This window comes from Salvelinus sp. IW2-2015, linkage group LG20 (genome assembly GCF_002910315.2).
Source record: "Salvelinus sp. IW2-2015 linkage group LG20, ASM291031v2, whole genome shotgun sequence".
Classification (NCBI taxonomy): Eukaryota; Metazoa; Chordata; class Actinopteri; order Salmoniformes; family Salmonidae; genus Salvelinus; species Salvelinus sp. IW2-2015.
Window position 1 is genome coordinate 68502241 of NC_036860.1, and position 101169 is coordinate 68603409.

Genomic DNA, 101169 nt, shown 5'->3' on the forward strand with positions numbered 1-101169 from the left:
CGGGAAACTGTACTTCCTCAGAGGTAGGGAGGCGAGCAGGCCAGAGGTGGATGAACGCAGTGCCCTTGTTTGGGGTAGGGCCTGATCAGAGCCTGAAGGTACGGAGGTGCCGTTCCCCTCACAGCTCCGTAGGCAAGCACCATGGTCTTGTAGCGGATGCGAGCTTCAACTGGAAGCCAGTGGAGAGAGCGAGGAGCGGGGTGACGTGAGAGAACTTGGGAAAGTTGAACACCAGACGGGCTGCGGCGTTCTGGATGAGTTGTAGGGGTTTAATGGCACAGGCAGGGAGCCCAGCCAACAGCGAGTTGCAGTAATCCAGACGGGAGATGACAAGTGCCTGGATTAGGACCTGCGCCGCTTCCTGCGTGAGGCAGGGTCGTACTCTGCGAATGTTGTAGAGCATGAACCTACAGGAACGGGTCACCGCTTGATGTTAGTTGAGAACGACAGGGTGTTGTCCAGGATCACGCCAAGGTTCTTAGCACTCTGGGAGGAGGACACAATGGAGTTGTCAACCGTGATGGCGAGATCATGGAACGGCAGTCCTTCCCCGAGGAAGAGCAGCTCCGTCTTGCGAGGTTCAGCTTGAGGTGGTGATCCGTCATCCACACTGATATGTCTGCCAGACATGCAGAGATGCGATTCACCACCTGGTTATCAGAGGGGGAAAGGAGAAGATTAATTGTGTGTCGTCTGCATAGCAATGATAGGAGAGACCATGTGAGGATATGACAGAGCCAAGTGACTTGGTGTATAGCGAGAATAGGAGAGGGCCTAGAACAGAGCCCTGGGGACACCAGTGGTGAGAGCACGTGGTGCGGAGACAGATTCTCGCCACGCCACCTGGTAGGAGCGACCTGTCAGGTAGGACGCAATCCAAGCGTGGGCTGCGCCGGAGATGCCCAGCTCGGAGAGGGTGGAGAGGAGGATATGATGGTTCACAGTATCAAAGGCAGCCGATAGGTCTAGAAGGATGAGAGCAGAGGAGAGAGAGTTAGCTTTAGCAGTGCGGAGCGCCTCCGTGACACAGAGAAGAGCAGTCTCAGTTGAATGACTAGTCTTGAAACCTGACTGATTTGGATCAAGAAGGTCATTCTGAGAGAGATAGCAGGAGAGCTGGCCAAGGACGGCACGTTCAAGAGTTTTGGAGAGAAAAGAAAGAAGGGATACTGGTCTGTAGTTGTTGACATCGGAGGGATCGAGTGTAGGTTTTTTCAGAAGGGGTGCAACTCTCGCTCTCTTGAAGACGGAAGGGACGTAGCCAGCGGTCAAGGATGAGTTGATGAGCGAGGTGAGGTAAGGGAGAAGGTCTCGGAAATGGTCTGGAGAAGAGAGGAGGGATAGGGTCAAGCGGGCAGGTTGTTGGCGGCCGGCCTCACAAGACGCGAGATTTCATCTGGAGAGAGAGGGAGAAAGAGGTCAAAGCACAGGGTAGGGCAGTGTGAGCAGAACCAGCGGTGTCGTTTGACTTAGCAAACGAGGATCGGATGTCGTCGACCTTCTTTCAAAATGGTTGACGAAGTCATCAGCAGAGAGGGAGGAGGGGGGAGGAGGGGAGGAGGATTCAGGAGGGAGGAGAAGGTGGCAAAGAGTTCCTAGGGTTAGAGGCAGATGCTTGGAATTTAGAGTGGTAGAAATTGGCTTTAGCAGCAGAGACAGAGAAGGAGAATGTAGAGAGGAGGGAGTGAAAGGATGCCAGGTCCGCAGGGAGCGAGTTTTCCTCCATTTCCGCTCGGCTGCCCGGAGCCCTGTTCTGTGAGCTCGCAATGAGTCGTCGAGCCACGGAGCAGGAGGGGAACCAGGCCGGCCTGGAGGATAGGGGACATAGAGAGTCAAAGGATGCAGAAAGGGAGGAGAGGAGGGTTGAGGAGGCAGAATCAGGAGATAGGTTGGAGAAGGTTTGAGCAGAGGGAAGAGATGATAGGATGGAAGAGAGAGAGTAGCGGGGGAGAGAGAGCGAAGGTTGGGACGGCGCGATACCATCCGAGTAGGGGCAGTGTGGAAGTGTTGGATGAGAGCGAGAGGGAAAAGGATACAAGGTAGTGGTCGGAGACTTGGAGGGAGTTGCAATGAGATTAGTGGAAGAACAGCATCTAGTAAAGATGAGGTCAAGCGTATTGCCTGCCTTGTGAGTAGGGGGAAGGTGAGAGGGTGAGGTCAAAAGAGGAGAGGAGTGGAAAGAAGGAGGCAGAGAGGAATGAGTCAAAGGTAGACGTGGGGAGGTTAAAGTCACCCAAACTGTGAGAGGTGAGCCATCCTCAGGAAAGGAACTTATCAGGGCGTCAAGCTCATTGATGAACTCTCCAAGGGAACCTGGAGGGCGATAAATGATAAGGATGTTAAGCTTGAAAGGGCTGGTAACTGTGACAGCATGGAATTCAAAGGAGCGATAGACAGATGGGTCAGGGAGAAAGAGAGAATGTCACTTGGGAGAGATGAGGATCCCAGTGCCACCACCCCGCTGACCAGAAGCTCTCGGGGTGTGCGAGAACACGTGGGCAGACGAGGAGAGAGCAGTAGGAGTAGCAGTGTTATCAGTGGTAATCCATGTTTCCGTCAGTGCCAAGAAGTCGAGGGACTGGAGGGAAGCATAGGCTGAGATGAACTCTGCTTGTTGGCCGCAGATCGGCAGTTCCAGAGGCTGCCTGAGACCTGGAACTCCACGTGGGTCGTGCGCGCTGGACCACCAGGTTAGAGTAGCAGCGGCCACGCGGTGTGAAGCGTTTGTATGGTCGTGTGCAGAGAGGAGAGAACAGGGATAGACAGACACATAGTTGACAGGCTACAGAAGAGGCTACGCTAATGCAAAGGAGATTGGAATGACAAGTGGACTACACGTCTCGAATGTTCAGAAAGTTAAGCTTACGTTGCAAAAAATCTTATTGACTAAAATGATATAGTACTGCTGGCTGGTGAAATAGGCTAGCTAGCAGTGGCTGCGTTGTTGACTTTGTTTGAAAGTGTAGCTGGCTAGGTAACCTCTAACTGGCTAGGTAACCTCGACAATTACTCTAGACTACACAATTATCTTGGATACAAAGACGGCTATGTAGCCAGCTAAGATCAAACAAATCAAACTGTTGTACTGTAATGAAATGAAATGTAATACTACCTGTAATACTACCTGTGGAGCAAAGCGGAATGCAACTACTCGCTCCAAACCAAACCGGAAGTGCGTATCGTAGAGGGAGAGGCAATAGAAGTGTTTGTTTCTTGATTATTGTCTTTTGTGTCTTTAGAGGACTGCTTCACCTTAATGTCCCCTTTCCCTTTTCTTCTGTCCTTATTTTGTCCCACTTTGTCCCTTCTTTGTCCCTCTTCTCTTCTGCCAACTAGACACTCCTTGTTAGCTAGCTAGCTTCTTCAGGAATGTCCCTAGCAACTGCCTAGCAACAGGTAAACAACTTAGCTAGCTAAGAAAACGGTATAATTTTATGAAAGATTGTTACTTTTTCAAAAGCCTTTCTTCTTTGTTTGCTGCTTGTTTGGTCTCCTATTCAGTTTGCAGTTTTCTTTTGATTTTTTTCCCGACTTCAGCTGACCTACAGCTCCTCAAAGCCACATGGCATGGGAGTATGGGCAATTTGCTTATTGTCATGCACACACACACACCAAGAGTCATGATATGCAAACATATATTATGCATGCATTAACATGTGAATATGAAAAACCTAAAATATTAATGATTGCTCTGTCAAAACAAGTGACTGATTAACATGTCCTATAACTACATCATGCTATTATATTTCCATAGCCATGTTGACGTGTCATATCAGATCTGGCGATGCAAATAACTTTTACAAGCCCACCCACACAAGTGAAGTCCCTCCAACATTTTAACTAACGACCATTTGAATTTCAAAAGATCATCACCGACAGCGACGGCTCAATTAAAGGCGGCCTGATTGTCTATGCTAATGACAATGTATGAGATTAATCAAGTGTATTGACGTGTCCAAACTTGCACCCTATATAGTGCACTTGTAAAAAGAAATAGTGCACTATACATGGAATACGGTGCCATTTGGGACACATCTTTAATGGTCCTTGCTATCTAGGTTCTTTGGGACATACTTACCCCCATGGAAGTTAAAATTTACAATGGCTAAGGTAAGAGTTAAGGTTCGGTAAGGGTTATGGGATCCCGGATAGCACTAACACACCCTTTATCTAGCAGGGCTAACAATTTGGCAGGCCTGTGATGGGAACAAATGGTTTGATTGAGCTTGCATGTGTTCAGTGACGTAGACATAAAAATTATAATTACCAAAAAAAAAAAAAACTAAATGATTGCTAATGTAATTGAAAGATGAAAAGTGACATTTCACAATGTTCATCCACTTTTTATTATAAAAGACGGTGGTCTGACACAATGTGCCGAGATTAAATACTAACCCTTAGCAAAGTTAAATACTAACCCGTAGCAAAGTTAAACATGTGTCTTTAAAAGTGTAAACTGCAAATGTATTTATATTACATGAACTACTGTCACATGGCATGGTCATTTGACGACAGCCAAAAACTTGTTTAAACTTAACACGTTTGGGAAAACTTCAGCTCTCATGTAGTTGTGCCCACTCTTCAAGAGATCGAGGTGAACCGACTAGGTATCATAGATCTGAATGTTACATTTTACATAACCCGGGTAAGACTGTTTGCCCTGGCTTTCCAACAAACTAGGAGCAAAATCAGATGTGCTATTTGCATAGTTGAAGTCGGAAGTTTACATACACTTATGTTGGAGTCATTAAAACTCGTTTTTCAAACACTCCACAAATTTCTTGTTAACAAACTACAGTTTTGGCAAGTCGGTCAGGAAATCTACTGTGTGCATGACAAGTAATTTTTACAACAATTGTTTACAGACAGATTATTTCACTTATTCACTATCACAATTCCAGTGGGTCAGAAGTTTACATACACTAAGTTGACTATGCCTTTAACCAGCTTGGAAAATTCCAGAAAATGATGTCATGGCTTTAGAAGCTTCTGATAGGCTAATTGACATCATTTGAGTCAATTGGAGGTGTACCTGTGGATGTATTTCAAGGCCTACCTTCAAACTCAGTGCCTCTTTCCTTGACATCATGGGAAAATCAAAAGAAATCAGCCAAGACCTCAGAAAAAGAAATTGTACCACGTTCATCTGTACAACAATAGAACGCAAGTATAAACACCATGGGACCACACAGCCGTCATACCGCTCAGAAAGGAGACGTGTTTTGTCTCCTAGAGATGATTGGTGCGAAAAGTGAAAATCAATCCCAGAACAACAGCAAAGGACCTTGTGAAGATGCTGGAGGAAACAGGTACAAAAGTATCTATATCCACAGTAAAACAAGTCCTATATCGACATAACCTGAAAGGCCGCTCAGCAAGGAAGAAGCCACTGCTCCAAAACCGCCATAAAAAAGCCAGACTACGGTTTGCAACTGCACATGGGGACAAAGATCGTACTTTTTGGATTAATGTCCTCTGGTCTGATGAAACAAAAATGGAACTGTTTGGCCATAATGACCATTGTTATGTTTGGAGGAAAAAGGGGGAGGCTTGCAAGCCAAAGAACACCATCCGAATTGTGAAGCACGGGGATGGCAGCATCATGTTGTGGGGGTGCTTTGCTGCAGGAGGGACTATATTATATTGAAGCAACATCTCAAGACATCAGTCAGGAAGTTAAAGCTTGGTCGCAAATGGGTCTTCCAAATGGACAATGACCCCAAACATACTTCCAAAGTTGTGGCAAAATGACTTAAGGACAACAAAGTCAAGGTATTAGAGTAGCCATCAAAGCCATGACTTCAATCCTATAGAAAATTTGTGGGCAGAACTGAAAAAGTGTGTGTGAGCAAGGAGGCCTAAAACCTGACTCAGTTACACCATCTCTGTCAGGAGAAATTCCTCCAACTTATTGTGGGAAGCTCGTGGAAGGCTACCCGAAACATTTGACCCAAGTTAAACAGTTTAAAGGCAATGCTACCAAATACTAATTGAGTGAATGTAAACTTCTGACCCACTGGGAATGTGATGAAATAAAAGCTGAAATAAATCTCTACTATTATTCTGACATTTCACATTCTTAAATTAAAGTGGTGATCGTAATTGACCTAAAACAGGGATTATTTACTAGGATTAAATGTCAGGAATTGTGAAAAACTGGGCTTAAATGTATTTGGCTAAGGCATATGTAAACTTCCGACTTCAACTGTAACTGTACATCAAAACATGAAATCAGGCAAAGATGCCACGATGTGTGAAAACCACAATGCAATGAGATGTTCTAATCTTGAGCAGTAAAATAGGAGCCTAAAGTTAACTCTTTATAGTCCAAAGATCTTGGCTCTGCCAGCCGAAACAGCCAAATACTCCATCTAAACGTGAATAGATTCACAATTGCGGTACGGTTCTAGAAACAAAGCCGTCTTTCATATCACATCAAAACATTTTCACAAATGCTAAATTTACACTTACTGTACACTGCTTTAACAGGTTGTAACAGTTGCAGCCGAAAGTATTTTTCAGTGACAACACGTTTGTGTGGCGTCAGTCTTCTGTTTACACACAGGTGTTTGGAGACGCTGATAGCCAATTAGCACAGGTAGTCAACTGTCTTCCGTAAAACAAGTGCTTTAACTTGGAAATGTGGGAACCCTAAAGTACAGCAAAAAAAAAAAGTTTGTGGTAATTTAACCTTTTGTTTTTTGAAAATTATTTCTTGCTACTATAAAAGATACAATCATTATGTTTCCAAAACTGTACCACAAGCGATGCATGTTACCATTTAACATATGCGTGGGACTCTTAACAACTCCCCTGGCCAGAAGATACTATTGTCACTAGGTGTTAAAGGTGGTTAGCATCTATGAATGGGATAAGCCAGGGGTGTCAAACTAATTTTGTCCCAGGGCCGCATTCTGTTTTCAACGAGGTCTAGAGAGCTGCACTGAAAATGTGTTATATTTCCTTGCCTTCAAAATCGGCAAAAAAATCCATAATTTTTGGGATTTGATGCTCCCTGACTGTTTAGCTTTCATTTGTGATTTTGTGTGTGAGCTCGACAGTCAAGAAACGGTATGAATATAGCTCCATTATCATTTATACACAGTTAAGATTTTGTTTTAGTAATTTAAAGTATTTTGACTGTTTTCCTCCACACAAAAATAAAAATGATTTTACTCAAACCACCTGCATGATTGGACCCCTCGCGGGCCGGATATGGCACCTGGGCCGTATGTTTGGCACCAATGGGCTAGGCTATATAAATATTCTGTGTGTATGTGTGAGGAGCCTGCTTCCTTTATTCGTGTAGCCAACCATTAAATTATTAGTCAGATAATGGAATCTTCTGTTGTTGACAAATCACAAGTGACTGAATAAAGCAGCGTGCATCACATCAAATATTCATAATTGTACTGTACCAGGCAACAAGAGAGTAACAGAACACAAGACGAAAGCATTAACAAAAACATATCGTCTCATCTTCGCTCCAGATTTCCCTCGCAGCACCTTTCTTACCTGGCCTGCGCCTCGTCCAGGCTTTCGTCTGTGATGGCCATAATCTGTTGTAGAATATCCCCAATGTCTTGTTGAGGTTGACCGAGCTGTTTCCTAACCGAGTCTTGGTCGCCAACGTCGCCTTGTGATAACCCGCCGAGTCCGGCGAGACCCGCCAGCATTCGCGTCTGATCATCCATAGCTACTTTAAAAAAAAACCTAGGTCCTTTCCTCACAATCGAATTCACACAATTAGCCAGCTAGCTAACAATGAAACCCCCAGCGCAAATCATACGCCACTGGCTGATAGTAATTAATTACAGCCAGCTAACGTTAGTTAACCTAAAAAATAAATATTCCAAAGCAGTTCCACATGCATAAACGATTTGTGCTGCTCGCCGATGTCAATAACCACGGCAAACTACTATAGCGAATAAATGTTGCTAGCTAAGCAACTGACAAGCTAGCTGTGTAGCCCTAAGAAACATACAGAAAAAAAGCAACGGACACATGCACTAAGTAGGGAGCTGGCAGACAGCGCCTCACGTTAAAACAAGAAAATCGTTCTGTCCGGCGAATAAAATATGCATTCAAAATAATGCAAAAATAAAGACAAAACAAAATGTGGCAACACCTTGCTAGCTAGATACATACATCAATTATCACACTCGCGGTGGTTCAAAGGGGCTAATCAAAACAGAGTATTGTTTTCGCAGACTGGAAAAAGCTGCGCGAGGACCAGTGTGCGTCGTTCACATAACACCAGCTCGCGCTAGCTGGTGTAGCCAATTACCAAATTAGCTGGCTAAGTAGCCAGTTAGCTAGATACTTCAAGTGCAGAAAACAAACTCGTATGGCATCGGTAAAGAAAGTAACTGAATGACTATAATTTGATAACACTAGCTATGCAAATAACAGGCAACGTGGGTTAATTTAGATAACTATGCTGGCGCAAGTAAATAACGCTAGCTAAGTTAATAAAAAAAAAGTGGCTAACGATGTTATCGAGGACCACAATGCTAAAGCTCAAAACATAGCTAGCTAATTGATGTGATAAAATAGAATCACATCATCAGCATCGCAACTGATTGATCAATTCCAAACAAAATGTAGCAAGTGGGCAATGCTAGTTAATAAGGCAACGACGCTGGCATACTAAATAGTTAGCTAACAAGATGATCACCCGTGTATTTTCACGGGTCCTCAGCTGGGACAGTCACCCTCCTCCCACATAAAAATCACGTTTGAGGAAAAAAATGTTTGCTGAAAGTTATAATGGCATTTTCCACCGGCCAGCCACGGCAAATTGAATTCCATTACACTCTCGGCTGCAGTAGAGTGTGTGTGTTTTCTCTGATCCTTTTATTTTTGCAGGACAAAGGTTGGCGTTTCCTCCCTTCTGCTCACGAAGCCACAACAAACTGACCATACAATATCGTGCATTCAATTCATAATGCTACTGCGTCACCGCCCCTAGGCTGTCAGATCGTATTGATGAGATATTTACCTTCCATTTTATTGAGATATTTTCCTGTTTCATATAAACTAATCCAGGGCCACATGAAAAACTTCAGTCTGCTTTTTTAGACTTTTGTTTTGAACCACTTCCCTGACATGCAGATGACCCATGTCATCTGTATGACCATGAACAGTGTTAGCCCACTGAGCTAAGGCTGGCAATTAAGCATTCAGGTTACAGGCATGGTTCCTATTTATGCAAAAAGATTTCACGGAAGCACTTCTGCTACAATAGTATACTGCCAAGAGGTCTGGACCTCAGTGGCACAGGTGGTACACTACATTCGCAGGGGGCAGATCAAGGGGTTGAGTTTAAATAAGGGTGTACTTATTGGACTTGGCTAAGTGTCAGTCTGACACAATTGTAATTAGTAGTGTAAGCTTTCTTTTCTGTCAAGATCACCTCAACCCTGAACTGTCAATCGATTGAATTACCACCACGCTCAACCCATTGACCAAATCAATGACTGAATCATACAGTAACTGGGACCAATATTGAAGCATCTCATAATTAATCTACAAAAAATGTTTCAAATTGGAACAAATCACACCATCAAATAGGCCACTATTAAACAGGATGTGTTCAGAAACATCCAATGAATGAAACTTCCTATGTCTTTTAGTGTGAGAAATATGGACAGCACAGATTGAATACAAGTGTCTTCATTTTTTTTCCTGCAAACGTGGACAATTTTGCTGTCATTTATCACTCAGATGAGAGAGCAGCTCCACTAGATGAATTGGGAGACTGAACAGACATGGAGGAGAGAAGGCTGACTGCTGTGCTGGAATGATGGGTGTGCACACCACGAAAGGGAGTGCACAGGACAAAACTGTCTGTGGATTATGCTGACGCTCGGCACATCCCTCTTCTACAGTCTATGCCTAATCAATCTGAAGTTAGAGAAGGGAGAGGGGTTAGATTTTATAAAGACCTGGCCTAACAGGAAGAAAATATTTTTTACAGCACCAACAGGCATTTACACATCAGAAGTAGGCCCAGGCCTGTTATGGGTCACAAGAAACCATCACGTTTAACCCTGTTTATTTGAATATTTGAATATTTGAATATTTGAATAATATTTTTGGTCCATTTGCAAACTCTATATTGTAAGAGTAATGTTAAGCAGTGATGTCAACAAATCTAAATAAACTATACATGATCAATAACTAATAAGCTAATCCATATTTTGTATCTAGTTCTGTATTTTCCTATTTATATCCTGTTTGTTCTGTGAATGTTGTTTTCTTCAGTGCCTGAATATGTGACTTGACTTCTTTCAATTTGTAAGCAGGAGAAGCCCTCTCTCTTTCTCATCCCACAAGCATCCAGCCTTATTTTAATCTAAATAAGAATCAATCTCTTGCCGTGCACCACCCTCCCTCCGTGATTCCCCAGCGCTCACGGTCACAACCTCACTTTTCTCCCACTCCTCCTCTGTCCTTTCTCGCATTCTTACCATGCACCCCCACCCCCCAATGCAAGAACAGCCCACAGAAAATGCATATGTTTGTAATACAGCAATAAATAAGATGAAATATCATGGTGATATAAGTCAGTAGGTGCAGGGCACCTTTCCTATTTGGTGGTCAGAACTTGAGCCTATCTGATTCCTTTTACACAATTTCTTAAAAAACAGACATCACACTGTTCATGCAAGTGTAACCCTATTGACTGTTAAACTTCTCTAAGGAAATATTCCTCATCGGGGCCACATTGTTGTTCATCATGTTTCTCCTGGTAAGAGGAAGGCTCAAGGCTCAACCTTATAACATGAAAGATGGTGAGAGAAAACTTAAGATGTGATAGTGAGAGTGAATGAGATTGAAAAAGGAAGAAAGGGGGGTTATGAAACACTAGGCATAATGTCAGGCCTTCGTTCTGCGCCAGTGACCCGGTGAAAGGAGAGGGAGGGAGTCAAGATGAGGTGGGGGAGGGGCTTCCTTCCTGATGGACAGGAGAAGGGACAGAGGAAGACATAGCAGTGCTGGAGGAGAGAAAAGAGGACTGGACCTCTGGACAAAACAGAAAAGATTGAGGGATAAGAAAGGGACAAGGAGTAAAGTATTATACATATGATTACAAGGGTGTGTTGAGAGAACTAACAAGTTGTGTGTACAGAGAATTCTTCCCCTTGTTACACTGAAACCAAGAGAAGTTTCAAAGGAGTTGGGATGGAATAATGTTTCACATTTCCTTGTTTATGAAGGGTTAAAAACAAATACAGGATTGGACCTGGTTTTAAAACAACTGATTCAATGGTCAGAAAATACAAGACAAATTCAGATAATTACTGTTTAATAATAATATATATTTTTTGAAATCATACATTTTTTTTACAAGAAAAACAGACACGAATGTACAGGAAAATAAAGGAAAGCAGGTATCTTACAAATTAACCCCAAAATGCATCCACTGCAAGTGAATATTTTCTACATCTTTTACTGTAGGCAAATATTCATTAGCTATTTAAATAAAGGGTGAGATTGCCCTCTGGTGGCCAACAGCATACGTTTTGTAAGGAGACTGGCCTCCGTCCCAAATGGCACCCTATAACCTATACAGAGTAATACTTTTGACCAGGACTCATAGCACGCTGGTCAAAAGTAGTGCACTATATAAGGAATGGGGTGCCATTTGGGAGGACCCAAATAGTATAGTGGTGGAATAGAATTAGAATAGATAGAAAGTTATAGCCGAAATAATCCACATTCATCCCATGAAGAAAGATACCATAGACTTATTTACAAACACAACCAAACAAGGCACCACAGAGAACAGCTAAGTTAGGGAGCCATGGGTACAGAGTTAAGACATGACATAAATACCGGAAATACAGAAAAAGCCAGACTGATCTTTCTCATAGGTCATTCATTGAGTGAACCTGGACGAGACCAAAGGTCACAATAGAGTATGTGCTATTAAAGGTGTGCTTTGTCCTGCTTGTACAAAGCAAGAATTCAGTTTGCTTAGTTCTCTTTTTTTGCCATGAAAAATCTAGTTTGGTTGTACCATGATACTGTATTGTGATAACCCTGAAACAGAGGTACTAGAATGATACGGTGGATGATGTGTTGGTTGATACAGAGGATATGGGTCCTGCCAGTAGATCCCTGACTGGGTCAGAGGAGAGATCCTGGAATCCCACATCAGCCGCTGATGGGAACAGATGTACACACTTAATACATGATCACAACAAATACATTTAATAAACACAACAAAGAGAATATACTCACTAGGCGGCAGGTAGCCTAGTGGTTAGAGTGTTGGACTAGTAACAGGAAGGTTGCTAGATCGAATCCCCAAGCTGACAAGGTAAAAACATCTGTTGTTCTGCCCCTGAACAAGGCAGTTAACCTACTGTTCCCCGGTAGACCATCACTGAAAATAAAAATAAAATCTTAACTGACTAGCCTAGTTAAATAAAAACAGAAATCAACTCAAAACAATTCATGGGGCAGCGCAGTTAAAAATGTGATTTTCCAATTTTTTAATTCTTCCACACAGAGGTCGAAATAACACTGAAATTGTTAAAATTATGATAATGCCCTTTTTGTAAGAGCTGTTTGATTTTAAAAAATGCCTGGAATTTCAGCCCGTTCAGGTGGGATGGAACTTTTGGCCCACATCATGACTTCACAAGGTGATCTGCTTAGAATAGACCAATGACTGTTCATCTGGGTAAGGGGGTAGGCTCTAGACCACAGGTGTCAAACTCATTCCACGGGGGGCCGAGTGTCTGCGGGTTTTCGCTCCTCCCTTGTACTTGATTGATGAATTAACATCACTAATTAGTTAGGAACTCCCCACACCTGGTTGTCTAGGGCTTTATTGAAAGGAAAAACCAAAAACCTGCAGACACTAGGCCCTCCGTGGAATGAGTTTGACACCCCTGCTCTAGACCATCCTATCAGGGATGTGTATGCAAATATCTTCAAATTTGCTTCCTAACACCCACAAGATCAGACTGAACATTTCAACAGCCAAAGGAGGCTCAGGGAATAAAATGATCCAAATATATTAGTTATTTTTCATTAAATAAACAGTGATATATTAGACATAGTGATGATTTAAAAATCAAAATAAAGACTGCACGAGGTCTTTAATAAGTCAAGAAGTGTTCAGCAGGGAGAAAACGTTTTGAAACAGAATGAAAGGGGAAGGTACTACCTAAATTGAAACAGATTTGAATTTTCTGTTGCAAAGGTTCTGCCCTACTGAACACGACCCTGAGAACCACTACACCCATCCATCCAGACATGCCCTTACCCAATCTGCTGCTTGTCTCCTTCACCAGTAGCTGAGACTGTTCCTGTATGGACAGCAGCTCCCTGACCATCTTACACTGGGTGTCCATCTATGGAGGAACATAGATGTTGTTTTTTTTAAATTACGTGTATAGCTAGCGAACCACGTTTTAAGAGGGTGATATAAGCTTTTCACAACTTGAACAGTAATAAACACCGGCCTTCGATATGCACCCATCGACAACAAAAGCCAGGGCAGCACCGTAGTTGAGGCAAATAAACGCTCGGGCTAGGCAATATGGCCAAAATATGTCAAAATACTTTATTGTATATATAAAAAAAAATGTATACAATTTCTAAATATGCTTTATGAGTAGTGCATGACTCTAGCGTGGCAACAGGTTGTGGTCCATCTTGGTTTAGTTGTAAAATTCTTTGGTATCAGGCTGTATTGCCAGCTAAGTAGCAATTAGCGGCTAACACAATTTGTTTGAGGCATAAATCTCTAAAAAAAGACAAACTGTTTGCAGACACTAAGATACAAACTAATAGTGTAATTGTAGAATGTTTGTGGATTTACATAAAGCAAAGTGGAAAGCAGCATCGTTGTCAACAATATCTTGTTGCATTTGCAGCGTTGACCATGCAGACTGTCACTGCGAGTGAACGGCTAGTATTTTAACTTGTGACTCGTGGTAGAACAAAAACAGGTCTCCTTGAGTGACAATTGGCTGGGTGTGTGTGGAAGGAGAGAGAAGACTCAAATAGCAAACGGAGTAAACTGACATTACACACGGAGGAGTGGAGTAACATTTAAACAAATCAAACATTAAAAATACTGGTATACAAAGATAAACTAAAGACCCAAACTCGTCTGACGTTTTATGTTAGATTCATTAACACACACAAGGGTGTGATAAAAATTGAGAAAAAATAATTGCTCTACCCTGAAGGCAAGTGTGGACACTGTTCAGACACATTAGCAGTCAAAAAAACGGAGATTGCATTGGAGCTATAATGTGTGCACTGCAGCTACCATCTTTTACTTTCTGAGCATGGGACATGGAACACTGAGGGGGAAATCTAACTTCCACTTCAGTCAAATGTATATTTATTCGTAGTCTATCATTGTAGTCCTTCAACTTTAAGCATCAGCTGTCAGAGCAGCTTACCGATCATTGCACCTGTACACAGCCCATCTGTAAATAGCCCACCCAACTACCTCATCCCAATATAATTGTTTTGCTCCTTTGCACCCCATTATCTCTACTTGCACATTCATCTTCTGCACATCTATCACTCCGGTGTTTAATTGCTAAATTGTAATTATTTCGCCACTATGGCATATTTATTGCCTTACCTCCCTAATCTTACTACATTTGCAAACACTGTATATAGACTTTTCTATTGTGTTATTGACTGTACGTTTGTTTATCCCATGTGTAACTCTGTGTTGTTTGTGTCGCACTGCTTTGCTTTATCTTGGCCAGGTCGCAGTTGTAAATGAGAACTTGTTCTCATCTGGTCTACCTGTTTAAATAAAGTTTAAATAAAAAATGACATCAATGCATGACTAAGTGAAAATCTGACTTAAATGCAAGTTAAGATTTGCCCAATAGAACATTTAAATAAATAAAAAACTCCAAAAGGCTTTTTTCCTGGACACAAAGCCAAATACTGGACAACAAAACTATTGCGACAGAGATTCTCCATTGAGCTTGCTTTTAGTCTAGGACTAATCTGTGTCCAAGAAACCATCCCCAAGTGGTATAATACTAGTTTGTCCGTATTACCACCATGTCCATAGTGGACAGTACAGGCTGCTGTCTGCAGAGCAGGCTGTGGTAATCAGGTTTGTTCTGGATGAGCTGGCTCTGTGAGGACTGGGCCAGGCAGCTAGGGTCTAACGTCACCCCCTTCTCCTTGCACTGCTCCACTTGCCTGCAAAGGGAAAGAAGATGAGATATACCGACACATTTACACTAGGCAAAAACCATGGTCCTAAAATGGGCTGTAGCCAACTCTTGTATCGTTATCATGCCATTCTGAACAATGAACAATCATTGGGGGAAGATCAGCTTTAATATTACAGATAGATGGTAGCTTCCATCAATGTAATTGTCTGCATAACTTCCGATCCTCCATCCATATCTATTTTATATATATACACACACAACCAGCCAAAAAGTTACCTACACATTCAAGGGTTTTCAATTTTTTACTATTTTCTACAAGACATCAAAACTATGAAATAACAGATATGAAATCAAAATATATTTATATTCTTCAAAGTAGCCACCCTTTGCATTGACAGCTTTGCACTCTTGGCATTCTCTCAACCAGCTTCACCTGTAATGCTTTTCCAACAGTCTTGAAGGACTTTCCACACATGCTGAGCACTTGTTGGCTACTTATCCTTCACCCTGCGGTCTACTCATCCCAAATCATCTCAATTCTGTTAAGGTCGAGTGATTGTGGAGGCCATGTCATCTGATGCAGCACTCCATCACTCTCCTTCTTGGTCAAATAGCCCTTACACAGCCTGGAGGTGTGCTGGGTCATTTTGTCCTGTTGAAAAACAAATGATAGTCCCACTAAGCACAAACCAGATGGGATGGCGTATTGCTGCAGAATGCTGTGGTAGCCATGCTGGTTAAGTGTGCCTTGAATTCTAAATAAAATCACTGACAGTGTAACCAACAAAGCACCCCCACACCACCTCCATGCTTCACGGTGGGAACCACACATGCAGAGATCATCCGTTCACCTACTCCGCGTCTCACAAAGACACGGCGGTTGGAAACAAAAATCTCAAATTTGGACAGCTTTCCACCGGTCTAATGTCCATTGCGCGTGTTTCTTGGTCCAATCAAGTCTCTTCTTCTTATTGGTGTCCTTTAGTAGTGGTTTCTTTGCAGCAATTCGACCATGAAGGCCTGATTCACGCAGTCTCCTCTGAACAGTTGATGTTGAGATGTGTCTGTTACTTGAACTCTGCAAAGCATTTATTTGGGCTGCAATTTCTGAGGCTGGTAACTCTAATGAACTTATCCTCTGCAGCAGAGGTAACTCTGGGTCTTCCTTTCCTGCGGCGGTCCTCATGAGAGCCAGCTTCATCATAGCGCTTGATGGTTTTTGCGACTGTACTTGAAGAAACTTTCAAACTTATTGAATTTTTCCCGGATTGACTGACCTTCATGTCTTAAAGTAATGGACTGTCGTTTCTCTTTGCTTATTTGAGCTGTTCTTGCCATAATATGGACATGGTCTTTTACCAAATAGGGCCATCTTCTGTATACCACCCTACCTTGTCACAACACAACTGATAATGCTCAAATGCATTAAGGAAAGAAATAACACAAATGAACATTTAACAAGGCACACCTGTTAATTGAAATGCATTCCAGGTTGAGAGAATGCCAAGAGTTTGCAAAGCTGTCATCAAGGCAAAGGGTGGTTACTTTGAAGAATCTCAAATATACTTAACAAACACTTTTTTGGTTACTAAATGATTACATATGTGTTATTTCATAGTTTTTAATTGGGATGCACAATATAAAAATCGGTGAACATAGCGGAATCGGCCGATATTAGCTAAAATGCCAACATCAGTATCGGCCGATGTGTAGTTTAACGCCGATGTGCAAAACCAATGTCAAATCTGACGTGCATACCTATATAATGTAGGTACATGACATAATGACTGCACATAAAATGTAACGCTACACATGCAACACAGCATTCCTAACCTAGCCCACAATGTCTGTTGTGTGGATCGAGCAGTCAACAAGTCGAGCAGTCATTTGAAAGAGTAAGAACATTTCAGCGAGACAACTCAAAGGCGAAACCCATTAACACCAAGATAATGAAATTCATTGCCCATGACAAGAAAACGTTCCCTGTCGTGGGTGATGTTGGCTTTCGCGACTGGTCAAGCACAGGTACACACTAACGTTACCAAGTGCGAAATGTTTCAGATGTCACCCTACCGGAGTTACACAGTAATAGCGTGTCACTGCTATTAGCTTCACGACATAGTATGGAACGCCGTTTGGGTCTTTGCGTGTCAAAAAAGATACACATCAAATAACACTATTTGCCGTGTTTTTAATTTGACATGTCAAATAACAGTTCTATTATATAATTTTGTGTGTTCTGAATTTGCACGTGCAAGCTAAGCGCCACCACTACTATCAGTAGCATTGTCAAAGCTGTACAAAAAAAAGTCTGCAAACAAGCCACGAACGATGTGTTCACAATACTTTATAACGTACGCGGTATTATTTGTTCGGCTAGCTTCATCTGGCTAGTGAGGCTCGACCGGACCGGGTTATGTGGAATTTGTGGACTGCCTTCAAAATAAAAGTACATATTTGAAAGTGATGCAGAAGGTTACGATTGGTGGAATCATGCCATATTTAGACTAATGTTAAACAAGGTTGTGAAGCAATGAAATGGGGTATCAGTCTAATCGGTGACACCCACAGAACACAACTGTGAAGAGTTTACGCAAATATTAGCGTTGTAGGTCTTATCACGGGACTGTGACTGCGTGATATCACCTCCCCAGTCAACCTATTGTGTGTATTGACATTCCTATTGCACTGTACAGCTTTACCTAAGGATTGGGGATCAATGAAATGGGGTATCAGTCTACGCAATAACCAAGTTATTTTTTCCCAACATCTTCCTCAGAGTTATCAGACTCCAAAACATCCATGCAGTATTGTTTTTCCTCGGGAATAGTGTTCAATACACATAGGTTGACAATAAATGTCCCGCAATAAGAGCTACGACGCTAATGTTCTCTGGGTGTCACTGAGTAGACCGATAACCCGTCATTGATCCACAATCCATAGGTAAGGCTGTACAGTGAAATAAGTATGCCCCCAATGGAATTCTGAAGTATAATACATCCAGTGTGATTTCAACAGATGTCAAATTAACAAAATTATCTTTTGTTGATTTTATAGGAAACATTCCAACCTCGTTTAGCATGATGCATTCAATTATGGCATAATTATACCATTTGTATTAATTTGCATCACTGTCTTTTATTTTGAAGACTAACCGCAAAGTCCACTATTGTGGCAAATCCTTATTGTGGCTAGGTGGGTGCGACCACCATTAATCAAATAAGAACTGTCTTATGAATTAGGGTTATTTTAGATGACACCTCGCTATATAGTTAGCTAGCTAACTATAACTACTGAAACAAATGTCGTTTGGTATGTTTTTGGGGAAGAACATTGTTTGCATCCATGAGCATGAGCTAGCTTTTTTTTAATGACCAGCACCGTAGGTGCGCGAGACAACTTTTCCAGCATCATAACATACGTATCGATGAATCGTTGTGATGTGTGAAATACCAGTGAGTGTAATCAATGTGTAATAACTACGTAAAAAAAAAAAAAAAACGTTAAATTATTATGTGACGTGCAGTCATATTCAGGGCGTGATTGGTCAACAGGCTGATTTGACACGTCAAATAGTGTTAGTGGATTTTTTTTGACACGCAGAGACCCAAATGGCGTTCATTAGAAATCCTGATTGAGAATGAAACGACTGAACAAACGAAGAATGAAACAGCACAGCAAGTAAGTGGAAGAAATAGGTTTTGATTATGTTTTACTGGTAATGGGGACATACGTAAATGCCAACAAAATAACTTTTTGGTCAGTGTGGTGTGTGTAACCTTTTTATTTAAATAGGCAAGTCAGTTAAGAACAAATTCTTATTTATAATGACGGCCTACCCAGGCCAAACCCGGACAACGCTGGGCCAATTGTGCGCTGCCCTACGGGATTTCCAATCACAGCCGGATGTGATAGAGCCTGTATTCGAACCAGGGACTGTAGTGATACCTCTTGCATTGAGATTAGAAGTCGACCGATTATGATTTTTCAACGCCGATACCGATTATTGGAGGACCAAAAAAAGCCGATACCGATTAAATCGGACGATTTATATTATATCTGTAATAATGACAATTACAACAATACTGAATGAACACTTATTTTAACTTAATATAATACTATATAAAAATCGTCTCAAATAAATAATGAAACATGTTCAATTTGTTTAAATAATGCAAAAACAGTGTTGGAGAAGAAAGTAAAAGTGCAATATGTGCCATGTAAAAAAGCTAACATTTAAATTCTTTGCTCAGAACATGGTGGTTCCTTTTAACATGAGTCTTCAATATTCACAGTTAAGAAGTTTTAGGTTGTAGTTATAGGACCATTTCTCTCTGTACCATTTGTATTTCATATACCTTTGACTATTGGATGTCCCTATAGGCACTATAGTATTGCCAGCCTAATCTCGGGAGTTGATAGGCTTGAAGTCATAAACATCGCTGTATTCAAGCATTGCGAAGGCTGCTGGCAAACGCAGGAAAGTGCTGTTTGAATGAATGCTTACGAGCCTGCTGCTGCCTACCACCGCTCAGACTGCCCTATCAAATCATAGACTTAATTATAATATAACACACAGAAATATGAGCCTTAGGTGAAACCCGGAAATGACCATTTCGATAACAAAATGTTTATTCTTTCAGTGAAATACGGAACCGTTCTGTATTTTAATCGAACGGGTAGCATCCATAAAGTCTAAATATTGCTGTTACATTGCACAACCTTCAATGTTATGTCATAATTATGTAAAATTCTGGCAAATTAATTACGGTCTTTGTTAGGAAGAAATGGTCTTCACACAGTTCGCAACGAGCCAGGTGGCCCAACTGCTGCATATACCCTGACTCTGCTTGCACAGAACGCAAGAGAAGTGACACAATTTCCCTAGTTAATATTGCCTGCTAACATTAATTTATTTTAACTAAATATGCAGGTTTAAAAAATATATACTTGTGTATTGATTTTAAGAAAGGCATTGATGTTTATGGTTATGTACATTGGTGCAACGACAGTGTTTTTTTCACGAATACGCTTGTTAAATCACCCGTTTGGCGAAGTAGGCTGTGATTCGATGATAAATTAACAGGCACCGCATTGATGATTTGCAACGCAGGACAAGCTAGTTAACCTAGTAATATCATCAACCATGTGTAGTTAACTAGTGATTATGTGAAGATTGTTTTTTAAGTTTAATGCTAGCTAGCAACTTACCTTGGCTCCTTGCTGCACTCGCGTAACAGGTGGTCAGCCTGCCACGCAGTCTCCTCGTGGAGTGCAATGTAATCGTCTGATTACCGATTGTTATGAAAACTTGAAAATCGGCCCTAACTAAATCGGCCATGCCGATTAATCGGTCGACCTCTAATTGAGATGCAGTGCCTTAGACCACTGCGTCCATGTGTGTTAACTATTTAACACTGTACTAGAATGCTTAAAAGGCCGCATTGGCAAGGAAAATATTGGATATCAGTATAGGCCAAAAATGTCATATCGGTGCATCACTAGTTGATGTCTTCACTATTATTCTACAATGTAGAAAATTGTTTTTAAAAAACAAAGAAACCGTGGAATGGAGTTGTGTCCAAACGTATGACTTGTACTGTATGCATGTATACACACACAACATTTAAAAAATAGATTTTCCTTTATTATTTTCCACTAACCCTCCCTTAATTGGAGTAAACTAATGAACAGCACTTAGGCTTCTACTTCCAGCTTATACACACTTCACGGACACAATCTATTTTACAATAGTTACATTTTGTTCGTTTTTAGTCCCGGCCTTCCTCTACCCTCAACCTCTCCCAACTTCTATTTGCCATATATTTTTAACTGTGTTGTTTCACAAAAGTTCTGAACCTATCTATATACACTACCGTTCAAAAGTTTGGTGTCACTTAAACATTTACATGAAAACATACATGAAATTAATTGCAAAATGAATAGGAACAATACTCAAGACTTTGACAAGGTTATAAATCAATTATTTTTAATTGAAAGTGTCCTTCAAACTCTGCTTTCGTCAAAGAATTATCCATTTACAGCAATTACAACCTTGGCATTCTAGTTATCAATTTGTTGAGGTAAACTGAAGAGATTTTACCCCATGCTTCCTGAAGCACCTCCCACAAGTTGGATTGGCTTGATGGGCACTTCTTACGTACCATACAGTCAAGCTGCTCCCACAACAGCTATATAGGGTTGAGATCCGGTGACTGTGCTGGCCACTCCATTATAGACAGAATACCAGCTGACTGCTTCTTTCCTAAATAGTTATTGCATAGTTTAGAGCTGTGCTTTGGGTCATTGTCCTGTTGAAGGAGGACATTTGCTCCAATTATGCACCGTCCACAGGGTATGGCATGGCCTTGCAAAATGGAGTGATAGCCTTCCTTCTTCAAGATCCCTTTTACCCTGTACAAATTTCCCATTTTCCCACCACCAAAGCACCCCCAGACCATCACATTGCCTCCACCATGCTTGACAGATGGCGTCAAGCACTCCTCCAGCAGCTTACATTTTTCTGCATCTCACGAATGTTCTTTGTGATCCAAACACTTCAAACTTAGATCCGTCTGTCCATAACACTTTTTCCCAATCTTCCCCTGTCCAGTGTGTGTTCTTTTGCCCATCTTTTCTTTTTATTGGCCAGTCAGTTACGGGTTTTTCTTTGCAACTCTGCCTAGAAGGCCAGCATCCCGGAGTCGCCTCTTCACTGTTGACGTTGAAACGGGTGTTTTGCGGGTACTATTTAATGAAGCTGCCAGTTGAGGACTTGTGAGGCGTCTGTTTCTCAAACGAGACACTAATGTACTTGTCCTCAAGCTCAGTTGTGCCCCGGGGCCTCCCACTCTTTCTATTCTGGTTAGAGCCCGTTTGCGCTGTTCTGTGAAGGGAGTAGTACACAGCATTGTACGGGATCTTCAGTTTCTTGGCAATTTCTCACATGGAATAGCCTTCATTTCTCAGGAACAAGAATAGACTGATGAGTTTCAGAAGAAAGTTATTTGTTTTTGGCCATTTTGAGCCTGTAATCGAATCCACAAATTCTGATGCTCCAGATATTCAACTCAGATACTAAAGGCCAGTTTTATTGCTTCTTTAAATTGGAACAAGTTTTCAGCTGTGCTAACAATTGCAAAATGGTTAATGATCAATTAGCCTTTTAAAATGATAAACTTGGATTAGCTAACACAACGTGCCATTGGAACACAGGAGTGATGGTTGCTGATAACGGGCTTCTGTACGCCTCTGTAGATGTAACAGTATAACTTTAGTCCGTCCCCTCGCCCCGACGCGAACTAGGGACCCTCTGCACACATCAACAACAGTCACCCACGAAGCATCGTTACCCATCGCTCCACAAAAGCTGCGGCTCTTGCAGAGCAAGGGGAACCACTACTCCAAGGTCTCAGAGCAAGTGACGTCACCGATTGAAAGGCTATTAGCACGCACCACCGATAACTAGCTAGCCATTTCACATCCGTTACACTGATACTCCATTCAAAATCAGCCGTTTCCAGCTACAATAGTCATTGACGTTTCCAGCTACAATAGTCATTGACAACATTAACAATGTCTAGACTGCATTTCTGAACAATTTGATGTTATTTTAAATGGATTAAAAAAAAGTGCTTTTCTTTCAAAAACAAGGACATTTCTAAGTGACCCCAAACTTTTGAACGGTAGTGTACATTTTAGACACAGTATATTTTAAATTTGTTATTAGTCCCAACCGTCTCCCATATTTTATATTTTTCCCCACTGTCCTGTGATACTTCACAAAAGTTCTGAACTATTCTATTATCAGTTTCTACAGATTGTAAATTAAAGATAATACATTTAGAAAAAAAATGTGTTTATTATATTACTGATCAACTGACTAAGACTTCAAAATCACCCAGTATCTGCAGCGTTAGCTCCAGGTAAATGTTGAAATTCTTCTGCCATTCCTGGACCTGTGACCAAAAACAAGCTACATATGGACAGTACAAAAATAAATGATCTAACGGTCTCTTTGCAGCAAAATCGGCAAAGCTGGGAAGGTTGTATGCCCCATACACAGTTGAAGTCGGAAGTTCACATACACCTTAGCCAAATACATTTGGAATCAGTTTCACAATTGCTGACATTTAATCAGAGGAAAAATTCCCTGTTTTAGGTCAGTTAGGATCACCACTTTATTTGAAGAATGTGAAATGTCAGAATAATAGTAGAGAGAACGATTTGTTTCATCACAGTCCCAGTGGGTCAGAAGTTTACATACACTCAATTAGTATTTGGTAGCATTGCCTTTAAATTGTTTAACTTGGGTCAAACGTTCCGGGTAGCCTTCCACAAGCTTCCCACAATAAGTTGGGTGGATTTTGGCCCATTCCTCCTGACAGAGCTGGTGTAACTGAGTCAGGTTTGTATGCCTCCTTGCTTGCACACGCTTTTTTAGTTCTGCCCACATATTTTCTATAGGATTGAGGTCAGGGCTTTGTGATTGCCACTCCAATACCTTGACTTTGTTGTCCTTAAGCCATTTTGCCACAACTTTGGAAGTATGCTTGGGGTCATTGTCCATTTGGAAGACCCATTTGCGACCAAGCTTCAACTTCCTGACTGATGTCTTGAGATGTTGCTTCAATATATCCACAATTTCCTGCCTCATGAAGCCATCTATTTTGTGAAGTGCACCAGTCCCTCCTGCAGCAAAGTATCTCCACAACATGATGCTGCCACCCCCGTGCTTCACAGTTGGGATGGTGTTCTTCGGTTTGCAAGACTCCCCCTTTTTCCTCCAAACATGATGACGGTCATTATGGCCAAACAGTTCCATTTTTGTTTCATCAGACCAGAGGACATTTCTCAAAAAAGTACGATATTTGTCCCCATGTGCAGTTGCAAACCGTAGTCTGGATTTTCTATGGCTGTTTTGGAGCAGTCACTTCTTCCTTGCTGAGCGGCCTTTCAGGTTATGTCGATATAGGACTCGTTTTACTCTGGATATAGATACTTTTGTACCCGTTTCCTCCAGCATCTTCACAAGGTCCTTTGCGGATGTTCTGGGATTGATTTGCACTTCTCGCACCAAAGTACGTTCATCTCTAGAAGACAGAACACGTCTCCTTCCTGAGGGTTATGACGGATGCGTGGTCCCATGGTGTTTATACTTGCATTACTATTGTTTGTACAGATGAACGTGGTACCTTCAGGCATTTGGAAATTGCTCCCAAGAATGAACCAGACTTGTGGAGGTCTACAACTTTTTTTTCTGAGGTCTTGGCAGATTTCTTTTGATTTTCCCATGATGTCAAGCAAAGAGGCACTGAGTTTGAAGGTAGGCCTTGAAATGCATCCACAGGTACACCTCCAATTGACTCAAATGATGTCAATTAGCCTATCAGAAGATTCTAAAGCCATGACATAATTTTATGGAATTTTCCAAGCTGTTTAAACGGCACAGTCAACCTAGTGTATGTTAACTTCTGACCCACTAGAATTGTAATACAGTGAGTTATAAGTGAAATAATCTGTCTGTAAACAATTGTTGGGAAAAGTACTTGTGTCATGCACACAGTAGATGTCCTAACCGACTTGCCAAAACTATAGTTTGTTAACAAGAAATTTGTGGAGTGGTTGAAAAACGAGTTTTAATGACGCCAACCTAAGTGTATGTAAACTTCCGACTTCAACTGTATGTATGTATAACATTCTATTGGTTGTAAGATTTTTGTGTAAGAATTTTTCAATAAAAAATTAAGTTGTGTATCAGTTTTTAAACCTTGTGCCATGGAACCGGTACATCGAAAATCTCTTCCCAAGTATTTAGCAACAGCTGTGAATTTTGGGGTCCTTAACTGAAACGGGTATATATTTTTTATTTATCACAACGTTCTTTAATGCAGGGCCGACAGACTAGTTCCTTACTTATTCCCCCTTCCACTTGCCTCTTCCATTTTTTCAGAAATGCTGCAATTAGTTAGTTGTAATTTTGGGTAGAGCAGACATTTCCATATATTTTTGTTAGCTGTATGTGTGACAACTCCACCAGTCCTATTTATTCTATAATCTTTGTAAATTTAATTTAAAACATTGAACCACAATATTTGTTGTATGATTGTCTTTTCCAGTGGATTTAACTGAAATTGCAACCAAATTTCGATGGCTTGTTTTAAAAATGCAGATATTTTGGAGATTTCGTTTTTCACATAACCGAAATTGAGAGGTTGTAATCTGAATAAAGGGAAAAAGGCCATTCTTGAACATGGGGCGAGACTTTCTTATTAATTTGCTAGAGAACCAGTTCAGACTTATGTATAACGTTTTAATTTTAACGTTTTAATTTTGTCTGGCTTGCCATTCCAAATAAAATGTAATATTTTTTGGCCATATAATTTAACAAAAAGCAGGTCGCTAGGTGTAGGCAAGACCATAAGCAAATAGGTAAACTGGGATATGACTGAAGAGTTAATCTGAGTGATTTTTCCAGAAATAGCCAGGTGTTATCCTTTCCATGGTAGCAAGATATTATCTATATTTTTGCTAACTTTCTATTAAAAAGCTATTGAGTGAGATCATTTTCTTTCTTTCAGGACATATATACCGAGTATGTCCACATCCCCGTCAGACCATTTTATTGGTAAACTACACAGTAATGTAAAAGTAAATTTTTTTTTGTGATCAATACGTAATATAGTACACTTATCATAATTTGGTTTTAATCCAGATAGATACTTTTTCTTAACCTATATCCTCTATGAGGCTGTGGAGGTTTCCAAATTGTGGATTTAAAAGGAAACATGACCTTTGTTTTCAAGCCCTGGATTACTAACCCCTTAATATTATTGTTGGATCTAAATTTTAACAGCTAACATTTCAATGGCAATAATAAATAGAAATGTTGATAGTGGACAACCTTGTTATACTCCTCTTGACAGTTTAAAACTTCCTGAGAAGTAGCCATTATTTATGATTTTACACATAGGGTTACTGTACATGACTTTAACCCATTTTATAAAAGAGATTCTCCAAAATTGAAATATTCCAGGCATTTATATATAAACTCCAGTCATACTTTATCAACGCCTTTTCAAAGTCAGCTATGAATACCAGGCCTGGTTATTGATAGCTGACTTTGGCTAATGCCCAAATTGGACTGAAGCACCAGGCACATGAGAAGAAAAATCTCTTTGGACAACCTGAAACTTGGAGCATGGTGAGTGCAGAACAAGAGTGAACAAGTGCATGTAATTTGTATGCGTGTGTGTGTGAGAATGTGCTCACCTGGCCAATTCTTCAGCTTTACTCCGGTGCTTGTCTAACAGGGACTTCCAAGATGCACTCTCAGCCTGCAGCCTGGAATCACACAGATGGAATAAAAACAGACAATATTTATTCATTACAGGCACGCACACACACAGTGACGAGGAAGTCAGTTACCTGTGTATAGCCTTCCTGGTCTGCTCCATGGTGTTCTGCATTGCAGTGTCACTAACGAGAAAGAGACAGTCAAAAGGGAGCCATAACAGATGACTGAATGAATACAGAAAGGGCTGAACTAGAAATAAAGGACAATACAGAAGAATGACAGCCCTTTTTCTCTTGGGCTGTGCCGATACCAGTATCACAATATTATTTCCATGCCAAAAACACAAAGCCTTCCTTTAAAAACCTGCTGTATGTAAAATATTGTGTTCTATAGCTTGGGGGGGGGGGGGACTCTGGATGACATGACGCTGCTTGTTTCCAACATTAGGGTTGTTTTCCTAAAGAAGTTAAATCTGTTTTCGTGTTTTGTTTCCTTGCCATGATACTGACTAGTATCGCGATACTCGGATCTCCTGGCCTCATTTGTCTCACGTTAAAGGATTAGAAAAAAAAAAAATCAGTGCTGGAATAATAAGCGTAAAATAGAATGCTCAGGAAAAAGGTAAGTATGTGGGCTAGGGGGCAGTATTTTCGTTTTTGGCTAAAAAACGTACCCATTTGAAACTGCCTATTTCTCAGCCCCGAAACTAGAATATGCATATAATTGTCAGATTAGGATAGAAAACACTCTAAAGTTTCCACAACTGTCAAAATTTTGTCTGTGAGTTTAACAGAACTGATATTGCAGGCTAAAACCTGGGAAAATCCAATCAGCAAGTGCCTCTGTTTTTGAAACCTCTCTGTTTTTATGCATCCCTATTACCCATTTAAAGGGTATCAACCAGATTCCTTTTGCTATGGCTTCCCTAAGGTGTCAACAGCCTTTAGACATAGTTTCAGGCTTTTATTTTGAAAAATGAGCGAGAACGACCACATTGCGTAAGTGGATAGGTGGAAAACCAACACTCCCGGTTGATATATTATCGAATAGATATTTGAAAAACAAACCTGAGGATTGATTATAAAAAACGTTTGACATGTTTCTGTGGCATTATGGATATTATCTGGAATTTTTGTCTGCGTTGTCGTGAACGCTTTTTCCTGTGGATTTCTCAGCATAACGCGCGAAACGAACGGAGGTATTTGGATATAAAAATATCTTTATGGAACAAAAGGAACATTTGTTGTCTAACTGGGAGTCTCGTGAGTGAAAACATCCGAAGATACATAAGGTAAACAATTAATTTGATTGCTTTTCTGATTTTCGTGACCAAGTTCCTGATGCTAAGTGTACTTAATGTTTTGTCGAGCGATCGATAAACTTACACAAACGCTTGTATTGCTTTTGCTGTAAAGCATAATTTCAAAATCTGAGACGACAGGTAGATTAACAACAGGCTAAGCTGTGTTTTGCAATATTGCACTTGTGATTTCATGAATATGAATATTTTCTAGTAATATTATTTGACTGTGGAGCTATGCTATGCTATGCAGCGTTGCTGATGACAATTATCCCGGATCCGGGATGGGTTGTTCAGAAAGGTTAAGGACGTTAAGTCAGTGAACAAAATTAGGTTGAGGGCTGTGACGAGACAGCCTTACCTGGCTGTGCTATTGGGAGGTTGCTGACACTGCAGCTCACTGCGTAGATCTTTGGCCAGGCAACACCACCCCTTCTGTACAGCCTCCACTGAAACAGGGAAGAAAATGGTAGTAACGAATTATGTTAACATTATTAGACAAAGTGAATTCGGAAAGTATTCAGACCTTAACTTTTTCAACATTTTCTTCCGTTACAGCCTTATTTTAAAATTAGATAAATTGTCCCCCCCAATCAATCTATACACAAACAGAGCAAAAACAAGTTTGTAGAATTGTTTGCATTTTTTTTTTATCACATTAATATAAGTATTCAGACCCTTTGCTCAGTACTTTGTTGAAGCACCTTTGGCAGCGATTAGAGCCAGGAGTCTTCTTGGGTATGACGCTACAAGCTTGGCACACCTGTATTTGGGGACTTTCTCCCATTCTTCTCCACAGATCCTCTCAAGCTCCGTCAGGCTGGATGGTGAGTGTCGCTGCACAGCTATTTTCAGGTCTCTCTAGAGATGTGCTATTGGGTTCAAGTCAATAGCTATTCAGAGATTTGTCCAAAAGCCACAGTGTCTTGGCTGTGTGCTTAGGGTCCTTGGCTGTGTGCTTAGGGTCCTGTGGGAAGGTGAACCTTCACCCCAGTCGGAGGTCCTGAGCACTCTGGAGCAGGTTTCCATCAAGGATCTCTCTGTACTTTGCTCCATTCATTATTCCCTCGATCCTGACTAGTCTCCCAGTCCTTGCGGCTGAAAAACATCCCCACAGCATGATGCTGCCACCACGCTTCATAGGGATGGTGCCAGGTGGAATCCAGAAGTTAACACTTCGCATTCAGGCCAAATAGTTCAGTATTGGTTTCATCGGACCAGAGAATCTTGTTTCTCATGCGCTGAAAGTCCTTAGGTGCCTTTTGGCAAACTCCAAGCGCGCTGTCATGGACTTTTTACTGATGAGTGGCTTCCGTCCGGCCACTCTACCATAAAGGACTGATTGGTGGAGTGCTGCAGAGATGGTTGTCCTTCTGGAAGGTTCTCCCATCTCCACAAAGGAACTCTGGAGCTCTGTCAGTGACCATCGGGTTCTTGGTCACCTCCCTGACTAAGGCCCTTCTCCCCCAATTGCTCAGTTTGGCCGGCCGGCCAGCTCTAGGAAGAGTCCTGATGGTTCCAAACTTCTTCCATTTAAGAATGGAGGCCACTGTGTTCTTGGGGACCTTCAATGTTGCAGACAATTTTTGGTATCCTTCCCCAGATCTTTGCCTCGACACAATCCTGTCTCAGAGCTCTACGGACAACTCCTTCAACCTCATGGCTTGGTTTTTGATCTGACATACACTGTCAACTGTGGGATCTTATATAAACAGGTGTGTGCCTTTCCAAATCATTTCCAATCAATTGAATTTACCACAGGTGGACTCCAATAAAGTTAAACATTTCAAGGATGATCAATGGAAACAGGATGCACCTAAGCTCAATTTTGAGTCTCATAGCAAAGGGTCTGAATACTTATGTAAATAAGCGATATGTTTTTTTTAAATAAATTTCACTTTGTCATTATGGGGTATTGTGTGTAGATTGATGATTTAAATAAATATTTAATACATTTTAGAATAAGGTTGTAACGTAACAAAATGTGGAAAAATGGAAGGGTCTGCATACTTTCCAAATGGACTGTATGCCTACTGCAAGGCACACAACTTAAGCTCCATTCAAAATACTGCACCGAACCAGTAGGGGGCAGAAGTAAACATTGGATGTTTTTTTTGCTGGATGTCACTATCCAAAACCACTACTTATTTGATAGACGTACAAGGATCCTACCAACCTTGTGTCTGAAGTGACTCTAAACTGCCGTTGGGTGTCGTGCTCAGTGAGTCTTGTAACTTCTTGACTGCCAGCTGGAGACAAAGAGGAGAGAGATGGGACACAAACTCAGATAAATTGTCAGCCAGGATCACATAGACATTGAAATAACCTCTAGGTTGAAGTTAGCCTGACTTTCAAAACATACACAGACACTAGCGAATTGCAATCACTTAAACATACCCTCATAGAAGCCTCCATCAGTTTCTCTAGCCTCTCCTCCTCTGGTAGGGATTGGCTGATTGACCTGCATATAGCTGGATAAGAGGCATTTAGACAGAAGCTTAGCATTTACAGGTTACAAGAGAGCATTTTGTAAATCACTTAGCCCCAATTGTGCCTCCTTCCCATACTGCCATTCATTGTTTTTAAGGGTTAACTTGGGATAGGTGGTTGACTCTAGCCATAGCTTGGAAAGAGTATATGTTTTACGGCTCTAGAAGACGTAAACAATACTCTCTATCCTACCAGACGCTCTGGCTAGTGTCACTCATCCCAGACACCACAACCAATGTTGTCGATATTGAAAAATAAAGGTTTCGGGTCTCACTCTGGGAGGTGTTGGGGAGGGAAGGGAGAGAGCGTCGGTCCCTGGCCGACCTCCTCCAGGATTTCCTTTGTGTGCTGCTGGGGCTCAACGATCGACCCTCTGTTGCAACACCCCCCTCAGGATCCCTTCCATGCCCCTCTTCTCCAGAACACGGCTTCATCTGTATGTCTGTTGTTTGTGACATCTGGATGTTGGTGGTGGTGGAGGCAGGAGTGTGTCTGCAGGGAGATTTGGGGTGAGGAGCTGCTGGGCTTGGACTCCCAGGGCAAACTCTTTTGAGTCCCTGCTGAGGCTTTTCTTCATCGTGGACCTTGATCAACAGACAAAGTGGGCTTTTAGATCATTCGTATGTTATCGTCAGTGCTATGCTAATTTCATCAGCTAACTACCATTTTAGTAAGGTTATATTATGTATATTGGCTCTTATGTGCAACCAAAACCACATAGACCACAACACAATCAGCTGTTGATTGTCTTACCTTCTGGTGTTCAGCAGAGCTGTCGCAGCTGCTGATGACATCATTGAAAAAGAGAGAGGAAGATTAACATAACCACATGAGCATAGTTTATGTTGAAATGGCTAGTTAGCTGTCTATAGACGTGGCTACCACTAGGACTACTTTAAAATAGGGGTTGTTGCCGGTGTTAGCTAGTAGCTAACGTTACCCGGGCAGTGAGGTCGGAAGTTAACGTTARCAAGCTCCTCCTTTGATGTAAAACACAATACGACCCTCTGAGATAGCGCGCTAATTCCACCCAATTCTTCACAGCAAAGTGAATTTCAGGAAAACTTTCAGTATCATTATTAACTAAAAAAGATACAAACCTTTCCGATTGCTTTCCAGAATTAATATCCGCCATACTTATTTTTAAAAATCTACCCGCGCACAAACAAAATCGTCCCCTCCCATTTACAGATATGCATGTCGGGAAATGTAGTGTTGAACGACGTGGCCCACTAGGAGCACCTTTGCACTACTTAGGCTCTAGCTACCATATCTCTGCATGAACCGTCCCTTAAGCAGTTTTTTGGGGGGGACGAGTTGCGTTCTACTCCTCTCAAGATAACAACCAAAGTGTTACCATAATTCAGCTTTTTAAACAACCCATAGTTTTTAGCACGGTTTGGCACCAAATGGAAGCTGAGGTGGCCCCCTGTTATTATATGGAACAAAAAATATAAAGGCAACAAGATTTTACTAAGTTACGGTTCATATAAGGAAATCATTCAATTGAAATAAATTCATTAAGCACTAATTTATGGATTTCACATGATTGGGAATACAGATATGCAATCTGTTGTTCACAAAAAATGTTTTAAAGTAACATGGCACCAACAGACATGGAAGCTCTGCTTCTAGCTCCTAAGCAACATTGCAGACAAGCATTTCGCTACACCCGCAATAACATCTGCTAAATATGTGTATGCGACCAATAAAATGTGATTTGATACCTTTAAAAAAAATTGCCTCAGAATGGGCTTCAGGATCTCGTCATGGTATCTCTGTGCATTACAATTTCCAAAAATAAAATGCAACTGTGTTCATTGTTCATAGCTTATGCCTGTCCATACCATAACCCGACCGCCAACATGGGGCACTCTGTTCACAACGGTGATATCAGCAATCCGCTCGCCCACACGACGCCATACGTGGTCTGCGAGGCCAGTTGGACGTACTGCTAAATTCTCTAAAACGATGTTGGAGGCGGCTTATGGTGGAGAAATGAACATTCAATTATTTGGCAACAGCTCTGGTGGACATTCCTACAGTCACCATGCCAATTGCATACTCCCTCAAAACATGAGACATCTGTGGTATTGTGTTGTGTGACAAAACTGCACATTTTAGAGTGGCCTTTTGTTGTTCCCAGCACAAGGTGCACCTGTGTAATGATCATACTGTTTAATGAGGTTCTTGCTATGCCACACCCGTCAGGTGGATGGATAATTTTGGCAAAGGAGAAATGCTCACTAACAGGGATGATTATCAAATTTGTGCACAACATTTTAGAGAAATAAGCTTTTTGTGCAACATTTCAGGGATCTTTTATTTCAGCTCATGAAACCAACACTTTACGATTATATTTTTGGTCTATGGGTGGCCCGTACCACAGTCATCATGACATCATCCCACCTCTGTTGTCAGTGTAGTAATCTCATCACCAAAATCAACTGATAGATTTTAATCTGTCACAATAGATTGCCAGTGTAGCAAGCAAGAGCACACCAGACATTTTTACATTTTAGTCATTTAGCAGACGCTCTTATCCAGAGCGACTTACAGTAAGTAGTGAGTGCATACATTTTCCATACTGGTCCCTCACGGGAATCGAACCCACAAACCTGGCATTGCAAGTGCCATGCTCTATCAAGCGAGCCACACGGGACTTAAAGTCCTCTCAAACATAAAGCAAAAAGGATCTGAAGGCTTTTCTTGTGGCCTCTCAACTTGACTTCCAGTTAAAATGTATGCAGCTCACTCATCACTTAAAAAATATGTCCAACCCCTATGTAGGTATAGTAGGCAGTGCACTGCATAGGTAAATGGAACATGACAAAGTAGCACTTGACAAAAAAAGCACCACTTGTATTTTTTGGTATTTTATAAGTCTGTAAGTTTTATCTTTTTACAAAATGAAGAAGAAAAAACAAAATGGAAAAAAATCAAACACTTCGCAATTCTCTTGGAGAACGCCCTGTTGTGTGTGTGTGTGCGCGTTTCACATGGGCCGGCACACAATCTCAAACGCCACACAATACTGCTGTCTTCTTGGCCTTCAGTGATAGAGGGAGGGATGGAGAGGGGGAACGGGAAGGCAAGAGGGGGAGTCTAACTAGACCTGGGTATCCAATAGTATTTATTTTCTTTCAAAAACTTTAGCTGCACTTGTTTTAGCTTGCCTGGCGCAACGGAACAGTCCCAAAAGTGCAAACCCTGCTTATCTGGAACTCTTGGCAGGATCAACCAAAACGCTCAAAGTATTCGAAAGAAAGCAAATACCATTTGAGCCCAAGATTGTCTCTAGCATAAAATAAATATAATTTTAAATACATTAGTGAAGAGGAGGAACAGAGGGACAAAGCAGGACAGTAGAGAGATGGGGTAACATTTAGGGGTGTGGTGCAGCAGTACTGCGCATCTGCCTGACACGCCTAGTCCATCTCCTCAGCTGTCTTGTGCGTCACATCAGCCTTCAATCTTTTCCTCCCTCCACAAGTCTCCTCAATCCTCTCCCTTTACAGTTTGGTTGCTGAGGGCAGTGGGTTGCTCAAGGCAGCTGTTGGCATTGCGATTCAGGAAGGCAGCCTCAGGGTTCCTTTGCTCAGCAGGAACTGCAGAATGCGGTCGACCAGCAGGGCAGCGACAAAGTCAACCACCAGGACGCGGGCAATGACTAGCTTGAACTGCAGGGGAGAAAACACATAGATTATAATAATTTATGCATCCTTTAGCACCTGTTTCCCAGACAGATTAAGCCTAGTCCTGGACTAAAAAGCAGTTAAACAGAGAACTTCCAAACATATTACTATAAACTTAGTTAATTCATTATAAAAAAGGTTCATACATGCTTATAAAGCAATACATCAAAGCAATCACACAAAATGTGTGTGAAAGTACAAATGTTGGATCTTAACTTCACCCGTTTCATTGCAGGAGGAAAATAATCAAGCAGGAGTTGAATGTTTGAAGAAATATTTAGAATCACAGCCAGGGGGCAGCTGGAAGCGGTGTTTATGTACAATGCAATAGCGTACCTACAATGTACCTTAGCCTGCAGGTCCACTGTGTGCCAGTTCAAATAGCCTATGCAGGCTCTATGCAGGCTACAGCGCATCTCGTGTGAATTCTTATGTGGATTATAAAACATTTACATATTTGTAGGGGGTATATTTATTTTTCCTTAGGGAAAATCCTTTTTTTTAGCAATTGTTTTATTATATGTTCAAGGCAAGCAATAGGCAGAATCAATTATTGGTGGCCTCAGTGCCTGTGTGGTCCAGCGTCTACAGCCGCTGACCCCGGGAGATATATGCCTGTCCATCCCACTGCCTCAAATCCATCCCACTGCCTCCTCAATAAAAACAAAACAATTACGAAAGGAGTGGGATTGCCCCACTCTTTAAAAAATACCTTTAAGAAAAAAAAAATCGGACAAATAACAATTAGATTGTGAGCGCACATCCAACATAAAACATAATTATAAATAATACAAGGTATGCTAAATTGATTAATAGAAAATGCACAGACCTAGCAAGCAAAAATAGACTGTGAAACAAACAGTAGCCTACTATCGGTTTTCACACCTTTCATTATGTGACAATGGATAGGCTAATGGTTAGCCTACAGAATATGAACAAATACTGGTCTGAAAAACGCGACTGCTCCCGCAAGGAGAAAGAGAACTGCTGCTTTTCAGTTAACATAACTACTATAAATCACGATGCACATTTGAATTTCTTAATGAGAAGGACATTTTTGTGATCAAATTAAGATCCGACATCTGTATAATATATGCTGACCTCTGTTGGTATATCCACAAGAGCAAACTGCTCGTTGAATTCAGGCGAGGATCCTGAAAGAAGGCCCACGATTGCCAGACCTGAAAGGGCGATACTCCATAGCAGCGGTCTGTTCTCACTCAGAGACTCCATGAAAGGATGACCCTAGAAAAACACACAGTATTAGTGGAATACATGTGTTATTCAATGATGGCTAGGATAAGTACTGCATAGTCTATCCATTGTATAGAAAATGGGCCACATTTTTTATTAGGTATCCCTTATGTAGGCTTAATGAAGCCTTCATAAGCCCTACATAGAATCCTCAAATATTTTATTTGCAAAGAAAGGCCTTAAAAGGGATCATGAAGGCTACATTAAACCTAAGACATGGAGGAGGAAGAGCAGTACCTTGTAGTTAATGGCAAAGGTAGCCATCTGCATGGCCATAGACATTATGTACACTGTGCTGTTGATGAGACTGGGCTCAAACTCTTTGTACAGGTCCGCAAACCGCTCCGCCCTAAAAGATAAAGGACAACGGACAGAGGATTATGAGAGGGGATACTTGGACTGGTTGGAAACAAGACAATGTCAATAATTGTAGGGTGAACATGTACGGTTAGTACAGTGTGGGCGCAAATACAGTATCAACAAGTCTGTAGGTATCTATAGTGTGTGTGTGTGATAGAGAATGTGTGTTTGCGCGCTTGCATGTGTGTATGCATGTATGTGTACCTTGGAGGACTTCTGGTCTGCGCTCCTTTGTACAGGTATACCAGACTACAGAAGTGAACAGCAAACTGCAGCAGTACTGTCAGAACAGTGTACAGGTTGAAGATGTTAGGTAAGGGCCGCTCTTTAGACAGAGTCTTCAGGGGCTGGAAAGAACAAGAGAAAATAGGATGAAAACTTAAAAGGGCGCTTTTTCACATCTCCCCTGTATGATCAATTTCCTGGAACGTTTGGTGCCCTGAGCCGCACTATAAAGCATGTGTGAAACACAAATTAATCCTGGCTAAAACGAATCCTGGACCTGCGTTTGTAGCGGGTCCAAGATGCAGGACCAGAGTATCAGGAGTCGCATGGAACTTTTTTGTAAACAAGCTAGCTCGCTAACGTCATGTAGAATGTGTGTCTTGCTAATCGCACCCTGAAATGGTTATTTTCAGGTATTGTGAAAGCAAAACTTATTTTGTAGAATTCTCACACTCTCCAGGAAAACGGACCAGGGCACCGAATTTAATGTGAAAACCCCCTAAGTTGAGTTAAAGGCTTAACTTGAAACTACACCTGTTAGCACTAGGGCTACATAATATGGTTTCCTACCAATCACAACTACAGTACAAGCATTACATGGATGTCACAGGTTCTTTCTCAATACTCTTTCCTCGATTCCTTATGTCCTTTCCTCCTAAAAAATGTCTGTCGGGAACTGATGAAAGGATTCAAGGAAAATAAACGCTTCCCTCTGACGTTTTGACGAGGCAGGGAAGGAGGCAGGGAGGAGAGGACACAAGAAACTGAAGGAGGAAAAACTATCAAGAGAAAGCACTAGTGTTTTTCCCTCCATGTGACCTTTCACCTTTGACCTGGAGATGAAGAGAAAGCAGCCGGCCAATAGCAAGCCCTGTAGGGTGGCCTGGAAGTCACTGAACTTGACCCCCTCCAGGTAGAGGACAGACTGGCTGTAGGCCAGCACCAGCGCGTTCAGCGCCAGGATCTTAAACATCTGTAGTGTGGTCACCAGCGTACAGCGGCCCTGCTTTATCACGTGGCAGACTAGGCAGGAGGAGATGATAAAGAGGGAGAAGGAGACAGTGTGTGAGTGAGTGAGTGAGTGAGTGAGTGTTTGTATACAGTGTGGGTGTAAACAAAACACATTTTTTTATTTTTAAGTACTGATTATGTGTGTGTATGTTCCTCACTGCACTGTATGGAGGACAATTTGGAGGTGAAGGGGGCAGCAATGGAGGCATCTCCCAGTTTCACTACTTGAATCTGATCTTCTTCCAGCTCCTTTAAGACTTGACTAATCCTCTCCTACAACAGAATAAACACCAAATGGTTAACAACACACACAATCACCTCTCCCTCCCTCCTTCCCTACCCCAACACACACCACCTTCTGTGTGGCTAGCTGGTCCTCTCTCTGGGCCATGACCCTTTGCCTGGCTGCCCTGGAGGTCAGTTTGACCCCTGAGCTGGTGACCGGAGGTAGGGAGGGTCTGGAGTCGGCTGCTGGAGTCTCCTTCTCTCTGCCCCTCTTCCTCCTCTCAGGCATACGCTCTGGAGCGTTGGCCAACAGAGCCACACCTGATGGGGGGAAAGGGGGACGGAAGGAGAGAGGGTGGGGGGAGGGAGAGGGTGGAGAGAGAGAATGGTTACAAAATGACTCACATATAGCGACATTGTTTATAATAATAAGAGGTTAGCATAAATTTCCCTACTGAGACAAAGGTTGAATTGAAGGTATCATGGTCTAAGACAGGTGTGTCGTCCGTTAACGTTGCTGAATATTGTGCACAGCTTTGAGTGACATGTCGAATGACCTCACCGATATGAGAGTGTTTGAGTGCTCCGACGTCATTGGTCCCGTCTCCACACATCAATGTTGTATAGCCCAATCCTTTAAGACTAGTGATTACAAACTCCTGTAACACAATAACAATACACACAGTTAGCACAAAACTAGCCTCAAAATGTACCGCCAGTTCTTGAGTGTGTTGGTTGTACACCGTGTACAAAACCCCCATTCTTGAAACACACAGGAAACTGTTGAGCATGAAAAACCACAAACCAGTGCATCTGGCACCTACTAACATACCCCGTTCAAAGGCACTTAAATATTGTGTCATGCCCGTTCACCCTCTGAATGGCACACATACACAATCCATGTCTCAATTGTCTCAAGGCTGAAAAATCCTTATTTAACCTGTCTCCTCCCCTTCATCGACACTCCCCAATAAGGGATCATAGCTTTCAGCTGGATTCACCATGTCAGTCTGTCATGAAAAGAGCATGCGTTCATAATGTTTTGTACACTCAAGAATATATGTAGTCTATTTTTTATTATCTAATAAATTCATTACATCAACAAAAATTGAGTAAAATAACAACAATTGGAATTGAAAGGTAATCAAACCGAACAAAGCTTTTTTGACACAAAAATAGAATTCAGTGGGAGTGTCCAAAATTGAACCCTATTTAATCCCTATACTGTATAGTGCACTACTTTTGACTAGAGCCCTATGGGCCCTGGTCAAAAGTAGTGCACTAGAAAAATAGAAGGGTTCCATTTCTATATGGAGGCAAGAAGACTGACCTTCTGTTTAGGGCTGACCCGTGCGAACACCCGGACCTGCGGCAGGAGGGCGTGGAGCAACCGGGTGTCACTGGTCAGTCTGGTTAGCCCCTCCCCCGTCACACACAGATCATACTGATCGACCAACGAGGGGACGGATGGCGGGGGCAGCGGAACACACACACTGCCGTCTATAGACTCCCACTGCCACTCACCTGGAAGGAACAACGGCACAAGTTACCGTATTATAGTGCATTCTTTAAAAAGCGACACACTACACCTGGGTTAAAAACATACATATTATGTCAAATAGTCTCAAGTACTTAAGGTGCGCTTGATTTGGTTTGCATATTATTCCATTGTACTGGGGCGAAGTAGATCAAGTGCAGCTCAAGTATAATATATATGCATTTGACCCAGGTCTACAACACATGCACTGTCCACTATAGATCCCTTCATTACAACAATCATATGGTTATATCATCAGTGCATTAGTCTGTAGATTAGTCTAGTACAGAGCCCTCCAACCATGTTCGTGGAGAGCTACCGTCCTGTCTGTTTTCTGTCCAACCCCAGTTGTAACTAACCTGATTCAGCTTATCAACCCGCTATTAGAATCAGGTGCACTAGATTAGGGTTGGAGTGAAAACCGACAGGACGGTTTTTAGATCAAGCATAAATTGGCTCTTAGTGTGCCCTACCCTGGTTGGGTCTGGCCTGCAGTATTAGTGTGTGTTCCTTCTGGATGAAGTTGAGCTCTCTGGCCACATGGCACGCTGTTAGAGGGTTGTCGCCTGTTATCATCACCACCTGAGGGAGAGACGGAGGAGAGGAGTGTTATGTGTATGTGTGGTGTGTAGTGTGTGTGCGCGTGACTGTGTGCATGGATGTGCCTGATATTATTGTAATAATTGTAATCTGTGTGAATGTGTGTGAGCGTGCGTGTGTATTTTGAGACAGCCTTCTCACATGATGCGATGCCTCCTGGATCTCTTTAATGACAGCCTTGCTGTCGGTCTTCAGGGGACACGAGACGACCATGAAGCCGGCAAACTGCAGGTCACACTCCAGAGCATCACGAGTCACCTCCCGCACCTGTACAGACAGCCACAATACACCCAGTCACACAAACAACCAACCCCTGCTGTAAAAGAGAGACACCCTCAACTAACCGCTTGGCTGAGGTTCACGAAAGCCTTGTAGCTAACGTGGTACTTTATTTATCTCGAAGACCCAGAACTACCCCACCCTCTCTCTCAGCTGAGCAGCTGGGTTGTTGAGAGTATTGAAATAGCGTGCTACGTTAACTATGAGGCTTTCGGGAAACTCATCCCCTCACACAGAGCAGGACAGGACCGATAGGTGAGTTAGACAGGACAAGTAGGTGAGATAGGTGAGTTAGAGAGGACAGGGCAAGACGGGTGAGTTAGACAGGACAGGGCAGTTTATTAGGTACACTCATCTAGTACCGAGTCAGACCCCCATTCGCCTCCAGAACACCCCAAATTCTTTGGGGAATTGACATGTTGCTCAATTAGTATCAAGGGACCTAACGTGTGCCAGGAAAACATTCCCCACACCATTACACCACGCCACCAGCCTGTACCGTTGACACTAGGCAGAATGGGGCCATAGATTCATGCTGCTTACACCAAATCCTGACTCTGTCATCAGTATGACACTACAGGAACCGGGATTCGTCGGACCAGGCAATGTTTTTCCACTCCTCAATTGTCCAGTGTTGGTGATTGCGTGCCCACTGGACCTGCTTCCTCTTGTTTTTAGCTGATAGAAGTGGTCATCTGGGTGGTCATCTGCTGCAAAAGCCCATCCGTGTCAAGGATTAACGAGTTGTGCGTTCTGAGATGCCGTTTTACACACCACTGTTGCACTGCGCCGTTATTTGCCTGTTTGTTGCCCGCCTGATAGCTGGCACGATTATTGCCTTTCTCCTTCGACCTCTCTCATCAACGAGCTCTTTTCGACCACAGGAATGCCGCTAACTGGATGTTTGTTTGTCGCACCATTCTCGGTAAACCATATACACTGTCGTGGATGAAAAGGCCAGGAGGGAGGTCGTGTCTGAGATAATGGATCCAGCGCACTTGGCACCGCCGATCAGACCACGCTTAAAGTCGTTTAGGTCACTCGTTTTGCCCATTCTAACGTTCAATCGAACAGTAACTAAACGCCTCGAAGCCCGTCTGCCTGCTTTATATAGCGATCTATTTTCGTGAACAGGGTGGTGTACCTAATAAACGTTTATTTTATGAAAAAAATATTACTAACAACAACAAAATGTAACAATTTTTGACATCCGTGGAATAAGTCTCTGCCACATGACAAAATGTGTAGAATTGCAGGAAATTTACTTCAAAATGAACGTTTTCTCTCCGATGCTAAGAGGCAGGTCTTCCAGCGCCCAAGATTTGGTTCGTCCAGCCATGCACTACCGAAGTCATAGTAAAACTCATTGTATGCTATTTTTTATCTCACGTGAGTTGTGTTCTGATTATGAGGGGGTCCCTGATGAATTTGCTATCACAAAAGGTCCCCCCGGCCGCAAAAAGTTTGAGAAACCCTGAGTTAGATAGGACAGGACAGGTAGGTGAATTAGACAGGACAGGTAGAGTTACCTGTTGGTGGCTGAGGTGTCCGATCTCTCTGTATCCCAAGGCCAGAACCCTGGCCCCTTCTCGGGACATCTCCCTGTGCACCTGGTCATAGCTGGCTGGGCACTCTGAGAACTACAGAAACAAACAAATGGTTAGAACAATGATAATGACAAAGAAAGTGTAATAAGCAGGTTGTAACTGCAACAATGACGTATCTACTCAACACTGAGATGATGTACTTGTATGTGAAGTGTAGTACAGTAGACATGTATTATATTGACCATAAAGATACAGTTGAAGTCAGGAAATGTACATACACTTAGGTTGGAGTCAATAAAACTCATTTTTCAACCACTCCACAAATTTCTTGTTAACAAACTATAGTTTTGGCAAGTCGGTTGGGACATCTACTCTGTGCATGACACAAGTACTTTGTCCAACAATTGTTTACAGACAGATTATTTCACTTATAATTCACTGTATCACAATTCCAGTGGGTCAGAAGTTTAGATACACTAAGTTGACTGTTCTTTTAAACAGCTTGGAAAATTCCAGAAAATTATGTCATGGCTTTAGAAGTTTCTGATAGGCTAATTGACATCATTTGAGTCAACTGGAGGTGTACCTGTGGATGTATTTCAAGGCCTACCTTCAAACTTAGTGCCTCTTTGCTTGACATCATGGGAAAATCTAAAGATTTTCAGCCAAGACCTCAGAAAAAAAATTGTAGACCTTCACAAGTCTGGTTCATCCTTGGGAGCAATTTCCAAATGCCTGAAGGTACCACGTTCATCTGTACAAACAATAGTACGCAAATATAAACACCATGGGACCACGCAGCCGTCATACCGCTCAGGAAGGAGCAGTTCTGTCTCCAAGAGATGAACGTACTTTGGTGCAAAAAGTACAAATCAATCGCAGAACAACAGCAAAGGACCTTGTGAAGATGCTGGAGGAAACAGGTACAAAAGTATCTATATCCACAGTAAAACAAGTTCTATATCGACATAACCTGAAAGGCCATTCAGCAAGGAAGAAGCCACTGCTCCAAAACCGCCATAAAAAAGCCAGACTACAGTTTGCAACTGCACATGGGGACAAAGAAATGTCCTCTGGTCTAATGAAACAAAAATGGAACTGTTTGGCCATAATGATCATCTTTATGTTTGGAGGAAAAATGGGGAGGCATTCAAGCCGAAGAATACCATCCCAACCGTGAAGCACAGGGGTGGCAGCATCATGTTGTGGGGATGCTTTGCTGCAGGAGGGACTGGTGCATTTCACAAAATAGAGGGCATCATGAAGCAAGAAAATTATGTGGATATATTGAAGCAACATCTCATGACATCAGTCAGGAAGTTAAAGCTTGGTCACAAATGGGTCTTCCAAATGGACAATGACTCCAAGCATACTTCTAAAGTTGTGGCAAAATGGCTTAAGGACAACAAAGTCAAGATATTGGAGTGGCAATCACAAAGCCCTGACCTCAATCCTATAGAACATTTGTGGGCAGAACTAAAAAAGTGTGTGCAAGCAAGGATGCCTACAAACCTGACTCAGTTACACCAGCTCTGTCAGGAGGAATGGGCCAAAATTCTCCCAACTGCTTGTGGAAGGCTACCCAAAACGTTTGACCCAAGTTAAACAATGTAAAGGCAATGCTACTAAATACTAATTGATTGTATTTGAACTTCTGACCCACTGGGAATGTGATGAAATAAACCATTATCTCTACTATTACTCTACTATTATTCTGACAAGTGGTGATCCTATCTGACCTAAGACAGGGAATTCTTACTAGCATTAAATGTCAGGAATTGTGAAAAACTGAGTTTAAATGAATTTGGGTAAGGTGTATGTAAACTTCTGACTTCAACTGTATATTCAATTATACATTAAATGTTAGTATTCTATTTAAAACAATGATTTTTACCATGTCCCTGAGTGTCTCTGGAGCTCCTTTGACAGTGGAGACATAGCAGAGGTCAGTGGAGCCCAGTTTCTCATAGGAGGCGAGTACAGACATCCTCTTCAGAGCACTGGCAAAGTGGAACCGCTGATGGATCTTCAGGCCTGGGGTCTTTATACCGCGAGCAAACACCTTTTCATCTACACCACAGAGAGAGGGACAGAAGGGTAGATATGATGCAAACATATGGAGACACACACAGACACACACACACTTTCACTTCTGGTGTACAAAGAGGAGACAGAGCAAAAATCCTGAGGTACACACACGCGTGCACACACACACACACACACACACACACACACACACACACACACACACTACCTTTAGTGAGGGTCCAGTCAGCAGCAGTGAGCATGGCCTTCTCCAGGGGGTCGCCTACCAGCTGTCCGTCGTCAAGGGTAACTAGTGAGTGACAAGTAGCAACCACCCGATGCGTTTCCACTGGGATCTCTGACACAGGCATCACTTCTTTCCCTTCTCTGGAGGAGTTTAGAAAAGGTTTACAAACAAATGTAAAAAGATTCTTCATATTCTTCCAAAGGTTGTAATACGATTAAATAATGTCAGTTGCTCTTTAAATGTCACTCCTCAATATGACAATACTCACAGTATGACACCAGCGCATAAGGGCATTGGTAGACACTTTACTTAACCCAGACCGTTACAATGCATTATGATGCCATTATGAAGCCTTTAAAAGATCTTAATATCATCAGGTCCAGTCAGTTTTTGGAAAAATTTGCAACAAAGAAATGTATCATACTGAAAAATCTAAAAAAGAGAGTGTACCTGAGGCCTGCGACCCCCCGCACAACCAGATGGTCGCTGGTCAAGGTGCCCGTCTTGTCAAAGCAGCACACCTCCACCTTGCCTGCAAACGGGATCCTGAAGGGCTCAGTGCAGAACACATCTATGAAAGGGAGAAGAAAGACAGGGGTGAGTCAAATAGCAGAACAGCGAGGTGGACTGGCATCATTAAGTACAACAAACATTACTATGCCAGTTTCAGAACCACTTTCACAACACATACATCCACACACCACCCCGCCCGCCACACACACACTGTTGACTCACAGAGCTTGGCCAGAGCGATGAGGGATGTGTTGACTGCCAGAGACAATTCTATAGGGAGCTCAGGTGGAACCACGGAGGTCAGGATGAGAGTACACTCCAGGAACAACTTATACCGGTTCCTGCTAGGGTCCTTAGTTCCTGCAGGGGAGAGCACACAGAGACAGTTACACAACTATACTCAGCCAAAAAAAAGAAACGTCCTCTTAATGTCAACTGCGTTTATTTTCAGCAAACTTAACATGTGTAAATATTGTATGAACATAAGATTCAACAACTGAGACATAAACTGAACAAGTTCCACAGACATGTGACTAACAGAAATTGAAAATGTGTCCCTAAACAAAAGGGGGTTCAAAAACAAAAGCAACAGTCAGTATCTGTTGGCCACCAGCTGCATTAAGTACTGCAGTGCATCTCCTCCTCATGGACTGCACCAGATTTACCAGTTCTTGCTGTGAGATGTTACCCCACTCTTCCACCAAGGCACCTGCAAGCTCCAGGACAATTCTGGGGGAATGGCCCTAGCCCTCACCCTCCGATCCAACAGGTCCCAGACGTGCTCAATGGGATTGAGACCCGGCTCTACGCTGGCCATGGCAGAACACTGACATTCCTGTCTTGCAGGAAATCACGCACAGAATGAGTAGTATGGCATTGTCATGCTGGAGGGTCATGTCAGGATGAGCCTGCAGGAAGGGTACCACATGAGGGAGGAGGATGTCTTCCCTGTAACGCACAGCGTGAGATTGCCTGCAATGACAACAAGCTCAGTACGATAATACTAAGACACAACGTCCCAGACCCATGACGGACCCTCCATCTCAAATCGATCCCGCTCCAGAGTACAGTTCTCCGATGTAACACTCATTCCTTCGACGATAAATGCGAATGCGACCATCACCCCTGGTGAGACAAAACAGCGACTCATCAGTGAAGAGCACTTTTTGCCAGTCCTGTCTGGTCCAGCGACGGTGGGTTTGTGCCCATAGGCGACGTTGTTGCCCGTGATGTTCTGGTGAGGACCTGCCTTACAACAGGCCTACAAGCCCGCAGTCCAGCCTCTCTCAGCCTATTGTGGACAGTCTGAGCACTGATGAGAGGATTGTGCGTTCCTGGTGTAACTCGGGCAGTTGTTGTTGACATCCTGACCTGTCCCGCAGGTGTGATGTTCGGATGTACCGATCCTGTGCAGGTGTTGTTACACACCTGCCACTGCGGAGGACCCATCAGCTGTCCGTCCTGTCTCCCTGTAGCGCTGTCTTAGGCGTCTCACAGTACGGACATTGCAATTTATTGCCCTGGCCACATCTGCAGTCCTCATGCCTCCTTGCAGCATGACTAAGGCACGTTCACGCAGATGAGCAGGGACCCTGGGTATCTTTCTTTTGGTGTTTTTCAGAGTCAGTAGAAATGCCTCTTTAGTGTCCTAAGTTTTCATAACTGTGACCTTAATTGCCTACCGTCTGTAAACTGTTAGTGTTTTAACGACTGTTCCACAGGTGCATGTTCATTAATTGTTTATGGTTCATTGAACAAGCATGGGAAACAGTTGTTTAAACCCTTTACAATGAAGATCTGTGAAGAGAAAGCTATGCAGTATGTTTGCACACATGCCTGTAAGTTGCTTTGGATAAAAGCATCTGCTAAATGGCATATATTGTTATTATTAATAATAATAAAAAATACAGTTATACTGCATGTAGTCAGGAAAAACCTGCTGCTCTCTCCTGACCTCAGGGCCTATTTCAAAAACTTGTTTCATAACATTTTATAAAGGAGTTTATAATAAGTCATGTTTTTTTAGAATGAATAGGGCCCTTCGGCAAGACTGTCAATGTTCAGTAAAAATGTTTAGTGAGTAGAATAATATCTCCTTAAATTGTCTCTTGGCTAATAAACTACCGCCAAGATATAAACAAACTGTATAATGGAGAAATGCTCTAAGTAGGACCACCTGTGCTTCTGCCTCTGCATTGCTTGTTCCATAGGGTTTTAGAATGGGTATCTGTGAAGAACTTTTTGACAACTGCTGACGTAAAAGGGGCTTTATAAAACACATTTGATTGATTGATTGCGTTGTTCACTGCATGCCTCACCTTCCACCCACACATAGCCAGCAGCAGCGATGGCGAACACCAGGAGGAAGAGGATGAAGATGAATGTTTCCAAGTTGTTGGCTGTCACCCTCTTCACTCCAAACAAGATGGTCCTCAGCAGTTTACCCTGTAGACAGGCGTGGTTAACAACACTAGGGTTGTATTCATTACTGAACACCAGAGCAAAAACATTTTGCAACAGAAAATGAAAACAAGCGGTTCTTATTGGACAAGTTCGGTAGTCAAGGGCAGCAGCCCCTCACCTGAGAGGTATAGAATCCGGTTCTCAACACATAAGCCACACAGCCATTGTCCACAGCTACAGAAAAATTAAAAATAAGAAAAACAAACTATTATGATTTGCTCTTAGTGAGACAAGATAGATACAAGGGCAGATTCAATCTATTCTGAGGCTGAGGGAGATGACAGTTGAAACATAATTGATCTAAAATATAGATTTGTTTTTATATTGATAAGTGATAACAAAATATAGATTTAAAGTGCTTTATATTTATAATTGTTAATCTCAAAGTGCAAATAATGCAGGACATTACTGCCTTATAAGTGAATAATATACTGCACAGTAGGTAGGAACTGACGTTTGAGTCCTACAGTGGCACGGAGCGGGGGGCTGTGCTGCACCACCTTAGTCCCACCCGAAATAATGTGGAGGCGGGCATCACCCTGAAGGTCCAATACCCTCTTTGTATCCAGATCCTCCACCGGCTCCTAAACACACAACATGGTAGAACTTCAAATTAAAAACTACTTTTAAGGATTAATGGAGCCTATGATTTATAAGCATATGATTTTGCTAAATCATTTGTGGAGCATCTTTGATATTCTATGCTTATGAACTCTTTATGAATGATCTATAGTAACATTCCCATTGTTTTGACAATCTACAGTGATCATCCTTGAGAAGTTTCTACTTGATTGGAGTCCACCAAATTCAATTGATTGGACATGATTTGGAAAGGCACACACCTGTCTATATAAGGTCCCACAACTAACGGTGCATGTCAGAGCAAAAACCAAGCCATGAGGTCGAAGCAATTGTTCGTAGAGCTCAGATCTGGGGAAGGGTACCAAAACATTTCTGCAGCATTGAAGGTCACCAAGAACACAGTGGCCTCCATCATTCTTAAATAGAAGAAGTTTGGAACCACCAGGACTCTTCCAAGAGCTGGCAGGCCAGCCAAACTGAGCAATCGGGGGAGAAGGGCCTTAGTCAGGGAGGTGACCAAGAATCGGATGGTCACTGACAGAGCTCTAAAGTTCCTCTGTGTAGATGGGAGAACCTTCCAGAAGGACAACCATCTCTGCAGCACTCCATCAATCAGGCCTTTATGGTAGAGTGGCCCGACAGAAGGCACTCATCAGTGAAAGGCACACGACAGCACACTTGGAGTATGCTAAAAGGCACCTTAAGACTCTCAGACCATGAGAAATAAGATTCTCTGGTCTGATAAAACCAAGATTGCACTCTTCGGCCTGAATGCCAAATGTCACGTCTGGAAGAAACCATGCACCATCCCTACGGTGAAGCATGGTGGTGGCAGCATCATGCTGTGGGGATGTTTTTCAGCAGCAGGGACTGGGAGACTAGTCAGGATCGAGGCAAAGATGAACAGAGCAAAGTACAGAGAGATCCTTGACGAAGAGCGCTCTGGAGCGCTCAAGCCCTCAGACTGGGGCGAAGGTTCACCTTCCAACAGGACAACGACCCTAAGCACAATGCCAAGACAATTCAGGAGTGGCTTCGGCACATGTCTCTGAATGTCGTTGAGTGGCCCAGCAAGAGCCCGGACTTGAACCCAATCGAACATCTCTGGAGAGACCTGAAAATAGCTGTGCAGCAACGCTGCCTATTCAATATGACAGAGCTTGAGAGGATCAGTAAAGAAGAATGGGAGAAACTCCCCAAATACAGGTGTGCCAAGCTTGTAGCATCATACCCAAGAAGACTTGATGCTGAAATCGCTGCCAAAGGTGCTTCAAAGTACTGAGTAAAGGGTCTGAATACTTATGTAAATGTGATATTTCAGTTTTAGTATTTTTTATAAATTTGCAAAAATTTCTAAAAGCCTGTTTTTGCATTGTCATTATGGCGTATTGTGTGTAGATTGATGAGGAAAAACGTACAAAAAATGTACATCAATTTTAGAATAAGGCTGTGTAACGCAACAAAATGTGGAAAAAGTCTGAATACTTTCCGAAGGCACTGTATATTGTCCAGATAGACTACATTGTTTTACATGATTGTTATCTAGTCTAGTATAGGACAGGCTTCCCGTCTGTCTGACCTTCATCTGAGGAACTGACTCTCCCGTCAGCATGGCCTCGTCCACGATGCAGCGCCCTCTCAGCAGCAGCACGTCACATGGAACCAAGTTCTCCTGGGGAGAGCGGCCTGGGGGGGAAGAGAAAGACAGATATATACTGTGTCAAACCAACGTGAGAATACTGTTCATTGACTACAGCTCAGCATTCAGCACCATAGTATCCTCAAAGCTCAGCACTAAGCTAAGGTCCCTGGGACTGAACACCTCCCTCTGCAACTGGATCCTGGACTTCCTGACGGGCCCCCGCCAGGTGGTGAGGGTAGGCGACAACACATCCGCCATGCTGACCCTCAACATAGGGGCCCCTCAGGGGTGCATGCTTTTACCCCTCATGTACTGACTGTTCACACATTAAGTTTTCCAGACGACACGACGGTGGTATGCCTGATCACAGACGACGATGAGACAGCCTATAGAGAGGAGGTCAGAGACCTGGCAGTGTGGTGCCAGGACAACAACCTCTCCCTCAAAGTCAGTAAGACAAAGGAGCTGAACGTGGACTACAGGAAACGGAGGACCAAGCACACACCCGTTCACATCGACAGGGCTGTAGTAGAGCGGGTCGAGAGTTCCTCGGTGTCCACATCACTAAGGATCTATCATGGTCCAAACACACCAACACAGTCGTGAAGAGGGCACAACAACGTCTCCTCCCCCTCAGGCGCTGAAAAGATTTGGCATGGGCCATCAGATCCTCAAAGAGTTATACAGCTAAACCATTGAGAGCATCTTGACTGGCTGCATCACTGCTTGGTATGGCAACTGCTTGGCATCAGACCGCAAGGCGCTAGAGGTAGTGCGTATGCCCCATTACATCACTGGGGCCGGGCTCCCTGCCATCCAAGACCTCTTTACCAGGCTGTGCCAGAGGAAGGCCCAAAACTGTCATAGAATCAAGCCATAGACTGTGCGGTAGTAGAGAGAACAGTCTATAACCAACAGGGTCCTGAAAAGCTTCTATTTACTCTCAAACCATAAGACTTCTAAAAAAGACTGTTAAATAGCTAATCAAAATGGCTAGCCGGACTACCTAAATTGACCCTTTTTTGCACTGACTATGCACATACACTGGACTCTACCCACACACTCACACATACTTACACCAACACAACATATGCCCAAACACACATTTTCAAACTCACCACATACACTACCGGTCAAAAGTTTTAGAACACTTACTCATTCAAGGGTTTTTCTTTATTTTGACTATTTTCTACATTGTAGAATAATAGTGAAGACGTCAAAACTATGAAATAACACATATGGAATCATGTAGTAACCAAAAAAGTGTTATATAAAATATATTTGATTTGTTTTTGAGATTCTTCAAATAGCCACCCTTTGCATTGATGACAGCTTTGCACACTCTTGGTATTCTCTCAACCAGCTTCACCTGGAATGCTTTTCCAACAGTCTTGGAGTTCCCACATATGCTGAGCACTTGTTGGCTGCTTTTTCTATTATCTATCTTGTTGCCTAGTCACTTTATCCCTACTTACAATGCATTCGGAAGGTATTCAGACCCCTTACCCTTTTCCACATTTTGTTACGTTAGACTTCTTCTAAATGTACTAAATAAATAAATATCCTCATCAATACCACTGACGAGTTCTGACTATAAACTTGAAATATTGTTAATTATCAGGTATCCTATTGAAATATTGAGCACCATAGTCTAGTTTCCACACCAGAAGTGAATGGTTATCTGTAAGCTTGGAATGTATTGAGTAAAGGAAGGGCAATCACGTGGCAGGCACTTATAAGGATGGAGAGATGTGGTTTAGTGGAAGGGGGCAGCGGTCAGATCAGGTCACATTAAGGGAGAAGGAACAGTTTATGGCCCGCATCACTTACTTTCCTGCCTAGCAATAACGATGTCATATTTCGAGAAAAGGACGACGTCACCCGAATTGGGGTATTAATACTACCACTGGTGGAACCATGTCTTTGTCTTATGCAGTTGAATGAACTTGGTTTAAGCTTTACTAATCATCCGTGAGTTTTACTAGGTTTACTACAGAAATAGCTTATTTACATAAGTATTCAGACCCTTTGCTATGAGACTCGAAATTGAGTTCAGGTCTGAATACTTTCCAAATGCACTGTATATGTACAGTACATGGCTACCTCAATTACCTAGTACCCCTGCACATCGACTGGATACTGATACTCCCTGTATATATACACATTTTATTTTCTACTCCCTATATATAGCCCTGTTATTTTTACTCGTTATTCGCTGTGTATTTCTTCCTCGTCACAATTTATATTTTACCATTTTGTATCTTATCTTTAACTCTGCATTGTTGGGGCCTCCCGAGTGGCGCAGTTGGCTAAGGCAATGCATCGCAGTGCTTGAGACGTCACTACAGACCCGGGTTCGATCACAGGCTTTGTCACAGCCGGCCATGACCGGGAGACCCATGAGCTGGCACACAATTGGCCCAGGTCCGAGTTAGGGGGGAGTTTGGCCGGCCGGGATTTCCTTGTCCCATTGCGCAATAGAGACTCCTTGTGGTGGGCCGGGCACCTGCAAGCTGACTTCGGTCGCCAGCTGGATGGTGTTTCCTCCGACACATTGGTGCGGCTGGCTTCCGGGTTAAGCGAGCAGTGTGTCAAGAAGCAGTGCCGCTTGGCAGGGTCGTGTTTTTGGAGGACGCATGGCTCTCGATCTTCGCCTCTCCCGAGTCCGTAGGGCAGTTGCAGCGATGGGACAAGACTGTAACTACCAATCGGACATCACAAAATTGGGGACAAAAAGGGGTAAAAAAAAATATATATGTATAAAAATAATAAAAGAATATACACTACTGTTCAAAAGTTTGGGTTCACTTAGAAATGTCCTTGTTTTTTAAAGAAAATCACATTTTTTGTCCATTAAAATAACACCAAATTGATCAGAAATACAGTGTAGACATTGTTAATGTTGTAAATGACTATTGTAGCTGGAAACGGCTGATCTTTTATGGAATATCTACATAGGCGTACAGAGACCATTATCAGCAACTGTCACTCCTGTGGTCCAATGGCACGTTGTGTTAGCTAATCCAAGTTTAATTTTAAAAGGCTAATTGACGATTAGAAAACCGTTCTGCAATTATGTTAGCACACTGAAAACTGTTGTTCTGATTAAAGAAGCAATAGAACTGGCCTTCTTTAGACTAGTTGAGTATCTGGAGCATCAGCATTTGTGGGTTCGTTTAAAGGCTCAAAATGTCCAGAAACAAAGACCTTTATTCTGAAACTCGTCAGTCTGTTCTTGTTCTGAGAAATGAAGGCTATACCAGAGGACATACGGAACTAAATTGTCATGGTGTGAGCGTCCTGGGGGGGAAGACAAAGTCATACTCACACTGTGTCAAACTGGCTGGGGCTCGATCTCAATTAGTCTCTCCACGATTCCTCGCATCTCATCTCCTCACCTCCTTTTCAACAGTATTCGAGGACAAAGTCCAAGGTCCCTCCCCTTTTTCTCCAATGCATTTTTTAAAGGAGGCGAGGACATAAGATGTGTGAAATTAAGGAAAGATGATTTGAGAAAGAGTCAGGTTCTAGTTTGAGAAAATACTCTGGAAGGGGAAGGGTTAACAGACTTAAAAAAAAAAACATATACACACACATATATACAGTATATACATATACATATACTGTACATATATTTAACCTTTAACTAGGCAAGTCAGTTAAGAACAAATTCTTATTTACAATGACGGCCTACCAAAAGGCCTCCTGCGGGGATGGGGACTGGGAGTAAAAATAAAAATAAATTAAATACAGGACAAAACACACATCATGACAAGAGAGACAACACTACATAGAGAGACCTAAGACAACAACATAGCATGGCAGCAGCACATGACAACACAACATGTTAGTAACACAACATGACGACAACAACATGGTAGCAGCACAACATGGCAGCAGCACAAAACATGGTACAAACATTATTGGGCACAGACAACAGCACAAAGGGCGAGAAGGTAGAGACAACAATACATCACCCAAAGCAGCCGCAACTGTAATTAAGAGTGTCCATGATTGAGTCTTTGAATGAAGAGATGAAACTGTCCAGTTTGAGTGTTTGTTGCAGCTCATTCCAAATGCTAGCTGCAGCGAACTGAAAAGACGAGCGACCCAGGGATGTGTGTGCTTTGGGGACCTTTAACAGAATGTGACTGGCAGAATGGGTGTTGTATGTGGAGGATGAGGGCTGCAGTAGATATCTCAGATAGGAGGGAGTGAGGCCTAAGAGGATTTTATAAATAAGCCTCAACCAGTGGGTCTTGCGACGGGTATACAGAGATGCCCAGTTTACAGAGGAGTATAGAGCGCAGTGATGTGTCCTATAAGGAGCATTGGTAGCAAATCTGGTGGCTGAATGGTAAAGAACATCTAGCCGCTCGAGAGCAACCTTACCTGCCGATCTATAAATTACGTCTCCGTAATCTAGCATGGGTAGGATGGTCATCTGAATCAAGGTTAGTTTGGCAGCTGGGGTGAAAGAGGAGCGATTACGATTGAGGAAACCAAGTCTAGATTTAACTTTAGCCTGCAGCTTTGATATGAGCTGAGAGAAGGACAGTGTACCGTCTAGCCATACTCCCAAGTACTTGTATTAGGTGACTACCTCAAGCTCTAAACCCTCAGACGTAGTAATCACACCTGTAGAGAGAGGGGCATTCTTCTTACCAAACCATATGACCATTGTTTTGGAGGTGTTCAGAACAAGGTTAAGGGCAGAGAAAGCTTGATGTGGAGCGTTTAACACAAAATCCGGGGAGGGGCCAGCTGAATAGAAGACTGTATCATCTGCATATAAATGGATAAATCCAATCAAGTTTATTTTATATAGCCCTTCGTACATCAGCTAATATCTCGAAGTGCTGTACAGAAACCCAGCCTAAAACCCCAAACAGCAAGCAATGCAGGTGTAGAAGCACATAAGAGAGCTTCCTACTGCCTGAGCTATTTTGTTGATGTAAATTGAGAAGAGCGTGGGGCCTAGAATCGAGCCTTGGGGTACATCCTTGGTGACAGGCAGTGGCTGAGACAGCAGATGTTCTGACATTGTACACTGCACTCTTTGAGCGAGGTAGTTAGCAAACCAGGCCAAAGACCACTCAGAGTAGGGCTGGGCAATATAGCTTTTTTTTCTCTCGATATATTCGAGTTTATGTTTTAGTGGATATGGAAAATGCCTGTATCCAAGAATCAAGGTTCTGTTATAATGTTGTTATGTTTTACAAATGCAGCATCTCACTGTCTCTTCTCTGTCAGCCCAATGGCAAATTGCGTGACAACACGTGCACAGAGGATATCCATCAATCACAACCCAAGACAGCCTTTCACAAATTGCAACCACGCCGAAGAAGTGTAGCGGCGGTAAGCGTTCCACCAAAATGGAAAGTGAGGAAGTGAGCTTAGCCTCTCATGAGGATGAAATCGTCCCCAAAAAGGGCAGCAATGTTTTTTCAGTAATATAGAAGTGGTTCGGGTTCAAGAGGTCTGATGTTGAGCAAAACGAATGTCCTGTGCAAAATGTGTCGAAAGACAATTGCTACGAAAAGCAGCAGCACAACCAACCCCTTCCATCACCTGCAACTGAATCACCTCGGTGGAATGGAAGGAATGCGTGAGACTACGCAATACCGATTCCAGTCGCCCAATTCCCAAAACGTCTGCTAAAAGACAAACTACCATAGCCGCATCCTTTTCAAACGTAATCCCGTATGACCAGAAAAGTTTGAGGTGGAAGGAGATCACGGATGCAGTGACGTATTAAATAGCGAAAGATATGGTTCCAATCTTTACAGTAGAAAAGCCAGGCTTTAAAAAGCTACTAGGTACAGTTGGCCACAAATATCTTCTGCCAAGACGCAAGTATTTCACGGAAGAAGCCCTGCCGCGACTATACACTGCTACCCGCGAAAGAGTCGCAGAGAAGCTGGCTAGAGTTTCTTATTTTTCCACCACAGCCGATCTATGATCAGACAGAACGCCAGAGCCAAACCTAAGTTTGACAGTCCACTACATAAATGAAGACTGGAAATTGCACAATGTCTGCCTCCAGACATTGTGCAGCACAACATTGCTTAGAATCAAGGGCAATGGTGACATCATTGAGGACCTTTAAGTGACACATCTATAACCTGAGCAGAAACCAGATTGCATACCCGAGAGAATACTATAGAAATCAAGAAAGCCAGTCAGTTGATTATCGACGAGTTTTTCCAACACTTTTGATATACAGGGCAAAATAGAAATAGGCCTATAACAATTAGGATCAGCTTGATCTCCCCCTTTAAATAAAGGACGAATCATGGCTGCCTTCCAAGCAATGGAACCTTACCTATTGAGACGATGTCCCCGGGGACTAGTTCATCACTGGACACAGGCCTCCACTTCCTGTTGCGATAAACCTATTGGGAAACATGGGCACAAACGTGTAAATATCAGGGGCCTGTTCAGTAGGGAGAAAATGTTTTGACACAGAGTAAAACAGGGAGGTACTAGCTACACTTGTTCAATAATAACTGCAACTCGCTGTTGGCTGGGCTCCCTGCCTGTGCCATTAAACCCCTACAACTCATCCAGAACGCCGCAGCCCGTCTGGTGTTCAACTTTCCCAAGTTCTCTCACGTCACCCCGCTCCTCCGCTCTCTCCACTGGCTTCCAGTTGAAGCTCGCATCCGCTACAAGACCATGGTGCTTGCCTACGGAGCTGTGAGGGGAACGGCACCTCCGTACCTTCAGGCTCTGATCAGGCCCTACACCCAAACAAGGGCACTGCGTTCATCCACCTCTGGCCTGCTCGCCTCCCTACCTCTGAGGAAGTACAGTTCCCGCTCAGCCCAGTCAAAACTGTTCGCTGCTCTGGCACCCCAATGGTGGAACAAACTCCCTCACGACGCCAGGTCAGCGGAGTCAATCACCACCTTCCGGAGACACCTGAAACCCCACCTCTTTAAGGAATACCTAGGATAGGATAAAGTAATCCTTCTAACCCCCCCCCCCTTAAAAGAGTTAGATGCACTATTGTAAAGTGGTTGTTCCACTGGATATCATAAGGTGAATGCACCAATTTGTAAGTCGCTCTGGATAAGAGCGTCTGCTAAATGACTTAAATGTAAATGTAAATGTAAATAAGAACACACAAATACGTTCGTTTCCGTTTCAAAACATTTTACACGGTGTGCCCTACTGAACACGACACGGACAGATCTATATAAATCCAGATCAAATCGATAATTTGGTTAATGCAGCATTTCCCAAACTAGGGGTCGCAAAACTCCTACATGGGTGCCAGGTAGCCTGGCGGGTAGGAGCGTTGGGCCAATAACCGAAAGGCTGAAACTGAAAGGTTGCTGGATCGAATCCCAGAGCTGACAAGGTAAAAATCTGTCGTTCTACCCCTGATCAAGGCAGTTAACCCACTGTTCCCCGACCGCCAATGACGTGGATGTCGATTTAGGCAGCCCCCCACACCTCTCTGATTCAGAGGGGTTGGGTTAAATACAGAAGACACATTTCAGTTGAATGCATTCAGTTGTACAACTGACTAGGTATCCCCCTTTCCCCCAATTGTGGCTCTAACTTGTGAACGATATGACCCTATTATGACCCTATTCCTGCAAGCTAAGACTCTCAGGAACAAGTATGTGTCTTCTATTTCCCTCTACCACGCACAAAAGCATGACTCGTTAGAACCGAGTGGACAGAACCAGCCACCAAAATCAGACTGGGGGGGATATTCTGGGGGAAAAGTTTATCATAATTGAAAGCAATGATGGTGTTCTTTTCTACACAGAAGATCATACACAATTATTGGCTGATGATTCTCTGATGCATTTCAATCACTTCAAACCATACTCCTCTCAGATTGAAGTACTGCCAGACTGATTTGCCATAGACCCAAATAAAAAAGTAAACATTGGCTGTTGATTACATCATTACATCACGCAAAAAAAGTTTACCAAAATGGGGTCTCAGCCCAAAAAAGCTTAGGAACCCCTGGGTAAATGAGTCTGATGCTAGTATATAATGGAAGTCAGGGCCTTCGTTTTACAACTCAAGAATAACAAGGCTCTGGTGAGAACTTGTTGATCTGCACTTGAGCAAGAATAACAGGCATCTGTGCATGTATCATATCATCAAATATCAAACAACATGATAATTTACGATAAAGATACAGTCGTTCACCTGGATCATGTAAGGTTTGTTCCCCATGCGTCGTATCTCAGACATGTTCCTCATTTGCTGTTGTACCAGAGAGGCTTCGAAGGCTACCAGCATGAAGAGAGTGAACACGCTGTAGTACCAGTACTCATCCAGACACCACAGACCAACACAGAACACCTGAGGAGAGAGAGAGCATCCATCTGTACACTTGTTGAGCGGTACTGCGCTGGCCTGGTTGACGAATCGGCATCCACCATAGTTGCTAGAACTGTACTGGAAAGGACCATGTGAAAAGAAAATATCTGAGCTCGTGCAGTACGGTTCAGGTTGCACGATAGTACTGAAAGGGTATTATTATTGAGTCAATACTATCCCATATGCCCTTAAAGAGATCAATATAGAAAGTGAAAGAGAATTGAGAGTGATTTTACTACGTGTCATATTACTAGACAAAACAACATGCAAATATGCAAGCACGCGCACACACACACCTGGAAGACGAAGAAGGGAGCGGTGGCTCTCTCCCTGAAGAGTTCCAGGAAGTCCGGCACCACCATCTCAGCGCGGTTGGTCCCATAGCGCTTCTCGGCGGAATGCAGGTCTGTCTCCTCCTGGTAGCCTCGCCAGGCCTGGAAGAAGCCCATTGGCTGTCTGATAGGGAACGACACGGGGAGGAAACACTTCCTCTCCTTGCTGTCGAAGATGTAGCAGATCTTCTGGAACTCAAAGGAAAGGATTCCCTCACCGTTCTCATCCTGAGGAGAGAGCAGGAGAGAGAGATAGAGAAAGAGAGCAAGCGTGTACATGAGTTAAAACACACACACACACAAAAATGTGCCATCCAAAAAGCAGTATAACTGACTAGCATAGAGATGTTAAGAGGACCATTCTGACGCCATGCATTGCCCACAAGTTTCAACCAGTGGACCTGGGTCATGTTCAGCACAGCACACCGTAGCAAAACGTTTTGCAACAGTTACAAACGTTTCATCCCCATTGAACACAACCATGGGTTAAGTAAACAGGGTGTAGGCCAGAGGAACAAGGCAAACTCACCCTGTCTCTCTGCAGTTGTACCAGCTCAGCAGAACCATTGTTGGGGGTGGGTATAACCTTAGCCAGGGTGGCCTTGTGTGGGTCTGGCTCCTGTTTATACACATCGATTCACAGCATGTGAGCAATTCACATACTCTGACAGACACAGCCTTATAATCATGTCAAAACTTTCTGGACAAGGGCACAACTCTATTACACATAATTTCAAAATGTCCTTGTGTAGAGCATAAAATAATGCTAACTAGAGTGATCACCAGTTACGTTGGGCAGTGTTAGTTCAATCTCCAACACCTAATTCCAAAACAACTGCAGATGATCCATCCACTTTACCTTGGAGCAGGTGAGCCAACAGTGCGCGTGCACGGACCAATAACCGGAGAGCGCTGTGAGGACGTGCGCGATCCCGATGGCGGCGAGAGCTAGTAGGCCTGCTTCTGGGTACTCGGAAGTACCGTACACTCCGAGCCACACGTACAACCAGCCAGGGTACAGTACGGCTAAAAAAGGTAGAACCGTGCCGTGGAATAGCCGGGGCCTGCGCCGATACAGCGACACTGAGCTAACGTTCTCGTCGTCAGTATCGGCGCTGTCATGCTGGCTGTTCATTGAGGGGGGCTTTTGCTGGTTCCCCGGCCCCTGATTCCCGTCCTCCGCAACCATATTCCTGTTTCTTAGTCGCGTTCGTTTTTGTCCCTCTCTCTCCGGGCCCCCTCTACCCTCCACCTCCCCCCTAGCTATTAGTGTCGGTGGTAAGGCAGTTTCACACAATCCAGTTGTTTTAGTCCGGTTTTCTGAATCGGCTCGTTCTCACACAGCTGCTTCCGTGTACGCAACCACGTAAGGAAACGTGTCCTTTTTGCTGTCGTGTGGTTACTTCCTGCCGATTTGAACACATTTGTTTGACATCAAATATCCTCAATCAAGTGCATATTAGAAGGAGCATTTTAAAAGCAGGGGTTAACAAAATAAAGGTTAAAATATCACAGGACAATCGGTTGTTTCTCCTTTAAGAAATCGACGGTTTTGGACTCGAGCAGGAAATGTCAAATCTGTGATTGACAACAACCCAGGACCAATGGTATAGAACAATGGCAGTATGCAACGTGTTTCGACCAGTCGAAATAGAGGAGGGTGTATGCGGTAGACATGTGTATGGCTGTGAACACATATTTTATAACCTTGATTCTCTCTTTACTTTCTTTCTAAACAAGCCTTCAAATTAATCCACCACAAACATGTAAGTGTCTTCAACGTTATGCATTTAATTCAATTTCATAGCTATCTATTTGAGTAAATAATCTACGTTGTAAACTGTACTCATTTACACCAATAAAATACAGTTGTGACCAGTATCTATGCGTTAGAGACATCTAACGTCCAGATAGCTCAGATTCAAACTACAATTCAAGCGTTATAATGTCAAAATACGTTCGTTGATTACCAAATATGGAGTTTCGCTGAGAAAATCTTAATTTACTACCATTACGGCCGGTATGTACTTCCCAAAAATGTCTAAATAAAAATTAACAAGCATTCTAAAAATAGCTCTTCTGCATGGTCATGGCTAGAATGGATCCATCCAGTTTTTGTCAAATTATCGTCAAATCTGACTTTTCGTAACGGGTTAGGAAAGAGGATCCAATTGAAGATTGCAAGAGAATATTTATTATTGCTCCTATCTGTCACACGCACTTGTGTTAGCTCTTTTAAAATCTTTAAAACTGGTAACAAAGATGTTCATAGTAGTCGCAACTAAAGAATAAATCAACAGACCACGTCAGCTACAATTATAACATTCTCAATAATGTTATAATTTTTTTGTTGTTGCTATAACTGTCATATGTTGTTTTTTATCTACCTTTGTTGAATGCACTAAGTCGCTCTGTATAATAGCATCTGCTGAATGACCAAATTGTAAATGTAAAAACAAACACTTGCAAAGCATGCTGGGTATTAATTTAATGAGCTCCGCCCCCAATCAAGTACATATTTGGTCGGACCAGAACCAAATCTGAACCAATCATAGAAGTCTATGCTACGTTTCACAAGTTTGAACATCACAGTACGGTAGAGTGCAGTATGGTACGGTACAGGCCAGTAGAGTTTTATTCAATATAGTATAAAGGGGAAGTAGATAAGTGGCTTCATTGCCAAAATGTCGAACTATCCCTTTAATATGGAGGAAAATACAATCATTGGAGCTAATTACAGGATCTTTCTATATAGAACATTTTTAAGCAAGAAGTGGTCATTTTCTGGATGTAAAAGTGGTTTCAGTGTCAACTTAAATGACCAAACCAAGATAGAAAGCATGCAGAAAAAATATTGAACTATATATATATAATTGTTTTATATAATACCATCTTTGAAAACCAACAATCAAATAAAAGCTAGACAATCAGGAGGAATAAAAAAAAACAGGCATTCCCGGCACATGCCCATAGATTTTTTTATAATGTTTGAGCAGAGGGCTCCCGAGTGGCACTGTGGTCTAAGACACTGGGTTTGGCCAGGGTAGGCCGTCATTGTAAATAAGAATTTGTTCTTAACTGACTTGCCTAGTTAAATAAAGGTTAATAGAAAAAAAGAAAAGAGGAACACAGCATTAGCCATGGCATAGAATTGCAGAAAATTAGCTTTACAACAGCAACATTTTCTCTTCACCGCCAAGATACCTTTCTAGCTAATAGACTATGTTAGAGTTTACACCTTCTCTTCCAATGAACTGTGGGGAGGTCAAAATAATGAAACTGCCTACCAAATCTATTAATTTTAAAATGTTGGTTACTTCTACTTGCCATTATCATTCACATGATAAAAAGACAAGACCCTGGAAGAAGAAAAAAAAATGTGCTAACATGATGGGGTTCTGACAGGGTGACCTGGGCCAATTATAGGCCGGTCCGGACGTCTGTGGACGTTGAAACCTAGGCTGGTCCTGACCGGACCAAATCTGAACCAAACATAGGCATCTAAAACAAGGCCGGTCCGGACAATAAACAAAGGCTTAGTGGGCAATTTTGTTTTTCATTCCTTCCACAATTGTCATTGTCACAGAAGGGGACACACAGTCCATGATTGGATTTCACTGTAATTGTCTATGCATATCACAGAAACTGTTCTGCATGTCTGTGTCATCCTTCAGGCAGGTTGCCATGGATATCACCACCAAGTATTGCCATAAGGAGATGGAGAGCTATGGGCAGTGTGTGGCCGCTCACCCGTCAACATGGCAACAGCACTGTCAAGACCTAAAGATGAAGGTGGCACAGTGTACCTCTTCACAGTAAGGAATAAGCCGTTGTCCCTGACTATCAGTTGCGCATGTATAACTGTCTTCGCTAAATAGGTTATGGATTTTAGGCTAACTTTCAACTCCTTGTACTCTGTGTCATTGTTTTGCATGTTAAGGAGTAGAATGATAGCAGCAACAGACTGGTAGTACCCAGGCTATAACTGACTGGCCGTGATGGTCATATGTAAACCCGATACAGAGCAGAGTGGACCCCCTCTCTGAGTCTGGTTCCTCTCTAGGTTTACTCCTATTTTGACAGTTGGAAACGGGGGGAAAACAGGCAAGTAGGAGAACAGTAAGAAGGTGGACGTGAACCCTCGTCTCCAGTGGGGAACAGTGTATGTGACTAGCCAGGAGCGTTAACGCTAGACCACAGGCTTTGCACAGGTTCTCCTTCTAGGCCTAGGCCCTATTCCTTCCACTGTGCTGCTGCTTGTTCTTTGAGGGCCTAGGTTGGGTTACTGTAAAGAACTGTTGATGTGAAAATAATTCAGATGCAAGAAGTCAAACCATAGAGTACTGTACAGTGCCGATGTGAAGTGTAGGATTGTGTTTAAGTTTTCTTCAAGATCTTATTGATCAATGTTTCTGCAGCCCTGTGATCCAGAAGATCCGGACAGACTGTTCAAAAGAGTTTGCAGAGTTTGAACGCTGCTTACTAGAGAACCAGAACTCACCTACCTCCTGTTCAGCACATGTAGCGCGCTTCCTCGGCTGTGCCGAGACAGTGGACCTTGCCGGAGTGGGTGAGTGTTCACTGATTGTAGATCAGTCTCCGGCTCGTTCACAGCCCTCACTTGTCTTGTGATTGTACTAACTTTTGACTGATGCCCCTTGGCCTTGAGAGAGTGCTTTACATCAGTGTCTTTCATATTCGATCTTCAAGTACCCCCAAAAGTAAACATTAAAGAACTATCTTACTACGTGGTATAAACTGGGTCTTTCTGTCCTTTGTATTCATACCTGTCCAGTGTCCGTACGCCACAATGTATTTGTTAATCTCGGTTAACCCAGAACAAACATCTTGCGTCATTTTGTCATTTGTTTAGGTATTCTGTGTCTGAGAGATTACCTTTTTGAATACTTGGTGTAGTAGTTAAAGTGAATATATCTTCTCTTTCAGCAGTGAACCCGGTTCCTCAGCCCTCTTAGGACCATCATCCATCCCTCTCAGGGAAGATATCTCCTTCCTGCAATACTGACGCCGGACTGCTCTATCAATCATGGATAAATCAATGCCCATGTCATATTGATAACATAACATCCTGACTTTGTACATGAAGAAAGTGGAATCATGTCCATGGCTACTTTAGGATTTGTCAAGAGAACTCGGAATATTAGACATTTACTGGGACTGATTTCTGCCTGAGACTGTCAAGATTCAAGACGGGTTATTTCTTGAAGTTATTTAATAACTCTTCGATGTTACAGCTCTCTAAAATATACTGGGACAATGGTATTCAGAGGTGTCCTCTTTTCTATATAATCACTGTGCAGCAGGTTTTAGTGTGTGTAATACATATTTATAACACTGTAGTAACCTCGGGTAGCAGCATAAATGGTTATTTTTCTCTCCAATTTATATTGAGAATGAATGTGTGTAACGGAGTTAGCTTTGCAACCTCACTCCTCAGCATATCTGTGCACAACTGCGTGTTATCCAAGTATCCCTGGTTTGCGGTGTAGTGGTCTCTTGTAAATTTTATTTTGGGTGAAGTTTATCATTAAACTCCTATATTTCAGTCCTATTACTCATCCAGTTTGGATACATACTCTGATGTTATGGTGCTACTCAAGGGTGCTCAAGGGTGCTACTCAAGGGTACTCCCACGCTCCTTTTCTTCAGGTTGGAATGAGTCATGGTAGAATATTCAACCGTGGAATGTATGATATCTCTCCCACACTACTCTCCTTGGCTACTCACTTGTTGAGGGAAAGGTGGCTGGAAAGTTTGAATTTGAAGGAGCTAAGGACAGGTGGAAGGAAGGAGGAGTAGGGGGGATGAAACAAGAGGCTTTCCACTGGCGGAGGGAACAGAGCCCAGGAAAATGGAGAAGGTGGAGGCTGTGGAGTTATAATCTGTGTGACCATAGAGAGACAGACGAGAGGGAGGATGTTGAGTTATGTGCCCTTTGACTACTAACCGGAACAGGCCACCTTTTCTGTTTCAATTATTAAAGGCTGAGGTAGACGCAATCAAGTGGAGAGATTCTTCCTTAGAATTGTCAGTCTTCAAAAAGGTCAAAACTTTGACACAAACAACATGCAGAGGCTCTTTTCTACAATTACATTATAGCTCCCTATCATACCACTGAGTGACAAAACATTAAGAACACCTTCCTAATATTGAGTTGCACCTCGCCCTTTTGCCCTCAGAACAGTCTCAATTCGTCGGGTGTCGAAAGCGTTCCACAGCGATGCTGGCTCATGTTGACTCCAATGCTTCCCACAGTTGTCAAGTTGGCTGGATGTCCTTTGGGTGGTGGACCATTGTTGATACACACGGGAAACTTGAGCATGAAAAACCCAGCAGTGTTGCAGTTCTTGACACAAACCAGTGCGTCTGGCACCTACTACCATATCCCGTTCAAAGGCATTTAAATCTTTTGTCTTGCCCATTCACCCTCTGAATGGCACACCTACACAATCCTTGTCTCAAGGCTTAAAAATCCTTCTTTAACCTGTCTCCTCCCCTTCATTTTAACAAGTGACATCAATAAGGGATCATAGTTCAACTGGATTCACCTCTTCAGTGTGTGTCATGGAAAGAGCCGGTGTTCATAATGTTTTGTACACTCAGTGTAGCAGAAGAAGCCTTGCGTCATCAGCATCACACACATACTCAGAATAATGTAGGCATATTTAGTCTGACTCTGAATTGACAGGTTATATTGAAGAAATGCGACGTTACACTCAAAAAGCACATACACTGGAATTGGTCACAGAACAAAAACTTGGAACAATTTCTTTCAGACAATCTAAGAACAAGAATTTCTCATACCTTCCAGAGAAATGTATCCCACAATAAATTATATCCACGTAAATACTATACTGTAAAAAATATATATCATCAGTCAATTATGAGAAATCATATAGGAAGTGGACTCCACAAGATGGTCCCAGTGTGGGTATAAGCTATAGTAAAATACTGTCATTAGTGCTATGTTCATAGTAATACTTATTTACATTTTGAAAGTGTGGCACACAGCTCATGCTACAACATAAATACTTAACCATAAGAGTACAAAATATTGAACAACGTCTATTGTAAGGTGTGTTTTCGATCAAAGATAAATAATTACAGTGATTATACCTATAGTAGTACTGTATTATTCATTGTAACAACAATAATATTAACACAATTATTTAACATTGGAACACATACTTGTTTATCGTAGCTAGGGCCAGTAGTATTCCTGACCACGTGACCTGACCAGGAAAGACTCCTGGTCCTAATCATACTGAAGTGTTACACACCAATTAGTATTCAACTTCTACATTTCAGTTAGGGCCTAGAGTTTTTCCAGCCCAGGACAAACTCCTGCACCTTTATTAGTGAATACTTCACAGTATCAAAGAAATAATTACACAAAAGCTAGCTCTGGTCCAGGGTGTTACGTATGGCTTGCTGATGCTGAGCATTCCCAAGCAAGCCCCACATAAACCCCTGAACCAGAGCTACATGAAAGCGTTACACTTTCCTTTATACAACCCTGTTTCCTTTATACGGTTCTCTGAATGACCCTGTTAGCCTACTCTATAGTGGTGTTTCTCAATCCTGGTCCTGGGGACCCAAAGGAGTGCACATTTTTGTTTTTTCCTTTCGCACCTGACAACGCACCATCTTGACCACACAGCAGCGCAGAGCTTTCAAGGCCTCCTTCGAGGTGTCCTCCAAACCATGCAGAAAGGTAAGCAGACCAGGCATAACATTGCTTCTTTTTTCTTTCACTCTCTTTTCAATGTGCACCCCTTTGGGACCCCAGGACCAAGATTGAGAAGCACTGCTCGATAGGACCCTGTTAGCCTACTCTATAGGACCCTGATTGTATCTATGGTCTAAATATCTCCTTTCACTATGTTGACTAATGTGAACTAATCAGGGGTTAGAGTGATTTGTAAATAATTTCCTGTATAACATTGCTAAAAATTGTAACACACTAACCTGAGAGCAAACTCTAGACCTAAGTTACCTAACCCACATATTTCACTCATTCACATACAAATCGAGCGTGCCACTCTGTATCCTTCAACTCATCTCAACCTATAATGAAATCTATCCCTCCAATGTTCCTCCAGATCCACCTGTACCTTTATTCCAGTCATTCATTTAGGCTTAACTTGCATTCACTTTCTGATTTGGCTGAATTGACCCCATCCGTGCTATGAACCAGTGGCCATCTCCAATACAACGTTTTTTGGGTTGAATCATGTTCTAGTGGCAGCTCTGCCCCTAGCCTGCTGTAACCTCTCTGGTATGTGTCTTCACTCTGCTCCTAAACCCTGCTGCCAAGAAGACTCCCTAACCATGTGGACACCATAAGCAGGTCAGATCATGAGCTAAATGAATGAAACACTCCCCATTCATTTGCAACCTAATAAGTAACATAGGTTTCTGACTCACAAACACACAGACCTGGATTCAAATAGTATTTCTTTTCTTTGAAATACTTTAACTGCTCTTGATTTAAGCTTTCCTGGGCAATCCTCCCCTCCCCTTATATGAAACAAATGAGAGAGTATCAGATAAAGTATGTTGTCATAGGATTTCACATCTGTCTGCTACAGGTAGGACGTTGGGATCAAGCAAAAGAGTGGTCGTGTCCGAATACCCATACTTGCGTCCTAAATAGTAGGCCGTTTGAGTATGTGAAAAAAAGTTTTATAGTATGTGAAATCTTGAAGAGCTAGTATACTTTAAATGCCCAGATGTCATACTCATTTTGGCTTTCAATCTAGTAGAATTCGCTAGGCACTATTGAGGAAGATAATCGTCTTTTCACACACACGTGTTCGACAACAACTGATAATCAGATTAGGGGACAAAAGCGATTGCGCATTCGATGATGCCTTCTCAGTATGGATGAGTAGCATTTTGATATTTGTTGCTTACTGCATACGTTTGTACTGAACAGAATGTTCTAAATAGTATGTAATATGATTAGTACACAGTATGCAGTTTAAGTAAGTAATGGGCAAGCCAGATTTCGAACAGGCCCTAAGTCATAGTTGAGACCTTAAATGGCTACCTGGGTCGTGTTTGGTATGGAAAAACGTGTTCTTAGTGGATAAGTCAAGGTAGTACATCCCTGTTTCACTCCTAAGGTTTCCTCCCTACTGAACATGACCCAGGTGTTTCCTTTTATGCTTTTACTTGGTAATGTACAATAAACCTGGTCAGACATGGATATGGACCCAGCTCAAGCATGGTTGATGTGATGACCTTGTGGGCCTAGTAGGATAACCGGCCATTAGCTGCTTCTCTGAGTGGTGATTGGTGGAGTGAGTCAGGGGTCAAGGGTAAGGGGTCAGGATGTGAAGTAGGAGTTCTGCATGGAGTAGAGGCGGTCGATGGGGTTTCCCACCCGCCCCGCCAGGAGCCCACCGTCCGCCACTGCCAGGAGACAGTCGCCGAGGTGACTGAGGCTCCCGTCGCTGTCCAGATCGTGGAACACAGTCTCTGAATCTAAAGGGAGAAATGGAGTTAGTATATCTGTCTGTTTGGTCCGTCTGTCCATCTCTCTCTCTTTTTATATTTCTCTCCCTCTCTCTCACCGTAGGAGTGAAGATGTTCAGAGCCCAGCTGAGGGGGTGTGAGTCCATGGCGGAACGGCTCTCCTCCGTAGATGTTGGGGTCCAGAGCCAGTAGCTGCTGTCGTGGCAACGAAGGGTACGACAACAGACCGTCCAATCCGTGACCACTAGAACCGTCTGGGAAGAGAGAGACAGAACATGAATCAATCCCTGCATCTCTTCCTCTCGTCCTGCCCCTTTACCTCCAGAGACATTGTTTCACCTGCCTTGAGGTGACTTTCCTGAAACTTAGCTACTTTGGCAAGACACTCTTTTAATTGTTACTTTTGTAGCGAAAGACTGATCTTCCTGTGCATGAATGAACAAAAATTGTCAAATTAAGCACTTCTATATCTACCGTTCCGCGAGTTAAGTGCCAGTTAGCTACAAGGCTTTTGAGAAACCCCTGCTCTGTTCTCCTCTCTCTTACCCTCACTGTCATCGTTGCTCTGTCGCCCCCCCCTGCTCGGCCCTCTCCTGGACCCTCCCAGCTGCTCCTGCTCCTGCTGCTGCTGCTGTTGCTGCTGCCTGCGAGCTATCTTCTTCATCTGCAACGCACAGGACCAACACACACTGGCACACTGATAATGGACCCAATGGTGCTATTGCTCTGTCGTTCGTTAAAAGGATAGTTCACCAAAATTGCATTGTTATTTGGGTGAACTATCCTTTTAACTGTGCTTTAGCCTTTAAAATAAATGTTAGCATGCGGTTTCAGAGCAATTGCGCTATTAGATTCATGATTAGTGTTATTGGTTATATTAGTGTCATGGGCGGGGGGGAGTGGGTGATTCAGGACAGGTCAAATATCTCACCTTTGCTCTCTGGTTTTGGAACCACACCTGCACGACTCGAACCGTCAACCCGGTCTCAGCTGCCAGTGTCTCTCTCACCTGAAGATAAGAGAAATTAAGCCAGGACACTAAATGGGACAGTGTGTGTATATGTCTGTGTGTGCGTGTGTGAAAGAAAAAAAGAGACAGAAAAGTGAAAGAGAGGAACAAAATAAATAAACCGTGTTACACCTGGTCTGCTTACCTTTCTGCAAGGTTTGGAGGACACCTCGAAGGAGGCCTTGAAAGCTCTGCGCTGCTGTGTGGTCAAGATGGTGCGTGGTCGCTTTGACCGTTTGTGGTCCTTCCCTTCGCCGCCCTTCCCCCCTACAGAACCGCCCCCACCATCCTCATCCTCACTCTTCACTGAGGGGTGTGGAGAGAGACAATAGGATCTTCAATTGACAGACAAACTGGTATCAAATGGTGCCTAGTAGTGAATCCCAATGAAAAAACAAGTCATTAGGTTATCTCCTGCACTTTCTGTACCATAACAAAGTGCCATCCAGTGATTTTATTGGTTGGTTGAGTTGTTGGTTGCCCTGTCTTTTCCTGTTACCTGACTCAGTGGGTGTGGGGCTGATGGCAGCCAGCATCTCTCTCTCCTTCTCGTAGTCTCCCCTGCAGAGCAACTGTCCCTCCTTCAGGACAAACTCATCTCCGCGCTGCAGCCGGCGCTCACATTCACAGCAGCTGAAACAGCCCAGGTGGTACACCTGCCCCAGCACACGCATGATCAGCTCTGAGCGCCCAATCACCTGCAGGCACGCACTGCACTTCCTGACAAACAGCCTATAGGGACAGAGGGGAGAAAGGGTGCGTTCCAGTGTGTAATAGATAAGTTGTCTTTATTGCAGTCGGGTGTGTTCCAGGTTGTCTTTTTTGCAGTCCTGAAGAAGTTTAACGTCTCTAGAATCACAGTAGGAATATGATCAAGTAATATTCTGAGATGTGCAGAAGACACCGTCTTGACCACACAGCAGCACAGAGCTTTTAAGGCCTCATTTGAGGTGTCCTTCCAAACCGTCTTTTTTTGTAGTTGGACTGCAGATGATCAGGTCTCACATCGCTTGCAGGAGTTGTTGTAATTTCTCACTAACATGATATTAGCAGTCCTCTGAGATGTGCCGAGTGACTGAATTAAAGACAACATGGAACGCACCCAAAGGCAGGGACAGATTGTCTGAAAGATTAGACCTCATTTGCACCTGTGAAGATTCTCAATCAAACCTGTGTACGGTATCTAATTAAAATGTCACATCAGCATTTCCCATAACTTAAAGCTTGAACATGTAACATAGCTAACATCTGTTTACTGCAATAACAGTACGTGGTAATGCTTTAGAATGTCGTTCTTCACTGATGACACTTGGGGGCAGTAGTCAACTGATGTGTAGGGAGCCTGCACTGAAGTGTTGGTGGATTCTAGTTTTTTTACGAATTCTTTACATCAATCTATTGAACGAGCTGGTACAGCCCATCATTACCTACTATTCACAATTAGTAGGATTTAGAAGAGAACATGTGAAACATGTATCGTGCTCGGACAGCTTTTTTTTAACAGTTCACACACTCATTCACGGGGCTTCGTTGTCTACTTTCCTTTTGCCCATTCACCACTACTCTCGTGTGTCCCACCCCTTTCATTTTCTCCCACTCTTCATTCTCTTCTCATCAACATATCAATTCAATTTAAAAGGCCCCAAAACTCCTGCTTTTAAATTCCTCTTGAATCCCAGTTGTTTTATCCCTCTATCCCCCCTTCTTCTATCGCTCTCCAGTATTTTCTGACAGGATTCCCAATTCTCCCCCTCCCTCCATTCTCCTTCGCTCCCTCCCTCCACAGTTCAGTGAAACTAATAAAGACAGGATTAATTAGATTGTTGTTTAAACAGTGCGATGCCCAGACAGACGCTGTAAACTCATAACCAGGGATTGGCCATAGCATGGGGTTAATCTCTCTCTCTCCTCTCTCTTTTACACACCAAAACACACACGCACGCACACACACACACACACACTCTTTCCTCTTTCTTTATCGGTCTCTCTAGCCTAACCCAACCCACAAACTCTCACATATATTTACAGGAAACCAAGGTTACTCATCAATATACGGTGAGTACTTCCATATACATTTCTACAATATTTATGCATATTTAAAACACACACCTGCACACGCCTAATCATATGATGACATATTGACACAGGAAATCCTGGGTCATTAAACAAGACTGCAAACAATAGGTCTGCTGTGCAGAGACTTAGCTCATAGAAAGAGGGAGACCATAGAGAGAAAAATATGTCTGTTGAGCAAGGGATGACTGGATGAGATGAGAAAGTGACAGGATGACTAGGGACTGAGAGATAGAGGGAGGAAGTTAGAGGGTAGGAGAAAGTTAGAGGGAAGGAGGGAAAGAAGGAGAGAAGTGTTAAGGCTCCCTGACTGGGTGAGAGGAAGGTGTTAGTACCCCAAATCTGAAGGGCGGAGAGGGGAAGAGGTGAGAAGAGGAAAGGAGGAGGAGAGGAGAGTGAGCCAGGTCGGCACATTAGAGCTCCTAATCTGTGATCTTGTCCTGTCCGAACCACAGCTGCCACGGATAATCTCTCTCAATCCATCTGTCTGCCAAACTAGCTAACACTCCCGAAAATTACCCCAATCACAGCCCACCGCTGTCACACATACTTACTTAACCAAACACACTCACTTGCCAAACACACTTACACACACACGCATGCGCATACTCACACACACACAGACGCACATGCCGATCGAGGAGTACCACTTCAACACTAATCCAGGCAACACCACCACCACGACTATCAATTCACTTCACACTCCATTATACCGAGCTGTCTCTGTCTACAACACACAGAAAGTTCTCTCAAGTCCCTCCTCTTAATTGCCTCATTGCCTTCAGCAATTGTAAGTAAAATATCTCATCCAATAGCCCCGAAAATGGCAAACCAGAATTTTTCCTTTTAAAGGGGAAATCTGCTATTTTTTTTACTTTAACATTCACAACATATGCACATTAATTATTGAAGAATATAACTTATGCCTCATGAGCTTAGTTCAATTCTCATCCTTACCCAAAATATAAGATTGTTTTACTGCTTTGTTTGTAAACAAAGTAATTGTAAACAGACACTGGATAGCCTCAAAATATTGGTTAAAACTATACATTTGATCTCATGGATGGTCAGTCCTTGCATCAATAGCTCTGTATACATTTGAGAGTAGTTACATTTCTCCATCCCTCAGCTATTTACAAAATCAATGGCAGGGTGCCGGCTTTGTTATTTGAACTGCAGATTTCCCCTTTAAATCCCAGTTGGTTTTTTAATCCCATTTTATACTGCCAGAATTTACTCAACATAAAGGCGACATGGGACAACGGTCACCAGACCACAATTCCTCTGCAGTGTTTAAGTCCTGATTTTAGGTTATTAATCCCATTTCATAGAGCCACATATTGTAGAATTTAATAAACTTGGAAACTGAGGGCAATGGTCACTGAGGGAGGTCTCTAAGTAGATCAGTCTAATCCCCCTAATAGAAGTGTAATTCACAATAGACCCACCCACCTCTGTCCCGAATGGCACCATATTCCCTTTATAGTGCACTACTTTTGACCAAGGCCCAAAGGGGTCTGGTCAAAAGTAGTGCACTATATAAGGGATATGGTGCCATTTGGGACGCATCCCCAATAACCCAGGGAGAGGAGAAATGGCTCATGGCTGCTATCAAGATGAATGGTCCCACTTTAGACGAAACATAACGAAGCCTTCATAAACCCTTTATAAAGCCTATATAGGTGTCTCCGAAATTATCACAAGCATTCGTAAGCAAACTGAGTTACATTTTACCCTGCTTGGCACTTTGACCTCCCCAATTCACGGCACCAATGAGATTGACTGGGTTCGAACCCCAGTGGGTTACGACTGTTAATCCACTGAGCTAAAGCAGAGACATTAGCTTGGGGAGCGAATGCAAGTCCTCAGATCTCAGCAAAGACTATGTTATGCATGTGTTAGTTGTATGTTGATGTGTATGTGGAGCTGCTTGCTCCTATGTGCGTAAGCATGCATGTTCGGTATGTGTCCATCCATGTGAATGGATTAGTGAAAATGTGTATTGGGTTTTGTATTGTCAGCTATCAGTGAATGTTTGTTTTAGCATATTGGAAATGTAAACTTGGGTGAGGTTGTGGGTATGGTATCTTTACAGTGAATCTGGATGTTACAATCTTAGTATAGCTTTAGTATAATTTTATTTTGGTGTGTGAGCATGTGTGTGTGATTGTGTACGTGCGCATGCATGTGTGTGTGCACGTTCAAGTGTGTGTGAGCGGATATTGCACTGTGAAGCAGGATGGCTCAGAGCCAGGGTTCAGTAATCACATCATCTCCTTTTATTAAATCTCCCTGCACTGCTTCTGTGTTATTAAAATTTCCCAGCATTCCCCACGATAACGCTCCCACCGCCGCCACCACACACACACACACACACACACGCTTGTGACTCACACACACACTAAGATGCACGCATACAAAAACAGACACATACACAAAGAAAATGCTGGGTTGTTTGGTTGACCCAACTGCTGTGTTGCAGGCGTTTGGTCACTTGGTTGGGTTGTTTTCTTTATAAACTGCTGGGTCTTTGGTGCTGGGTTATTGATCCAGCAGGTCAGATCATTAGACTGGAGGCCTAGTTTAGTAGGGTTGTTGCTTTCAGATAGTCATTTTTAGCCACCCATGAGAGTAAACGTCATTCCTGTTAATCTGTTCTGTTGTATAGTTATCACGCGTTTAGATCCATGAAGCTTACAGAAGTGTATGAGTTCCCCTAAAAGCTTAAGATAAATCCCACTGTTGCGATACAATAAGGTGGTATACCTTATTATATTTAAGCAATAAGGCCCGAGGTGGTGTGTGGTAAATGGCCAATATACCACAGCTAAGGGTTGTTCTTACACACGACGCAACGCAGAATGCCTGGACACAGCTCTTAGCCGTGGTACAAAAGTGTGTGGACACCCCTTCAAATTAGTGTGGCTATTTCAGCCACACGCGTTGCTGACAGGTGTATAAAATCGAGCACACAAGCCATGCAATCTCCATAGACAAACAATGGCAGTAGAATGGCCTTACTGAAGAGCTCAGTGACTTTTAACATGGCACCATCATAGGATGCCACCTTTCCAACAACTCAGTTCATCGAATTTCTGCCCTGCTAGAGCTGCCCCGGTCAACTGTAAGTGCTGTTATTGGGAAGTGTAAACATGTAGGAGCAACAATGGCTCAGCCGCGACGTGGTAAGCCACACAAGCTCACAGAACGGACCGCCAAGTGCTGAAGCACATAGCGTGCAAAAATTGTCTATCCTCATTTGCAACACTCACTACCGAGTTCCAAACGGCCTCTGGAAGCAACGTCAGCACAAGAACTGTTCGTCGGGAGCTTTATGAAATGGGTTTCCATGGCCGAGCAGCCTCACACAAGCCTAAGATCACCATGTGCAATGTCAAGAGTCGGCTGGAGTGGTGTAAAGCTTGCCGCTATTGGACTCAGGAGCAGTGGAAATGCATTCTCTGGAGTGATGAATCACACTTCACCATCTGGCAGTCCGACGAACGAATCTGGGTTTGGCCAGGAGAATGCTACCTGCCCGAATGCATAGTGCCAACTGTAAAGTTTGGTGGAGGAGGAATAATGGTCTGGGGATGTTTTTCATGGTTCGTGCTAGGCCCCTTAGTTCCAGTGGAGGGGAATCGTAATGCTACGAACTTAATGCTAAGTTCTAAATATACTTAAGTATCAAAAGTACATGTTATTGCTAAAATATACTTAAGTATCAAAAGTAAAAGTAAAAGTATAAATCATTTCAAATTCCTTATATTAAGCAAAGCAGATGGCACCATTTTCATGTTTTTAAAATTTACAGATAGTCAGGGGTACACTCCAATACTCAGACATCATTTAAAAACAATACATTTATATTTAGTGAGTCTGCCAGATCAGAGGCAGTAGGGATGACCACGTGTTCTCTTGATAAGTGCGTGAATTGGACCATTTACCTGTCCTGCTAAGCATTCATCATGTAACAAGTACTTTTGGGTGTCAGGGAAAATGTATGGAGTAAAAAGTACATAATTTTTTAAAGGAATGTAGTGAAGTAAAAGTTGTCAAAATTATAAATAGCAAAGTAAAGATACCCAAAAAAGTAGTACTTTAAAGTACTTTTACTTAAGTACTTTACACCACTGCCCCCGAGGTACCTTAATGCTATTATAACCTGGTGACCAATGTACCTAGAGCAGTAAAAATAACTTCTGTCATACCCGTCGTACACAGTCTTTTATAAACTGGGTGGTTTGAGCCCTGAATGCTGATTGGCTGACAGCCCTTAGCCGTGGTATATTGGTCATATACCACACCGCCTTGGGCCTTATTTCTTAAACATACCACGGCTGTCAGCCAATCAGACCTCAGGGCTCGAACCACCCAGTTTATAATACAGCATGTAATAAATTATCTTCACATTATAGAAGAATGTGTCAAATGCAAAAACAAAATAACAGGTGGCCAATAAAATCTAGCTGAAAATAATTTAAGGATTACATTAAAACAGACCTAGCTGCTAGGTCAACTCAGCATGAGAGTAAAAACTACCCAATTGATGGTTAAATTAACCCATGTTTGGGTAGTCCCAACAACTCAACTTGTTGAGGTATTCACACAACCCAACTGTCTGGGTCAAAATAACTCAGCGTGTGTTCTGTCCAATATTTAGCTAGCGTTGGGTTACCAAATAATCCAAATTGGGTTGTTTTTAACACAGCATTCTTTTGAGTGTATGGGTCACAGACACGGTACATCACAGAACAGTGATATACAAACATAAACAACTTGCAATCACACACACACATATGCAGATGGAAGGCATTTCCTTCAAAGCCTATATGTACTTATAGACAACGTGCATCAGACAGTCTTATTTGATTTCCAAACATTTTGAGGTATACAGTATGAATGACTCTCTGATTAGTATAAAATACAATATCAAGGTCTATTACTAATGACTAGCAGACCAGTCTCTCCATAGACTCCTAGCTTTTCTCAGTGCAACTATTTACACTGTTCCTAATAATACTTTAGATATTCCATACTCTGATCTCGACTGAAAGACTACCCTTTAATGACAGTTCAGATATGGCATAACATGACCAAATGGAATATACCTGCAAAGAGTAACGACTGAAAACTGTGCAGAACACTGTGCTTGATGCTTGGGAGAGTGTGAGAGGAATGTGATATGTGTGAGGACATGGATGAGTCTCTGTGTGTGTGTGTGTGTGTGTGTGTGTGTGTGTGTGTGTGTGTGTGTGTGTGTGTGTGTGTGTGTGTGTGTGTGTGTGTGTGTGTGTGTGTGTGTGTGTGTGTGTGTGTGTGTATAGATAAAAGCTAATCCCCAGGCCACCAGAACGCAATATCCTGTCTGGCGGTTTCTCATTTCCTGTCTCTCTCTGGTGGAGCGGGATGCAAGGGGGAGGGTGGAGGAAGACTGGGGAGGGGACTCGTTGCCCCAGAAACAGGAGATACAGCCCCCCGATTTGAGAATGTTGACACCGCTCTCTCTCTCTCTGCCTCTGTCTCTCTCCCTCCCTCTCTCTTTATCTCCCTCCCTCTCTCAGGTCCACCCCCCATCTTTTCTTTTCTCTTTTTTTCTCTCGCTCTTCTTCTTTTATTATCTCAGATTTAATAACGGCGAGGCGAGCAGCTTGTTCTTCCATGAAACATTTATTAGCTGTCTGTAATGAAATTGTTGTGGGGGAGGCCAGATGATGGGGACTCATCGGGCATTATGCAAAAACTGTGGCAATATTACTGGGGGGTGACACAGACACACCTCAGCTCACACCTCACCTTCCTCCTCTTCTGTCTTCTCCTCCCTGGCTTTCTTCTTCTCCTAAATCTCTCTCTTTTGCTTTTATCCCATTCTCACTTCCCATCTGCAATGTATCTTCTCTATCAACTTTCTCCAACTTCTTCTCGTTTTCAGTCACATCTCTGTTCTCTTTATGTCCTTTCACTCTGTATTGCTTTGGCACAACGCATGCCTTCATATCACTGTAAGGTTCTGATTCTCCATCTATATTCTCTTCCTATCTCTTCTCTCTTTCACACCTGTTTCATCACCTGTTGACCTGAGCTGCGAGGTGACGTAAGAACCCCTACTGTGTGTCTGGTGGAAGAGAAGGAGTGTGTCTGAAATAGCACAATTTTACTTATATAGAGGCACTACTTTTGACCAGACTGGTAACCTATTCCCTATATGGTGCACTATAGTGAAATACTTTAATACCATTTAGTGTCATTTCAGATGGAGACAAGACATTGTGTTAAAATCCACAGTACTACTCCTCAGTCTGGATATGGAGTACTAAAATTGTCTGTGTCTGTCTGTCTGTCTGCCTGCCCATACCCCCTGTGGACAACCGTGTATGAGCCAAGACCAACAACATATCCCTAACGCACTCCTACACTCCCCCAGACTGAACTTTTGTGAGTGCAAACACATGGGATGAATTCCTAACAATTCTACAAAAAAGTGAGTATTCTTCAGAATGGATATCATTGGCTGCAATAGGCTATGCTTCAGTTCTGACTGTGTACTCCATTGTACAGTAGGCTTGCTGCAGTTGTTGATCAATCAGCTTTGTGGGTTTTGGCATATATGTTTTAGCAGGATATGTTTTAGCAGTATGGGGTAGAATGTCTTGATTTAACCCATTGTGCATACTAACTAATTATCCATCTTCTAGCACAGTTATACTGTATATTACAGTATATACAGAATATAACTATATACTGGTACTGTGCATATATAGTTATTCTCTTAGGCTTGCCATCACTGGAGTGGCTGAGTACATTTGGTAATTAGCGCTGTGTCCAATCAACCCCCTCCCTCCATCACACCCTCCCTCTCCTCCCGTCCTGAGACACAAAGAGGCGCTGAGCGGAGAGACGATTAAGAGAAAACGAGGGATAAACAGAGAGATAAACTGATTGGTGTCATCACTGCTATCAATCTCAACGAGAGGGAAATGAGGTTTGGAATCGAGAAACATTATTACAAACCAGACAGTGATGAACGAGGTAATGGAGAGAGGAGGAGCGAGAGAGGGAGGCGGGAGGAGGATAAGGGGGATGGGTGGGAGAGATACTGTATCTGTGTGGAAGACATGATTTCTCTGTTCTCAATCCCAGCATAGGACAACAGTGATTCCACATATAACCATGTAAGATGAGAAGGTGGGCTTCTGGCCTGGCAGTTTGAGAGATTGTTTGGTCAGTGAACGTTGGTCTTGGCTGTGACTCTTGGGGTTTCCGCTCCCGTGTGACTGTGGGAGTCTCCCCTCTCCCCTGCTCCAGACAGGGTCTCCATGTCTCCCACCCCACATAGTGATCTATTAGAGCCAGCATTGAGGGGCCAGAGGGTTGGGTCTAGCAGTTACCTGCGCTACCACCTTGCGTGCAGATGCCCGAGTGAGTGTGGAATCGAATCCCAGTCCCGCCGTACTTTCCACACAAACCTCTAACTTTCGTTTCCTGTCTCTCTCCACTGTCTCTACTACTAAAAACGTCAATGGTGTTTTTACCAACAATACCACCACCTATCGTGATACAGTGATATCCACTGTAGTGTTCTACATGTTGGTATCCAACCCATATGTGTGTGCAGTAGGAGCAGGCTGTGTTGCCTGGTGAGCGGGGGGTGTAGGTAGGCCTCAGAGCCCCCCACTTTAGACTGATATTGAACCTGGGCTCCAGGCTCCTCCAGGCTCTAGTCGCCCGCCGGGCCCCAGGGGTGCAGGGCCTTTATTGGTCTGAGACCTGGGTCAGCCCGGAGACTCTGCTCTCTGTTGCTCTGTGGGAAGTGTGTATCAGAGTGTGATTGGGGGATACTGGAGAGCCTGTATGGGCAGCGGTCTGTGTCTCTTTGCCTGTCTTGGAAATTGTGTGTAATAAAAACACACACACAACTCTTGCCTAAGAAAAAGGACTAATATGAAAATATTTGAAAATAATGGCTAGACGGAGATACTGTAGCGGGAGGAGGCAAACAGCAGGGCTCAGCAGAGTGGAACCATGCTCCTCACGTAATGAGTAACCCTAACCCTAGCTTCAACCACTACCCTTACCTCTAGCTTCAACCACTACCCTTACCTCTAGCTTCAACCCCTACCCTTACCTCTAGCTTCAACCCCTACCCTTACCTCTAGCTTCAACCCCTACCCTTACCTCTAGCTTCAACCCCTAACCCTTACCCTCTAGCTTCAACCACTACCCTTACCTCTAGCTTCAACCACTACCCTTACCTCTAGCTTCAACCCCTACCCTCAACCACTACCTTACCTCTAGCTTCAACCACTACCCTTACCTCTAGCTTTAACCACTACCATTACCTCAGCTTCAACCACTACCCTTACCTCTAGCTTCAACCACTACCCTTACCTCTAGCTTCAACCACTACCCTTACTTCTAGCTTCCCAAACCCACTACCCCTACCTCTAGCTTCAACCACTACCCTTACCTCTAGCTTCAACCACTACCCTTACCTCTAGCTTCAAGTCCACATCCCGGTTCAACAATAACCCTGTTGTTGAACTAGGACTAACACACGAGATCTGGGTTCAGGAGACCCAGTTGGTCATTACAAGGTCACTATGAGAGTGCTATGGGAATGATACAGTAAGTACTTGATTCAATCAGATCCGCTTTAGCCCGCGATAACCGACAACTGCATAGCAGTATTATTGTTTTATTTAGGCGATGTCGGAGGTGGAACTGCGTTGGAATTGTCAAATCACCAAGCGGCTCCCCATGTTATACCTATCGTGGACGATGCACCCAGTCGCATTTGTATAAACTGATTGAATCTACACCTAAGCACACACACAACTCCAGACCGCAAAGGGTTACAGCAAAAAAAAATACCTCCCTCCAATATTAAGCTTTCCACTATTTCTAGTAAATTCTTATACACAGAGACACTAACTCACTTCAAATTATCATACAGTGTGTGTGTGTGTGTGTGTGGTGCTGATGGAATGACTGCAGGGAACACAAGGAGACATTGTTACGGATCTTCTGAAGGTCATAAGTAAAGACGTGTGCCAAGTCTCTCACAGAGACAGACATACACTGTACACACACTATATAGAAAGAGAGACTCATCATATGTACACTATATAGACAGAGAGATTCAACATGTATAGTTGAAGTCGGAAGTTTACATACACTTAGGTTGGAGTCATTAAAACTCGTTTTTCAACCACTCCACAAATTTCTTGTTAACAAACTATAGTTTTGGCAAGTCGGTTGGGACATCTACTGTGTGCATGACACAAGTACTTTGTCCAACAATTGTTTACAGACAGATTATTTCACTTATAATTCACTGTATTACAATTCCAGTGGGTTAGAAGTTTACATACACTAAATTGACTGTGCCTTTAAACAGCTTGGAAAATTCCAGAAAATTATGCCATGGCTTTAGAAGCGTCTGATAGGCTAATTGACATAATTTGAGTCAATTAGAGGTGTACCTGTGGATGTCTACCTTCAAACTCAGTGCCTCTTTGCTTGACATCATGGGAAAATCAAAAGAAATCGGCCAAGACCTCAGAAAAACAATTGTAGACCTCCACAAGTCTGGTTCATCCTTGGGAGCAATTTCCAAATGCCTGAAGGTCACACGTTCATCTGTACAAAAAATAATACGCAAGTATAAACACCATGGGACCACGCAGCCGTCATACCGCTCAGGAAGGAGACGCGTTCTGTCTCCTAGAGATGAACGTACTTTGGTGCGAAAAGTGCAAATCAATCCCAGAACAACAGCAAAGGACCTTGTGAAGATGCTGGAGGAAACAGGTACAAAAGTATCTATATCCACAGTAAAACAAGTCCTATATCGACATAACCTGAAAGACCGCTCAGCAAGGAAGAAGCCACTGCTCCAAAACCGCCATAAAAAAGCCAGACTACGGTTTGCAACTGCACATGGGGACAAAGATCGTACTTTTTGGAGAGAGAAATGTCCTCTGGTCTGATGAAACAAAAATGGAACTGTTTGGCCATAATGACCATCGTTATGTTTGGAGGAAAAATGGGGAGGCTTGCAAGCCGAAGAACACCATCCCAACCGTGATGCACGGGGGTGGCAGCATCATTTGTGTGGGTGCTTTGCTGCAGGAGGGCCTGGTGCACTTCACAAAATAGATGGCATCATGAGGCAGGAAAATTATGTGGATGTATTGAAGCAACATCTCAAGACATCAGTCAAATGGGTCTTCCAAATGGACAATGGCCCCAAGCATACTTCCAAAGTTGTGGCAAAATGGCTTAAGGACAACAAAGTCAAGGTATTGGAGTGGCCATCACAAAGCCCTGACCTCAATCCTATAGAAAATGTGTGGGCAGAAGTGAAAAAGCGTGTGTGAGCAAGGAGGCCTACAAACCTGACTCAGTTACATCAGCGTCAGGAGGAATGGGCCAAAATTCACCCAACTTATTGTGGGAAGCTTGTGGAAGGCTACCCGAAACGTTTGACCCAAGTTAAACAATTTAAAGGCAATGCTACCAAATACTAATGGAGTGTATGTAAACTTCTGACCCACTGGGAATGTGATGAAAGAAATAAAAGCTGAAATAAATCATTTTCTCTACTATTATTCTGACATTTCACAGTCTTAAAATAAAGTGGTGATCTAACTGACCTAAGACAGGGAATTTTTACTAGGATTAAATGTCAGGAATTGTGAAAAACAGAGTTTATTTGGCTAAGGTGTATGTAAACTTCCAACTTCAACTGTACACACTATATAGAGAGAGACTCAACACATATATACACACACACAAATCTATCTCTATATGAGAGACTCAAGATGGGGCACTCATTCTATAGCCTACTTACAACATGGGAACAAGTCTACTCTGTATAGGTTAAGTCTTTGATCTAGGTTAGACAATACAACATGGTCACTCATTCTATACTTTCAATAATTATATGGATGTAGCAATATCGAATGCGATAAGCAAGATTTTCTTAAACACCTGAACTCATGGGTAACACCTAAACTGTATGTGTCAAAGTATTCACACCCCTTGAGATTTTGTTGTGTTACAGTCTGAATTTAAAATGGATTAAATTGAGATTTTATGTCCCTGGCCTACACACAATACTCCATAATGTCAAAGGGAATTATGTTTTTATACATTTGTACAAATTAATAAAAAATGAAAAGCTGAAATGTCTTTAGTCTAAGTATTCAACCCCTTTGTTATGACAAGCCTAAATAAGTTCAGGAGTAAAAATGTGCTGAACAAGTCACATAATAAGTTGCATGGACTCACTCTGTGTGCAATAATAGTGTTTAACATGAGTTTTCCAATGCCTCGCAAAGAAGGGCACCTATTGGTAGGTGATTTTTTTTTAAAGCAGACATTGAATATCCCTTTGAGCATGGTGAAGTTATTAACTACACTTTGAATAGTATACACCCAGTCACTACAAAGATACAGGCGTCCTTCATAACTCAGTTGCCGGAGAGAAAGGAAACCGCTCAGGGATTTCACCATGAGGCTAATGGTAACTTTAAAACAGATACAGAGTATAATGGCTGTGATAGGCAAAAACTGAGGACGGATCAACAATGTTGTAGTTACTCCACAATACTAACCTAATTGACAGTCAAAAGAAGGAAGCTTGTGCAGAATAAAAATATTCTAAAACATGCATCCTGTTTGCAACAGAGCACTAAAGTAATACTACAGAAAATGTGGCGAAGAAATGTACTTCATGTCCTGAATACAAAGCGTTATTTTTGGGGAAAATACAACACAACACATCACTGAGTACCACTCTTCACGTTTTCAAGCATGGTGGTGCCTGCATCATGTTATGGGTATGCTCGTCATCGGCAAGGATTAGGGAGTTTTTTAGGATAAAAAGAAACGGAATAGAGCTAAGCAGAGGCAAAATCTTAGAGGAAAACCTGGTTCAGTCTGCTTTCCAACAGACACCAGGATATAAATGCACCTTTCAACACGGCAATAACCTAAAACACAATGCCAAATATACACTGGAGTTGCTTACCAAGACGACATTGAATGTTCCTGAGTGGCATAGTTACAATTTTTACTTAAAATTGGCTTGAAAATCTATGGCAACACTTGGCTGTCTAGCAATGATCAACAAACAATTTGACAGAGCTTGAAGAATTTCAAAAATTCTATATTGTACAATACAGGTGTGCAAAGAGACTTACCCAGAAAGACTCATTGCTGTAATCGCTGCCAAAGGTGATTCTAACATGTATTGACTCAGGGGGTTAAATACTTATGTAATCAAGATATATTAGTGTTTTTTTTCATGAATGTTTTACAAATATTATAATTGTTCTTCCACTTTGACATTAGAGTATTTTGTGTAGATCGTTGACAATTAAATCAATTTTAATCCCACCTTGTAACACAACAAAATGTGGGGAAAGTAATGGAGTATGATTACTTAATGAAGGCACTGTAGTATCAGACACTTTTAGAGGGACTGAGACAGTGAACCCATTAACTCAATACCATTTCATATCTGTCGCACTCCAATTCCCCCTACTAACACCTCACCCAAATTACCCCGTAACGAAACACAGTCATCTTAGTTGTCTATTATTAACATGCTAAGAATTTCCAAAGAAGCAGTAACTGAAAACTTCTCTACTACTCTCTCTACTCTATATCCCCATTCACCTACTTATCTGTCTCTCTCTCCCTCCTCTCTCCTTTCCTCCCTCTCTAACCCAGATGTATGCTACAGTGGGAGAGTCTGTGCGCCTGGACGTCATCTGACACTTTTCACAACAATGATAACGACCTGCAGGCTACGTCCTTCAGCCATCCATCCCTGGGGATCTCACACACACCACCAACAAACAAACACACAAGTCGAATGCACACACGACCACACACATGCATACACACACGTTGAACGCATGCATGCACACACACACACACCCACACATAGACCGACCAACAGACCCCCAGACTGATAGAAACTCCACACCAAGTCACATTTATCAGAGAGGAAAGTGGAGCTAGCTTACTGCCTCACTAATAGCAATCAAGCGTTTCATGTATATACCCACCAAACATTCAGGGACTAGTGTCTGATGGTTTTTGTTTTTTCCTTTCAATTTAGACCTAGACAACCAGGTGAGGGGAGTTCTTTACTAATGTGACTTTAATTCATCAATCAAGTTCAAGGGAGGAGCGGAAACTCGCAGACACTCGGCCCTCCATGGAATGAGTTTGACACGTTTTCCATATGTCCTGTCATATATTCCATAAATACCAGTTCCTATAAGCCCCTGAGCCATTTCACAAGTTTGTTCTATCCCGAAACCAGCACACCTGATTCAGGAGGGGCACAAGGACTAGGTGACAAAACACATTGATTAAGACAACGCAAACTCTAACGTTTGTGTGTCTTTTGGGATTTTAGTAGTATTGACGTTCTCTTACTTTTCGTAGTCATGCTTGCAGTAGAGCAGACGGTCTCTGCAGTAGCATGTCCCATTAAGCGCGCTCAGACACACCGCACACTTGACGCAGGTCTCGTGCCACGAGCGCTCGTTGACACGCAGTAGGAAACGATCCGCAATGGGCGACTCACACCCCGCGCACACCTCGCCCCCTCCGCCCATATGTTCTGAACCTGGGGGGAGAGGAGGGCAAAGGGGATACCTAGTCAGTTGCACAACTGAATGCATTCAACCGAAATATGTCTTCCGCATTGAACCCAAACCATCTGAATCAGAGAGATGCGGGGGGTGCCTTAATCGAAGTCCACGTCATGGGAGGGTATAGTGTGTGTGTGGTCAAATCTGTAAATGTCAAGCAGAACTAGATTTTTTTTGGTTAATTCGATATTACTTCCCAGCAAGGTCCAGAATTATTTTATGACAAAAATAGTAATACAAATGTATCGCATATCAAATGTATTACATGTTTATCATATATTTCTCACATTTATAACATATAAAGTTCACAATTTAAAACGTTCTGTCACTATAACCTTTGAAATGTCAATGGATATTCATTTCATTATTGGACTATAATGTTAAAATCATTATGTGCCAGTCAGGCCCAAGATGTCAGTCCCATTTCACTCCTCACCGAATGGCGTGGAGGCTGGAGGCTGCTGAAGACATGATTGGGTCTCCTCTGTTTTCATCCCGTCCCTCCTTCCTTCGTCGTGTTCGCTGGACGAGAAGGAGAAGAGAGAAAAAGGACAGTTACCCTCTAAATACAAGCCTATAGTCAACAAGTGTGTAGAAAGAAAAAATTGAGGGGAGATTGTCGTCGCCGAAAAGTGAGAAAGAGGATATACTGTAAGGGGGAAATAAAACGCATCAAAAGTCAATGAAAGACACGTAGGCTAAGGCCTAAACATGACCGTGGATATTATATGTCGGTGTCCTCTTGAAAACATATTTAATATCCAATGTATGAATTAATTACATAAACAGTCGACCTGCAATGTGCACATACTGCAAAAGGAATAACATCGTATAGAACTATTGCCGTGGATTGGATAAATGCATAGGATATAAAATAAATGTGCTAGGCTTAATAGGCTACTCAATTCGGTCTACTCAACAGAGTTTTAAACACCTGACACACTGAGATTTAACGTTGGAGCCGAAGGTGGTGTGTGGTCCTATTCATGTTTATTTATTTGCATATATGATACCCGATGTCAGATTGGGGGTCGAACCGGATATCTGGTTTTGGCCTAATATTGACCAAAAACAGGTCGGGATTAAACCCCGTGACCTGCTGACGCCACACCGCTACACAAACCCATAAACGGCCCAAATCCATCCCAGTCCGTTGTTGGAGAGGGAAAATGCAATACCTGATATTTCAAATAAATAAAGATAATTTTGTCGAATAGGGTTCATAGAAATGTATGAAATCAAAATTCCAACTAAAGCATGGGGATTCATTAATATACTTTGAATAATAATACCAATATGAATAATAATACGCTAATAACTGTTAATAGAATAATAATAATATGAGAATACATTTACTAACGGGTTTAATGGTGTGGTAGGCTATAGAATTACTCCATCCCGACACTTAGTAATGGACTTCTCAGACCTATTCCATGAACACAAACGTAATCTACATAAATCGTGACATTTCAATAATGCACTATATTCAATAGGCCTATTGCAACATAGCGTGAACATGTTTATCTATTAATCGACAATATTCTAAATCAAAGTGACATTAAGTTTGGTTTTTATGAATATTTATAATTAAGAACGCCTAAATCTAATTCCATCCGATACCCTACATTTCGAAAGGAACTAATTGTTCTGAATGACCGATTTAATTTAAATACATTATTTATTTTTAAATTGATCTAGGCTTGAAATGATACATTCTCAATTATTGGGTTAAAAGATAACAATTCTTCATCGAATATGAATCTTACAGGTTTATGAATTGAACTGATAAAGACTTTCAAGATACATTTGCTCTCATTGGAGAATTGAGGGTGTCACGGCTTCGAAAAAAAAAAAAGGAATAATAAAAAAAATGAAACCTGAAAAATCATCAAGAAATGTGAATCATAATTGATTCAGGCTAATATGAATGCATAGGCTAAAATTTAATTTACACCGTCATTACAAATCGAAATAATTATTAGGCCTCGTATAAAATAGCCTACTAAATCAAATAATTTAGGCCTATTAACGTGCATAGACTACAGAACTGTATCCACTAACTTCAAAAATATGTATTTCAATTGATTATTATTCCAAATGATCACAACAGTGATTCCAACATTGGTTTTAACATAATATTAGAAAACCACATAAACCAATAAAATCACTTGAAAAACAAATATGGAAATTTTTTGTTTTCGACAAAACTGCTATAATGGACACTATATGTCATAGAATTTGAACCTTGTTGTTGCCTTGCTTGCCAAAGCGCGCGCGTCTCTATTCGCCTATTTCTGAGAGCACATAACTAATTGCAATTGCAGGTCTATTATTCATAACTGTGTAAGGGTCATGCAGACTAATACTGTGGACCAGAACGGTATATCCTTAAACTACTATCATATAAGCTTTATGTTATACCGATACTATATTGGACAAAACTGAAGGGGCACCTGGTTTAGTCCCCCCCCCCCCTAAATAAAAAGCATAGGCCTATATAAATCTTTAGGCCCTGTGTGGTGATAGGGCTATCAAAGCTTTACACATTGGTTAACATTGAGAAACTTTAAAGGTGAAGAACAATATGTTCTGTGAACACCAAAGTCTGGGGAATGTGCTCGGAAGTTGTAGGTTAAGGTTAGGGTCAGGTAAGGGTTATGGTTAAGGTTAGGGTGAGGGTAGGGTTTAAGATGAGGGTTTAGGGTAGGGATGTCCCATGGATCGCAGATAGCACTAACAATGAAAGATCGCCTATATGCACCGTATTTGCTGGTAATGCCGTCAATTTTCTTGGAGCTATGTTATTACTGCATCATTATCACACGTTCACAATAAGGCTAATCAACATTTGATATCATATTTTCCCTTACATTTCCCCCATTATATTCACATAACTAGGCTACCACTGCCCTTTTCAATTTGCGTCACCCTGTTGCCTATATTATCCACAACATGATATAAACTGTTCGACAAAATATTTTTGTTTGGGATAAATAGGCTATTTCTTTATGGGCTAATACCACCCCACATTTCTACAACTCATTGGAAAGACATGCATACATAGACCTTTCAGACCAAATAAAATCTAACTTTATTTGTCACATGCGCCGAATTACAAGTGTAGACCTTACCGTGAAATGCTTACTTACAAGCCCTTAACCAACAGTGCAGGTTAGTTGAGTTAATTTGTACATGTAGGTAGGGGTGAAGTGACTATGCATAGATAATAAACAGTGAGTAGCAGCAGTGTACAAACAAATGGAGGGGGGGGTCAATGTAATAGTCCGGTGGCCATTTGATTAATTGTTCAGCAGTCTTATGGCTTGGGGGTAGAAGCTGTTAAGGAGCCTTTAGGTCCTAGACTTGGCGCTCCGGTACCGCTTGCCGTGCGGTAGCAGCGAAAACAGTCTATGACTATTGGCTACAGCCGAGGTTGTGGCTATTATCAAATTATATACTCTGTAACAAACTCGATGAGGAGCGAGACTCCATCATCATCAATATCATACAGGTAGACATGAGATAGGCCAGTGCTTTTCATACCCATCAACGGGGACCCCCAGACGTTCCACAACGTCTGGAGGTCAGGTGAATCAGGTGTGCTAGCTCCTGCATAGTTGACATTTTGGAACGGGCTGGGGTCTCGGGGTTCCTGATGAGAGCTCTGAATACCCCTGAGATAGGCTATAATATTTTCAAAAAGATCGATAAGGACTAAAGGTTTACTATGGACCGCAAAATAAGACAGAACATGTATCGCGACAACCTTATTATTCAACAAAATATTGAAGTCAAATATGACAAACTATTTGGGTATTTAAAAGTATGCTATGTTAAAGTTGATAGGCCTACAAATATGAATTTAAGTAGGCTAGTCAAATAGCAGATTAGGCTACAGGCAATATGCAACACATAACCTACACTTGGATAAAAGTCAAACCTTTGTAGGAATTCCCATCACAGCCTCTGAAATAATAACATCGAGAAACCGATGTAGGATCACTCCTATTTCCAAGGAAGAATAAGACAAGTAAAGGGTTTGGCCTGGTTAAATGTGCTGAAAACTGGAACACTTTATATTTGCAACATATCTGCGAATTGAGGTTGGCAACGCACCGACAACCTGTCGACGCGTTCTGGATGTTGGCGGCAGACGCACATACCTTGAGGTGAAACACACTCCTTCCGAAACCTCTATCGGTAGCATTAAAATAGCATAAGACTAGTCGGTCCGTGAATGTGCACGCGTCGTATAGTCCTATTTCAAACTCCAGAAGGCGAATAGCAGCAAAATAGCATGTTATGTTATGTTAAGGCAAACTATTCTGTTGTGCTCTCTTTTCTCCCCGTCGCTCTAAAGCCGACTGTGCGCCCGGAGTTCGGTGGGCATAAAACGACTGAGAGGAGGAGGAGCAGGAGAAACGGCGACGGTTCTTAAGGTGAGGGGGGTGTCTTGACGTAGTGGTAACGTGCTGTAATGGTAAAATGGATAATATGGAATCACCATCGGGTGATCAATGTTGTTCTTTTTGGATAATTGGATTGTTTTAACAAAACCATAAAGCATTAGCATTGACATGAACATTACTTTCAATCAAATTCAGTGTAGAAAAAAATCATCCATTGACCATCAATGCGTAGTTTATACATACTCTTTTGAAATAGTGCTGCTGCATTATAGGAGCAATTACAGTGAATTACTTTTATGAGATTGTGTTATTTCAAAACGTATCTTATGCTTGGCTATACCCATATTCTCAACTGTTGAGATGACATCGAAATATTTTGATAGTTAGGCCTATTGAGGTTAAAAAGGCCTATAAAGGTTAAATGGTTTTTGCCCTAGCACTACACAGCTAATTCAAATACTCAACTAATCTTCAAACTTTTTTTAAGGCAAAAAACAAAACGTGCACCCCTTGGGGTCCCGAGGACCGAGTTTGGGAAACGCTGGACTAGGCCCTATACATGGTGTGACCAACCTACATGTGTAAAGAGAAAGGGTTTGATGAGTTATGTGTGGATGGGACAAAACATACACCTAGCTAAACATTTATAAACAAATGTTTTCCTACGTGCTAGAAACAATAAGTATAAGGTTTATCGTTTGGCCCCTTTTGTAAAAAATAAAACGATAAAAAAAATTATTGCACTTTTCATGCAGTGAATTCTACTGCCACCGTGTGGCAAGAGAGGTGGAGGCGCGTTGCTTATAGCCATCCTACTGTTCTTACATGATGATAAAGTGAATCACCCCAGGAATTCTATGGAATGCTTTTGTACAAAGTCCATACAGGAATTAATCTGACTGGAATTCATATCAAATGGATCCAAATGTGGAAATAGTTGTTATTAGTTAATATGGAATATATTATAAAAGGGAAGCTCAATGTAAGTACATCTTTATATTTGTTTATTAATGGAAATACTACAGCATTCCAATGAGCTGCCTATAAAACATAGAAAAATCAGTAGAAGCCTGGCATTCACGTTTTTAAGGGAATAACAAACAGTGCACGAAACACATGTCAGAGCTGGAGGGGGATCAACTTTTTCAGAATTCATCAAGAGGATGAGGTTATAGACAGAGATTTATTGTCCAGCCCTATGACCGTAAGAGGACAGACTATCTAGCCTATGTATTTGTGTGTGCTATGCTGCATAGAGCATACTTCTCCCCACAACTCTCACACTCTATTGAAATATTTTCCTTAGCAGTCCCGAGTTAGTTACTTATATTTCAGAGCAGTCCAGATTATCTTTACAAAAAAAAAATGCACATATTTGTCTCGTCCAAGTTTTACTGAAGAGAGAGAGACTGTCAACAACCCCCCCCCCCCCCCCCCCCCCCCCCTCCCTAAAAACCTTGAGAGAGTAGTCTGTCTGCAGTCTGTAACTATGCCAGGGTTGGACTCCAGAAAGAGAGAGAGTGCTTCCTCATTATCGGGATGAATGTGTCCCAAATGGAACCCTATTCCGAATCTTTACATAGGGCGCTGGTCAACAGTAATGACTATTGGGAATAGAGTGCCATTTGGGGCGGAGACACATGGACTTCTCTTTAAAGGGGTTATTACAGTGATTCTCCTGCTATATTTAGGTTCTGGAGTCACTTCTTCACCAGAGCTGGCTGTTGGTTGCCGGCCCAATCCTGGTTGTTAGAGATACAGTGTGTATTCATAAGTGCACACCATAGCAAATCGTTTCACAATGAAAACAAGTTTCGATATCACTTTGTAATAACTCCATGTAATAAAGCATTTATAATGGATCAGTAAATAGTTTATTCATCACTTATTCATCATTACTCATTCATAAAATGTTTAATATAAAGTCAGCAAAAAAAAAACGGCCCCTTTTCAGTACCTTGTCTTTCAAAGGTAATTCAAAAAAGTCCAAATAACTTCACAGATCTTCATTGTAAAGGGTTTAAACAACTGTTTCCCATGCTTGTTCAATGAAGCATAAACAATTAATGAACATGCACCTGTGGAACAGATCATTAAGACACTAACAGCTTACAGACGGTAGGCAATTAAGGTCACAGTTATGAAAACTTAGGACACTAAAGAGGCCTTTCTACAGACTCTGAAAAACACCAAAAGAATAAAGACAGCGCTACAGGGAGACAGGACGGACAGCTGATCGTCCTCGCAGTGGCAACGTGTAACAACACCTGCACAGGATCGGTACATCCGAACATCACACCTGCGGGACAGGTACAGGATGGCAACAACAACGCCCGAGTTACACCAGGGACGCACAATCTCTCCATTAGTGCTCAGACTATCTGCAAAAGGCTGAGAGAGGCTGAACTGAGGGCTTGTAGGCCTGTTGTAAGGTAGGTCCTCACCAGACATCACCGGCAACAACGTCGCCTATGTGCACAAACCCACCGTCGCTGGACCAGACAGGACTGGCAAAAAGTGCTCTTCACTGACGAGTCGCGGTTTTTGTCTCACCAGGGGTGATGGTCGGATTCGCGTTTATCGTTGAAGTAATGAGCGTTACACCGAAGCCTGTACTCTGGAGCGGGATCGATTTGGAGGTGGAGGGTCCGTCATGGTCTGGGCGGTGTGTCACAGTATCATCGGACTGAGCTTGTTGTCATTGCAGGCAATCTCAACGCTGTGCGTTACAGGGAAGACATCCTCCTCCCTCATGTGGTACCCTTCCTGCAGGCTCATCCTGACATGACCCTCCAGCATGACAATGCACCAGCCATACTGCTCTTCTGTGCGTGATTTCCTGCAAGACAGGAATGTCAGTGTTCTGCCATGGCCAGCGAAGAGCCCGGATCTCAATCCCATTGAGCACGTCTGGGACCTGTTTGATCGGAGGGCTAGAGCCATTCCCCCCAGAAATGTCCGGGAACCTTGCAGGTGTTTTGGTGGAAGAGTGGGGTAACATCTCACAGCAAGAACTGGCAAATCTGGTGCAGTCCATGAGGAGATGCACTGCAGTACTTAATGCAGCTGGTGGCCACACCAGATACTGACTGTTRCTTTTGATTTTGACCCCCCTTTGTTCAGGGACACATTATTCCATTTCTGTTAGTCACATGTCTGTGGAACTTGTTCAGTTTATGTCTCAGTTGTTGAATCTTGTTACGTTCATACAAATATTTACACATGTTAAGTTTGCTGAAAATGAACGCAGTTGACAGTGAGAGGACGTTTCTTTTTTGATGAGTTTAGGTCTGTTTAAACCATTTTCTAATCATTAGTTAAGTATTTTTGCAAGGCCTGATCTAAAGTGTGGGCTATTTATACTTTAAAAATGCTTTGAGTGACCAGTGTAATTTCTCACAAAAAGATGGACATGTCATTCATTGGTAGACATTCTAGAAGTTCCTGCTACGACTGAAGGTTTCAAAATGCCCCCTAGAACATACCAACAGTTAAACAATAAGCACACAATACAGACGATGTTAAAATATCTTGAACATTTTATTCCAAAACAGTCACACTGTTGTGATGTGTGACATCAGACTCACTCTATGCTGAGTCATATTTTTTTTTTAATTGTCTGAAAATGCTAACATTAGCGTTTCTTGACAGTGACATTTCTACCAAAACCAAAGTGTGGATTGCAGTCACTCGTTAGAGCAGTCTACAGACTGCGTGCGAGGTAGGGAAACAAATATCTGAATTCATAACTTCGCTGAATTATCCCATTATGTTTAAAGAGTTACTACCTTTAAAGGCCCAGTAAAAGTGCCGCCAAACAAAGCCGTGTGAAAATAGTCTGTGGTTAAAAAAACTGAAGCACTGGAAGCATTTTAAAGTTATACATGTAACATTTATATCTGCAAATCATACATGGAACATATCTATCTCAATCACATAGGCCTATCGGTAGTAATGGAGGAATAGAGAGAACCACCGAGGTTGACAACATTAGCCAAACATTCACATTACAATAGAGGGCTGCATTCCCGTGGGAGACAGGGTGGAGTGAGCTGCTTCACATAAGCCTAAAAGAACATTGCGGGACTGCAGTTGGGTTTGGGATCAGTTCTTGCAGTAGCAGGTGGGAGTCGGAGAGAAAGCCAGCAGTGAAAAGCTGCGGGTGAGGGCGGGAGCGGGTGCAGGCAGGAGCGGGATGAATAAATCAGTCTGGTGCAGACCTCTACATTACAACTTTTCCTCATGTCCTTGCAACAGTTGTTTTACAACAGTTTTCGTGAATAAAATGTTTGATATATTTCCTTAAAGGCCCAGCGCAGTCAAACACTAGATTTTCCTGTGTTTTATATATATTTCCACAATATGAGGTTGGAATAATACTGTGAAATTGTGGAAATTATGATAATGCCCTTTTAGTGTAAGACCTTCTACTTTTTTTTGTTGCCTGTTTTGGTGTGATGAAGTTTTGGCCTGCCTGGAGGTAAATTAGTTAATAGACCATTAAGAAAGAATTCCAAACCTCTCTGTCAATAACAGCTACTGTAGTTTTTTAGGTTTCCCCTCCCACCCAGATCACTCCCAGACAGTCCTAGCAAAATTCTTTCTTGAGAAATTTCTCTTTGCTAAGAAGCTATTTTTTGTTTCTTTTTGACCATTTTAAGGTTACCCAGAAATGATTTGATATTGAGATAAAAACTATATATTGTGAAAATATACACTGGCCACTCAAAACATTTATAAAGTACCTGTAACGTTCGTCTTGCGGAGAGAGATTGGACCAAGGCGCAGCGGGTGATGAAGACATGAATGAATTTATTTAACAAGACGTAAACGAACACGTTAACACGAAAATATACTTGAAAATTACAAAACAACAAAACGATGTAGACAGACCTGAATTGAGCACTTACATAACACGAAGAACGCACGAACAGGACAGACTACACAACGAAACAGTCCGGTGTGGTAACACATATACAGACACGAGATACAATCACCACAAACAAACAGTGAGAACATCCTACCTTAATATGGTTCTCAATCAGGGAAATGTCAAACACCTGCTCTAATTGAGAACATATCAGGCAACCCATTTAAACCAACATAGAAACACATAACATAGAATGCCCACCAACTCACGCCTTGACCAACTAAACACATACAAAAATAAGAGAAAACAGGTCAGGAACGTGACAGTACCTATAAAGTGTAAAATAGCACACACTTTAGATGAGGCACGCGAAAAAGACTAATGATTATTAAATGGTTAAATGACCTATATTTAAACATCTTATGAATGGAGTAATGATTAATAAATGATGAATAAACTATTTACTAATCATTACAAATTCTTTATTACGTGGAGTTATTATAAAAGTCCTACAAGAGTTTCTATTGGACATATTCAGGTAAGGTCCCTGCCGCTTGGTTCAGTTAGGTTTTCTGTTGAAGAAAGTGTGCATGACCTGATTTTCACGGAAGTCCTTCTGTTGATTATCACTTACAGTACATGTTGATGCAAATTAATACATACAGTATAGGCCTTAATTTGTGTAAGTCAAGATTTGGCCCTGTATATAGACAGTGCGTATGGACAGTGTGCGAGTAGGCCCTTTGATGAGCGTTTCACTTTATGTGTATGTGGCATCACTGTGATGAGTTACAGTACCAGTCAAAAGTTTGGACACACCTACTCATTCAAGGGTTTTTCTTAATTTTTTACTATTTCTACATTGTAGAGTAATAGTGTAGTCATCAAAGATATGAAAATGACACATAATCATGTAGTAACAAAAAGTGTTAAACAAATCTAAATTATTTTATATCTGATAATCTTCAAAGTGCCACCCTTTGCCTTGATGACAGCTTTGCACACTCTTGGTATTCTCTCAACCAGCTTCATGAGGAATGCTTTTCCAACAGTCGAAGAGTTTTCCACATATGCTGAGCACTTGTTGTTTGCTTTTCCTTTCACTCTATGGTCCCACTCAACCCAACCCCCCCCCCCAAAAAATGTATAGTACCACTAAGCGCAAACCAGATGGGATGGCGTATCGCTGCAGAATGCTGTGGTAGCCATGCTGCTTGTGTGTTTTTAATTTTTTTTAAAGTGTGCCTTGAATTCTGCGACCGGGAGACCCATGGGGCGGCGCACAATTGGCCCAGCGTCGTCCGGCTTAGGGGAGGGTTTGGCCGGCAGGGATGTCCTTGTCCCATCGTGCAGTAGCGACTCCTGTGGCGGGCACGCTGACACGGTCGCCAGGTCGCCAGGTTTCCTCCGACACATTGGCGCGGCTAGCTTCCGGGTTAAGTGAGCATTGTGTCAAGAATCAGTGTGGCTTGGTTGAGTTGTGTTTCGGAGGACGCACGGCTCTCGACCGCCGCCTCTCCCGAGTCCGTACGGGAGTTGCAGCGATGAGACAAGACTGTAACTACCAATTGGATACCACAAAATTAGGGAGAAAACAGGGTAAAAAAAAGTGTGCCTTGATTTTTAAATAAATCACTGACAGTGTCACCAGCAAAGCACAATCACACCTCCTTCTCCATGCTTCATGGTGGGAACCACACATGCAGAGATCATCCGTTCCTCTACTCTGCTTCTTACAAAGACACGGCGGTTGGAACAAAAAAATCTCAAATTTGGACTCATCAGACCAAAGGACAGATTTCCACTGGTCTAATGTCCATTACTCGTGTTTCTTGGCCCAAGCAAGTCTCTTCTTATTATTGGTGTCCTTTAGTAGTGGTTTCTTTGCAGCAATTCGACCATGAAGGTCTGATTCACGCAGTCTCCTCTGAACAGTTGATGTTGAGATGTGTCTGTTACTTGAACTCTGTGAAGCATTTATTTGTGCTGCAAACGGAGGTGCAGTTAACTCTAATGAATTTATCCTCTGCAGCAGAGGTAACTCTGGGTCTTCCTTTCCTGTGTCGGTCCACATGGTTTATGTGACTGCACTTGAAGAAACGTAAAAAATTCTTGACATTTTCCGGGTTGACTGACTTTCATGTCTTAAAGTAATGATGGACTATTGTTTCTTTTTGCTTATTTGAGCTGTTTTTGCCACAAATTAACAAATTAACTTTTAACAAGGCACACCTGTTAATGTAAATGCATTCCAGGTCACTACCTCATGAAGCTGGTTGGGAGAATGCCAAGCGTGTGCAAAGCTGTCATCAAGGCAAATGGTGGCTACTTTAACAATATATTTTGTTCAACACATTTTTGGTTACTACATGGTTCCATATGTGTTATTTCATAGTTTTGTTGTCTTCACTATTATTCTACAATGTAGAAAATAGTAAAAATAAAGAAAAACCCTTGAATGAGTAGGTGTGTCCAAACTTTTGACTGGTACTGTATGTTAGTATGTTCTGTATTTATGAGTATTCTGGAGTAATCATGAGCGGATGTAATTTTTCAGTTTATTTGTAAAAAACATTTGAAGTTACATAGTACAATTCATCCCTTCTATGGGTTTAACCATAGAAATAGAATCCTGCCAGTCACAAAACGTTGATTTGAATGAGGAATGTCCATTCCCGAATGTGATTCCAATTCTATGGTTTAAAGTTTCATCCTTCCTCAGACAAAGTGTTGCTGCAGTCCTGAGTGGCTGTGTCTGAGCTTCAGTCCTGACAGGATCCTCTGGGCCGGGCCACTCAGACCCTCCTCTCCGCCCTGTCTCCGCCTCTCACCCACCCACCCCTGACTGTTATTGGACTGGTTCACGTTCAGCTGAGACAATGTGGCTAACCGACTTCTAAGCCACGCCTCCTGAGCACCGGTGCTCGGTGTCGGATTGGCTCCTGCCGCTACTGCTGTTGCAGCTATTGAGGGTTCTACTACCACTGTCCCCGCCCGCAGCCTGCCCTGTGGAACCTCATATGGGCGTGTCTTCTCTCTTTCTGTCTGGTTCTCTGGTGAGCGGCCTCCAGCCTGGCTGAGCAGGTGGTAGGCGGTGGTCTCGGGGGGGAGCTCCAATCGAAGGCTTCTCCTTCTCTGGTTACCAGGGTCAGGGGAGGGGCTACGACTGCTGTCTTTGCTCCTCGACTGGTTTCTCCTCCTCTCCTCCTCTTCATCTTCCTCTTCTTCATCCTCCTCTTCCCCGAGCTGCCCGGCCCTGGTAGTGCCCGCAGAGCGGCGGAGACCCGGGGTGGGCTGGCGCTGGTATTTGACAGGCTGCCTACTGAAGTGGCTCTGTGGCTGGGTCCCCACAGAGGGAGAGTCCCCTGGCTCTGGACCCCCCACCAGATCACCCAGAGCAGCAGCCTCTGCTGATGCCCCCCTCACAGCCACGACTGGGGAAGCAAAGGGGAGGAGAGAGGGGAGGAGAGGCGACAATAAGACAATAAGACAAACCAGAGAAACACAGATTAACCACTGTATTTCACTTTTAGCTTGGCAAAGTAAATACTCTGTCTCTTTCTATCATAACATGTGTGAGCTTAGCCTTGCTTTTGAGAGGCTGTTGAATTTTGGCAAAAGAAAGTAGAAAATGCCTACAGTCAAGTCAGCAGAGGGCACTATAACATGACATAAACAGTGAGCAGCGAGCAGACAAAATATCTGATGGTAGCAGAGAAAGGTTATGTAAAGAAATGACAGATCAGATAAGAACAGCAAAGTCCTCTAGCCCACTTGTTTACCAACAAAACCCATTAATCCAATCATTCCTCTGATACTAAAGTACATCCCGCCTACCTGCTCTCTCATTGGCTTCAGGGCTGAGCTGGTCCACTGCCTCATTGGACGACGACTTGTCAGATATATAACCCTCACTCAAGTCTCTCTTGATTGTGCGAGTCTGTTGAAATGACAGAAACTCTAAGTTTTGGGGAATAGACACCAGATATTTGGGGTAGGAAGTGTGGGAATGGAATGCTGTAGCGAGATACATACTATAGCTCTAGGTCTAGAAAGTGACCCCCTGTGGATTAAAGAGATATTGGCAGGTAAATTGTGGATGTTGAGTAGCCTATACATTAAAAAGGGATTTTTATTCTTATTGGATAAAATCAAGTTGCCTGGTCACTTGTTCTCCTAGTTCAATTCTTCAGGCAAAAAAATTGATAAATTCCTTGTGTTCCTAAACAACTCCAAAGTCACATGTAGAGGGCAGGGCACTAACCTTCTCTTCCACCCCCACACCTCCCAGTATTTACCAGTGGTCAGTGTTGTGTATTTAGTGGCCAAGAACACCAATGCTAGGGCTGTGTCTCAATAGCTTTAACTTGCTTCCTCTCCTCATGTCCTTTCCTACCCATGAAACCTACAGTTTCCACAGTACCCAGTCCTTTGGCCTATCAGTGGTAATGAAGCAGAGGAGAAAGGAAACAAAGTAATTGTACAATAGAGGAGGAAGAACAGGAAGAATTTGACAATCATTTGGCTATATTTCACAGAGGATGCCATTGACAGTATTGAAACCCAGCCAGGGTAGATCTGGTCAGGAAAGGGTCAGATCAGAGTCCAGTCAGAGGTAGCATACATACACACACATCCCAATGTTGCACTATGTTAAGCCTCACAAAAAAAGCATGTAATCCCTTCCGGGTTGGCAACAGCAGAGTCACAGCATGGCGAGCCAGGAGCATTAAAGGGGCAATCTGGGATTGGTACATCTGTTTTGGGACTTTTAATTTGAATAAATGATATAGCCATTGACTCTTGAAGAATATTAGTTATAAATGCCTTATTAGTTACATTTCTTCAGCCCCATCCCTCAGCTGTTTACCAAAAAAAGTGACTGGAGTGACCTCTTTCTTGTTGTTTGAATCACAGATTACCCCTTTGAGACAACAACAGGTAACAGAAGCAACAGGAAGGAAAGCAGCTCAAGGCAGCAGGCTGAGGCTGAACTCCATGAACCCTGGCTGTGAGGCAGACTTGGGTTCAAATACTATTTGAAATCTGTCAAATACTTTGAGTAGTTGCTCTAGCCTTCCTGGGTGGGCAGATGGGCTGTGGCTATTATATTGGTACTATTGCGGCAGGCAAGCTCAATGAAGCCTGGTGAAAGTATTTGAAATCATTTCTAATAGTATCTGAACCCAGGTCTGACTGTAGGGCATCATGAGCCGTCCCAATGTTACTTAGACTTCGAGGACCAATCACTGGCTGACAAACCTACAGCTGCCAGACGTGTGATCAAGAGGCCTCAGATTCAAAATTACGTGTTTGATTGAGGTTAACATTGCCCTCCTATTCAAACCCTTGAAAAACATTGGAGAAAATCTGTATTTAAATGAACTTCAGTATAGTATATGAAAAGTATTTGAAAAGTATATATTTGTCTATCAGCCCAGGGTTAACCCATCTGTTAACCAGACCTGGGTTCAAATGGTATGTTTGGATTCAAATACTTAAGCTGCACTTGATTGAGCTTGTCTGACACGATGGAATCCCCCCTCAGTGTGTCCCTTACCTCTAGAGAGCGGGGGCGTTCTCTGGACGAGGCTCCTCCAGCGGGGGGGTACTGAGAGCCAGGGTCAGCCCCTGCAACCGTCTTCTGGGCCCCTCCTGAACACGTCGCCCGGGAAGGGGTGTCAGGGAGGGGGGTGGTGGGGGCGGGAGGTGGAGCGTCGAAGATGTGTTGGTGGTGTGTGATGAGGAACTCCACCAGTAGGGCCTGGTAGGTGGTCTCCAGTAGGGCCACCATGGACACGTCTACAGACACCAGCGGACGCAGCAAGGTCGGACCAAATATGATGCCCAGGTTACTGGGAGACATCTTGTTCTCCTCGTAGTTCTCTGATACTCTGTGGAGAGAGAGAGAGAGAGAATGTGAAATGAGTGAAGAAAAGAGAGGATAGAGGATGGTAAAAAAAAAAAACATCTGGAGGAGGGCCCAGCACCCCTCTTATGACCATGTGACCGACCATTCTGCTGCACGCCACAATAATGTGTTTTCCCAGTGAGCTGAAGCAGAGGAATAACTTTGGGGAGCTAACACAAGTCTATGAGCATGGTTCACTGAGACATCTCCACAACAACCAGGTTTGCTAATTGTGTAGGTAACGCATCAAGTGCTGCATTGTGCAGTAGTATCTGTGTAGGTGACGCATCATGTGCTGCAGTGCCGTTCTGTACCACCACTCATTCATATATCTTTATGTACATATTCTTTATCCCTTTACACTTGTGTGTGTGTATAAGGTAGTAGTTGTGAATTGTTAGGTTAGATTACTTGTTGGTTATTACTGCATTGTCGGAACTAGAAGCACAAGCATTTCGCTTAACTCGCATTAACATCTGCTAACCATGTGTATGTGACTAATAAATTTTGATTTTGATTTGATTTGATTGATTTGAACAGGACTGACCACCTGCTCTGACTCTCCACACCTTAGCACACATGCACGCCCACATGCACGCCACACAGACATACACACATGCACGCCCACACAGCATACACACATGCACGCCCACACAGACATACACCATGCACGCCCACACAGACATACACACATGCGCGCCCACACAGACATCACACATGCACGCCCACACAGACATACAAACATGCACGCCCACACAGCACACACGTACATTCATTCTACACACCCATCACAACTGCTGCTAGCAGACTCTTATCATGATGCGTCACCTACACAAATACTACTACACACTGCAGCACATTATGCGTCAACTACACAAATACTACTACACATTGCAGCACATGATGCTTCACCTACACACTGCAGCACATGATGCGTCACCTACACAGATACTACTACACACTGCAGCACATGATGCGTTACCTACACACTGCAGCACATGATGCGTCACCTACACACTGCAGCACATATGCGTCACCTACACAAATACTACTACACACTGCAGCACATGATGCGTCACTACACACTGCAGCACATGATGCGTCACCTACACAAATACTACTACACACTGCAGCACATGATGCGTCACCTACACACTGCAGCACATGATGCGTCACCTCACACAGATACTACTACACACTGCAGCACATGATGCGTCACCTAACACACTGCAGCACATGATGCGTCACCTACACAAATACTACTACGCACTGCAGCACATGATGCGTCACCTACACATATATTACTACACACTGCAGTAACATGATGCGTCACCTACACAGATACTACTACGCACTGCAGCACATGATGCGTCACCTACACAGATACTACTACGCATGCAGCACATGATGCGTCACCTACACAGATACTACTACGCACTGCAGCACATGATGCGTCACCTACACAGATACTACGCACTGCAGCACATGATGCGTCACCTACACAGATACTACTACGCACTGCAGCACATGATGCGTCACCTACACAGATACTACTACCACTGCAGCACATGATGCGTCACCTACACAGATACTACTACGCACTGCAGCACATGATGCGTCACCTACACAGATACTACTACGCACTGCAGCACATGATGCGTCACCTACACAGATACTACTACGCACTGCAGCACATGATGCGTCACCTACAAAGATACTACTACGCACTGCAGCACATGATGCGTCACCTACACAGATACTCTACGCACTGCAGCACATGATGCGTCACCTACACAGATACTACTACGCACTGCAGCACTGATGCGTCACCTACACAGATACTACTACGCACTGCAGCACATGATGCGTCACCTACACATATACTACTACGCACTGCAGCACATGATGCGTCACCTACACAGATACTACTACGCACTGCAGCACATGATGCGTCACCTACACAGATACTACTACGCACTGCAGCACATGATGCGTCACCTACACAGATACTACTACGCACTGCAGCACATGATGCGTCACCTACACAGATACTACTACGCACTGCAGCACATGATGCGTCACCTACACAGATTACTACTACGCACTGCAGCACATGATGCGTCACCTACACATATACTACTACACACTGCAGCACATGATGCGTCACCTACACAGATACTACTACGCACTGCAGCACATGATGCGTCACCTACACAGATACTACTACGCACTGCAGCACATGATGCGTCACCTACACAGATACTACTACGCACTGCAGCAACATGATGCGTCACTACACGATACTACTACGCACTGCAGCACATGATGCGTCACCTACACATATACTACTACACACTGCAGTACATGATGCGTCACCTACACAGATACTACTACACACTGCAGCACATGATGCGTCACCTACACAGATACTACTACACACTGCAACACACGATGCGTCACCTACACAGATACTACTACGCACTGCAGCACATGATGCGTCACCTACCACATATACTACTACACACTGCAACACATGATGCGTCAACCTACGCAGATATACTACGGCACTGCAGCG

The 101169-nt window shown here is 42.8% G+C and overlaps 5 protein-coding genes and 1 pseudogene across 14 annotated transcripts in view; 1 reads left to right on the forward strand and 5 right to left on the reverse strand.

The window, feature by feature from the left end:
* Nucleotides 1-8909, reverse strand: part of LOC111980830 (pre-B-cell leukemia transcription factor 1) — a 56652-nt gene extending 47743 nt beyond the window's left edge. For 2 of the 5 annotated variants that reach the window (XM_024011840.3, XM_024011839.3), the window contains exon 1: nucleotides 7516-8909. In XM_024011840.3, coding sequence (XP_023867608.1) covers nucleotides 7516-7694 — 179 coding nt within the window. In that variant the 5' untranslated portion in view covers nucleotides 7695-8909. The remainder of the gene's footprint in view (nucleotides 1-7515) is intronic. The other 3 variants (XM_024011841.3, XM_024011843.3, XM_024011842.3) reach the window with 3 other exon arrangements.
* Nucleotides 8910-11294: 2385 nt separating this feature from the next.
* LOC111980834 (kinetochore-associated protein DSN1 homolog) lies at nucleotides 11295-31440 on the reverse strand. Of its 3 annotated transcripts, XR_011481827.1 has the most exons (12): nucleotides 31363-31440; nucleotides 31016-31046; nucleotides 30537-30846; nucleotides 30170-30243; nucleotides 29949-30021; nucleotides 28134-28221; nucleotides 26604-26654; nucleotides 26448-26519; nucleotides 15054-15201; nucleotides 13283-13370; nucleotides 12250-12394; nucleotides 12078-12169 (listed from the first exon to the last, which is right to left on the reverse strand). XR_011481827.1 is itself a non-coding variant. In XM_024011847.2 (11 exons), exons 1-11 carry the CDS (start codon nucleotides 31395-31397, stop codon nucleotides 12063-12065), a joined length of 1077 nt encoding a protein of 358 aa, XP_023867615.1. In that variant the 5' UTR covers nucleotides 31398-31439; the 3' UTR covers nucleotides 11295-12062. The 3 variants fall into 3 exon arrangements, 2 of the variants coding, with proteins under 2 accessions (XP_023867615.1, XP_023867616.1); XM_024011847.2 differs by lacking the exon at nucleotides 12250-12394 and having other exon boundaries at nucleotides 11295-12169; nucleotides 31363-31439; XM_024011848.1 differs by lacking the exon at nucleotides 12250-12394 and having other exon boundaries at nucleotides 11295-12169; nucleotides 31016-31043; nucleotides 31363-31433.
* Nucleotides 31441-32705: 1265 nt separating this feature from the next.
* LOC111980825 (endoplasmic reticulum transmembrane helix translocase) lies at nucleotides 32706-58709 on the reverse strand. Of its 2 annotated transcripts, none has more exons than XM_024011833.3 (25): nucleotides 58008-58709; nucleotides 57678-57767; nucleotides 57113-57376; nucleotides 56643-56798; nucleotides 54793-54862; nucleotides 48405-48511; nucleotides 46698-46827; nucleotides 46362-46417; nucleotides 46099-46225; nucleotides 44003-44140; nucleotides 43718-43838; nucleotides 43250-43407; nucleotides 42890-43065; nucleotides 40978-41088; nucleotides 39311-39436; nucleotides 39043-39151; nucleotides 38363-38556; nucleotides 37595-37691; nucleotides 37163-37353; nucleotides 36966-37080; nucleotides 36623-36819; nucleotides 35776-35918; nucleotides 35449-35560; nucleotides 35059-35202; nucleotides 32706-33942 (listed from the first exon to the last, which is right to left on the reverse strand). In XM_024011833.3, the coding sequence occupies exons 1-25, from the start codon at nucleotides 58335-58337 to the stop codon at nucleotides 33832-33834; spliced, it is 3573 nt and encodes a 1190-aa protein (XP_023867601.1). In that variant the 5' UTR covers nucleotides 58338-58709; the 3' UTR covers nucleotides 32706-33831. The 2 variants fall into 2 exon arrangements, with proteins under 2 accessions (XP_023867601.1, XP_024003526.1); XM_024147758.2 differs by having other exon boundaries at nucleotides 37160-37353; nucleotides 58008-58337.
* Nucleotides 58710-58792: 83 nt separating this feature from the next.
* On the forward strand, nucleotides 58793-62720 carry LOC111980835 (coiled-coil-helix-coiled-coil-helix domain-containing protein 5). Of its 3 annotated transcripts, none has more exons than XM_024011850.3 (4): nucleotides 58793-58914; nucleotides 60823-60963; nucleotides 61567-61718; nucleotides 62096-62720. In XM_024011850.3, coding segments are annotated over exons 1-4 (324 nt in total). In that variant the 5' UTR covers nucleotides 58793-58912; the 3' UTR covers nucleotides 62125-62720. The 3 variants fall into 3 exon arrangements, with proteins under 3 accessions (XP_023867618.1, XP_070305693.1, XP_023867619.1); XM_070449592.1 differs by having other exon boundaries at nucleotides 58809-58914; nucleotides 62099-62720; XM_024011851.2 differs by lacking the exon at nucleotides 58793-58914 and adding an exon at nucleotides 59666-59759.
* Nucleotides 62721-63844: 1124 nt separating this feature from the next.
* Nucleotides 63845-87786, reverse strand: LOC111980831 (LIM homeobox transcription factor 1-alpha-like). Its single transcript, XM_024011844.2, has 9 exons — nucleotides 87568-87786; nucleotides 83841-83926; nucleotides 83187-83379; nucleotides 68158-68390; nucleotides 67804-67964; nucleotides 67581-67658; nucleotides 67196-67313; nucleotides 66748-66903; nucleotides 63845-66658 (listed from the first exon to the last, which is right to left on the reverse strand). The coding sequence occupies exons 1-9, from the start codon at nucleotides 87609-87611 to the stop codon at nucleotides 66501-66503; spliced, it is 1227 nt and encodes a 408-aa protein (XP_023867612.1). The 5' UTR covers nucleotides 87612-87786; the 3' UTR covers nucleotides 63845-66500.
* Nucleotides 87787-95224: 7438 nt separating this feature from the next.
* The window catches only part of LOC111980826 (GEM-interacting protein-like), a 39086-nt pseudogene continuing 33141 nt past the window's right edge, over nucleotides 95225-101169 (reverse strand).

Excerpts from the sequence above, each read along its gene's own strand:
- LOC111980835 (XM_024011850.3), top strand. Across the intron at positions 60,964-61,566 it reads GCACAGTGTACCTCTTCACA|CCCTGTGATCCAGAAGATCC; the intron begins GTAAGGAATAAG and ends ATGTTTCTGCAG. Across the intron at positions 61,719-62,095 it reads AGTGGACCTTGCCGGAGTGG|CAGTGAACCCGGTTCCTCAG; the intron begins GTGAGTGTTCAC and ends CTTCTCTTTCAG.
- LOC111980825 (XM_024147758.2), bottom strand. The coding sequence starts at position 58,337 with ATGGTTGCGGAGGACGGGAATCAGGGGCCGGGGAACCAGCAAAAGCCC. Across the intron at positions 57,768-58,007 it reads GTTGGCTCACCTGCTCCAAG|GAGCCAGACCCACACAAGGC; the intron begins GTAAAGTGGATG and ends GTGTATAAACAG. Across the intron at positions 44,141-46,098 it reads TGGCTATGTGTGGGTGGAAG|GAACTAAGGACCCTAGCAGG; the intron begins GTGAGGCATGCA and ends TCTCCCCTGCAG.
- LOC111980834 (XM_024011847.2), bottom strand. The coding sequence starts at position 31,397 with ATGGCGGATATTAATTCTGGAAAGCAATCGGAAAG. Across the intron at positions 31,047-31,362 it reads TCTGGAAAGCAATCGGAAAG|CAGCTGCGACAGCTCTGCTG; the intron begins GTTTGTATCTTT and ends TGATGTCATCAG. Across the intron at positions 26,520-26,603 it reads ACCAGGAAGGCTATACACAG|GCTGCAGGCTGAGAGTGCAT; the intron begins GTAACTGACTTC and ends GTGTGATTCCAG.
- LOC111980831 (XM_024011844.2), bottom strand. The coding sequence starts at position 87,611 with ATGCTACCGATAGAGGTTTCGGAAGGAGTGTGTTTCACCTCAAG. Across the intron at positions 67,659-67,803 it reads CCTCCAAACCTTGCAGAAAG|GTGAGAGAGACACTGGCAGC; the intron begins GTAAGCAGACCA and ends TCTTATCTTCAG. Across the intron at positions 66,904-67,195 it reads GAGCAACGATGACAGTGAGG|ACGGTTCTAGTGGTCACGGA; the intron begins GTAAGAGAGAGG and ends CTCTCTTCCCAG.